Source organism: Rhipicephalus microplus, chromosome 1, assembly GCF_043290135.1.
Source record: "Rhipicephalus microplus isolate Deutch F79 chromosome 1, USDA_Rmic, whole genome shotgun sequence".
Lineage (NCBI taxonomy): Eukaryota > Metazoa > Arthropoda > Arachnida > Ixodida > Ixodidae > Rhipicephalus > Rhipicephalus microplus.
The window spans coordinates 274,391,883-274,512,759 of NC_134700.1; the positions used below are offsets into that span (position 1 = coordinate 274,391,883).

At 45.1% G+C, this 120,877-nt stretch overlaps 3 protein-coding genes and 1 pseudogene across 6 annotated transcripts; 2 read left to right on the forward strand and 2 right to left on the reverse strand.

Annotated features, from left to right (window-relative positions):
• Positions 1–4,348: 4,348 nt before the first annotated feature.
• LOC119165053 (uncharacterized) lies at positions 4,349–93,381 on the reverse strand. 3 transcript variants are annotated; one of them, XR_012895305.1, is made up of 8 exons: positions 93,266–93,381; positions 92,358–92,476; positions 83,903–84,327; positions 67,105–67,435; positions 50,652–51,016; positions 33,136–33,178; positions 26,973–27,031; positions 4,349–4,453 (listed from the first exon to the last, which is right to left on the reverse strand). XR_012895305.1 is itself a non-coding variant. In XM_075894959.1 (6 exons), the coding sequence occupies exons 2-6, from the start codon at positions 92,465–92,467 to the stop codon at positions 34,479–34,481; spliced, it is 1,320 nt and encodes a 439-aa protein (XP_075751074.1). In that variant the 5' UTR covers positions 92,468–92,476; positions 93,266–93,381; the 3' UTR covers positions 34,364–34,478. The 3 variants fall into 3 exon arrangements, 2 of the variants coding, with proteins under 2 accessions (XP_075751074.1, XP_037273146.2); XM_075894959.1 differs by lacking the exons at positions 4,349–4,453; positions 26,973–27,031; positions 33,136–33,178 and adding an exon at positions 34,364–34,567; XM_037417249.2 differs by lacking the exons at positions 4,349–4,453; positions 26,973–27,031; positions 33,136–33,178 and adding an exon at positions 35,967–36,519.
• Positions 51,688–53,811, forward strand: LOC119188196 (uncharacterized; annotated as a pseudogene).
• A 3,444-nt stretch (positions 93,382–96,825) lies between the features above and the next one.
• Uvrag (UV-resistance associated gene) lies at positions 96,826–115,785 on the reverse strand. 2 transcript variants are annotated; one of them, XM_075894929.1, is made up of 14 exons: positions 115,570–115,785; positions 115,300–115,414; positions 115,156–115,190; positions 114,982–115,045; positions 113,392–113,495; positions 112,542–112,631; positions 108,385–108,482; positions 106,445–106,677; positions 104,885–105,057; positions 103,162–103,225; positions 102,088–102,253; positions 100,532–100,610; positions 99,666–99,754; positions 96,826–97,719 (listed from the first exon to the last, which is right to left on the reverse strand). In XM_075894929.1, exons 1-14 carry the CDS (start codon positions 115,636–115,638, stop codon positions 97,110–97,112), a joined length of 1,989 nt encoding a protein of 662 aa, XP_075751044.1. In that variant the 5' UTR covers positions 115,639–115,785; the 3' UTR covers positions 96,826–97,109. The 2 variants fall into 2 exon arrangements, with proteins under 2 accessions (XP_075751044.1, XP_075751038.1); XM_075894923.1 differs by having other exon boundaries at positions 108,385–108,485.
• A 293-nt stretch (positions 115,786–116,078) lies between these two features.
• Lamtor4 (Late endosomal/lysosomal adaptor, MAPK and MTOR activator 4) lies at positions 116,079–117,990 on the forward strand. The gene is made up of 3 exons (XM_037436129.2): positions 116,079–116,403; positions 116,681–116,801; positions 117,830–117,990. Exons 1-3 carry the CDS (start codon positions 116,326–116,328, stop codon positions 117,925–117,927), a joined length of 297 nt encoding a protein of 98 aa, XP_037292026.1. The 5' UTR covers positions 116,079–116,325; the 3' UTR covers positions 117,928–117,990.
• Positions 117,991–120,877: the final 2,887 nt, after the last annotated feature.

Below are 120,877 nucleotides of genomic sequence, written 5' to 3' on the forward strand. Positions count from 1 at the left end.
TTGTAGCTACATCGTGAATAACAAGGGTGACAGAGGACACCCCTACCTAAGCCCCCGTTTTACCTCTGCCGGCTTGGATACCTGTTCCGCCCCCCCCCCCTTTATAACTGCCTTGTTAGCTTTCTGGATATCCTTTAAAAGATTAGGGAGTCCATCTTCCACGCCTAGTGTGTCCAGTATTCCACACAAGTTCTCTTGAACCACGCTATCGTACGCTCCCTTGATATCGAAAAATGCTAGCCACAGGGGCATGCGTTCGTGGGAGTGTCAGTCAGCGCCACCTGTCGCTTATGGCGACGAGTGTGGCACACTCTTTTTATGAGCCTATATGGCGTCACGTAGCACGTGAACTTATTACGAGCTGGCAGCTGACCCCTATACATTCCTTGGCATTATTGTATGTTAGATCTCGTTTTGTGACAAAACACGGAAAAACGAGCCCTTAGGTATACGTTTCTTTGCCTTATTCATTAACGAGGGTCTCGTATTGGCAGACTTGGTGCTGTTAGGTTGTATACGAGAAACTATTGGTTAGCTGCCAGCTAGTAATAAGTTCACGTGCGTGCTATGTGACGCCATACAGGCTCATAAAAAGTGTGCCACACTCGCCCCCATCGCTACAGGTGGCGCTGACTGACACTCCCACATTTAAATTCACATATAAACCCAATAAAGTGGATGGAAGACAGCTGCCGTTAGCTCAGTGGTAGAGCATCAAACGCGTTATTCGAAGGTCGTAGGTTCGATTCCTACTCACGGAAAGTTATTTTTTCACCCACATTTCTTTCTTATTTACATTACATTGGTTCTAATAACTTCCCCTATACATTCCTTGGCATTATTGTCTGTTAGATCTCATTAATATTGTGTCAAAACATGGAAAAACGAGCACTTAGGTATACACTTTTTTCCTATATATATATATATATATATATATATATATATATATATATATATATATATATATATATATATATATATGTATATATATATATAGGGAGTAATAATTCAATGGGCCAGTTAGTCTTCGTGAAGGTATGGGATATGGCACAACGGGAGCGTTGTCAACAAGGATAAATATATTTCCCAACAGTTTCGGGAGGGGTCCTCCCTTCATCAGGGGAAGAGTATAACTCATCCCCTGATGAAGGGAGGACCCCTCCCGAAACGCCAATGACGTTACGCAATGACGTTACGCCAATAGAATATTTGGAAAGCAGCACAATTTAAGCTGTCCATACAAAATGAGAACTGTTACATTGAATTTACGCAAAATAACAGACAGGCTATACATACAACTGGCGCTTTCTTATATGTTTAAGATAACCCCTTCCGCGTAGAGTTCATTACTCGGAGATGCACGTGTTCCTTCAACTCGGCTCGCTGGATCGGCCTCCTGGTATTACAAGCACTTGAAGCTTGCATAAAAGAAGCAAAACAAGCGCGAAAGCACGCGGTTGACACATGATAAGCCTTTCAGAAAGTATTAATGATTATCTGCACAAAACTGGCATGATAACACTGACTCGTCACCAATATAAATGTTGCGACAACGTTCTTATACTCGGTTTCTCATGAAACAGTCGAGCGCATGTGGACCCATAGGAAGGGTGCTCTGGAGATTATAGACTGCCGACAAAACAAGCGTATGATTTAATTACGGCTCTGATACTTCTCCATTTGTAGTTCGCCAGTAGCCACTTATAATGTAGCGCATCTCAAAGCGCTGCTTGAGTGAAAAGCTAGGCTGATTTGTGCAAGTTCTGATTGTACATTTTTTTTCGGGGGGGGGGGGAGGGAGTCGATTGGTTTTTAAATGTTTCGACACAATTTCGGTGTGCCTGTACTCACTCGTGCACCATTGCGCGTAGCTGTGCATACAACGATAAACGCGCTAAAAACTACCAATCACACGCTTTCGCAGGCTAGGGCGCGCGCTCTCTCAAAGCAGACGCTTTTGAGTGCTTCAGTACCATGTGACTAAAGCACCGCCACTACTGTCACCCGCCGGAGAATCAGCAGACATGCGGCGCCCCTTGATCTACGGACTATAGCCCCTAGATCAAGGGGCTTTAGTCCATTCGATTTCCCCTTTCTAGTACACTCCAACTATAGAACGAGCGGGAACATTCAGTATTCACGTTAAGCTGGTGAAAAGGGTCTCGTACTGGCAGACTTGGTGCCGTTAGATTGTATACGTTATCATTGACGGTTTATGAAATTACCCGATTAGTCTCAATGAAGAGTTTATGCCCGAGGCTTCTGAAGTGCGTAAGAGCATAACGGCGTACTCTTTGCACAGTTTGCGTTGTGTGACGCATGGTTGTCACTTCACTGTTTTAAAACGATTGATTTCACATGTAAAGGCAAACGCTTACCCGATATGCAGCCTACACGGAGTTCCCCTTCAAGTTTTGGCGTAGTTTTGCGGTAGAGTATTGAACTTACACTGAAAAAGGCTCGGGTTCGATTCCCAACTCAGCCAATTCGACAACCGCGCTTTTTTAGCTACGTCAGTGGCGAATAAATATATTTCATTTTCATGAAGATAGGTGATCATGCTCCGTTTGAACAGACATAAATGCGCGACGAACAGCGCAGTTCTCTTTTATCATGTACGCTACACACAAAGGAGCACTCGGCAGCTGGTAAAACTGGCAAAACGTCTTTTACCAGTTTACGCAGTCATTGTAACATTCCGATGGCTGTGATGGTAGCACTGCAGACCTGGTGCGCACATAGAGCTGAACCAGTCACCCACAAGAATCTATGAACCGCGTTCAGAAAATGCGCGAAGACCAGCGGGATTTGCTTTGCCACTGCGGCGTCGGAAATCAAACAAAAAAAAAAGGCCTGATCGTCAGCTTCTCCGCAATGCATGATTGCTGGCGGCGTTGGAAAACAGTTGCGCTAATCTGGTCCCACAGGGATTATACAGTTACTCTAATATAACGAAATGCATATACGCTGAAAAATGCAAATGGTACGATACTAGTAGTCCGATAAATATTAAACATCGCAGCATATCCATAAAATGAATGATGATGCGTGGGGCGAAGCGTCCGTCCTCTCGTTCGTGCATCCGTCCATCCTCTCGTGCGTTCGTCCATGCATCCATCCGTCCGGCCGCTGCGCCGCGCTCATCATTCACATCGTGGATGTGCTGAGATTTTTTTCCGAAGCACGTTCCGAGCACCACCTTCTTGTTTTAGTACACGCTAGTAATGCGTAATGTTGCCCGTGGCCCAAGTCTTGGTCACTGCGCATACGAGGATTGCACAGGCGTAAGAATCGGGAATTGTTTTTCGAAGTAAAGCCCGAGCACTGTTTCTCGCAAAATGTGATCGCTAGTCTACCATAAAATGAGAGCTTGCATAGGGGGCGCAGCGTAAAAAAAAAGGGGGGGGGGAGCTGTCATATCTTCAATGGCAATTCGATTTGTACTATTTTGCTACAAGTCTGAATCCATAAATAAGCCTTTATTATGTTTGAAATGCTAATTGCATTTGTGTGTGCAAGGACTGGTTGACAATTTCAATTATGAACTTCGTGACCTTTATGCTTTTGCAACCAAGTTCATTGCAGAGAGAATCGCCAACAACGAAACTGTTCACTTTCATTCAGACGCAAATTGCAAACTTTTTATTGAAAATTTCACCCCAGACGGGCCTGTCGCAACTATTTCATGCACCTGAATTGCACCATGCGATTTCTATTGGAATACCTGGGGAAACCCGTAAGCTAGCGACAGGCTTAAGAAAGAGAAAAAAGAACCGCCCGGTCATAGTACGAAGCCACAAGGAAATCCTAATTTTTCTCGTAAAGAAAAGCTTCTTAATAGTCGAAAGGTCCTCGCACCAGGACGAACGTTTCGGGAACTAAGAGGCTTTTCTTTCACAGAAATGTGCTACAAACTAGCGGTTTTTTTTTTTTCATTTTTACATTTTGCGGCAAGCACCAGGTTAACACAATAATTTGCAGCAGTGGAAAATGTGATACTGAAATAGCGAGAGACACACAAACGCCTGTCATAAGTGATATGCAATATTCTTTGTAATGATTGATATGTGGGGTTTAACGCTACAAAACCACCCTATGATTATGAGAGACGCCGTAGTGGAGAGCTCCGGAAATTTCTACCACCTGGGGTTCTTTCTGAAGTGCACCCTAATCTGAACACACGGGTGTACAGCATTTTCATGAAAAATGCAGCCACCACAATACTCTTTGTAGTCGGCTCTAATGGTCCTGCAAGCATAGGAAAACAGAGGTGCTCTAACGTGTGCAGACTGTACAGTGGCACAACAGGGTGGATACAGTGAGGTCTATGGTAAGGCAGACAAACCAATGGTACACGACATCTTTATTTGTATCACTGGTCTAATGGCGTTAGATGGGACACGTGCCCGTTGCCGGTCTCAGGGGGACTTCCAAGGCCATGGCAGGCGGCCACCTGCACAAAACACCTCAAAAAGTAAGTACCCAGATAAATATAATGCATACTGTAAATAATTTGCCCCAATTGCCTTGTTTCAGACATACTATCTTGCTCAAACTGCAAGGTGTTAGAGACAAAATGCATTTTTTAAACTGACAGAGTAGACAGGCCCTAGTGCAGCATACACACATGATATGCTGCATTAGATTGGGTAAGCTAATTCCCGAAATTGCAGTGTTCCACCAAGGCCCCGTTTCAATAAAGTCAAAGGAATACCATACAAATAAAAAAAAAAGAAAACACTGAAATTAAACTCTGCTGATACGACTTAAAAACAGAGTTTATACCACGTAATTTTGAGCAGTTGGCTGTATTTTTAATAGATTGGGAGTGCAGCGGCTGCACGCCAGTGTGCTTGTCGACGGCCCCGACGCCACATCTACAAGCAAGAGGGTGGGCAACAGGTGCACTCCGCTGCCCAACTGTTTCTTTTCTCCACCTCTCCTTTCAAGCATTACACAGAGTGTGGCACAGCGCTGAGCCGTATCCCTGGTGTTTTCAAAGCCAAGGTGAGTTGACGGAGTAGCCTCAAAGCATTTCTTGGCATCGCCGCTCGCAACGGCGGGCATGAAACATCGAATTCATTGAACGCCTCCTAAACTCGTTCACAATATACTGCGATGGGTTCGCAGAAAGCCTGAATCTGATTGGACTACATTTTTGTCATTGTGGCCAGATCACGCACAGCCATTCCCATTTCATGATTTTCCAGACAACTACTAGCAAGATCGCAAGCAGCAATGCAAGGCCATTTCGCAAGTAAGCAATGTGACACCGTCATATGGGAGAGCTGGCTCGCTTCACTTCCACCTTTCCTCTTCACATCAATGATGCTGAGAAAGTTCACAGCGTATGCTGATGCATAACATATGACAGCAAAGCTTAAGGGGGCACACTGGTCTTAGAAACTTTTTTTTTGCTTTCCAACCAATTTTAATGAAACTCCATGGGCTTGTTCAGTTTTTTTAGCAGATTTCAAATATCCAATTAGTTTTGATGTAAGCTAATTAGTTCCCGAGATAATTAAAAATCTTTCGTGATTGTTCTTGAGAACAATAGAAAAAAAACTAGTCAACAAAAAATTACCAGCATCGCATGAATAGATACTAGAAGTTGTGGAGAATGAAATGACGGAAGCAGTTTTTTTGTCTGGCAATCACACATGCAAGTTTACATCAATTCTAATTTCTCGGTTTAAAGTATGCCTGCTAACCAGTTATAAACAATGCTCATTAAACAATTATTTAAACGTGAAATGCAAAATCTGTTTCCCTTACTTCAAGGTTTAAACATTCAGCTTGACAATGCAAAAGAAATTATCTTTCAAGCTGCACGGCATGCCGAGATGTACCTCTCAAGAATTTCCTAAACGTCAAAAATATGCATTTTGAGAAAATGGCAAAAAACACAACGGTGCCATGTTTAATGTAAACGGTAAAAACATTCTGTACATTTTTTTGGAGCGAAATGACTAGTAGGCCCCAGAAGCATAGTCCCCTTGACTGCTGGCATCCAGGTGCCGCTTCTTGAGCGTCCGCTGCACATTTTCTGCAGACGCACGCCTGAGGGTAGAGTCCCTGGTTCGGCGGCGGTCTTTTTCAGCCATGCGTTTGCTACTCAGTAGGCTGGGGTTCAAGCACAGCTCTTTGAGGATCTTGGATGATGTTACTTGACTTCCGGCATTAAACCTCATCACTGCCTCGGCGACCGCAGCTTCTACACTGTGCAGTGATGCATGGCACTCCTTGGGGGCCAGCGACCAAATCACAGAGTGGAGACTTTCATTACTGTTCTGAGTCTCGCCTCGCTGGCAGCGCTCCAGCAGCTTCTTGTCCGCCAAGCGTTCGTACACTGGAAGCAAGGCCTCACAGACATGCGGCGGCAGGTTGTAGCGGTGTTTGGGGGCCGGCTCACCCCTGGCCTTGGCAGCGTTCTGGCGGCACCACGAGTCAGGACCTGTAGGGCACAGGCTGTGGTTGGACACGGCATCGTTGGACGTCACATGGTGGTATGTGGCCATCACAGCATTGTGCATGGCTGGCACGTCCCCTTTGTGAGATTTGATAGCCCAGCCATAGTAAGAGGTCAATTTGTTAACCAGGTCACCAGTCAGCCGCCCCCTACCACTGAGGCTCTCAGAGCCAGCTGGCCTCTGCTTGGGGAGATCGCGCAGTTGCGTGCCCATCCTCTTCTGGACGTGGTTCACACATTCCTCTTTGGTTACCTTTATAAAACCATACACATCTGCTTCCTTCAAAGCAGGGTAGGTGCGGCAGTCGCCATCAGAAAGAACTGTAGTGTATCTCGGCTTATGACGCTCCCACGACCTCTGAAACAGAATGAGGGCAGCTTCCACTTCCATCTCTCCAGCTTTTTTTGTGCTGTTTTTCTGGCAGTGGTGGTTCGCTTTCCACTCGTCGTAGGACGGGTCACTTTCTTTAGGCGCCCGCTCGCAGCCGGCACAAAAATTGCAGAGCACGACATAATCGAGCACAAGCCCCGTAAACAACTCGATAACTGTGCCGACTCCGATGTGCGACGAGTGTCCCCTCGTCATCCAGGAACCGTCATACGACACAGCATGTTGCCCGGGTTGCCGAGGTCCAGTTCCGTGTACAGTTCCCGAACCGATCGCGCGCACTCCGAGGTCAGCTTTTCCGACGCACGAACAGCTGCGGGCGTCAGTTTCGTCTTCACGTAGCTCTGCCACGTTTTGTTGTGCAGGCCGTGCGAAGAAATGTTCATCGATGAAAAAACGTCGTTGAATGCCGTTTGCTGATTGCCAGTAGACTGCATAGCGTGCGCGCCCAAAACATTGATGGCAAACGGCTTTGCCTTGCTCTCGCCGTCAACGCGCGGCGAGCTCCATGCCACCGACACATCGCCGCAGGTCGCGCACGTAAGCACTAGCTTTACGGCAAGGCCGTACTCCCTGTCCTCTTTGCCGATGTTTACATCACCGGAGCACAATTTGCACTTCACTGCACGCATCAGTTCGTTCACCTGGTCCAAACTCACGATCAAAAACCGTGTTTCGTCCAGCGGCGTGGCTGCGGCATCGTCGATATCGGCTAACAGGCCGCACTTGCGTTGTGTTGCTCCAGTTGAAGCGAGCTCTTGCAGCTTGTTTTCGGCGTTGCGACGCACCTCTGCCACTTCTAACGGGTGCAGCACTGCTGTGTCAAGACGAACGCGGCCGCTGCCGGATGCGTTATCTTGAGCGGGCGGCGGCGAAGGTGCTAGGCCTATGTTATCAGGGGCCTCGCCGCTGGCCACGGAAGGTGGGTCACTTGCTCGTTCAGCGCTCCTCGCTGACGCGGAACGGCCTTTGAAGTTCTCGAGGAGTGACTTCTTTCTTTTTTTGCCGTACTGATTCCTTGTGTGGAATTTCCTTCCGGCTTTCCACATCGCGCGCGATCCTTGGCTAATCAGTCGTTCTCAGTCCGAGCAATATGGCGTCTGACTGCGCCGCCGACGGCGCGAAGCAGACACACGCCGCTTGCGGCCAATCGCGTTGCGCTGTTTAGTCACGTGCGCTCGCCGGCGAATAGGAACGCGTATTTTTGCGTTTTTTTGGCGCGTGTTTTCTACTCTACCAATGAGCGGACAGGAGCCAGAGTGGCGGGAAATTGAAGACCGAAGACCGCGCTTTCAAATGAGACTTAGATCACTGCGATACTGCCCGTGGCACAGCTGCAGGGAATTATTGAAAAATTGCCATTTCGGCGTCAGAATCTCGCCAAATCGGGCCCGTACGGCTTTTATAAGTAGCTGTTACTGTTCAAGTACCAACTTCTCGGAGGAAAAACTGAGCAAACTAATAGAAAAATACCTGTAGATTTCAAAAATGACATCTAAAAAAAATGCGTTTTTGGGCAATTTTTCAGCCCCAAAGACCCGTGTGCCCCCTTAATCCTGTTGGAAAAAACTAGCACTCTCTGACAAGTTTGCGCGTGATTGCGAACGGCATGAACGGCATAGGAGATAGACAGTGCCCACTATCTATACCTGCCTATCTTGAGTGACGAGGCACTGTTGCCGCTGCTGCGACGTGCTTGTTGACGATAGGCATAGATTTCTTCATTTTTAAAATAGAACGAAGCGAGGCTGTGCATTTATTTAAAAAAAATAAGACTGAGGGAAAGTCATAACATCAGCAGCGCAACCTTATAATGTATAATGACTTACTACAGAAGAAAGTGAGCCTCTGAAGGGGGGGGGGGGGAGGGGTGCAAATTTCATCATATCTCCCGAAATTCTGCCACATGAAAACTAGCAAAATCTTTCTGTCAAAAGAATTACCATATGTTTTCCTGGGACACACGTGAACGGACACGACGGTGCAGCGGGCTACCGGAAATGCGCGGGTCGAAGCTTCGCTTGAGACTAACCGAAAACTGACTGCGATAGTATAAAGCCAAAGTACGCAAGCTGACAGATCGTATGATGCAACCACCTACGAGATTCTTTGGACAGAAGCGCCAAAATGCTTCTCTGTTTTTCACGTCTTTATTGCCTTTAATTTCCTACGGCTTTAGCCAGGTGCCCTCGGCTAGTGGTCGCTATAGATGATCGCATCGCCACAACTGCGGTTTCCTACGTGGTGGTTGCGATAAATAGTAGTTCTGTTATCAATCAGCGAGCACTCGCTGCGCAGGTGCCTTCAAGACAAGTGATTTTTTTTTCTCCTGTAATTGCATCTGCCACGACTTTGTCCGCAGCATTTGTGGAAAGCAACGTCGTTTTGACTGGTTCAGCGAGAACTTTCGGAGTTGTCAGTTGCATCGTCACCATACATGATAGAGTCTAAAGCAGCCGCAGTTTCGCCCACAGCCATTGGGGCAAACGATAACCAATGTTCTGATAGTGCGTGCATTGGCTGTGCATGTCCTTTCGAAGCTTCGAGTATGCCGATTTCTGCGTTCATTCAACAGATTCAGGACTGAAGTTCATACGAGCAGCCGAAAATAAGGAAAAGTGTTCAGAACATCTAAATTTTGGCCCAATAAATGCTGTGAAATTTGACTGGTGAATTTCACGAATTCGTACTTGCCAGGATCGCATCACCGAGATTCTACTGTATGTTAATCCTTAACTAACGCCTCCTAATTTCGTTTACAATGTACTGCAAGGAGTTCGGAGAAAGCCTGAATCTGATTGGACTGCATTTTTTTTTCAATGCAGCCAGATCACGCACAGCACTTCCAATTTCCAGGAGATTTTCCCGACAGCCGTACAAACGTAACAGCTGGTCGAAATCTGGGAGATTTGGCAGGTATGTAATGATCATCTACAGGCTGATAAAATGTTATGAGGCGGGAGGCTGGGGCAGCTACGGTGGTGGCTTGCGATGTCAATTGGCAAGAGTTTTTGCAGCCAGCACGTTCGGCGTGTCAGTAACTGGCGGGTGTCGCACCACTTTGTCTAGCTTATGGTGAAGCGTCATCATCATCGCCATTCATCATCATCGTCATTTTTCTAGCCACTGCGCTGCGCCTCTCGTGCAGCTCACGCGAGAGCTCGAGGCGCGAGCGGTGGAGAACGAGCTTCTGGCCTGGCGGTACAGACGTGGCAGCCGCCGCCGCTCCGCTTCAGCAAATCGCCCTGGATAATAAAGTGGCGAGAGAACGACTCGACCACGTTGGCCGCCATCCCGTCTTCCTCTCTCGCTACAATGGCATAGCCAGTAGATTCTTCAATGTGCGAAAAATGCATTAAATTGATAATTTTCTGCTAGTCTCAGACTGAAATGAAGGTAGTGCCGGCACATTTCCGCACACAATCACTCATTCAATCGACCATTTATCTCGGCGAAGAAAATTTTGTTCAGTATCCCTTCAAGGGGGGAGGCTATACTTTATGGACAACTTTTTAATTTATGTATAGATCTGAACTAAATCTTCAGAGTTTGTATTTAGATGTACAGATTCCAAAACTGTAATTACTTTTGTGATAGGTCAAGTAGTTTTCAAGATACTCCACAATCAATGTATTACCTGGGTCCTTTGTTTGGAGCACCAAAACACTGGCAACAGTGTAGAAACAATGTAGGATGTTTAAGAAGTGCAATATGCTATAAATAAATTTGCTGGGCGAATTTCAACAAGAGTTAGATTAGAGCACATCAATGTTCACAGAAAAAAAAAAGCCACCTTCACCCAAGCCACCCAATTAAATTTTTTTTTGATGTGTATATTACCTTTAAAATAGGCATACATTTATCGTTTTAGCAAAAAAAAAAAAAAAGAATTATGCTGATAGCTCGATTTGAAGAGAAGTTATTCTCTTTCCAACTTGGCAAATGTGCCAAAATAACTGTTTTGAGAAAACGAGGAGAAAATCATAGCATATCCGCAGAGTGAATGATGATGAGTGGGGCGAAGCGTCCATCAGCCCGTCCGTGCTTCCATTCATCTGTCCATCCATGCGTCTCTGTCCACCCATTCGTGCGTCTATCCGTCTGCTAGTCTGCCTGTCTGTCCGTCCATCTAGTGAACACTCAAAGTACTGCCATCTCATCTCCCCTGTGGCACATACCGGCTCTAGAGCGGGTATGTGTCACTGGTGACTACGTACTACTCCATACATAGGAGGAGCAACAGACCAATGCCAAAAGGAGCTTCGCTCCTGAAACATATGCACCACGGGCATAATCCAGATGCATCCCATCATTATGGTTCTTCTTGACTAGCTTTTTCAGACTCTTCTGAACGCTTCTATTTATTTGAAGTTGCACTCCGACGACAGTCCTCCATAGCACTAAGGGATGTGCTGCTGAATATCGTGATGTCCAGGTGCTCTAGAATCACAGCAAATGCATTGATATTGCCTGTGTTGAAGCTTAGCACAGCTTCTGCAAAACCAGCTTGCACAGAAAAATGAGAAGCATGCTGCTCCTTTGATACGATACTCTAAATCACAGATTGGAGGCTTTCGTGTCAATTCTCAGTCTTGCCTTGCTGGCATCTTGCCTCGCTGCTGCACCCCTCGACTGAAAAGCCCTCCGTTTTTCGCGCTGTTGCAGACACCGATGAAAGACCCTCAAGCGTCGTGGTTGTCTTGTGGGCGCGCATGTCGCGAACTTCACTGGCATTGTTTACATCAGCGTCAACTCGCACACGGCCAGAGTCGGCATCGCGCACGCTGTCAGGGAGGGGGTCTACGCACACTTCACAGTTGCCGAAAGCATCGGCACGGTCATAATCCACAGAGTGTCCACTATCCGGGGAGGCCGTCTCGCACATTCCTCCATCGATAACATCTTCAGTGCACGGGCAGCTAGCGCCCACGCCCCGCATGCACAAGGAACCGTCTTCAGTTACCACGGCGTTATCAATCAACGTCGGTGCTTGCTCCTGACACAATAGCAGCACCATTGGGCCTTCTGCTTCTGCCTTTCTTCCGTGAACGGCCAAAATGATGCTGAAATCGAAACTTTTTCGCACTGCTGGGCATAGCGAGACGCACAAGCGCATTAGGGATATGAGTCACGACACCTTCACAAGGGCGATACCTTTTCAAAATGGCGGCAGACACTGCCAGCGAATTTTCCTGGCCAATTGGGAAGCGCCATTTGGGTCACACACGTCAAGCAACCAATAAAATCAGGCACTGTGCGTAATTTTGACTTTTTTTTTTGCTTTTGCAAGGGGCACGTAGTGGTCCAATAAAAAACCAAAAAAAGGCAAGAAACGCGGCCTTTTCAACAAGACCAAAATGGCGTTGGTGGAGTGCGTAGTTTGCGAGCTGTCCGCGGTTGAAGTACGGCTAGATTACACTTTAAGGGGAGACGTGGGTCGAAAAGGCGCGGTTTTCCGGAAAATTTTCGCTGTTTATTTTCTGGTTGTATTGGCATCCTTGGACTATAATCTTTTACTTCTGAACATATCAAGCTGAAATTCGCACGAGAAATGATCTAAAAATGCTTCGAAGTAGGGAGCTGTGACATGAGAAATACGCGAAAGTCGCCAAAAATGGCATAGTTCAAGTTGCCTTGTTGCGAAAACGACGCGTGGGCCGCCATTTGCAATCGTGCATGCGTGCTGTGAAGGCCTTCCCCTTCACAATCCACTAGTAGCCAGTCTTGTATCTTCACGAAGAATGAATCAAAAACATGAAAAACAATGCATACGTTACGCGTTTTGAATATTGTGGCATGCAGCGTGAGGCAGTCATGGGGCGGCGGTGCCCTCCGCCTCCCCCCCCCCCTCCTATCCTTCCTCGGGCGACGCAATTGAGTTGTTCAGTGTTTCTCTGCAGTTTTGCGTCATGGCAAGCCCTGAGAAGCGCAGTCTAGATAATCGAAAGTTCAGAACTCGCCCCAAGTATTGAGAGAAATGGCGACGGACGCTTCCCAAAGCGACAGCGAATGCCGATGTCACCGCCGACCAACGCCCCGAATTCGGATAGGCCTGACACCGAACCCCACGGCGACAGTGGTTGTGAAATAGCCGCTGCCGTGGAATTCGTCAGTGCATCCCAAATGAAGAGAGGATTCTTCGAGAGTGAAGGTAGATCAGTAGGTGCTGCTACTGCCAACACGCTGCTTTGCGAAATCGATGCGCTGACTGCCCTTGTGGCGGGTGCGCAATGCTCAACCTGCCGCGAACGGGAACTCTGCGTCAGTGGTAGCTGGAAAGCGCAAAGGGCTTTTGGCATTCCTCGAACTGTGCTGTGAAAATACTGATTGCCCTGAATCTACACTTTCATTCACGCAAGCGTCGAGACGTACTACTTCGGCCAGCGACCAAGGCACGAGCGCTCGTTTCGACAGTGGGAGCTCGCATGATAGCTTTGCTGTAAACGTTGAAGGCAGTTCTGGCAGCACGCGTTATAGGCGCAGGCCATGACCAACTTTCACAATTCTGTGCGATTCTTCGTGTTCCGAGCATTCAGTGCAAGATGCTTTTCATTGTGCCCCAATTTGATAATAATAGATGCCAACTTTTCAAACTTTCAAACTTGTTTTTCTCATTTTCATTTTTTTTTGACAATTTCACATTTTCCGAGCAGCCTTTTAGACACTTATACTTATTGCACAATAACAAAACTTGGCACGCTTATTAATTAACACATGCAGAATGCAAATATCTACTTGAAATTGCAATGCCTACCAGAATTAGTTGTGAAAATATTAGGCTGTTGTTTCAAGGGAGATTGAAAGTAATCAGTCATTCAATATGATTGTTTTTCCTTGGTTGCAATATTTCTGTGACATCTGGATAGATATTTGCACTTTGATTTGTGGGGTTTAACGTCCCAAAACCACGATATGATTATGAGAGACGCCGTAGTGGAGGGCTCCGGAAATTTTGACCACCTGGGGTTCTTTAACGTGCACCCAAATCTGAACACACGGGCCTTAGATATTTGCACTTTACAATCTATCAAGAGTCAAATAAGATCAGAGACAATGCTTTTACAACATGTAACTTTTTGCTATTATGCATGGCGTAACACAATATTCATAGCAGCTACACAATATTTGCATATTTGAATATTGAAATAATTAATGAATATTGAAATGAATACCGAAAATTTTCATGTGTCTATGACTAGAAATAAAAAAGTTTTTTCGAGGAGTGTCTCCCCTTAAGGGGGGGCGCGGCAAGTAAAGTGCCGATTTTGGTCAAAATATGCGATTTTCTGATTTATTTTTTTTCGTAATCTTCAGACCTTCAACTTCCTTGTTCTAAAATATTACAGCGAAACGTGCGCTACAAATCCCGCAAATAGTGTTTTTGCCGAGGCTAGTCGCCAAAAAGTGCGAAAAAAAAGCCCCTGAAACGGTGTTGTTCACGCCGCACAAACGCGCCAAGTTGTTGACCGTGGGCCACCATTTTGGTAGCTTTGGAAAGAGGAGATAGCCGGCTTCCCGATGGTCGCGGTCTCGTATTTCGCCGAGTGAAAATAAAAGCGCGAGGAGCAAGTAAAAAAACGAAAACGAAGAACGGCAATTGGCTGCGCGGGTCACGTGGTAGCAGGCGCGACCTCTTACTGGTCAAAGCTGCGCCGCGCACCTTGGCAACCTTGGAAGCGCGAGCGCATCTGCGGCCGCCGTGTCGAGAATCATCCGGCGTGCGCTTCGTTTTTTGCCAGTTTGCTGTTTTTGTGATAGTTCGCGTGCTTTTTTTTACCAAGCTTTGTTACATCGGTGGTCTCTTCTGAGTGCTTGCTCATACTGCGGTGCTATGTTGCCGCAAAAAAAGTTCCGGAGCGTCCACAAGTACGGCAAGCGTCGGAAAGCTTGGAACAAAGGGCAGACGACTGCGGCTGCCGTCCCAGTCGCAGTTCCGGACGGAGCATGCTCTTCGAGCGTCACGGAGCCTCTACTCAGACCCTTCGCTGATTGTTGTGAGGCCGAGAGTGTGGAAGGTGCCACATCGTCGTATGTCAGACCGCCGGATGCCGTCGACCGTGATGGACGCTCTCGCGAACCCGATTGCGGTGGCACCGCGTCGGCAGCCGTTGCAACTCCGGGCGTGCGCGCGTCGAACATTCTATCGCGAGTTTCGGCCCAGATTCCGAGCAGTGAAGAAATCGCGCAGCGGGCGCAGACAAGGCGGGATGCTTTGGATGCCGTAGCATCGAAGTCCGCTTCAATGCGGAAGCTCGAGCTTCTGAACGAAGGCTGCGACGAAAATGACGGCGGTAAGGACTCCACATTCTTCATTGTAAATAAGAAGATGCTGAACGGTCTGCTTTCGTCAGTAAAGTGCAACAAGTGCGACGAAGGGTCGATACGCCTCGAGACTACGCACTGCCTTGGACTCGCGGCGAGGATGGAACTTTTTTGTGACAATTGTGGCAGAGTGAACAGTGCGTGGTCGTCCCCGAGGTGCTCCGGGCAACAAAAAACGAACCCCTTTGAGGTAAACGTGCGTGCTTTGAGGGCTGTGCAGTCAGTTGGCAGAAAACAATCTGCCATAAATGACATTTTTTCTGCGATGGACATTTCGCATCGAGCACTGCACCACAAGTCCTACCAGAGACTGCAAAGGAAGTACAGCCACCCTGCCACCACATCAGCTGCCACCCGCATTGAAGCAGAAAGTGCACAGAAGGTGCATGACATTTACAAGGACCTAGGAGGAGTGCCAGGCAACATTGACGTCATTTACGACGGCACGTGGATGACGAGGGGGCACAGAAGTCATATTGGCGTGGGCTGTGTAATCGAGCTGTACACAGGCTTGGTCTTGGACCACTGTGTCCTGTCCAACTACTGCCAAGGCTGTGCTGTTGGCCCCAAGCCTGGTGACGACAACTATGAGGAGTGGCTTGAGAAACACAAGCCACAGTGCCAAAAGAACACCGATGCTAATGCAGGCCAAATGGAAGTAGAAGCAGCTAGGATCATGTTTGAAAGATCGTTTACCAAGTACAAGCTTCGATACATCAATGTGCTCTGCGACGGTGACAGCCGTACGTACCTTGCCCTCACGCAAGACAAGGTGTATGGCTACATGGTGATTAAGAAACAGGAGTGTGTGAACCATGTGAAAAAAAGAATGGGCACTTCCTTGCGCAACCTTCTTGATGAGCACAAATCCAAAGGCCGAGGACTGAGCATGGGTGGCAAAGGCCGGCTGACGCAGGGCCTGATAAAGAAGTTGACGAATTATTATGGCTGGGCCATTAAGAGCCACCCCAACGATGTTCCTGGCATGGAGAGGGCCATCATGGCCACTTATTACCATGTAACATCCACAGACCAGGATCCACACCACAACCTGTGCCCAAGTGGGACTGACTCCTGGTGCCCGCACAATCAGGCATTGGCCAAGGGAGAGCCGCTGCCGCCTCACAAACATAAACTGCCCCCTCACGTGCGAGTGGCACTGCTGCCAATCTACAAGCGCCTCTCGAACAAAGAGCTCCTTGAAAGGTGTGCGCAGGGAAAAACCCAGAACGCTGTGGAGAGTATGAACAGCCTCATTTGGTCACTCCAGTCCAAGAGCCAGTTCGCCTCCCTTCGAAGTGTGGAAAGTGCAGTTGCAGATGCAGTCTGCCGTTTCAATGGTGGCTGCAAGAGTGCGCTGCAAGAGATCACTGCTCAACTGGGCTTCAATCCAGGAGACTGCTCTTTGCGGCGAGCAGCCGAAAAAGATGCCAAAAGGGTAAAGAGGGCTCAAAAAGCGCATTGTTCCACGACAAAGAAGCGCAAAACTGGGTTGCGCTCTACAGAGGCCAAGGCCACAGCATCTCAGGATTACTGCCCAGGAGGATTCTGAGTGTTTTAGCCATGTTGTGAACTTCCAAACAAGAGTGAACTTTCAAAGTCAGTTTTCTCAACTCTTGATTTTCGCCTATGTGCCTTCGCTAGAACATCTGTCATTTTCTAACAAAGACTGATAGAGTCGTTCCGTTTTTTGCACTAGGCTCAGGAGGCCTTTAGCAGTGCAATGAAGCTTTATCTCTCTTCTTACTCATCATTTAAAATTTTTAGAACACATTTTATAATTACTGCGATGTGTGCGCAAAACAACATCCATGTTTTGGAAATTTTATTTATGGTTACAAGAACTAGAAAAATCAACTAATAGCTTCTTTGCACAAGTTGATGCTTTGGGAACATAATAATATGAAAAAATAATTTCATTTAGCAATAATTATCTCTTTAGGTGTGAAGAGCATTAATTAGTATAATTATGCTTGTAACTCAAAAACTACAAGAGGTATTTGAAAACGGTTTTCATATTTGGAATCCTCACAATCATCCACATACACACACCAAATTTCATCACAAACAGTACATTAATAAAAAAATTAGTTTTACTTGCCACGTCCCCCCTTAACACTTTCAGGACCAGCCCATGGGGGGCCATCGGTCGCATACGACCGATGGGTGTTAACGCACTTTCAAACTAGATTTTTTGTGCGTTTTGACATGTAGCGCCATCTGCGTGGTATTTCTAACACCACTCTTCCATTTTTTGAGTAGTTTGCTTTTTTTCCGGGAGGTGGCGATGGACAATCGCAGTTTCTCTTAGGTGCGGTCGCGTCAGCTGATTGAGAGAATGGCGTCAAGTTCGCCACACGGCGCGCTTGAAAAACGGCCCGGATCTCGCGATTCCGCTGCTTTAACGGCTGATTTCGTTGATAATACGAGCAGCGAAGAGTCAGAAGACGACTTCGGAAGACGATTTCAGTTCGGACAGCGAGTCGGGGGACGATCAGCCTGGAAGTTCAACAAGTGGACCAAGGTTAGGTTCGCTTTCCTTTCAGCTTGCTCTTGAGCATGCTTGCACGGTCGTTAGACGTTCTTATTGTGTTATGTTGATTTGGCAGGGTTTCCACAACGTACGGCAATGACTTCCTGCCACCAGCACAGCAGCGGATCGTCTTTGCGCCGCATCGAGCACCTGGTGTTTACATCACTGACTACGTAGGCGTGGCACTCAGGAGCGGACCAAGAAAATTTCTGACGGCCCTTGACTTCTTCGCTCTTTTTTTCACAACTCAAGTGATCGCTGTGCTATGTGAAAACTCAAACAAATACGGCTGGACGAAAATACTACAAAAACCGACGCACGCTCGTCCCGATGGTTCGTGGGAAGAACCCCGGACGAGATGATGAAATTCATTGGCCTCATATATTACATGGGCATTGTCAAGGTTCCACGCCTGAAGCTCTACTGGAACGTGGGTGAGCTCTACAGTGGCCTGCTCCCACGACGAATAATGCCCAGACGCCGCTTCATAGCATTGCTCGCTATGCTCCATGTTGCAGACTTGGACGATGCGAGCCAGCTATTGAGAGGAAAACTCCGGTTCGTGTGGTGGCTCATGGAGCATGTGAATCAAGTGTCCGCGAACCTTTTTCAGCCAAATCGTGATCTCTCCGTGGACGGACGAATGGTGAAATCTAAAGGGCGATCGGGAATCAGGCAGTATATGAAAGATAAGGTCACAAAATGGGGCTATAAGCTCTGGTTCCTAGCTGATCCCGGCACCGGATACACGATACGTTTCAGTGTCTATACCGGCAAGCGGGATGAGCCAGGACCTCATGGATTAGCATTTGATGTAGTTTGCCAGCTGTGCGCCGAATATCTTGATCAGGGGGTACAAATATTTGTGGATAACTTTTACACGTCGACGCATTTGTTCAGTCACCTGATTGACCGAAAAACATTGGCTTGTGGTACAACAAGAAAAAACCGGCGAGGATTTCCAGTTGAACTGAAAGACTCACGATGGGAAAAAAAAGTGCGACGTGGGGACGTAAGATGGTTCCGTGATGGCGCTATATTATACCTCCAGTGGAAGGACAGTCGTGTTGTCAACATGATGAGCACTATTCACACAGCCAATATGACCGTCACAGCAAAAAGAAGGGAAAAAAGAGGAAATACTTGGGCTCAAATTTCTGTACCAAAGCCATTGCTTATACATGAATACAATGCTGGAATGCTAGGAGTAGATAAATCAGACCAGATGATTGGCTATTACAATGTCCTCATGAGAAGTGTTCGGTGGTGGAAAAAACTCTTCTTCCACTGCATTGATATTGCCTATGTGAATAGTTTCATTTTATTTCAAGCACACTGCGCATCACACCCAGATATCCCCGAACTTGAAAGAAAATCTGAATACGACCACCTGGCATTCAAAGAAGAGCTCGTTCGTCAGATCTTCAACATTGATAGTGCCAAGCCAGCACGCACTCCTCCTCCACCCTCCACTAAACGAACGCTCCACAAGCCCGAAAAGGCAGAAAGGCACAGAAGCTGCAAGCTGTGCTATAACAGCAAGAAAGTTGAACTCAAAACTAATTGTTTTTGCAGAACTTGTGATGTTTACTTGTGTTTTACAACGACGAGAAATTGTTTCTTGCAGTGGCATCAGAGCCATCAGCTGTGACGGGCACACGAGTGTTCAGAGTGTGAAGCAGGCTGAGCAAAGGCAGTTATAGATAGGCGGACCAAAATTTTATTTTAGAGAAAGAAGACGTTTTGCCACTTTTTGTATATGTTGAAATTTTTTTAGTTCACAATTCAACTGTTAAATGCATGCCTTTTAAAACTTTTTTATGTTTGTTTTTCGTGACACTTTCTTTTTGACACTTTTTCATTATTATGTATAAACGTTTTCTGTGTAATATTTAGCATGCATCTAAAAGACCATTCAATAACCTTCATTTTGATAAATAATACATTAGTGTAGCTTGTTTATCTGACTTACTAAAGATATTTATTGTAACACTCCTTGTCACTGATTTTCCCTGGTCCCGAAAGTGTTAAACTAAAGCTTGCTTGCGCGAAATTGCTCTTTTTATGGGTTATAACTTGAGAAATAACTAGAATTTCGAAGCCAAATTTTGCCGATAGGTGCAGAAGGGCATCGGGAATGAGAAAATGATGAGAGAGAAAATGCCCCCCCCCCCCCCCCCCCGAGCTTGTCATCAATTTTATCAAATGCTCAAACACTTGTGCCAGTGTCTATAATTAGTTTTTAACACGCAAACATGCTAATGTCCGAAACTGCCTGGTTTCTGCCAAACAAAGTTGGCCAAGAACAGCCTGCCTGAATTCAAAGCTGAATTCAAAGTTCCCTAGATGCACTTGCAGGGTCCAGATGGTCTACAAAATACAATACATGGGTTTGTATTAGTCAATGAAATATTGGGAAGTTCGAAATGTACACTTGATTGGCTTTGTTAGCTCAAAATGTAACTTTATAGCACATGCTTATGCATGGACCTAAATCAGTGTTATTCTAATATATTTCAGTCCTCTTTTTGCTGATAATGTACGATCCATGAATGCCTTCAATCTCCACGCGCCTAGCAACTTGCAGCAGGTGGTGAAAGTACTGCAATGGTCAAAAGGTCGCAGATAGGTTCTTAGCAGTACAGTCGAACCCCACTACAATGAAATTTTCGCCACAATGAATGATTCGCTATTTCCCATCAGTTGCCATAGAAAACAAGGTAAAAAATGTCTCGTCACATCGAATACTTTTACTGGATATTTCCGCCTTAACAAAGTTTTCACGAGTACTACCCCATAAAAAAAAAAAAAGAAAGAAAAATTTGCTCCGGATTGCCGTGAAATTTCGATACCTATTCCACCATTTCTTAACGACTTGTGACATCCAGAGCCCAAGGCCGTATCGCAATAACAGTGTTTTCTGCCCCCACACGCTCATCCCGCTAAATTTATCGCCATTATGATGCTTAGTGACAGTGCGCACATTCGTCATGATGCTGCTGGTGGATTCGATGCACATGTGTGCCACGGCAGAATCGCGATATTCAAGAACCCCCACCATATATTTTTGACGTCGCGCTGATAACAAAACTACTGCTCGTCGTCACTAGCTCAGCGATCATGAATGACAACCATGTGTCATGAAGGTGCACACGCGAGCATTGCGCACCTAGTCCTAGCAGAACTGCCTTTTGCCACAACCGCTGCAAACACAATTGTGGTCGTGTCAAATGTGACCATTCATGGGCAACTACGAAAGTAAGCGCGCAGTCAAGGCACACCTACTCAACCCAGTATTTCTTTCCATAACGATGCGAATAAAGAGAGCAACAATGCAGTTCTTAAGTCACGCGCGCGGCCAGCGAAGCGCGTGCAGATTAAACACAAAACTTGTGTTTGTCGCAACTGTTGTGCAGCTAAGAGCGATTGCTATTGTGTTGTTCATCAATAGCGAATACAATCTGAAGGTGCGCAGCTAAGTAGTAGCTAACAAAGACTAGTAGATTAGAGGTAATAAAGCCATAAAACGACACGAAGCGTTACGGCCTTCCTGTCGTTCACTTATGGCCACGGTAGTGCAGAGCTTCGGCACTTTCAGTGACAGTTATCAGTAGGCCTCTAGCGAAGCTTTGGCACTCTCGTTTGTGGTGGTGCTGTGCACTCGGCAAGCCCCAAGGGCCATCTGAATATCGTATTTTCTTCTGTATTACCCACACCTGCATATATCCAGCACCCCCTGCCACAAACCGCGAGAAGGAAAAAAAAAAAAAAAAAACCTAACCGCGTCATGACGCAAGGCCACCTTCTCCGCATTGCCGTGAAGCCAACTTCCAAACACCCACGCACCAAAATTATCGTATAACCTGCAACTAGACTTCATCTCCAAATTTTCAGTATATTTTGATCGCATTATATGCAAGAAAATACGTTCACTCAGTGTTCGGCCAGCTACGCCTGAGTTGGCCACAGTTCAAAGCATGCACTTGCAGGAACCAAACGACGAGTCATAATCATCAGATCTTGCCAAGCTTTGTGGTCTATAGATGATATTTCACTTCAACTAAATTTTGCAACAACAAATTTTTTCACGCATCCCGTCAATTTGGTTGTAGCGGGATTCGAATGTGCTGTAAAAGCTGAATACCAGATAAATGGCAGCACAGTCAAGAGTACACACCAACCCAATGGCTTGTATATCTGTCGTACACCTCTACAGATAATACAGTCAGTTCTCATTTCTCAGTAGAAAAGGAAACACAGGTGCTTCTTTTCGACGTTCCACAGCACACAAGCAACGCACGTGAATGACAACACGCAATTTTTTAGTCAATGGCCAAACAAGTGAAACACTGCATTGCGCATAGTTGTAGCAAGGAAAAGATTCAGTGCCATGGTGCATGTACTTTTTAGTGTCACAGGAAAGCTAACTTGGAAGGTTTCATGACTGATCTATACAAATGAGCTTCAGGGGCACTGACACAAACATTTTGGCCTTGCGTTTGTGGGAATTGAGGCTGGCCCGCTGCCTTTGCGCGGGCTTTCCCGCCTTTTCTGCCATTCTCATGTCCCGACATGTCTGCCCTCCTTTGCTGTCTGCCGCGCTGGGAAGGGCGGAGTGACGTTTAACTCCCTCACCCGGTAGCGGATGTTGACTGTGGCGCCGCGCGGGGAGCCTCCCAAGAGGTTTTCGCGCGCTGCGTCGGGAGCGGTGAGTACAGTCCGGGACTTCAAACGGTGAGCCACTCATTCTTTTCCGTCCGTCGAGTCCCGTCGCTCGGGGCTCGTCGGACTTCGCTGACGGCGCCTCGCGCCCGATGCGAACGCTCACCTTTTGTTGCCCCGCTGCGTACTCACGGCCGAAGGGCAGTACGGTGTCCTAGTGCGTGGCCTAGCTACGCCGACCCGTCTCCCTTCGAAGCCAACGCGAGCGCCTTTGCCCTCGCTAGAGCAACCGGGCCCCCTTTGTCCCGGTGTCTCCGTGGATCACCTTTACCGCGGAGACGTGCTCGTGGCACCCTGTGTAGTACTTTGTGCCCGTGGCGTGGATAAGCCTATTTGCTTTCCCGCCGCGCCTTTTTTGCAACGGGCTGTACTGCGTTTGGTGTTGCCACAATAAAGTGTTGCGACGTTGAGCAGTATCGTGTTCCCGCCACGGCGACGGTTAACGCGTGCCCTGCGGCTCGCTAAGACCGGACCCACGCTGGTGGCCGTACTCCTTCGGGATACGTGTACACTACACTGGCGCCCAACGCGGTATCAAAAGCTCTAGCTTTTGGCTGCTCTTAGCGTGTCAGTTCGCCTGCGCGATTCGGGCTCGTCGCAACATGTCTGCTTCGTGGCATGCCGCGTTGCACCAAGAGGCCACCGCCTCTATCGACGGGCGCCCGTGTCGTCACCCCCTTTTTGTGGTGAATACACTCCTACGTGGTAGCTGACGCGCTATCTCGTGCCCCTGTTGTCTGCCGAGAACCTGGATTTCGGTGCGACGGCCGCTCGCGGTGCCTTAGCACATGCAAGCGTCGGGGGCGAAACAGCGGCGGAAAGGGGGAGTCCCCATGAGGACGACCTTGGCTGCTATCCAGGTAAGCGGCGCACTGCGTAGCGGCCGAGCGGGGGAACTTTCCGAAGGCCACCATGCCGAGAGCGAACCCGCGACGCCGTGCACGCGGCGGTTGCTGCGGTCCTGAGTGGGCGCGATACCAGACTCCCCCATTTTGGGAGAATGGGAATCGCTTTCAGCAGCGAAGAGCTACTGAAGGCTCAGCAAAGTGATCCGTTTCGAGTCTCGGAGGGACGGAGCGCCGTATACGCTGCTTGCTTTGCGGCGGGCGCCGTTAAACCGTCTTGAGAGGCGCGCCGTTACGCTGCTTGTTCTGCGGCGGGCGCGATTAGGGGGCTGATACAGCGTGTGTCGCTGAGTCCCCGGCAGATTCATTTTTGCTGGACCATGACGGGCTCCTGCTGAACTATATAGCCACTGACGACGAGTCCAGCGACCCGTTTAAGGTGGTTATGCCCAAAAGTCTGAGAGCCGCACTGTTGCGATCCTCTCACGACGAATCCATGGCCGGTCACCTGAGTGGCTCGAAAGTTTTTGCAAACTGAGCAATGTTGTGACCTGGCCCGGCACGAAGCGTGGCTTTTATCGGTATTCCGTGCCTGCCACGTCTGACAAACGGTTGAGCCAAGGGTTGGAAAGCCGCCCGGTTTTATGAACCGATTGTCAGTGAGCGTCCGTGGCGCGTACTAGCTGAAAGATCCCCTTTGGGAAAACTCAGCCGTGCCCACATCGCAGACCTGAAGCCCTTTGTCACGGTCTGACGAGCTCGCGCCAGTGCCCTACGGCACTTCGCGCAAGCAACGGGCACACCCGGAGCGGCGGACCGCATTCGGACCCCGCACCGGTATAATCTGAGGAAGCGGTCACCTTTGTGATTTCGCGCCGGACGGCGGACTTCTCCGCAACCGAAGGCCCTCAGTTTACTGTCTAGCCTCAGTATAGGTTAGCTTCTTTACGGCCTTTTCTCGTAAAGAAGTTGACCCCGCTCTGTCTGCTGCCAGTGTTTCTTTTTTTTTTTTGAAGTGTTTATGTGTATTTTATGTTTTTGTCTAATATTAAGTGTTATTTGTGTTTTATGTTTTTCGCCAGATGTTGAGTGTCGTTTTGCTCTGTTTTTACTTTTTTTCGTGTTCGTTTCGTCTACCGCGAAGGGAGCTGTGTGTGACCTTGTGTGTCGGTGCTTGCCGGGAGAGAGAGAGACGAAGGACGCTTTGCGCCTACGCTCGCGCAGCTGTCGGCGGTGTGTGTGCCTGCGTGCTTCTGTGCGTGTGCAAGTGCGAGCCCGCGAAGAGTGCGTCATGGCTTCCCCCCCATCGACGCGGGCACTGGAGGTGCTGGGGGGCATTGACACACTGACGTCAGACCGTCTGGCTGTGCTCTGCTCTCGGCCGTCGCCGAAGAAGCCACGCTGCCTTTCCCACCATGGCTCCTGCACGAGGCCAGCTGAAAGCAGCTATATGCTGCCGGCCAACGCCAGGGCGCCTCGCAGCCAATTTTGGTTCGGCCTCCCTGACCACCGGAGAGGCCCGGCTTCCCGCAACGTCCAGCTCCGTCATCGAGCCAGATATGCGGGGCCTCCGAACAACCGAAGCGGCTTTCATCGGACTCGCGGCTGATCAAGAGCAGCAACGAGCCATCAGTGAGCCCTCCCGTACCTCTGACCTCGCACTCGGGCATCGCACCCAGCGGACACTGTCACGCCCTTTTCCGCCCCTCCGCGCAGTGGACGCTATCCCGCTTCAGCACCAACACGAACACTAGTCCCACTTTTCTGTGCTCCCTTCCGCAGTTATCTTTATAGTGTCGTGTGTTTATTTTGTTATTTATGTTTTTGTTTCTCCTTTGTAATCATATTTTTTTTTTAAGCAGCAGGGCTGGACTGAGGTTAGCTACCGCTCATAGCAGTGTCATTTTAACTGCATGGGTGACGTCCGGCTGCCTTTTGCAGACCGGTAAAGGACAAGTTTAGGAGGGGGGGATGTGGGAATTGAGGCTGGCCCGCTGCCTTTGCGCGGGCTTTCCCGCCTTTTCTGCCATTCTCATGTCCCGACATGTCTGCCCTCCTTTGCTGTCTGCCGCGCTGGGAAGGGCGGAGTGACGTTTAACTCCCTCACCCGGTAGCGGATGTTGACTGTGGCGCGGCGCGGGGAGCCTCCCAAGAGGTTTTCGCGCGCTGCGTCGGGAGCGGTGAGTACAGTCCGGGACTTCAAACGGTGAGCCACGCATTCTTTTCCGTCCGTCGGGTCCTGTCGCTCGGGGCTCGTCGGACTTCGCTGACGGCGCCTCGCGCCCGATGCGAACGCTCACCTTTTGTTGCCCCGCTGCGTACTCACGGCCGAAGGGCAGTACGGTGTCCTAGTGCGTGGCCTAGCTACGCCGACCCGTCTCCCTTCGAAGCCAACGCGAGCGCCTTTGCCCTCGCTCGAGCAACCGGGCCCCTTTGTCCCGGTGTCTCCGTGGATTACCTTTACCGCGGAGACGTGCTCGTGGCACCCTGTGTAGTACTTTGTGCCCGTGGCGTGGATAAGCCTACTTGCTTTCCCGCCGCGCCTTTTTGCAACGGGCTGTACTGCGTTTGGTGTTGCCACAATAAAGTGTTGCGACTTGAGCAGTATCGTGTTTCCCGCCACGGCGACGGTTAACGCGTGCCCTGCGGCTCGCTAAGACCGGACCCACGCTGGTGGCCGTACTCCTTCGGGATACGTGTACACCACACGTTTTTTTGCTGCAATGTGTTCCTGGGGGCAAGTTAGTAATAACACGATACATGGTTTTTTGTGGCGTGCAACAGGTAATTAATTGGATGCTCATTATTACCGACCAGTCCCAGTCTTGGTTTCAATACCGACAAGCCACCGGGTGTAGCTATCACCACCTAGAGGGTGCAACACTCAACAATGTCAGCACACAGAACTGTGATGCACTTCTGTGCGGTTCACATCAGGAAGATTTTCTGGAACAGGAGACTGGACAGCGATGTCATCAAACAAAACTTTCAACTCTTGCGCCGCGACCACGGACTCGTGAGCAGCTGCCTAGAATTAGTGTGCTGGAGCAAACGCACCTAAGAAAAAATGGCCGCTATGACACTATCATAACTTGCTGCAGCAAGGTCACATGTGGTAAGTAGGGGGTCACAATAGCACGACAGAGTTGATCGCTCACGCAACTTTGAAAATTAATTCCACTTTCCAAGCTATATATTCGCTTTAGATATTTTGAAAAAGAAATACACATGTTCACGGGAATTGATCCTGCAGGCTATGTCAGGCGCGAATATTTGTGTCGGTACCTCATTAGACACACATGGCAGAGCATTTCTTGTCCCTTGCATGAGGAATCTCTCATAAGTAGGGTAACACGTTCTCATTTTCTGACTGACCCCCCCTTTAATGAATCCACAATGGTCTTTTAAACTCATTTGTCTCAGACATCAGTGTCTTATATAGTGGCGAAAATGCACCAAACTATATGGGTTGTGGTTGTGCAGGGTTGTACCTTTCTACCATCAGGGTTTGTTACAATGCAGCAGTTAGCGTTAGCAAGTGACCAGCGCACGAATCAATTTGGATTAGTCCAGGTATTGTACTAGCAGGCGTCTACATTTCTACAAGTACAGCAATGATGTCTGTTGGAATTTAGTTTTCATGCACCTATAAGTGTAAGAATGAAGTACAACAATCATGTAACGTTGGCTTACCAGTTTTAAGGTGCAGCAGAAGGGCCTTTCTAGCTGGTTGTCCTCCAATGATGTACATTCTGTATGGAAGCAAGATTTGCATGGTGTCAGCATAAAAGAGTAATAAAACTTGGAGACCACTTGAGCTCCACTTTCAAAAGTACAACACGATAGCACAATCATGCCCTGTGCACATCGCCTTCTAAATTGATCAGGGTTTGGTTCTCTGTGCATGCCTCAACCATGGCGCACGGAAACAAACAACTGCGTTAGAAAAATTGGCCTTTCAAGATTGATTACTGACCACTAAGCCATAATGCTTCCTTTCAAGTAATATCTTAGGACCCACTAAGCGTCTGTAAGGTAACATGTGAACCTCTGAGCCCATTGCAATATGTGCCTTTAATAAAAACAACCTCTCCTTGCACAATGCCCATTTTGATGTCTGGTGTGTCCCTATGCTTCACACAGCTGCTGGCCACACAAATGACAATGGCTCGATTTTCAGACAGAATACCGCATTTCCTCGCATAATGTGCGCACATTTTTTCGGTACTTCGAGGCCCCGAGAAAGGGATTTCGCGAGCGCATACGAAAAATATTGTGTCACAGTCCAAACACATGCAGTATATACATGAGAAAAAAAAAAGGATATAAATTAGAGCACAAAGAGAGCGTACCTCTTATTTTTTAGAGAATTAGCACGTATTTTAACCAGTCATATCCAGTCACATGCGGTCTAGCGGGAATCATTGATCGCAATGTCCAGTTAGGAATTATTGTCGCGGCCGCTGCATATCGCCCTCCTGAAGCACATCATCTTCGGTTCCGTCGAACGCGTTTGAACACCCCATGTTGAACGCGAAACATTTCTTGGCGTACTTCGGCATACCTGCCAAGTTCAAGAATTCTGAATCCGGGAGATTTCCGCAACCAGCATGGGGACACACACACACACACAAGAAAAATAAACACAAGGATAAAAAAAAAAACACATTGCGAAAAACAAAAGGGGTTAGGAGGGGGGTCTCAATAGCAAGCGCCAACATCAGTGTTGTGGTCTTAGAGGCTAGAAGCGGCCGAACACACGAGGGTGAAGTTTTTCACTAAGGTGAGAGTCTCAAAGGATCAACACAACTAGCAGAATCTCTTTCGGCCAGAACAACTAGCATATGTCTTCCTGGGACACACGTAAATGGACGGGACGTCGCAGCTAGAGCGGCAAAAGCGCGGATCAAAGCTTTGCTCACTAGAAGATTCTTTTGACAGGAACGCCAAAACGCGCCTGGCCCCCTTTTTATTGCGATAGCAATTATATGAACAGTCAAGGCTGTTCTTTTGCCCTCGCCACATTGCCGTCCTTCACCGTATATGTATACGTATCTATATATATATATGAACATTCAAAGAAAAAAAAAAAGCCGCCCCCGCTCGGCGCTGAGCTCGTCCGATGCGCCGACCCATGCTTCTCTCTCACGTGTACTTTGCCCCATGGTGGGGGGGGGGGGGAGGGATGCTTGTGCCACAGCCGCCTGGCAGTGGTGCTTGTGCGCGCGCGCTTATCTTATGGTGGGGGAATCTTGTGGTGCTTTCGAATTTCACTGAAACGAAAGTGTTAGTTACGGGGCCCACAAAGGTCCCTTAGGTCTCTGCACAGGCCTCTTTTCGGAAACAGCACGCTTTTCATACACTGCGAAGTATAACTGGGACACTTGTTAGTTTGTGCTCATCTGTACCTGTGATTACGTATCGTGCATCGTTTTTGTTTGAACAGTGCATTACGTGTCGAGTGGTTAACGTGGTTAGTTCGCTCTCGACCTGGTAGTATCGTTTTCGTGCGTCATTGGTGTATGAGCAGCGCGCTGCACGTTTCGATCTGCTTGCCGTTCTCAGCGTTACATTCCAAGTTGTTGCTGTCGCATTTATTGCTTCGCCCTTGCGGCGAAACTGCCTTTAACCTACCACTGCATGCCCTCGGAGCCCGTAGATCAATATTGCGTTGCCGCGACTGAGGTTTTGTGCACAGTGGTTGGGGCAAACGGTAGTCATTTTACAATCCCCGTGTGCTCGGCTGCGCACGCGCCTTCAAAACTAGGTCCTTTTATGCTATCTACAATAGCATCTGCCGCAGTTTTGTCCACATAATTAGCGGAAAGCAGCTTTGCTTTCACTGGTTGAGTGCACACTTTCGAGGTTCTGTCAGCTACGTCATCGCCATACATGATCGTGTGAAGAGCGACCGCAGTTTCGTCCACAGCGGTTGTGGCAACGACAATCCCACGCACTGCAGAAGACAGTGCGTGCGCCGGTCGCACACGCACTTCTGAAGCTTCGAGCACGCTGCTCTATGCCTTCGTTCGACGGTTTTTGTAGTAAACTTCGTATCACCTGCCGCAATTAGGAAATGTGTTCAGAACATTCGAATTGAGGCCCAATGAACAGTGGAATTTAGCTGGGGAAATTGAAGAATTCGTATCTGCCCCGGTTTCGCATCACTGAGATTATACTGTACGATTCCATGAACGCCTCTTAAACGCATTTATAACAAAATGGGATAGGTTCGAAAAACCTGGAGAGCATTGAGCTCCGTTTTTGTCAATGCGGCCAGATCACGCAAAGAAATTTCGATTTCTGGGAGATGTTCATGACAACCGTACAAACAGAAGAAACGGTCGAAATCCGGGAGGCTTGGCACGTATGCTTCGGCGGCATTGAGCGTATCTATCTATCTTGCCGCCTACGATTTTTACCTCTCCTGGTCGTTTTGATAATAATATCGATACCAAACTTGGCATATGACATAACATGACTGTATGAAGAACATATTTTACTAGTCATAACATGAAAATCCTGACATGTACGTCATGAATGTCAGGATTTACATTTCATGGTCCTGCTGCTTTTGCAGTGGTTTCATTCACATGGCACGTTGCAAAACTGGTATGGTACAACATGATTGCATGGCGAACACAAGCGACTGACCCTAACATGAAAATCATTACATACGTGTCATGTAACAACATGATTACATGTCACGCTCATGATGCACTCACGGCCGTTTCGCTAGCGTCACATATACCAAATTTGGTATTACGGTACGCGAGTGGATGACGAAGGTATGTGACTGGTGCAAACATGATAATCATGAGATGTGTGTCATGTAACAACATGATTACATGCAACGCTCACAATGCGCTGGCAGCCTTATCGCTAGCTTCACTTATTGATTGATTGATTCGTGGGGTTTAACGTCCCAAAACCACCATATGATTATGAGAGACGCCGTAGTGGAGGGCTCCGGAAATTTCGACCACCTGGGGTTCTTTAACGTGCACCCAAATCTGAGTACACGGGCCTACAACATTTCCGCCTCCATCGGAAATGCAGCCGCCACAGCCGGGATTTGATCCCGCGACCTGCGGGTCAGCAGCCGAGTACCTTAGCCACTAGACCACCGCGGCGGGGCGCGCTTTACTTATACCAAATTTGCTATTACAGGACGTGAATTAATGACGAAGTTATGATACTGGTGCAAACATGATAAACATGAGATGCGTGTCATGTAACAACATAACTACATACTACGCTCATGATGCGCTCTTGGCCGTATAGCTAGCTTCACATGTACCAAACTCTGTATTACGCGGCGCAAACGGAAAACATAGGTAAATGACACATCCAAGCATGATAATCACGACATGCGTGTAACGTAACAACATGACTACATGCCACACTCATGATGCACTCGAGGCCGTTTCGCTAGCTCCACATATGCCAAATTTGGTATTTCGTCACACCAATGAATGACGAAGGTATGTGACTGGTGCAAACATGAGAATCATGAGATGCGTGTCATGTGAGAACATGACTACATGCCACAGTCAAGGCGCCGATACATTTGGACATTACTCGTGCTCGCTGGCGTTCATTTCGTCACATCACGCCGGCGTTGCCACGCCAGGTGCCGGTCCTGCCATATACTCGCAGACGCGCTGCATTGCTTTGACGCATGCGCGTTTCAGTGCATCCGGCGTCCCTCCATTACGAAAAGAGGGAGACGCAGTGTTGCCGTTTCGCTAGCTCCACATATGCCAAATTTGGCATTTCGTCACACCAATGAATGCCGAAGGTATGTGACTGGTGCAAACATAAGAATCATGAGATGCGTGTCATGCGAGAAGATGACTACATGCCACAGTCAAGGCGCCGATACATTTGGACATTACTCGTGCTCGCTGGCGTTCATTTCGTCACATCACGCCGGCGTTGCCACGCCAGGTGCCGGTCCTGCCATATACTCGCAGACGCGCTGTGTTGCTTTGACGCATGTGCGTTTCAGCGCGTCCGGCGTCCCTCCATTACGAAAAGAGGGAGACGCAGTGTTGTCTTGATAACGTATCGCATAAAGTAATGTTACTTTATAGCGCGAAATGCAACATGACGCATTTCGCGCCGGTTTGCCGTTGGGCCGTGTCGACGGATGCTGGTTGCGTCTGGCGCCGGACTATAGAGTGCCCGCGTTTTGGTAACGTAGTGGCCTAGCGTGCGCGTGTGTCAACGCTACATTGGAGTATATTGGGCCCTTCATGATGCGCTCGCGGCCGTTTTTCTAGCTCCCCATGTGCGAAATTGGTGTTACGTGACGTCGTTGGATGACGAAATATATGACTGGTGAAAACATGACAATCCTGACACGCGTGTTGTGTAAGAACATGACAACATACCACGCTCATAGTGTGCTCACGGTCGTTGGGCTAGCCCCACATATACTAAATTTGGTATCACGCGACGTGAATAGATGAAGGTAAACAACACATCTAAATGTGATAATCATGATACAGAAATCATGTATGAAATCATTTACCTCCATTTCATAATGTTGTGCTGATTTTAAAGTGACATAAACATTTCTAATGCTTCGCATATCATTGATTCCCACTGTATGCGAGATCTGCAAATTTTAGTAAAGCTCTTTTGGCACTGCTAGGAGATACTAGGTCCCACGACACGGCGATATCGGGAAAACTAAGAATCCATACATAATTGAAAAGGCCTCCTTCAATGGCAGGAAACATTCATTAGTTAGCGTACATTCTTCTGTTTTCTCGCGTTCTGATCACGCCGGTCGTCACATTGAAGTACGTCCCTTTGAAGTGCTTCGTGGCGGCACACTTCCCGTTTTCTTCGGCAAAATTTACAATAGCGAGCTTCAATTTCGCCGTATGTATAATATCTGTACCACATCGCAAAGGAACCGTCAAAACGCGTCGGCCGGATGGTGAAACGTAAACTTCCGAAATCGAGCAAGCGTGCATTGTAGAGTGGACGCAGAGACCGAGGAGAACAGTTGGTGCGACAGGCCCTCACACGCCTCCTGATGCAGAAAGCCGTCCGTGCCTTGATCCTTGGTAGAGATTAGGAGAGGGTGGAGATAAACGCTCGAGCAGTTCCGGTGACCCATCAACAGGTTTGTGTTCCTAGTTCTTGGAAGATCCTCAGAAGACTGGACTTCGCACTCGCAGCCTGATTGTGCTCGTCTGCCTGGCGAGGCGCGCACCCAGCCGAAGCACTGAAACATGCTTGGAAAGGTCCAAAGGTGCGCGCTGGCGAGCGCGAAATACAAGAGTAAATATTTTTTTTCCCGAAAAGCTGGCACAATATTAGGGGTGTGCGAATAATGAGAGGGGGCAAATTATGCGTGTATATATGGTATTTTTATCAGTTATATGAACTTTAGTTGATTTTTCAGTCATACGCACAATTTTTCTCTCACGACCAACGATGCCGACACACAAATTTCCACAAAATGAGTTCAGTAGCATTATAGTGTAAATAAGAGGTTTGGAGTGCTACCACCTGTTACACTGGTGACAGCACTCCAAACCCTTGTTTCCTAAAAACATAAAAGCTTTAGACGCAAAAGCCATGACACTACGGCACTCCCACCCAAGGTTAAATGCACGCAGGTGCCTCTACATTTTGCCACACACTAACATAATATTGGATCTGTGACCACCTGCTTAGCACTGAGCTGTGATAGCCACAACTCGGCATCCCACAGATCCCTCATTTTGGCATGCCACAGATCCCTCATTTTTTTTCCCGTGTTTCTCAAGTTGAGAATGGTGGTCCAACTAATAGCAGCATAGGCATCAGGCAACTGTCTGAATAAGCCAACACTAACCTGAAAGTTGATGCTCCCTCCTTCACAGGAAAGGTGTCTCAACCTGAAAAAACAAAGGGTATTGTTAAAAGCTACAGAACAGAAAAATTGCTTTTTAGGTTACCACGATGAGGCACGACGTTGCTTTTAAACAAGCAATTTCTGCATATTAGGTGAAGTCGCTTTTGATGTTAAATGAATTCTTCAAGCCCTGCACACTAACTCGAGAGTGTATAGTTATGAGAAGCTGCCAGGCATGAAGTCATAGCTTCCCAGCTGAACGTGCAAGTTTTCAAATGTGTAATCAAGTAACATGCGACTGGCAAAATGTTCGATAAGCCATTTCTTAATGCCATAGGCTGCGGCAATAGCTTTCACTAATTACTTGAAGTTTCACAAGAAACTACAATCGTATTTACATTGAAATTCCGCGCTTTTTCATGCTAGAACCACAACCACAACCTCAGTGGAGCACTCTGGCTTAAGAGAACCTGCAGTTCATTGTAGCACGCACGAGTATGTGGGCATTTCACCCTATATTGGCATCAAAGGTTTCACGTGAACCTTTTTCCCCCTCGGTGTAATTCGGCTGTTGGACAGCATAAAAGACATAGGCAATGTAATGAAACTTTTGTTAACCCACCTGTGGTACTATCATCCTTGGACGCAATTGATTTCAGCATCGCGGAACCGAGCTTTGTGGTCTAGTGTTCACGTGCAATGCTTCGCTGTACTTCAGCACCAGCAAACGAATGGGTATAGAAGCAGGCCAGTTTTGATATCAGCATGGCACGTTTGCTTCCGCAGAGGTTTGCACTATGGTGGAGGAAGCTTAAGTCTAGTAGGATACACAGATGTGTCTGCATTATTAACCTACCTGCACCGTAAGACACTCATAAACAGTCTGGTTCCACAGACATTTAATGCAAATCAACCCTACAGAATAGGAACACTGGTAAGAGCTAGCTTATGATGGTATTCATATGCATCGCCTACAACAGGTGTTGTAACAAACTGATAAAACCTTCAAGTTTTGCAGCTTTCCTGCAATAGTGATACCAACATGTTAAGTATGTGCAGAAGCACAGGCACGTTCTACTTGTTCTTTGTATTCTGACAGGCAAGAGGTTCTTGAAAACCTTTGAAGGTGAACGGCTGCAGTCACTGAATTATATTGAGCAAGTGCAATAGGCAGAGCACACTCCCTGCACCTGACAATTAAGCATTACTAAGACAAGACACACAGTCATGCGTAGTACTATAACTTTTTATAAACACTTAAGGCACGATAAATGAAGAGTAAAATGGTGCATGAGGCTTCTTTCTGTACAGCAACATTGGCTGAGGTGCTTTAATCTACGAGATTATGCCACGGTAGTGTGAAATACTTGGCCGTAAAGCTGTGGAGCCACAGGTGCTGTGCCCGCTCCATAGAATGACGAACTTGCGAAGGCTGTGAAGGATTTAAGAAAATGGCCTTGCAAGCATATCCACAATGAAAATCCTGGAAAAGCTCTACTAATAGAAGCAAATTATATGTGCCAATGAGTAGCACTAATTAGAGCTTACAGTAGTCGCAGCCAACAAACATACAATGCAAGCAAAATTCTTTACATAGTACTTTTAACCAAACAGATCCAGGCTTAATGGGACTTTTAAAGATTGGCACGGTAGCAGTTGGGAGCATTTACAAGGTTAGAGTTCAAGTGCAATGCCTACTGGAACTTATTTGGACAGCACTACACTTCTATGATCTTGGCTACAGATAAAGTTGTGTGCCTTTACATACATTTTTACAGATTACACTATGTAAATTCCGAAGTGCACTTCAGCAATTTTAATAGGACTTTCGATTAAGCAAGTCTGAAAAAGTAACCTTAGTGAGAACTATAAAAGACCAGAGAGTTGAAAGGCACTGCCATTATTAACAAGTGGCCTCACGTGCTGCTACACCTACACAGCAGTACATTGGGAACTATATCCCATCCTATAAAAACAAGTAATGCTGTAATGTATTTGTACTGCACTTGAGATTCTAGAGCAAGAAACAGTGATAAGCTACAAAAGTTAACTAGTGCTGCATTTTCACTGATGAAGCAGCGGTCGGAACTATGAGCTTATAACAAGCTAATAAACAGATTTCCTTTAGCCAGATTTCCTTGAGACCCACAATGTGCTGTTCTTTGAACATATTTCAACATATTGATGCTCAAAGATTTAATGCTTCTGGATAACAGACACACCAAAGATGCCTCAGGACAAACTTTCGATTGCGATAGCAGTGCTGTTTGCGGCTACTGCTTTGTGTATCTCAGTGCTTCATTAGTAAAATGTGGTGAGATTCCCCAACGATTTGTACAACTACTTTGTTGTTTCCATGAGCCTTGGAATGTCCCTGCAATGTGGGTTTAATCTAACAACACCAACAAACTAACACTGTGCCATCCCTTTGCACAAAAACTTTCACAAGAGCCATAAATCCTGTAGTGCTTACTACACATGGGATGCACTAGAGAGGCAAAATTCTGGCATACTTCATAATGCAGAATGCAATGGTAATGATTTCACCTAAATTTAAACAGAACTACACATGAGGTAATACGATCAAAGCTATTTTACCACTGGCATAAGTACGATGCTCTCCAGCTTTAGCTGTAAGCTTACCAGGGCAGCTTAACAGATGCAGTTCTCAAAGCGAAAGCTTCAGCACACAGGGACATGTCTCGGGCAGCATCAGACAGGTGCATGACACTACATTTCTTCATAACAGTGTGGCTGGAGAAGTTGATTATGCTTCCCACAAGGGCTAGTGCTGCACACTAAGCACCTCAGTAATCAAACTTGGCAGCAGCTAGGGGGTTCCACTCAACATTTTATTTCACTTGATCCGCCTGGACCATTTTGAGTACATACAATCAGTAGCATGTGCTTGTTTCACGATACGAGCGCTCACTAACATCAAGTTCAGAAGACAATGCCAGGCTCCATGGGTAAAGATGAAAAATAAAATTATGATGTGTCTAACAGTGCAATGTGGCCTTCCAAGCCACCTGGCTAATGTTTAGAAAAAAAAAATGAGAAATGAAGAGTAATTACAAAACACTAGGTGTATATAATGGTGTTGGGAAGGAGAAATGTAGCAGCGTGCCTGCGCCTAGAAATTTCTTCAAGCAAGGCATTGATGGTATATTGAAGATGGATGGTGGTGGGCATGGTGGAGGCTTTCATTTATGAAAAAATGTCTCTGCCGCTCTTCTATGCCTGCTCTCGAGAGGAAAAAAAAAAAAAGGGACAGCAGCTTGCTGCGCTGTTAATAGTGGCCTGCCCCTCCATAGCTATCCCGAGATTGGCCATATGCTGCGCCACCATAGCTGTCATAGGAGGCATAGTCTGATCGGGGACCACCTGCAAGCAACGACAGACACCGAGACTGTTATGCCGCTTCACACTTCTTTGCGCATTCCAACAAGTGGCAGGAAACCATGCCAACTAAGTGCCTTGTTTACATCTGGCCTGCAACATGTTGTTCAGGTCCGAAATTCGAAGCCAAAGGTCTATCAAAACTAACTGACTGACCATTCTCTGCAAAAATGTTTAAGAGCATACTACTATAGCTTTGTGGTCAAACTAGGAATCAGTACGTAATGTCTCACTTCACAGTTTGCAAAACTAGATGAAAAATACTAGTGCCTCTGATATGAATTAACAGTTAGTACTTTCTAGGAACTGTTTAGGTCGCATAATTTTCTTTTCTGTAGTGCAAGTCATTCTTTAGCAGTTGCTTACAGGCACTGCTTCAGATGTACTACAAAGTGACAGTGTCGGGATACGAGCCTCAGCAGCCCATTTGCAGTTTTGCCAGGTTCTGCTCACTTAGGTCCCGAGATTCCAGCTTCATGATCCACAACTGTGTATGGAACTACAGAATCAAAATTATTAAACGAAACTATCAGTTATTACAAAAAGACTGTTAGTGAGCTGCGTATTCAATTTAATATTGCCGCCATTATGTGCTGAGCAAATGATAAGATTATTTAGTTATTTGCAGTTGGTAAATATTGTCCTGTCACGTGATATTAGTTCTAAGCACATGGTATAAAACTTCGTGCTTTTAAGCCACTTGTAGGGTCGTAGTGCTACTAAGAAGTAGGTCGAATTCTACAAATAACTTTGCAAAGGCATGCCATTTCAATGCTAAGCCACACTTGAGTGGAGCCTGTGTGTTGAAGGGTCTTTGGACACTTGCAAATCATTAGCATTAGGTTGTTTCAACAATTGTGTTGTGGTACAATCATTTGCTACTTACACAAGTTCAGGTCCAAGAAAGCATTAAAAATATCATTAGTGACTAATAACCATTAAAAGCATGCCAAATAAACATCAACACCACGCCTAGCAGCTGGCTGCAAGGTGCATGTGCCTAAGAATCGTGTTCAAAAGCAGCATCAGTGATTGCACAAGCTAGCAAGCAGTCCCGATTTGAAAACCACACAACTAACTCCTGTCATACAATGCTCCCCACAGTATGCTGACCAATAGGGCAAACGGGAAGTGAATGAAAGGACAATGAATGAATGAAAGCAGCTCCAAATACACTAGCAGGAATCTAGAAAGAACATAATGCTATGCAATTTCAAATATATGAATTTACTCTTACATATCACACTTTCTGAGCATTGCAATCAAAATATGGTGGGCTCTGTGCACTGGTCCCAAATATATTTTTTGCGTACAATCAATGCACAGAGCCTCCGGTCCAATCTAAGCTAAGCCAAAGTGGCAAGTACGTGTTGCAGCGTGCTAGTGTAGCATACGTTGTGTCCGTTCTGTGGTTATGCTATGAAGCGTTACAAAAGCTACAGAACTAAGCTAAGCCAAAGTGGCAAGTACGTGCTGCAGCGTGCTAGTGTAGCATACGTTGTGTCCGTTCTGTGGTTATGCTATGAAGCGTTACAAAAGCTACAGAACTGCTTTCAAGTTGAAAACAGACTAAAAGACATTCCCCCTCTTGTGGGTTGACCCATTAAGGGGAGATGCTACTCGAAGACACTTTTTAATGTTCACCCTAGAGCAATGAAATGAGCTGTCTATGGAACTTTTTATGCTGATTTCAAATATACAATTAGTTTTCTTGCAAGTTGCATGCTTTTAGCTCTGCAACATGACAAAGTGAAAACCTTAACCCTCCCCCCCTTCATCTATAAACTTCCGTAATTTTTTTACCATTCATAGTTCGTAGTGTTTTAAACAGAGTGTAGAATGCAAATAACTAATTAGGAAGCACATAGAAATTATGTATAGGCATGAAAAATATAAGACATAAAAAGTTCATATATCACCTACCCTAGAAAAGGTTTACAAACAATTTTTTATTATACAGTAAAATATTAAAGTTTAAATTAGATAATTGTATTTGTCATACATGGGAGAAGAATTGGGCAAAATTTCATGCAAATCCGAGCACTAGAAGTGCCAGAAAAAGGAGGGGCACATTGAAAAAACTGGCAAAATTTTTGTTTTGAGAAAAACGCGTTTTTATGTTAACATTGAGTTTTTATTTATGAAAGATATCACTAAATCCGATGAAACTTGCACACACACAAAAAAACAATCCTTGTAGTGGCCACTGCCACTTAAATATGCTAGCACCCCGAGTTCGTCCCTCTCGGCTTTTTCGAGCAGACTCCTTAAGGACATTTCGCTCACGAACAGGGCCAGGAAACGCTTGCCAAACTTCCGCTCCATCTGGCAGAGCTGTGCCAACTGCAAGCTAAGAAGAAGTTCGACAGGACTGCAAAATTCAAACTAAGTCCAGTGTCATGCCAATTTGCGGCCATGTTTGTGCTAAGTCCAGTGTCATGCCAATTTGTGGCCATGTTTGTGCCACATACTGTCATACATAATGGCAATGTCGTCCCCGCTAAGTTCCCTCACTGCGAGCTCTTTCGACCTCGCAATATTGGCGTTGACGGGTGTGAATGACTTTTGGTGCATTGGCTTTTGCAGGCCAACAACTGCCGCAAATCGGACCAGCTGCCGATAGCCTATTCCTACAAAGCGCGCCGCAAAACTGCTTTCACTTGCGAACAATGGCTTTTTTTATTCATAATGGAGATAATTACGGCGACAAGATGCTTGAAGACTGCACACTTTGGACCTTTTAACAGGCACCTTGTGCTATTTAGATGGAATTTGAAAGCATTTCCAGTTAAATCTCGACCTGTATTTTTTTGTTATAATAGTAGATGTACTAATCTCATCAAAACAGGCGAAAATTAAAGATAGATAATAAAAAAAAAAGAGTGTTTTCGACCTGAATCTCCCTTCAAGAACTACGTAGTCTTGAAAACTAACTTTTTATGCTGTAAATTACAGTCACAACACCCGTAAGAAATTGCCTCTTGTATTTACTCGCATAATGAAAGCACCCCCAACTTCAGTCATCAAAATTTCAATGTTTTCCCCAATGCAATACACGCACCCCCCACAATCATTTGTTGCAGTCCCGCTAACTGACACCTTCTCACCCGTTGCATCTTTTCCATTTATTATTTTGCCGACACACCTCAGTTAGCTACCCCCCCCCCCCCCACCACGATCCACGAAAAACGATGGATCGTTTTTCCATCTGTGCACAGCATGTCCCCCTTCTTATCTGTGCACCACAGGGGGGGTATTAGCTAACGCAGCTGATAACACAGCCAGCGAAAGTCCCGAAACTGCTCGTGCTAATCAACAAGGGCAGTTTCAAATGCCCGACCAAGTGATTTTCGAGCGACGAGGACAGGATTTGCTGTCGCGAAGGGTCATTCGTCGCTATAGCGTCATAGGTTTCTGAAAAACCAGAAAAAATAGCTTGTCGTCCCGAAAAGATCACGATTTCCGCAACATGATAGCACCCCCGATTCTCGCATCGTTTGTTATCCTTATCCGCACATAGAGGAACTTCTCATGTAGAAGCGAGGCGGCGGCCATATTTTTTCTTCTTATTGAAAGTGTCTTGATCTTTCAGGGGCAGGTTGATGCGATGCTGGTTACTTGCTAAAATATTAATCGTGTCGTCACAGTTGTGCGAGGTTGCCGCAAAGTTGGCAAAGTGCATTGTAGCGCACGCTTTTGGGTGCCACTCAAGATCACAGCAGACATTGTGGTTAAATGATTCCGAGAAGCGATAGCTGCCAAGCTCTTTTATAGTGTGCGCGGGCGGCCAGGAGACAACTTGCAGAAGATGAGTAAAGTGCCACAAAGAAGCAGTTTCCAAACAATGTACGCGTATGTCAATAGCGAAAAGCTAAGCAACCTAACTTTTTTGAACATTACCGCACTTTTTACGCCTCCCAAAAAGTTTTCATAAAATTTATCCTGCGTAATAAATGCAACCCCCCTACTTTGTTCCCATTAAAAAAGTGCATTCATTACACAAGTAAATACGGTATTTCCAAACAGTGTAAGCGTATGGTAATTGCGAAAAGCTAAGCGATCGAACTTTCCTCGCATTACCACGTTTTTTTGCTCCTCCAGAAACACTATGAAATTTACTCCACGTAATAAACGCACCCCTTCCCCCAAAAATTGCTCAGATTTTTCGAAAAAAAAAAGTGTGTTCATTACATGAGTAAATATGATACTTACAATGAAAAATTATCACTTTCTAAAGCAGATAACTGAAATCTGTACACAATTTTCAAATCTCCATTCAATGATATACATGCATGATAATTTTCATTAAGACATTAACCAGAGTGAACCTGAGCAGCATGATAACAACTTCGCTTCTGCTTTGTGCAACAAGTCGCATGTATCGCTGTCAGTTTTATTCCACAATGATTCTCCTATTCTCCAAATACACTTGCAGATGCCGAACCTTCCAATGCTGTAAAGCTCACTAAGTTGCACAAAAATAATATGAACTACCTGGTCATGGCAACCATTACGCAATGAGATTGAACTTTGCTTAAGGGGAGATGCGCGTCGAAAAATCGCGTTTTTCGCGGAATTTTTCAGTTTTGAGATTTTACCTGTAAAATTATCTTTGTTTATTCAGCTGCAACTCCGCAAAAGATCAAGGCGAAATTCGAACGAGAAGTTAGTAAAAATTCTATTTTATTCAGCCACGGTGGCTCGAGAAAGTGCTAGTTTCGTCGCAAATCAGCAACTTTCGATCGTCTCCATCTCGAGAATGCGGCGTCTCCCGCCATTGCTGTTTGCTTGGAGAGGTTGAGTAAGCCTTCGTTTAGCCTACAGCACCTCCCTCAGTTTCGCATTTTGGCCCAAAATAATAAAAAAAGGCACGCTTTGGCGCCTGTTCAAGCGTTTCTACTGGACATTTAAATCACGTGGTGCTCTAGCGAGGCCGCCATTGGCCTACACGGAGACGTTGCTGCGGCGAAGCACCGAAGCCTGCATCCGTCCTCGACTGTGTACGGCGACTCGATCGAACTCTGTGGCCCTTTTCCTGCGTTTTTTCAGTTATTTCGTAATGAACGAACCGAAAAAGCGCGATTTCCAAGCTCGGAAGGCTCGGGCGAAGATCCCGCACCTAGTGCGGCGTTGCAAACCTCTACGGAAAGTGACAGCGGGAAGCAGCCGCCCGACGCCTCCGGCTAGCCCTAACCAGCACAACGGCCACTCGGACGAAATCGACGCCGCGCTGAACTTTGTGAGCGCTTCGGAGGTGAAGATTGGACTCTTCGAGAACGATAGAGCAGCAAGCGATCGGAACTCTGCGAGTGCTGTGATATGCGATATCAGTGCGCTTACGGTGCTGATAAGTGGAGCTGCTTGCCCTGCGTGCCACACCTGTACCCTCGCGGTACGTGAACCGGTCGAAAAACGGAAGGGTCTCTCGGCGTTTCTCGAGTTGCATTGTGCGAACAGTGAGTGCCCTGAATCGGTACTTTCTTCTGTGCACACCTCGAGCCGTGTTGTGCCTGGTGAGCTTGCGAACGGTGCTAGCGGAAGCCGGGAATATCGGAGTGGGAGCTCCCGCGACAGCTTCGCCGTGAACGTCAAGGCAGTGGTAGCTGCGCGCGCGATTGGCATCGGGCACGAACAGCTTTCACGTTTTTGCGCCATTCTTGGCTTGCCGACGCCGTTACATCACAAGAACTTTATTGCGATCGGCAAGAAAGTTCATGCTGCGGCCATGAAAGCCGTGGAGGAAAACATGGAGAAAGCTCGAGCCCATCGCCGAAACCAGGTGAAGAGAGCGCGTCTCACGGACTCCATTCGAGAGGGTGCTGAGGGGCAAACGTATGGGCCGGGGGAGTTCTGAACAGCTGTGCTGTGTTTGAGACATATTGCTCTATTTTTGCAAGAAATTTCATGTGCTTTCGTCATGTTTTTGAAAAATACAGATGTTTGAAACTTTCAAAAGCATTTTTCTCCATTTGTACTTTTCAGCATTTTTTACGTTTTGTGCACCACTTTTCAGGTACTTCAAATGGTCAGATCTGGATGAAATTTTGCACACAGCCTCTTCAAAGTGTGTAGAATGTCGATATCTATATGCATTTTAAATATCTCTTATACATTTTTTGAAAACAATTAAAATGTTGACTCACAGCACACAAAGTATGTACCTTTGGTATTCCCGATTTTTTTTAGAAATATAGAAATTATTTGAATAAATTTTAAGTAGTATCTAACATACTACTTTACCTAACCAGCAAAATGAGCTATTGCAGGCTTCTCTAAACAGAAATTTATTATTCAAAAAGATGTGCACAAAAAGCCCTATATTTTTCTCTTGAGAGGTGTCTTGCACAAAAACTAATAAAGCTACATAAGAACTAAGCACATATTTGGAATCAGCGTTACAAACTCAGTCTATGACCAAAGTTTCATAACTTTAGGTATAATATTAAAGAAAAAGTGTTTTCGAGGAGCATCTCCCCTTAAGAGGAGATGCCGGTCGAAAAACGAGTTTTCTTCAAAAATACCAATTTTTTTATTTTCGCTTGTTTTGATAAGTTCAGTACCACTACTGTTCTGAAAAAAAAAAAAAAAAAGCATGCCGAGACCTGACCAGAAATGCTTTAATATTGCATCTTAAGAGCACAAGGTGCTCGTTAAAAGGCAGAAAGTGAGCAGTCTTTGAGCACCTTGCCGCCGACAATGCACCGCTGCTCACTATTGTCGATCGCATGACGCCAAGAAACGAGCCTCCCTCTTCGGATAACGACAGTTTCCCACGTTGATGCGGCGTTTTTCGAGCGCCACAACTGGCTTTTGAATAGTGTGGTACATTTCGGGGACCACTATTGGCCGCTGCACCTGTATGTGCTGTGAAGCCTACTTCTGAGGTCCATGTCTTGAGCAGCGCAGCTGAACAATGCTTTTTTCTCCTGTATTTATCTCCGTTAAGAATGAAAAAAGCCATTGCTTGCACGTGAAAACTGTTGTGGCGGTGCACTCTGTAGGAACAGGCTACGAGCAGCTGGTCCGATTTGCGGCAGTTGTTGGCTTGCAAAAGCCAATGCATCAAGTCATTCACAGCCATCAGCCCGAAAGTTTGTGATGCGGCAATGGATGACATCAGTGCCAATCTTGTGAGGTCGAAGGAGCTCACAGTGAGGGAACTTTGCGGGGACGACATTGTGGCACAAACGCGGCCGCAAAATGGCATCGGCACTGTTGTGTTTTTCGACACTGGAGTTGGTTTAGATTTTTTAGTCTTGTCGAACTTCTTCCTAGCTTGCAGTCGGCACAAGGCTCTGCCAGATAGAGCGGAAGAAGTTTGGCAAGCGTTCCATGGCCCTGCCTGTGAGAAGCCAGCTCGAAAGAGCCGCAAGGGACAAACTCTTGGTGCTGGCGCATTATAGTGGCAGAGGCCACCACAAGAATGATTGTTCTTTTTGATGTGCAAATTTCATTGCACTTAATGATATCTTTCCTAAATAAAAACTCAATTTGAACTTAAAAAACTAGTTTTCCTCAAAACACAAATTTTGCTCTATTTTTCAAGGCACCCCTCCTTTTTCAAGTACTTCTGTTGCTCGAATCTGCATGAAATTTTGCACAAATTTCTTCTAAAGAATGACAAATGCAATTGTCTAGTTCTGGCTTTAATATATATTTCAATATCTTTATTCTATAATAAAAAATCTATGTAAACATTTTAAAGTGTAGGAGAAATCTGGACTTTTTACGTCTTATTTTTCACGTCTATTACATATTCTGTATGCGCTTCCTAGATAGTTACTTGCATTCTTCACTTTATGTGAAACATTATGAACTATGAACAGTAAAAACTTGTGGAAGTTTAGAAATGAAAAAAAAGGGGGGGGGGGGGGCAAAAGGGTTAAGGTTTTCACTTTGTCATGTCACAGAGCTAAAAGTATGCAAATTGCAAAAAAAAGTATATATTTGAAATCTGCATAAAAAGTCCCAGAAACACCTCTAGTTTCATTGCTCTAGTGAACATAAAAAGTGTCTTTGAGTAGCATCTCCCTTTAATATGAATCCATTCGCACGCAAGCTGGTTAAGTAGATCAAAGTGTGCCGCGCACAGACAAGACTGAAAACTGCCCCAGCATTCAAGCAAAATTGAGCAGCACAGTCTACATTCCCAGTCATTGTTTCCAATTGTATGGCAGTAGAAAAGCAAGGACATTTAGTGGCTTCATCTCTGCAATAGTAGCATGCCTTCAGAACTTTGTGGTCACTTTTTTGTGTTGAGCTATTTGCAGCAACAGTGACAAGCTGCAGTTTCAGTCATAACTCTACACAGGCCATTATACATTATCTGCGATTGTGTCCATAGTTTCGTTTTGACGATGAGCAACAATGTGCCATTTAACAGGAACTGAGGATGCTGTCATAAATCAAGGTTCTACTGCGGTCTGCGTGGCGACATCAGAATAACCCACAATATTGTATTAAATGCGATGCATTGTCAACACATTACAAAAGAAGCTGTGAGATAACTGATAGTTGTAGCGAAACGAAGAATGAGCGGTGAGCAGACTTGTGGTAAACGGCATCACCAGATTTCGATGACCTAAGGGGGCAGACTGGTCTTTGGGACCAAAAAGTGACAAAAAAATTCATTTTTTAAAATTGACATATTTGGTTTCTGCAAGTATTTTTCCATCTCTGCAAATTTTCACGCAACAGAAAGTAGCAATTTTTTGTTATGTCATTCTAACTGTCCAGATTCTTGGTGCTGTTAACATGCAGAACCTGCAAAAATAGACTGAGGCTTCTTTATAATTTGCCAGCACCTGTGTCTAAAGCTCTACTACCAATTTATGAGTGCCTTTACAAGGATTGCAAAACATGCACACCATGATTGTTGCTTTTTGAAGAAACCGTGTTTTCAGTTTTTAGATTTTTTTTCTCAAAAAAGTAAACTTACGGCTTTTAAACTTTGAGGCCTCAATATCTCTGCACCTAGGGCAGGTACAACAATAATTCTCTTTGCAGTGGAAACCTGTTTGTGTGTAGAATGCAAGTACGGGAGCGGAATTTAGAGCACCAGCCTTTTTAATTACTAAGCAAAATTGTAACAAGATTCCAACTGCTTTTGAAAATGGATAGTTCTTTTTGCTATAAAATAACCAACAAAGGCATAAAAACAAAAAAAAAACTCTTCCATACTTTCACTCTACAGTCATTAGTCTGTTAGCACATCCTAAATATCACTTTTAATTAAGCACTTTTTTTTCTATGGTGGCCTTAAACAATAGGGTGTGAACTTAAGTTATCTCAGGAACAAGGTGAGTTACAGGAAAACTAATTAAATATTTGAAATCAGCAGAAAAAAACTGCATAATTCTGTGCAGTTTGATCAAGATCACTGAAGAAATAAACAAAAATGTCTAAGACCAGTCTGCCCCCTTAAGAGAAACACATGGTCTCCCTGGTCTGCTACACGGGCAGCCAATTTACGACTATGCTACAGTCTCGATAATCTTTGTCCATTTTGATTTTATTATGATCGCTGCACTTGGCAAGCACGAATGAGACAGCTGCCCCAGTTCAAAGTCACAATGGCATATGTTCAGGGAGTGGAAGGTGGACAGCATCAATGCATTCAGCAACAATGCTGTTGCTTTAGTACTGCAGCAATCGCAAGGATCTCCTGTACTTGTCCGTCTGTTCTGGCCGATGTGTTTCAAGATGAGTGTGTAGAGGCACACATGGTTGCCATTGGTAATGCTGCTGGCAGCCGACTGGGACTTGCACAATGGGCTTGGCAAGTCTAGTATTCTGGCCACCTCAAATCATTGCTGGACACATTTTGATTTTAGTGGCCAGTGACTACCTCACACAAATTCATGTATAACGTAAAACTAGACAGTTGGGTTGCAAACGCACTCTGGGTCTAAATCACAATAAATTGGCACGCTCTTGAACACCGTAAAGCAGAAACAGGAGACTTCTTGGTCAATCAGACGGCATTAGTCGCATGCGCTTGCTGGTATGTATGAATGAAGCACTCAAATAAGATCAAAATGACCAATATAATGAGTGCGATGGCACCTCCACATCATTGAAAAACACCATGGAGTTTAAATGCTGGTGCCAAGTTACTCCAGAAGGGCAAGCTATACAGGGTGTTTCAAGAAATGTCTCCAATACTATACAGCATGGACGGCTTGTAACGTCAGTCGCAGGAGTCGCGAATATCCGCACTGTAGTGGTACCGCACTACAGTAAAACTATATTTACTGCTGGAATAAATGTTTGTAAACATCTGAAGATGCCTCCTGCCAAAGTAAACGTTGCAGGTGGCGCACAGATGCCCTCTTTTCGTAATTGTTAAATAATGTATGAACCCGAATACTAGTGAATCTTCACTGTTCATGTCTGCTAGGCTTGGGAGAATATTCAATTCTCTGATGGCAAACATTCCCATCGCCTCAAGTATTCAAATTCACTCATTTTTCCATGTATAACCTGTTAAAGACGTACCTCCATAAAAGTGCACACTGCACTGCCATGAAACCACCATGTCACGGACAGTTTATTCGGATGCAGAAAATTTGGAAACACCTTCATTCGGACACTCTTGCAGCATCTACACTCATCCCATTGAAAGGTTGCACATGTTAGGATTATCATGGCAGTGTCAATCTACAGGTAAATTACTACTGCTGATATCAAAGGCTATGTATGCTTGTTGGCAACACATTAAATGCATTTTGGCTTTAACCAGTCAAGTATCCATCGAATGTCTACACCACAACCGAAATGCAGGCAAAGCCACACTAAGAGTCAGCTTGGCGTGGCACTTGAGGCTTTGCATTAGTGTTGTGTGGCTAAGCCTGATCAGCATCTCATGCTTTGTCTCACTCATTTGTTGCTTAGTATGTGGGGCCTCATCTGCTGAAACAGCTGTGATGCCACCTGTTCCATCGGCGCTGTTGAGACTAATGCAGCAGCTAGAAGAAGTTGACCATTGCAAAAAATAAAAGAGCAGTGATCATTTGACAGGTGGAAGGTGGCTGACCTCATTCTGAAGTTGCTCAAAAGTTGTGCCATGTTGGACAATGATTACCTCATCAGTCCAGCACAGCCATACAATGATGATGACGTGCGGCCCTCGCAACAGCAATCAAGGTATTTATTGGAAGCCTTAGCAGTACTATTGACGTACAGTGATGGCCCAACACTGGCTAAAAAACAGGCCAATTTGGTCGCACATAAGCGTGCTTGTGCATGAATTCTCATGGACAAAACTTTCCAGCCCCTAAGCCAATAAAGGTGCGTTTTTTTTCTACAAGATTGGTTCCTGCAGAATCTGAAAAAACAGTCTGACTGTAAAAGACTTCACCAAGAAGTCAAATGTCAACACGAGTTATTTATTACATACATGATTCATAGCTGTACATGCAAACTAGGCTTGTGCGAATAGTGATTTGAAGCAAATAGTGATTCTGGTCTAGTAATTTCGAATCGAATTTGAATGCTGTGTATTTGTTATTGTTACAAGCTGTATATTTGTTATTGTTCGCATATTTGTTACGATTCAACCAACCGGCACAATATTTATTTTTTTTTTTCAATTGAAACAAGGCCAGCACAAATGCCATTCTTCTTGGTTCAAAGAAAGTAGAAACAACTTTGAATGGTAGCAGGACTGGAATTTCGGAAAAGTGCAAACCATAACTTATGCAATGTTACATTTTGATAACCTGTACAATGATAAATTTTGTTGGTTGAAGGGGAGACACGGGTATAAGAGGCCGAAAATTTTCCGAAAAACCGATTTTTTGAAGTATTTTTTTTCATAATCATTAAAGTCTAAGGAAGCCGTTCCTAAAAGATTATAGCCCTGTAATGCGTATTTGTCGAGTTATTGGGTCGCAAAGTCAGTTTGATGACCATTTTCGCTTCCAAAACCACCTAAAAAAAAAAAACGGTCGTATTCAACGCCGCAGCGCGCGAGAACCGCGCCAAGTAGCGCGGCAATTTTGGTCTCATTTGAAGACGCAATTTTTCTATTATCTGTTCCTAGCAGAACATTTTTTCGTCCAGCAACAACGCAGCTATCGCGCATAAAGAAAAACTGAATACTCGCACATCATTGGTGCGTTTTTTGTCACGTGGGGCAGTTCCCGGTTTCCTATTGGACGCTAAGGGATTCGTCTGCTAGACAGCGGCGTGCAAGCCGCCATTTTGCGTAGAGGCCGAACAACGGCTGTGCATTCGGTGCAAGGGCAGGCGGTCATCGGAAGTTCCGGAGTGCTCATGCGTTCGGAAAAAGGCGAAAACGGCGTACGAGAGCCCGCACCTTATCACCAGCGAGACCTTCTGCCGCCGAGAACTCTGAAGGAGCAGGCTGTGCCAGCGCTATCACCGCCGCGGCACCCGCGATCGCGGACGCGATAGCCGCGTCCTAAGATCTCACGAGAGCTGTGCGCGTCGACACTCCCCTGGTTTCCGACGCTGAAAAAGTGGCCATCGAGTGTCGTGCGAGCGATGTTCTGCAAGATCTTTCATCGAAGTCTGCCACAAAACGCAAGCGGTCTTTTTTTCGAGACTCTGATGGAGCCGCAACGCCAGGTACGCCGTTCACCGTCGTAAGCTTAGAGTTGATCAACGAACTTCTTCAGTGTATGAAGTGCGGTGTGTGTGGCGGGCCTGGCAGAATTTCCAAGGAAGACCGTGAATATAGCATAGCCGCGAAACTTGTTCTCACATGTGACGAGTGCGGTAAACTGAGGACCGTATGGAGCTCGCCGAGAGCAGGGGGGAAGCAGCGCATGGTGCAAGTACAACAAGGCTGTTGCCAAGCAGGAGACTCTTCCGAATCATCGCTACAACCTACCGGAGTATGTGGTTGATGCCTTGCGGCCTATTTACACGCGCCTCTCTGACAAGAAATTGCTGGAGCGTTGTCAGCTAGGGAAAGCACAGAACCCAAACGAGAGTCTGCACTACGCCATCTGGTCGCTCGTGTGCAAAAACACGTGTCGCTTTTCACCGTTGAAGCTGCTGTGGCCGAAGCTGTCCCATGGTTCTACGCTGGCAAAGGGAGAGCAGATGCCGCGGCCACTGAAAGATGCTCAGAAAAGGACAGTCGCCGACTAGTGGCATGGGAGAAGAAGCATGAGCATGCTGAAATTTTCAAGCATGCCATGAAAAGAAAGCGCACCAAAGAGAATGATGATGACTACATTCCTGGTGGCTTCTAACATGGTTAATACACCGATTTACACCTTTTCTTGTTAAATATAAGTGCGCAGCAAGTTCCTAAACTTCTTTTCTTGTTTTCTCAAAACAACAATTTTCATCACACCCTAAGCCATTGCCTACAGTATCTTTTGATGTAGCAGTCGGATTTTGATAATTCTTGCAGCATTTGAAAGCTTATACGTTGATTAGTGCAAGAAAACCAAAAAAATGTAATATTTTTATTTACAATAGTGATTTAATTAGCAACAAACTTAAGCAACGGTTTCAGTTTTTTAATGAGTATACTTGTTAAGGCCATAACTCTAGTACCAATGAAGCTAAAAATAAAATTATGGTTTTGTTGCACTCCCTGGCCTTCATGGAATGCTGTCATATCAAATTTGTAGCAATATTTTATGAGGAAGATGTCAAAAGGCTGGGCAGAATGCAAGTTTATGTAACAGTCAATATTTAAAAATCAAGAAGTGATAGCAAAAAACTAACTGCATATTTGTTTTCAGCTGTGAAAAATACATAGTGTTAAAATTTCAGCTGGAAATACTGAAAATTAAAAAAAAATTTTTCAGACCAGTGTCTCCCCTTAAGGGATTGCACAGTAAGCGGTATGCGTATCATGAGGTTCTACGGGAGGGTGAACAGGAGTCGATAAAGACCGCATTGTAACCAATTTTGCCCTATAAGCAGTCGCGTTATAAGTGGTCTACACTGAACACTTATTTGTTCACTTCGAAATTTTAACAATTTTTATTCAAATTGAAGTGAACACCGTAACATTCGTCCGAATATTCGCACAAGCCTAATGCAAACACAACCTAACCATTAGGCACATGCACCAGAGCAGCCAGTAAAGAATATCCTTGAGAGAGGAGAACATAGCGCAACAGGAGTCTTACCTCCACTGAAGTTGTCAGCTGCAGGGCGTCCCCCGTAGCCACCGTCTTGTCGACCCCCATAACCCCTGTCGTCGTAACTGCTGGCGTAGCCACCACCACCTCCAACAGGGGGTGCATAGCCAGCGCCAGAACTCCTGAAGTCACCACCTCCCCTCTCCATTCCCGGAGGCTTGTTATAATCAGTGTTGTAGCCGCCAGAAACATCACTGTAGCCTCCTCCATTGCCGCCTACTCCTACTCCAGGACCCTGGTAGCCATTCCCCATCATGTCGGAAGGTGGGGCGTAAGAGTCTTGGTAGCTACTGCGACTGACAGGGGCTTGTCCATAGCCTTCGTCATAGCCCCCACCATTTCCATAATCTTGGCTGCAAGATGAATTAAATACAATTGAGAGAATGACAAAAATGTCCCACAGCTGGAAATGCTCAAAAGAACTGGTTTGTCTTAGCTATATGTTCTCATTTAAATCAAGTACACAATAATATGCATGTGGAATAGTCAGCTAGTGTTCATAATATATTCATTTGGATATATTACAACACAATTTTAATGAAGTAGAAGGTAGTTCTTTATACAACAGTTATAACAATTATTACTATAATATACAGTAAAACCCCATCAATTTGAACTCAGTTATTTCCAAATCCCGCTTAAGGGGAGATGCGCGTCGAAAAATCGCGTTTTTCGCGGAATTTTTCAGTTTTGAGATTTTACCTGTAAAATTCTTTGTTTATTCAGCTACAACTCCGCAAAAGATCAAGGCAAAATTCGAACGAGAAGTTAGTAAAAATTCTATTTTATTCAGCCACGGTGGCTCGAGAAAGTGCTAGTTTCGTCGGAAATCAGCAACTTTCGATCGTCTCCATCTCGAGAATGCGGCGTCTCCCGCCATTGCTGTTTGCTTGGAGAGGTTGAGTAAGCCTTCGTTTAGCCTACAGCACCTCCCTCAGTTTCGCATTTTGGCCCAAAATAATAAAAAAAGGCACGTTTTGGCGCCTGTTCAAGCGTTTCTACTGGACATTTAAATCACGTGGTGCTCTAGCGAGGCCGCCATTGGCCTACACGGAGACGTTGCTGCGGCGAAGCACCGAAGCCTGCATCCGTCCTCGACTGTGTACGGCGACTCGATCGAACTCTGTGGCCCTTTTCCTGCGTTTTTTCAGTTATTTCGTAATGAACGAACCGAAAAAGCGCGATTTCCAAGCTCGGAAGGCTCGGGCGAAGATCCCGCACCTAGTGCGGCGTCGCAAACCTCTACGGAAAGTGACAGCGGGAAGCAGCCGCCCGACGCCTCCGGCTAGCCCTAACCAGCACAACGGCCACTCGGACGAAATCGACGCCGCGCTGAACTTTGTGAGCGCTTCGGAGGTGAAGATTGGACTCTTCGAGAACGATAGAGCAGCAAGCGATCGGAACTCTGCGAGTGCTGTGATATGCGATATCAGTGCGCTTACGGTGCTGATAAGTGGAGCTGCTTGCCCTGCGTGCCACACCTGTACCCTCGCGGTACGTGAACCGGTCGAAAAACGGAAGGGTCTCTCGGCGTTTCTCGAGTTGCATTGTGCGAACAGTGAGTGCCCTGAATCGGTACTTTCTTCTGTGCACACCTCGAGCCGTGTTGTGCCTGGTGAGCTTGCGAACGGTGCTAGCGGAAGCCGGGAATATCGGAGTGGGAGCTCCCGCGACAGCTTCGCCGTGAACGTCAAGGCAGTGGTAGCTGCGCGCGCGATTGGCATCGGGCACGAACAGCTTTCACGTTTTTGCGCCATTCTTGGCTTGCCGACGCCGTTACATCACAAGAACTTTATTGCGATCGGCAAGAAAGTTCATGCTGCGGCCATGAAAGCCGTGGAGGAAAACATGGAGAAAGCGAGAGTTCACACGAAAGAGATGGTCGGCAGCAGTGATGTTGCCGTGATGTTTGATGGTACGTGGCAAAAGCGGGGCCACAAGAGCCATAACGGCGTTGGCACAGCTGTGTCTGTAGACACTGGCTTGTGCCTCGATTTTGAGGTTCTCTCAAACTTCTGCCTTGCGTGCAGCCGGCACAAAGACATCGGGAGCGAAGAGCAAGTGTGGCAGGCGTACCATAACCCAGTTTGTGAGAAGAACGTTGACTGCTCCTCTCATGCTATGGAAACTGAGGCAGCAGTGCGCATATGGACGCGGACTCCCTCATATGAGACACCGTTGCGCTTCACCACGTTTTTGAGTGATGGGGACAGTAAAGCCTTCAATGCTGTCTTTGAGGCCAAAGTGTACGGTGAAACATCCATCTCGTGAAGGAAGATTGCACCAACCACGTGGCCAAGCGCCTGGGCACTTCAATTCGCAAGCTCAAGACTCCTCTTCCACGTGGCGAGAAGTTGAAGGACGGGCAAATACAGAAGTTGCAAAACTACTACCGCATAGCCATCACCAGCAACAGGGGCAATGTCCGGGAAATGTATTGTGCCATTTGGGCATCACTTTTTCATTCGAGTTCGACGAATGCAGCCAAGAGCCATAAATTCTGCCCCGAAGGAGTTGAATCATGGTGCAAGCACCAGCGGGCGGAAGCACTTGGAGAACCCGCGCCAGACCACACTCCGCTTCTGACAAAGGCACAGGGGGAGGCTCTGCTGCCTATTTACAGGCGTCTCACGGAGAAGAAGCTTCTCACCCGCTGCTTACAAGGGAAGACTCAAAATGCAGCAGAGTCCCTCAACAGCAAAATCTGGTTACTATGCCCGAAGACGAAGTTTGTGTCCAAGACAGTAGTGGAAACTGCAACTGCCATCGCCGTTTTGTGGTATAACTGCGGTCATGGCAGCTTTGAGCAAGTGCTTCAGGAGCTTGGTATTCTGCCACCAGAAGAGCTTGTTGTCCTGGGAAGCTCCCGTGACCAGAGGAGAATGAAGAAAATGTCCATCCGCCAAACCGCTGAAGCTCGAGCCCATCGCCGAAACCAGGTGAAGAGAGCGCGTCTTACGGACTCCATTCGAGAGGGTGCTGAGGGGCAAACGTATGGGCCGGGGGAGTTCTGAACAGCTGTGCTGTGTTTGAGACATATTGCTCTATTTTTGCAAGAAATTTCATGTGCTTTCGTCATGTTTTTGAAAAATACAGATGTTTGAAACTTTCAAAAGCATTTTTCTCCATTTGTACTTTTCAGCATTTTTTACGTTTTGTGCACCACTTTTCAGGTACTTCAAATGGTCAGATCTGGATGAAATTTTGCACACAGCCTCTTCAAAGTGTGTAGAATGTCGATATCTATATGCATTTTAAATATCTCATACATTTTTTGAAAACAATTAAAATGTTGACTCGCAGCACACAAAGTATGTACCTTTGGTATTCCTGATTTTTTTTAGAAATATAGAAATTATTTGAATAAATTTTAAGTAGTATCTAACATACTACTTTACCTAACCAGCAAAATGAGCTATTGCAGGCTTCTCTAAACAGAAATTTATTATTCAAAAAGATGTGCACAAAAAGCCCTATATTTTTCTCTTGAGAGGTGTCTTGCACAAAAACTAATAAAGCTACATAAGAACTAAGCACATATTTGGAATCAGCGTTACAAACTCAGTCTATGACCAAAGTTTCATAACTTTAGGTATAATATTAAAGAAAAAGTGTTTTCGAGGAGCATCTCCCCTTAACTAAAAATGTTTCCGCGGTCCCGTCTTTTGCAATGAAAGTCTGAGCCGATAATATGAAGCAGCAGCGAGAACCAGTCCAGCTAATTTGAAAACTTTGGGTGCCATGTGCCAGTTCCCAATCCAGATTTCAACGCAAATCCACAGAAACAATAGCCCTTAAGAGCCACAAAGCAATGCAACGTAGCAATGCTAATAAGTGGTAGCTGAGGCATCCTGGCCTGCTTAACTAAAAATATTTCCGCGGTCCCGTCTTTTGCAATGAAAGTCTGAGCGGATAATATGAAGCAGCAGTGAGCACCAGTCCAGTTAATTTGAAAACCTTGGGTGCCATGTGCCAGTTCCCAATCTAGATTTCGCCGCAAATCCACAGAAACAATAGCCCTTAAGGGGGCAGACTGGTCTTAGACATTTTTTGTTTATTTCTTCAGTGATCTTGATGAAAATGCACAGCCTTGTGCAGTTTTTTCTGCTGATTTCAAATATGCAATTACTTTTCCTGTAACTCATCTCATTCCCAAGATAATGCAAGTTCAACCCCCATTGTTTAAGGCCTCAATAGAAAAAAAAGTGCCTAATTAAAAGCAACATTCAAGATATGGCAAGATAGACTAATGATCTAAGATTGAAATTATGCAAGTAGTTTCTTTTATTTGGCCTTTTTAGTTATGTTATGGCAAATTGCACTTTCCACTCAGAAAAAGCAGTTGGCATAATATTACAATTTTGATGAGTAATTAATTAAAAAGGCTTGTACTCTAAATTCCATTCCCATACTTGGATTCTATACACATACAGGTTTCCATTGCAAGAAGAATTATTGCTCTACCAGCCCTAGCTGCCGAGATATCGAGGCCTTAAGATTGAACGGAGTCATAAATTCACATTTTGAGAAAAATGGCAAAAACAAATAACACACACTTTATTCAAAAACAACAATAAGAAGGTGCATATTTCACAATGCAGATCTTAATAGCCACCAGGAACATAGTCAGACTGGTGCTTAGCACTGCGGTGGCGCTTCTTTAGTGCTTGCTGGACCTTCTCACTAGAGGCACGCTTGCGGTTTGAGTCGGCCACTCGACGCCTGTCCTTCTCAGTCATCCGTCTGATGCTTGGGAGGGTGGCGTTGAGATTGAGCTCATCGAGGATTCCTGTTGATGTTCTCAAGTTGCCACAGTTGAATTTCATCACTGCCTCGGCAACTGCAGCTTCAACCGCAAACAGTGAAGCATGGCGCTGCTTAGGTGCCAAAGCCCAGATCACGGAATGAAGGCTTTCATTACTATTCTGGGTTTTACCCCTTTGACACCTTTCTAGAAGCCCTTTTTCTGACAGGCGCTCATAAACTGGAAGAAGAGCCTTGCACACATGTTGTGGCAAATTGTAATGGTGCCTCGGAGTGGGCTCCCCTTTGGCAGCAGCTGCATTTTGCCGGCACCAAGAGTCTGGGCCTGTGGGACACAGGCTGTGGTTTGACTCACTATCATTAGAAGTGATGTGATAGTAAATCGCCATCACAGCTCTGTGCATGTCCTCAACATCTCCTTTGTGAGATTTGAGCGCCCAGCCGTAATAGGAGCTCAACTTCGTGATGAGGTCCCCGGTGAGCCTTCCCCTTCCTCCAAGGGTTTCAGAGGCACCTCCTTTGTGCCTTGCTACTAAATTGCGTAGGGCAGTGCCCATACGCTTTTGGACGTGATTGACACAGTCCTCTTTTTGGACTTTGATGAAGCCATAGACATCTGCTTCTTGCAAAGCGAGGAAGGTGCGGCTGTCACCATCTGACAGGATTGTAGTGTACTTGAGGCCATTTTTTTTTATGGACCTCTCAAAGAGGTGCACAGCTGCCTCAACTTCCATTTCGCCAGCTTTTTTTGTAGTATTTTTTTGGCACACGTGGCTGTCCTGCCAAGCCTGATATGCCGGGTCGTCTGCCTTCGGTCCGCGCTTGCATCCGGCACAGAAGTTGCTCAGAACGACATAGTCGAGCACTAGACCAGTGAAGAGCTCGATCACTGCCCCCACGCCTATGTGGGACGAGTGCCCGCGCGTCATCCAGGAGCCGTCGTACGAGACTGCAATACTGTCGGCATTGTCAATATGCAGCTCCTTGTAAAGCTCACGAACTGCACTCGCGCACTCGCCCATGACTTTTTCGGCCGCGCGATTAGCTGCAGGAGTCAATTTCCGCTTCACATATCGTTGCCACGTTTTATTGTGAAGTCCGCGATGGGATATGTTCATTGTCGAAAATATATCATTCATAGCTGCTTGACGGTTCCCAGTGGCCTGCATGGCTCGAGCGGCGAGAATGTTGACGGCGAACGAGTTTACTTTCTGTGCTTCATCCACTCGCGGAGAGCTCCATGCTTGCGCGATGTCGCCGCAGTTCACGCAACGCGCACACATTTTCACGGCAAGGCCGTATTGTCTGTCCTGTCTGTAGATGCTGACGCTTCCGTTGCAGATTTTACATTTCATGGCATCTAACAGTTTACCGAAGCAGCCAAGATCGGCGATCAAAAAACTTGCCTCTTCGTTTGGCTCCGCGGGAGCGGCGCCGGCCGGTGCGTCGTTCCTCAAAAACTCAAGTTTTCTCTTCGACGCGGCGGTCGATGCCAGTTCCTGCAGCCTTGCATCGGCCTTTGTGCGCCTTACCTACAGCTCCGATTACGTTAGTAAGGTTGTATCACGGCGGACGCGGCCGCTGCTTAGCGAAGCGTCGGTGACCGGCGGGCCCGCTAGGCCTAACTCCCCGTCGACTCTCTCGGGCACCTCGGCGATTCCTTCGCTGTCAGCGGAGATGGAGGTCGCGCAGTCTCGATGTTCGCAAAGTTCGTCTGCGCGTTCGGGTGATGGATGTGCCGGCGATGCGTCACGTTTGGGAGCATCGCAGGCTGGCGAGGCCGTCAGGCTTGCGTCGGCGGCATCGGCGGGCGACCCATCTCGTTGTTCGTTGACGCTCCTCGCCAAGAGACGCGCCTTGAAGTTGTTCGCCTGAGACTTTTTTCTTTTTTTGCCGAACTTATGCCGTGTATGAAACTTTCGTGCCGATCTAGGCATTGCAACAACTTCGATCGCGAGCACGCTAGTCGAAGCACAGGCACAGGAAATATGTCGGCACGACAACAGGTGTTCGCGCGTTGTTGACGCGCCAAGCAGACGATGCGAGCGCAATCAGCCAATGAAGTGGCCCCCTCGTGGTCACGTGCGCGTAACAACCAATAGCATAGCGTACTTTGCTTCTTTGGTTGCTTTTTTTTTTCGGTAACCAATGAGCGGAGCGAGGCTCTATGGGCGGGAATCGGAAGGTGAAGAAACGCTCTTTCAAACAAGACCGAGATCGCGGCAATGGCGTTCGGCAAACGGCAGCTCTGCATCGCGAAAGAGGTGGTGTTTTTTCGTCAGATTCTGCGCAAATCGAGCTCGCGTGTCCTCTTTGTAATGATATAACAAGTAAATTATCGCTTTCTGGAGTCTGAAAATTGGCAGGCAGGTGTAAAAATGCTTACAGAATTCAAAAATGACATTGAAAAAAAAAAAAACGTTTTTTTCGCGATTTTTCGGTTCCAAAGACCCGTCCGCCCCCTTAAGGGGAGACGAGGCTCTGGGACCGTGAAAAATGGCAAAAAAATCGATTTTTTGAAACTCAAGTTTTCAGTTTCTGGAACCCTTTTTCTACCTAGTTCCAAAATATCTACACTGAAAACCGTGCAGAAGTGCTTCGGAAAATTCGTTTCACCCACCTAGGTAGCAAAACTTTTTGGCGAGAAAACAGCGATTTTCAAAAAATTATAGCTTCGCGATGCTTGGGCCGGGAGCCGGCTTCTTGGGCTCACTGGAAAGAGCATTTTTCCGTGTTTAACTTTCTTGCCTCAGCTGGCTCTTCCCTTTTAGGGGGGAGGTGGCATTGAAAAAAAAAAAAACTTTTATTTGTTGACCTACAGCAATGAAATTTGGCATACATACTCATAAGTGTCTTGAATAGGGAAATATGCAGTTTCATCATGATAGCTTCAGTAGTTCTCAAATTACATAATGCTACATGGTCCAATTACATGGTCTACTCGTGGAAAGCCTAGCGCTGCAATAAAACCATGCCAGGAAGCTGCAAATGATGTTGATCTTTACTCAAAAGAAAGCTACAGGGTATGGCACTCTCAGAATTTTTTGATAAGTTCTCTTTTTTAGAGATCATCATGGCTGCCGACACACATAGTTAGAAACAGTGGCACGGACAAATCATCGTCTAGAAAAATAACAGGGCCATAACAGAAATTGAAGATTGCTGTATTCACAAGCAGTGCTCAGGGATTTAGGAAAAAAAAAAAAACGGAATCAAAATCGGTCCAGTCATTCCCGTGCTACTCCTTCCACGAGCAATGCACAATGTCCAAAACACACTTGTGAGAAAAAGCCTGTCGAAGTTTTCGACAGGCTTTTTTCAGTGAACTTTTTTGTTTCCCGTTGTATAATGATGAAAATTGGCACTAAGACACTAAGAATGAAAAGACACTAAGAATGACCTCACAGTGTTTCCATTAAATATTTGAGGCGATGCCACAAATATTTTACGAGAAACATATTTTTTCATTGAACCATGTGGAGAGGCTGAGCATGTCAAAAAAAAAAAAAAAAAAAAAACAGTATTGAGAAAGCTGCGTTTAAACTTTCAACGTTTCTTTACGACTCTAAGACACCTAAAAATTGTGATCTCAAGTTTGTCTTGTGATATCTGATTTCTTTTCATGATATACAAAGAAAAAGTATGCATTTCAAACCAAGTTCTTTGTATAAAAGAGTGGTGCGATAGGTATGACAGAAAAGATTGTAATTGTATAAAACCATATACTGAAATTATGACACATTTTTTGTGCTGAAGTTGTAATTAGCATAATTAAGTACTTGATGACAAATATTCACTGAACTTTTTTTTATTTGGAGACAGGTTTATTGCATCAGAAAAAATGGACCATACCATGACGGCCTATGCTTTCTTTCGAAATAACCAAGTTATGGACAGAAGACTGCTCGCACAGGAATTTCTAGCAGTATAATTAATGACACGAAACGGGCATATAAAAATTTGTGCCCTTGATTCGTACATGCTCTTTCCTCGCTCTAGCCGTGAAACGCTTCGTCATACAGTCGGTCGTGGAAACTAATCTACAGCGATTCATTAACCTCGGAACATTCATAGACGTTCGTGGCGACATCAAGCACGTCTGAATCGCATCACAAAAGCTTATTGACAGCACTCCATATGACCGTAGCGTGTGCGGCTGCGTGGACAGTGCAGCCGGCGCGTAATGCACTTGCCAACGGCGTTCGATGAGGATGCGCGAAATGTGTAACTACGATGACAAAAAAATCGGCACGCACTGCACTTGGCATAGCATCTTCAAATGACGACGCGCGAAACTGCTCGCCGCTGTTCCGAGCAATCCTTGGCAGTGAGGAGGGGGGAAAGACGAGCTTGACTGTGTTGTCGGCCGCCGATGTGTAAAATGCTCGTACGTGATTCAGAGGAGCTAGCGAGTGATGTGCTACATTCCTTGCGAAGAAGCATGTCGCCAAGAGTGCGCTTGCACGTCGTTTCTGCTCGCAGTCTCGCTGTCAGCGGACTTAGGGCTAAAGCAGACTCCGATGACGCGCCGCACTCGTGTTGACGGCCACCATGTTGCCTCAGCTCTCTTCGCCATTGGCCCGATGCTCGCTCCGGGAGATCGCCCTTTGCTGCTTGTGCGTAGCGAGGACACGGCTCTCGAAAATCGCTACTTCATGATGTGTTCACGGCTTGATGATCACTTAAAATATAATTACGCTTTAGTTACGAGCATTAAGCGGATGCGCAATCAGGTTACTACGAGCGGGCGCGCGGTATACGTACGCCGCGCGTCATCGGTGTCGTCTTTAGCCCTAACTCCGCTGAAAGCGAGACTGCGGGCAGGAACGACGCGCTAGCACACTCGTGGCGACGTGCTTCTTCGCAAGCAACGAAGCTGTAAGCGGCGACACCATCTGATTACTACGAGTCGCCGCACCAAATGCACGATCAGATTACTACGAGCGGGCGCTTGATCTACGAGTGCGGCGCGTCATCAAAGTCTGGTTTAGCTTAACTCCGATGAGAGCGAGACTGCGGGCAGGAACGACGCGCAAGCGCACTCTTGGCGACGTGCTTCTTCGCAAAGAATGTAGCACATCACTCGATAGCTCCTCTGAATAACGTACCGACATTTTATGCATCGGCAGGGGACAACACAGTCAAGCTCGTCACCCCCCCTTCACTGCCATGGATTGCTCGGAACCGTGGCTAGCAGTATCGCGCATCGTCATTCGAAAATGCGATGCCAAGCGCAGTGCGCGCAGATTTTGTCATCGTAGTTACACATTTCCCGCATTGTCACCGAATGCCGCCGGCAAGCGCATTACATTACACTACGTAATGCACCGGCTGCACTGTCCACGCAACCGCGTACCCCATGGTCATATGGAGTGCTTGCTGTCAATAAGCTTTTGTGATGCGATTTAGACGTGCTTGATATCGCCATGAACGTCTATGAATGTTCCGAGGTTAATGAATTGCTGTTGATTAGAGTTTCCGCAAACGGCTGTATGATGATGCGTTTCACAGCTAGAGCGGCGAAAGAGCACGTATGAATCAGGGGCACGAATTTTTATATGCCCGTTTCGTGTCATTAATTATACTGCTAGAAATTCCCGTGCCACCAGTCTTCTGCCCATAACTTTGTTATTTAGAAAGAAGGCATAGGCCGTCATGGTGTGATCCTTTTTTCTGATGTAATAAACATCTCTCCAAATAAAAAAAAAAATTCAGTGAATATTTGTAATCAAGTACCTAATTATGCTAATTACAACTTCAGCACAAAAAGTATGTGTAATAATTTCAGTATATGGTTTTATTCAATTACAATCTTTTCTGTCATACCTATCACACCACTCCTTCATACAAAGAGCTTGGTTTGAAATCCATACTTGTTCTTTGTAAATCATGAAAAGGAGTAAATCATGAAAAGAAGTCAAATATCACAAGACAAACCTGAGATCACAATTTTTAGGTGTCTTAGAGACGCAAAGAAAATTTGAAACTTTAAACGCAGCTTTCTCAATACTGTTTTTTTTTGACATTATGCTCAGCCCCTCCACATGGTTCAATGAAGAAATAATTTGTTTCTCGTAAAGTATTTGTGGTATCGCTTCAAAATTTTTATGGAAGCACTGTGAGGTCATTCTTAGTGTCTCTGCCACTTTTCATCAATATCCAACGAGAAACAAAGTTCATCGAAAAAAGCCTGTCGAAAACTTTGACGGGGTTTTTCTCACAAGTGTGTTTTGGACATGGTGCATTGCTCGTGGAAAGAGTAGCACGGGAATGACTGGATCAATTTAGATTCTGTTATTTTTTTCCTGAATCCCTGAACACTGCTTGTGGGTACAGCAATCTTCAATTTCTGTTTGGCCCCGTTTTTTTTATTTCGAGACGATTTGTCCATGCCATTGTTTCCGACCATGTGTGTCAGCAGCCATGATGTCTCTAAAAAAAAGAACTTATTAAAGAATTCTGCAAGTGCCATACCCTGTAGCTTTCTTTTGAGTAAAGATCAACACCATTCGCAGCTTCCTGGCATGTTTTGTTACAGCGCTAGGCTTTCCACGAGCAGACCATGTAAATTGGACTATGTAGCATTATCTAACATGAGAACTACTGAAGGTATCATGATGAAACTGCATATTTCCCTATTCCAGACGCTTATGGGTGTGCATGCCAAATTTCATTGCTGTAGGTCAACAAATAAAAAAGTTTTTTTTCAATGCCACCTCTCCCCTTAAGGGGGGACGCGGCCTTTGAAAACCGAAAAATCGCGAAAAAGTAGATTTTTGGCAAACCACATATTCGGGCAGTATGTGTCATAAACTACCTTTTCTGTAAATATCAACGTCTAATTCGTCGCGAAACCATTTGAAATAAAGTTTAGAACATGCCGCGGCGGCCCTCGAGCGGCGCGCGAGCGCTCAAAATACCCCAACTTGGCGTGATCGCAGATTCTCGACCGCTCGACGGAGCGCCGCCATTTTGGTGTTGTTTTGTTTGTGAATTCTTGCTCTTTCTTTCCCCGCCACCTGCGTCGCCGGCGGCAGCGCAGGAGAGGAGCAAGCCGCTCATGATTGGAGGGCTCGCGAGAGCTTTCAAGTTTCCCGCAGCTGAGGCGCGCAGCTGGGATTGGGCGAAGCGCGCGCTCCCCAAGGACGCGGGGGAGCCCGCGACTGCCATTGGCTGCTGCGTGCGATGACGTAGCGCTCTTGCGCATAATGCGGCCGATGCGGCAGCTCGTCTGCTGCTCCTCCGTCCGGCGTCTTTGTGTTCCGCTCGCTTCCGTGTATCGTTGCAGCCGTTCGCATACTCTCCACGTTTCAACTGTCTTCGAAACGATTTTCAACCGTCTTTACGAGACGATTTTCAACCGTCTATACGAGACGATTTTCAACCGTCTATACGAGACGATTTTCAACCGTCTATACGAGACGTTTTTCAACCGTCTATACGAGACGATTTTCAACCGTCTATACGAGACCGTTGTTGTGTTCGCTCACGATGCGCCCAACGAAAAAGAAGACGCTACAATCGTTCGGTGCAAGGAAGCGAGCTATGAAGCTTGTCCGCGCGGTGAGGCTCTCCGCTCGCACGTGCGCCGACGGTACCTGTGGGGCAGCTTCTGCTTCATCTACGCAAGAGAGTGGTCGCATCGACGCGCCTAGCAACGGGACTCCTGCTCCGCCGGTGCAAGAATTTGTCGTTACAAGTGCGCCTGGTGTCTCGTGCTCATCGACAGTGGCTTCCGCATCTTCTCTTTTATCGGCCTCGAGTGCGATCGCGTCGTCAACTGTGCATTTGCGAACAAGTTTCCTGACGTGCGAGGAGAAAGAGGCGGCGGATCAACAACGCGCTGCTGTGCAAAGAGAACTTGGCGCTATGCCAGCGACGGAGCGGAAATTTCAGGCAATGGAGCGCGATCATGAAGCTGCCACCGCTACAAGTGAAGGCGAAAAATTTTTCCTTGTGCAAATGGATGCCCTAGACGACCTGCTATCTCGGACCCCGTGCCACCGGTGCACCGCGATTGGGATGAAGGTACGAGGAGGCACCCAACTTGGACTTGCTGCAAAGCTTGAGCTAGTATGCTTGCATTGTGGAGTAGTTTCAAGCTCATGGAGTTCATCTCGTCAGGATGACACAAAGGCCTTTGATGTGAATGTAAGAGCCATTATGGCAACAAAACAAATAGGCAAGGGACAAACAGCTCTCAACGACTTTTGGGCAGCGATGAACGTGTCCCATCGTGGCCTCCATCACAAGACCTTTCAGAAGCACCTGAAGAAATTCAGGGAACCGCAGACACAATGCATAGAAAATTTCTATGCAGAATCTGCTTCTGCTGTAAAAGCCACTTACAAAGAAATGGATCAATATTTCACCAGGGATATAACAGTTTGTTATGATGGAACATGGCACAAGCGTGGGCACACATCCCATATTGGAATCGGGGCAATTATCGAATACCATACGGGCCTTATCTTGGACGCCGTTCTGTCTAATCAGTGCCTTGGTTGCCAAGTAGGGCCAAAGCCTGGAGACGCAGACTATGCATGCTGGCTGGAGAATCATGTGTGCCAGAAAAACACCGACTAAATCAGGGAGAATGGAGGTTGAGGCAGCTATCATCCTCTTTTCACGCTCACTGTCGAAGCACAACCTCCGTTACACAACGCTCGTGTCTGATGGAGATAGTGCCACCTTCTCTGCCCTTGTACAAGAAAATGTTTATGGACTGGTCCCCATTTCAAAAGAGGAATGCCTGAACCACGTTCAGAAGAGGATGGGGACTGCACTTCGCAACCTTGTGCAGAAAAGTGACAAGGCTTTGGGAGGGAAGGGCAGGCTGACAAAGGGCCTCATCGACAAGTTGACAGATTATTATGGCTGGGCCCTACGGAACAATTCCGATGATGTGGCTGCAATGCGGCGGGCAGTGATGGCATCGTACCACCATGTGACGTCGACGGATGAGGAGCCGCACCACGACTTGTGCCCAGAGGGTGCAGATTCCTGGTGTCGTCACAATGCCAGCAAGATTACCGGTGTTCCACCTCCGAAGCATTCGTACAAGCTGCCACGCTATGTTGCAGATGCACTTCTACCCATTTATGAGAGGCTCTCACAGGCTTCTCTTCTGCAACGCTGCCTGGGAGCAAAGACGCAGAATGCATCAGTCCTTTCACTCTGTGCTGTGGTCCCTCATGCCCAAAGAGCAGCATGCGTCACTGATTGCTGTGGAGACAGCACTGCATGATGCAGTGCTAAGATACAATGCTGGCTGCTACAGGGCCACCCAAGAGCTAGCTTCATCAGTGGGGCTAACACCTGGCCACCTGGCCATTCAACGGGCAGCCGAGAAAGATTCTCTGCGCTTGAAAAAGGCTAAGAAGCGATCCCTAGAGAAGATGAAAAGGCGGCAAAGAAAGAGAGTGCCAAAGGACACCTCCAGTTACGCTGCAGGTTCATTTTAGAACTGCCTATGTGCTCAAGACTTTCAAACGTCGTTTTCTCAAAATGACTTTTTTGGCTAGTGAGGCTGCTTATTCCAGCCATATCTCTGGAACCACTCATTGGATTTCCATGTCTTTTTTTATTATGTACATGAATAAATTTCTGAGGGGGTGACAAGCCCATTTTTTCAATATATTGTGTGTGTTATTTATTATATTTAATCAAAATTTGATTGATAATATCCTAATCACGAACACAAAGTTTGATGGTCTGCTAAAACTTTTCAGCAAGGAAATTAAAAAAAAGGGCTCTGTTACCCCCTGGAGTATCAATCTGGGAATCATCATAGTTAATTTCACAGTTCCAGCACCTTTTGAAAGTTATCCAGGCCTGGAATAAGAGAACCATGTGCACTACCCTGATATTCTCCTGTAACTTGAAAACCAGTGAACATAACTTGATGAAATTTTGTAGTTCCTCTAATGCTTTTGCTATAAGTCTATCCTGAAAATTTCATTAAGATATCTCAATAAACAAAAAGTTGGTATCCGATGGTAGCCTCCCCCCTTAAAAGTCCCAAAGCAAGGCAACGTAGCAATGCTATTGAGTGTTAGTTGAGGCATCCTAGCCTCGCTACTTCCAGTGAAGGGAGGGTACGGGATGGTTTATGGTCAACCAAAATGTGCACCTAGGTAAAACAAGATGTGCTCCACTGCGAGTCACAGGTGGGCAGCATATCGCATATTTCGCGCAACGTCAGCGCATCATGATTTACTCATTCTTTCTGGGAGTTTAAAAAAATTAATGAAGGACACTTTGGCGGAATTTAGAATTCACAATGTATGCGAACCTCCGATCGCTGGTTATTTCAGCAATTTGCACACTTGCACGGCTGGTTGCCCGCAACGCCAACTTTGAAAATCAAGTGTGAAAGCACTTGGATCATGCTTTCCAGCCCAAAACTCATTGCGAATTTCATCAACTAATCATTATTAATTGATGTATTTTACCAGAAAGAAAGAGCAAATGCTCCCACCATGTCTTGCCGACTCTGCGGGGAGCAGGCAACATCCTGCCCACGTGTCACTACTGTGTTCATTGAAGCACGTCTTGTTTTCAGCCCGGGCGCTTTTAAGTCGATTACGACAGCGTATTTTTTTCCTCTGGTGGCAGCAGCGGGACTCATTGTTCCCCTGTGTTTGCAGCAAAATTAACAACAGGTGCTCCTGGAAAGCATAACCATTGGAGCCGCAAACTATACTCCGTTTCACACATCAGGTGCAACGCTGTGAAGGCTAGGCAAGTAGTCCGTAAAGAAAACACGAGGTGTTGCTCTGTGCGGTTTCGTAGCCGAGTGGTCTGACGCGTCGCTCCGGAGAGTTCACCGTAGTTTTGAAGTGCATGGGTTCGAATCCACGTGGTGCCATTTTTTTTTCAGTAACTTCAACTTACTTGCACGCGGTAGTGAACTGCACGTATCTATTCATTTGTAGCATACCGTGTTCCCTTGCGAGGGCCGGAACCTGCTGAGCTGGCACCGAGGTTTGACCAGCATGGCGATTTTGTCGCGATTACACCGCATTGTCGGTTTACCTCGTTGATGTGAGCGAGTACTGCGTGTAAGATGACGTTAATTCATTGATTAGGTAGCACAGCAGCTCCAACGAAGCTGGGTTAATGAGGCTGGGTTAACGGTCGCGCGGAGAGCGAAAACCTGATACGAAAGCGACAAACATAAATTACCAACTCGCATATTTGGATTGTTTATCCGACAACACAGGCGTTTGTTTTTTAACCTGATGACAAATATGTATGCTTAGAAGTTTCCCGAGAAGCATTTATTGATTCTCGTACACCCCAAGGACGCACTACTTTTTGGTCGCGGCAGTACACAGCGCAAACAAGAGCGCTAGCTTTGACAGCGTTGCACATGATGTATGAAAGGGAGTATAGCCGGCACATAAATGACCCCGATTACCTCGAATAATTCCAAGTTTCTTCCAAGCGATTTTTTTGTATAATCTTATTTCGAAAACACGCTGAATTCGAAGGTTTCTCGCGGCCCCAGTTACTTCAAATCAACGAGGTCTTACTGTATACCACCAAGATGCACAACTTTGATTTTGTAGACAAACAACAACTAGTGGCCTCCAGTGACTTCATTATAGGCATTTTGTTCTGGACACAGCATGCTATTAGCAGCTTTTGTTACTTTTTTTTTTTACAAACGCACCTTGCTCCATCGTCGTAGTAGTCGTCCTGGTATGAGGAGCCATTGTTCGGGGGACCATCCCAACGGCCTCGCTTGGCAGGCGGTCCTCCTCCCATTCCTCCAGGTCCTCCCATAGCACCGGGTCCACCCATTCCAGCTGGACCACCCATTCCACCTGGTCCACCCATTCCACCCGGTCCACCCATTCCACCTGGACCTCCAACTCCCATGCCACCACGAGGAGGCAGCATGCCTCGACCACCTCCCATTGGAGGTGGGGCATCACCTCTCATTGCAGGCCCTCCACGCATTGGTGGCCCACCAGCTGCAGGAGGTCCTCCAGAAAAGCCACCTGAAATAACGAGGAAAGAACAGAGAAGTAACATTTGACCTCTGGCACCGACAAAGCATCGGTATGTAAACCACACATTAACACATTTACTAAATAAACTAAGCTTCAAGATACAGTATAACCTCATTACAACAGACCTCTATTGCCAAGAGGATTTTGGTCTGTTGTAAAAGAAGTACAGATAAACCTGCTTACAGCGAGCCTCCATATAACAATGTTTTTATATTCCCCGCAGTTACTCCACAGAAGCACATGTAAAAGCGACCTCTATGTAACAAAGTAACAGTGGGAGACAACCTTTATATCACAAACTTTCCCCACAGACAATCTAGAAATTTCGCGCCACATTTTAGTATTATGGTACGAGCATGGATGTGCTGTGCCACTGACGAAGCGCGAAGACAGGCCGCATCCGTGTGAGACAGACTGGCCTACACTCCTTGAGCCAGCGTTGCTGCCGTTCTCGCGTCGCGGTCCCATGCGTGAGTGCCCCCCCCCCCCCCCTCCCGACTCCAAAACACATTTAGTTAGTGTCACATATGTGAGGCCGTGCTGCATATGGAGAGCGCTTTACCGAATAGTTTTCCGCGGTATCTGTGTCGTTCACCCTTCGTTTTCATGGTTGTGCCCACGTGCATAGTTTTACTGCGCGCACATGGTTATTGCACTGATGAGCGTTTATCTCCCACAGTACTTTGCTTGGGTTCACGAAGGGGGGGAGATTAGATCAATGCCTCTTCTATTTTATGGTTAGATGCTTGTGCAGGCAAGCTTATCCTTCCATGGGGAGAATAGAATTGGGGTGGGGAGAATTGCCTGCCTTCAACTTTGAGGGGAAGATCACTTCCCTTACTGGACAGGCACCCTTTGTGAAAAGAGTGCGCTTTTCAAACACAGCGGAGTAGCAACTGGGGCACTAGTTAGTTCGCACTCATATCTATAACCTGTGATTAGGTTTCATTCATTGTTTTTGTTTAAACAGCGTGTTAAGGGTCGAGCAGTAAACAGTTCGCTTTTATCCTATGCATGTTGTTTTGGTGCGTCATTTGTGTGTGAGCCGCACGCTGCACGTTTTGATCTGCTTGCCATTCTCAGCGTTACGTTCCAAGTTGCCATCGCATTCATTGCTTCGCCCCTGCGACGAAACTGACCTTATTTCGGAGAACCGTATCCTCCCCACCGAGAGAATGTCAGATTAGGCGCTGATGGAAACTTCGAGACCGCAGTGACGGTCATGAATCTTCGGAGGCGCCACGCCGCGAGTTCGCCGGCTGGTAGCTTTCGCGATTAAGCCAATCAGCGATAGCTAAAATTGTAATGTAATAAAAAGTAAGGCTGGCAGCCAACTCTTTTGGATGCAATATCGCGGAACTCTTGCAAAACGCTGGTGTGAGCAAATACGGCCATTCCAGGGAGAAGTGCTCTTTTCACACAGTTCGCGTTGAAACCGCACTGATACTGACCAAGAGAGCAAGTGTGCCAGCGATTCCTACCGCCCTTAAAATCCAAGTTCATTATTGCTACTGGAGCATGATCGGGGGCATGTTATCAACTTGGACTTGTTACAGAACATGACAGCGAGGCCAAAAACTCGCCGAAAGTGTCCATATACAGTCTAACACCTCTATTAGAGACACTGATATAAAATACAAATAGGTACAAGAGACCAGCGTACCCACAATAAATATGGGTTGATAAGAAAATGCATACAAGATACCCTGCTTATAAGAGACATCTCTTATAAAAGACAAGAATTGCTGCCCGGAGCATGCCTCTTATAAAGGGATTAGACTGTAATTGCTATCGCAATTATAATGCTTTTAGAGTAAAATAAGGGTTTTGGAATAGCCCTGCCTTCAGTCCCCCTTTTGTTTAACTTGCGCGTTTATTTTACGAATTTTATGTACCGAACCTGCATAAGGAAATCCTTTTTAAAACAATTTTTTTTTTAAATTTATCGATTTCGTTATATCAAGGTTTAACTGTATATAAAATCCAGGTACTGTTACAGAAGACTCATGTGAATGGGTCTGTTATAAAAGATATTTGCAAGTCAAATGCTTTTATTCTTAATGGGGTATGCAAAATAGCTTTTTTGATAATCACATCTTCATTTTCTGTAGCCCTTTTGCTATTTGATTCCAAAATATCTTCATTGAAACCTATGCTTGTGGGAATAGTGAATTTTGTGTTTGAACTGAATAGCGTTTTGGTTAGAATTTCACATTTGAGTATGCACTCGTACCTCGATATAGCGTACTTACTCGCATATTCATCGCACTTTTTTGGTGGAAATTCGATGCAAAGTTGAGAGGTGCGAGAATCGCGTGGGGAAAACTTTCCACGAAAACGTACAGAGCGAAGAAGAAAACGAAGTGGCCGCAAATCGGGATTTTCACACCAGCAACTAACAGCAAGCTTTGAGATGTACTAATTAAAACTTGCCTCAACAATAAAAGCACAGGTTCAACACAAAGCAAGATTTATTTGAGACACAAGTAGAAGCAAATAGTCGAGAATCAGAATGGCATAAGCAAAGCTTGTGGGCGTTGCGGTAGCGTTTGTCGCTATACAGGAGCCTTGAAAAAGTAAGCATAGGACGCCAGTATTGGGCTGATGGCTATTTACCAGAATCGTCCGCAATTTCCGTCTGAAGAAATAAAGTAAATTCCAGTTTTAGGCATACGGCAGGCCCAATGTGTATTGGGCCTGCTGGCGGCCCTATTGCTGTTGTTTAGTGCATTATCTATCACTTTCGACTTGAAAGCAGTATCGCCGCATAACATGACAAGATCACCGACACGACATACAAAGCACGCCGCAACGCGCACTTGCCACTCTGACTTGGCTTGAATTGGATTGAATCTCCGTGCAATAATAGTACGCTTAATGCTTAAGGGGGGGAAGTGGCATTGAAAAAACTTTGTTGACCTACAGCAATGAAATTTGGCATGCATACTCATAAGTGTCTATAATGGGGGAAATATGCAGTTTCATCACGATAGCTTCAGTATTTCTGAAGTTACATAATGCTACACGATCCAATTACAAGGTCTACTCGTGGAAAGCCTAGCGCTGCAACAAAACATGACAGGAAGCTGCGAATGGTGTTGATCTTTACTCAAAAGAAAGCTACAGGGTACGGCACTCTCAGAATTTTTTAATAAGTTCTCTTTTTTTTAGAGATCATCATGGCTGCCGACACACATTGTCAGAAACAGTGGCACGGACAAATCATCGTCTAGAAAAATAACAGGGCCATAAAACAGAAATTGAAGATTGCTGTACCCACAAGCAGTGTTCAGGGATTCAGGAAAAAAAAAAACAGAATCAAAATCGGTCCAGTCATTCCCGTGCTACTCTTTCCACGAGCAATGCACAATGTCCAAAACACACTTGTGAGAAAAAGCCTGTCTAAGTTTTCGACAGGCTTTTCTCAATGAACTTTTTTTGTTTCTCATTGGATATTGATGAAAATTGGCACAGACACTGAGAATGATCTCACAGTGCTACCATAAAAATTTTGAATGAATACAGCAAATACTTTACGAGAAACAAATTATTTCTTCATTGAACCATGTGGAGGGGCTGAGCATAATGTAAAAAAAACAGTATTGAGAAAGCTGCGTTTAAAGTTTCAACTTTTCTTTACGTCTCTAAGACACCTAAAAATTGTGATCTCAGGTTTGTCTTGTGATATTTGAATTCTTTTCATGATTTACAAAGAACAAGTATGGATTTCAAACCAAGTTCTTTGTATGAAGGAGTGGTGTGATAGGCATGACAGAAAAGATTGTAACCATATACTGAAATTATTACACATACTTTTTTGTGCTGAAGTTGTAAATAGCGTAATTAGGTACGGATTACAAATATTCACTGAACTTTTCTTTATTTGGAGAGAGGTTTATTGCATCAGAAAAATGGATCACACCATGACGGCCTATGCCTTCTTTCTAAATAACAAAGTTATGGGCAGAAGACTGGTGGCTTGGGAATTTCTAGCAGTATAATTAATGACACGAAACGGGCATATAAAAATTCGTGCCCCTGATTCATACATGCTCTTTCGCCGCTCTAGCTGTGAAACGCATCATCATACAGCCGGTCGCGGAAACTAATCTACAGCAATTCATTAACCTCGGAACATTCATAGACGTTCATGGCGATATCAAGCACGGCTCCAAGCACGTCTGAATCACATCACAAAAGCTTATTGACAGCACTCCATACGACCGTGGGGTGCGCGGCCGCGTGGACAGTGCAGCTGGCGAGTAATGCACTTGCCGGCGGCGTTCGATGACGATGCGGGAAATGTGTAACTACGAAGACAAAAAATCGGCATGCACTGCACTTGGCATCGCATTTTCGAATGACGACGCGCGAAACTGCTTGCCGCTGTTCCGAGCGATCCTTGGCAGTGAAAGGGGGGGGGGGGGGGGTGACGAGCTTGACTGTGTTGTCCGCTGCCGATGCGTAAAATGCCCGTACGTGATTCAGAGGAGCTAGCGAGTGATGTGGTACATTCCTTGCGAAGAAGCATGTCGCCAAGAGTGCGCTTGCGCGTCGTTCCTGCCCGCAGTCTCGCTGTCAGCGGAGTTAGGCCTGAGGCCGACTCCGATGACGCGCCACGCTCGTAGACCACCGCGCGCCCGCTCGTAGTAATCTGATCGTGCATCCGGTGCGGCCACTCATAGTAATCGGATCATGCCGCCGCTTCCAGCTTTGTTGCTTGCGAAGAAGCACGTCGCCACGAATGCGCTAGCGCGCCGTTCCTTTCCGCAGTCTCACTGTCGGCGGAATCAGGGCTAGAGACGACTCCGATGACGCGCGGCGCTCGTAGACCGCCTGCCCGCTCATAGTAACCTGATCGCGCATCCGCTTACTGCTCGTAACTAAAGCGTAATTATATCTTAAGTGATCATCAAGCCGTGAACACATCACGAAGTAGCGATTTTCGAGAGCCATGTCCTCACGACGCACAAGCAGCAGACGACGATCTCCCGGAGCGAGCGTCGGGCCAATGGCGAGGCGAGCTGAGGCAACATGGCGGCCACGGCCAATCAAGGGCCGCAAAACGACCTTCAAACATTCGCTTTTTGCTTACTTGTTAAAGGGAGGAGCCAGCTGAGGCGGGAAAGTTAAACACGGAGAAATGCTTTTTCCGATGAGCCCAAGAAGCCGGCTCCCGGCCCAAGCATCGCGAAGCTATAATTTTTTTTTAAAAACGCCGTTTTCTCGCCATTTACAAAAAAATTTTTCCTACCTGGTGGGTGAAACGAATTTTCCGAAGCACTTCTGTGCGGTTTTCAGTGTAGATATTTTGGAACCAGATAAAAAAATGGTTCCAGAAATTGAAAACTTGAGTTTCAAAAAATCGAATTTTTTTGCCATTTTTCGCGATCCCAAAGCCGCTTCCCCCCTTAAGAGAGTGCGCCAGATGGCGCGCACTATCATCATCAGTGGCTGGAACGAGCAGACATTATTGTGGCAGTTTTGGGGGGTACAATAATTACTCGAGGAAAAACAAAATTGTATTTTTGTTGGGCGATGTAGGGGGTGCGAGAATTATGCGACTGCGAGGATTACACGAGTAAATACGATAACTGACCCAGATAGAGTAAAATATCGGTTAAAACGAAGTAAATGAAAGATAGTTTTGCAATAAATATAGTGTTAGGAATAAACTTTCATAGTGAATTTTCAAATATACAAAACTTAATTTCATGTAGCATACAACTCTGTCATAATGAGGTCCAAGTGCATCTCAATTATTATGAAGAAAAAAGACCTGTGCAAATGCCACTCTTTCTGGTTCAAATAAAGTGGAAACAAATCTCAATAGTAGGATTTAACTTTTGGTAGAATGCAAGAGATAACCTCCATCACATTTTAAAATTTACTAAACTAGCATATACAGGGTGTTTCAAGAAATGTGTCCAGTATTCTTAAAATATCTGGAAAAGGCACCATTTGCTCATTGTCTTCACAGCTGCCTTTTCTATGGTGGCAGGCATCTTGAGAGGGTTGAAGATATTTGGAATGGTAATTATGAAAGGTAAAATATTTTAATTATTGGAGCTAGACAGTCAAGTCGAATGGGAGAACTGAATTCTTTCATGTGGATAACAGACTGCCACATTGAGATTTCGGAAAAGCGGCCTCTAGTAATAACTGTGCCGAGGCGCATAAATATTTGAAGGGGCAGACTGGTCTTAGACATTTTTTTGGTTATTTCTTCAGTGATCTTGATGGAACTGTACAGGATTACACAGTTTTTTCTGATGATTTCAAATATTATTAGTTTTCCTGAGACAACTTCAGACAATCTTCTTCCAGAGACAACTTAAGTTCACCCCCAATTTTTAAGGTCGCCATAGAAAAAAGTGCTTCATTAACAATGATATTTAAGATATGCCAACATAGACTAATGACTATATATTTAAAGGAATGCACAATTTGGTTTTTAGGCCATTCTTGGTTATTTTACAGCAAAATAAACTATCCATTTTCAAAATCAGTTGGAATTGTGTTACAATTTTGATGAGTAATCAAGGGGGCAAACGGGTCTTGGCGACGAAAAAACACCAAAAACTACTTTTCAGTTTGGTGATTTTCGTTATCTTCATATCATACCGCACCTGCCAACAAAACATGAAGTCGAAATTATGCGTCGTTGAGCCAAAAAATGTCGTGTTTAGTCATCCCAGCACTTGCTTTCGCTTACGAAATAGACGAAAACGGCCCCCTTTTGCGTTGCTCGGATCGCGCAAACCACTCATAGGATTGCGGCCATCCTAGTCTCGTTTGAAACAGCTTCTGTTGAGCTCGCTTTTCCGCCAGGAACGAACCTTCAATGCTGCAGCCAGTCTGCACTACCAGGCAAAAACAAGCGACAAAACCGTGCGGTAGCATTGCTCCATAGCACTCACGTGAGTGAACAGCGGCATGTGATTGGAGCGCGGCCGCAACACGCGCGTTGTCACCGCCATTTGTGAAGTTTTGCGATCGAAATAGAGATGCCAAACCGTGCTCGAAAGTTCCGCACACTTCACAAATTCAACAAGCAACGGAAAAAATGTGTTGTGCAGCCCAACGAGTCATCGCAGCCAGCGCAGGCTACATCGGCAGAGCAGAGCGGGACAGGAGACCGGCAGTCGCCGCGATGCAGCAGCCCGACACAAAGGCAGCCTTCGATCGCAACAACTGGTACCAGTGGCGACACGCTCTCAGAGTGCCATAAATCATCGCAACTGTCGACGTAGATATCTGCAGATCTCGGTGAAATAGCGCAACTGATTACGCTGCGAAACGGCGTTGCAACACAAGCGATCGTGACGGCGACCATGGTGCCGCCGGAATCAGCTGACTGCGGTAATACTTCAAGGCCCCAGGAAACAACGCCGCCGCTTGTGATTAAGACAGTGGAGAATGCTGCGGCAGCAGATCTCGCACTGGAGAAAGCGTGGCGGCGACTGCTACCGCTGCCGCAGTACTTCAAGTATGCGCGATCGAGCTGCAAAAATAGACGCGACATTTTTGACATCGGCTGACCGAGAACTCATCAAGCGTCGCGCCCAGCAAAAAAGCAGCGGAGCTTTCCTCAGTCTCGGCAACCGATCGCAAAATGAGTGGTCTCGCGAGTCAGCGCGGCCCCGAAAGTTCGTCAGCCCCGACGTATACAGTCGAGCCCACATACAATGGCCCCACTTCAAACCAAATTTCGCTTAAAATGAACAATATCCGCGTGACCGTGAAAATATACATTGGTTCAATGGCACAAAATCACACTTACAAGGAACGTTTTTGAGCGCCGCTGATGGTTACAGCGAAAAGAGTCAGTGGTCCGCCGACTTCCCAGGAAACCGATTTCGACCATTGATCAGGCATCAGTGAAGTGCCCACGCATTCTTATTGTTAAACGCTGACCCTGCCTCCACGCCACTCTAGTTGCCGCTCTTGTTAAGTACCCCTCAGTCCTTTGTCTCCCCCTCCCGCTACTCTGAGCATTTCGCATCACCAGACGAGGCCCGTGTTTTGACACTGCCGCCATCTACCTTGTTTTCGATCGCTGGTACTGTCGACGTGGCCGGCCTGGAGTGACCAGACCATTTGCCAACATCGTCGGCCACCGACTGTATCCGATAACCTGCATCTAGTGCACGCACGTACGCTACCCCACCGACTGATAATTTGCGATTCGTTTCGTGTTTAGGACTTGTTGTCGCTCACTTCGCACTCAACTCAGCACGCCTTCCGCGTGCGTGCGGAAGCGCGAAAACGGCTGCTAATTTGCGCAGAATGAATCGCGAAATATCGAAGTTCGTGAGGCCACGCAAACCCGCCGGCGCTATAAAACGATTTTTGACCATGGCCGCCGCTTCTTCGAACACCGCCGCGTGCACCGATTCAGGCGGCCATGCACTCTTTGCAAGTTTTTCTACGTGCGAGTTTCGCGGACCTTTTAAGCAAGCTACCCAACCTGCCTTCTTCCCATGTGTTTTGGCTTTCAAGGTCGCCCTCCCGCAGCATCCTCCTCTCTCTTTATGTCCACTCCTTGCCCTTCTCTCACAAGTCTGCTCACCTCTCTTGATCACAACCCCTTCGCCAGTCTCCTCCGCTCCGCGACGCCTGCCACGCTGGCTCGAATTAAATTCGTTTTCTTACTGAAAACGTGGCCAGAGCTGTTCCACGCGTTTTGGTATGTGTGTCGCGTGTGCGCGTTTTGCTCGCTCTTGGTGTGCGTGTGTGGTCATGATGGCCGTCAGGAGGACTGGTACGCTTTTCCCTGCCACTCAACAAAACGTCGAAAGAGTGACCACTTGGCTTAAGCGTAATCCGCGTGTTAGGTGCCGCGTTGCGGAGTGCTTGCTCATAGCTGTTAATCTCCTGGCAGCCAACTTGCCGCTTCGGGCGTCCCGGTATGCAGCTGTGGAGATGGTGAATATTTCGTGGGCGGCTGTGACGGCTACATGCGCGCGAAACTGTTTTCGCGAGGCCAACTTCGTCGACGTCGGGCCCGACGCCGAGCCTGCAGCTTCCGAACAGGACAACTGCGGCGGCGATTTGTGGCAGCACGTCGTCGACTCCGACCTGGCGCAGCGGGTGGGACATCTGTTGCGATGGTTTAATTACAGCCGATGGTACATGGCGAGAGCGATTTCGAGGAATTGGATTGAAAGAACGACGAAACTTTGGAGTCAGTGCCTCATGCAGCTTATACCACGGGCCTCGGCGAACGAGCGCCCTGCCGTTTTAAATGAACTCGAGACCGCCCTTATCGCTTCTGCTATTCGAAACACGTGCATCACAGACTTTTGGGGGCATAAAAAGTTTGTGTTTTCACGCGCAACTTTTTTTAAAAGCAGTGTTTCATTTACTACGAATTTCGGGATACAGCGAACGGACGCCGCATCACGCTCAGGTTCGTTATAAGCGGGCTCGACTGTGCCATGGTTGACCTCAACATGGTGAACAGTTTACTAAACGAACATTCTGCTTGTCGAGTGTGCCGTGGTCAGTTGACCATCGAACGCGCGTGAGTACGGCGTAGCCGTTAAATTAAGCTGAAGCTTGACTGCAGCAACTGTGGAAAAATTGGCTCGAAATGGATGTCGCGACGGGTTGGTGGCAGCAGTAACTGCAACCCCAAGCAGCCGCAAAGAAGCACAAGCAGAAGCCTGCTTCAGACTACTCCGCAAAGGCTTTCCGAGTGTGAATACAAGTGCTGTGACTCATGCATGAAATTTTCGTTTTCACAATTTTTTCAGGTTTTTGCGTTTTTCCGAAATACAGATTTTTGCATGTTTTGAATTTTGCGATGAGCACTGTGTCGCTAATACTGATTCAATTTTCTTGATCTTTTTTTCTGTTTGAATGCTAGGGTATCAAAGTGCACAAGAAAACCTTGATAAAATGTTTAAGGTCAATGTAAAATTTTGAAATTTTTCAGAAATCCCCAGTGAAAATTCAGAGCTAAGAGACTGCGACATAAAAACTTCATAACTTTGGGTAAAATTTAGATACTAACATGAAATTTCATATTTACAATATTTGAATATTCAGCAATATAAGGTTCAATAATAGCTCTTGATGCATTACTTTTTATGCAAATCACATCCCAAATTCATAAAATAAGAATAGCTGTATATGTCCCCCTTAAGGGAGGACAAGGGTCTTAAAATAGCACGAAATTGTAAAAAGCACTGACTTTCAAACATTGCAATTTGAGGTATTCATAGCCAGAAGTACGCTTTGGAAAAATTTTATGGCAAAATACCATTTCTTTTTGCTAAAAGCTTAATATATGAAATTCCAAATGTTTCTCAAACTGAGAAGATAATTTTCTTTGCATTGTCATTTCTGTGAAGTGAATGTGCTTTACGGAAGTTGAGCAAGTTCCTTCGAAGATAACTAAACTTGGTACCATTCTTTTCTGCAGCACTTGAACTACAGGCTAAAGCTCCTCTTTCTATCAACCTTGATAGAATTGTAATTAAATGACAAATACCAGCTCATTACTGGAAGCTCATTTTTACCTTCCATGTTTAAAAATTATTTCTGATTAAAGAAATAACAGTTTCGACATCTAGTTTGCTTTAGCCTGTAGAATGAACCTTTCAGAAGAAACGCGTAGTTTTGAAAACTAACTTTTTTTATTGTAAGTTACCATAAAGACCCATAAAAATTAGTAATTATGCAGAAATTTATCGTTGCTTTTTTTTCTTAATGAGATATTCAAAATCTGTTTGTAGATTTGAAATCTCCATTCAATGGTACACATGCATCATAATACTTGCATTCTACACACACAAAGGTTTCCATTGCAAAAAAAAAAAAAAAAAAGGTTGTACCTGCCCTTGCTGCAGAGATATTGAGGCCTCAAAATTGAAGTCGTAAATTTACTTTTTGAGAAAAATAGAAAAGACTAAAAACGCACTTCTTCAAAGAGCAACAATCATGGTACGCATGTTTTGCAATTCTCATAAAGGTGTTCTTAAGGGGGGACACGGGTCTTAAAAGGCCGAAAATTGCGAAAAAACCGACTTTTTGAAGTTGACATTTTTCGAATCTGCAACTATTTTGCACTTATCTGAGCGAGCTATCGTGGTAATGTTGGTCTCGTTTGGAAGGGTTTTCTTCATCTTTAATTTCCCGCCACCAGTGACTCGCCTTGCTCATTGTTTTTTTAGCAAAAACACGTCACCGAGAAGCACCACCGCGCGATTCTATTGGCTGCTTGGGGCACGTGACAAAACCTAGGCACCCGATTAGCCAAGTGGCGTTTCCGGCGTCTGCTTTTTCATCGTGACGCGCACGGACATGTGCCATTTTGTCACGGTGCTGTCGACAGCCTGCCACAGTAAAGAAGTTCCTCACCGCACTAATTTTTGAAGCAGATGTGGCGATCGTTCCTTCGCTGTGAACTTCACAAAGAGCCCCACTATCCCTCAGGATAGAGAGGATAGCAAACTCGCTGCGTTCAACGGCGGTCACAGAGTCACCGATGTAGGCCTAACTCATGTACGAGCCTGTCGGTTGTCAACAACGTCTGAAAGCAGCCATGGTTTGGAGCTTCAACAGTTACAGGACGGCAAGTAAAAAAGCAGAAGTGAAGCTACGAGAGATAGCAGTCTTTGACACGATGGAACGGAAGCGCAGTCTTATCGCTAAACGTGCCAATGCCGCGGGTTCCCCCGTCGGATGTGAACTGCGTGACGGGTCATCAGAGTGGAGTTAGCCGCACTTCGGCAAACAGAAAATCAATCTGTTTACAATGAAGGTGCTCGCCGCCCGTGCAATGAAGGCTACTGACAACAGGTAGAGTGCTCGTAACGATGTGTACGCAACGATGAACATATTGCACCGCGGCCTTCACTCGAAAATGTGGCAATCTTACGTGAAAAGGAAACTAACACCTCGCTGCTCTTGGAGCCTTGAAATTGATGAGAGTGCAAGAGGTCATTCTGCAACGTCAACAACTCAATCTGGACAAGCCGGAAAACCGCATTATACGACGAATCGCGGATAACGCGCGCATGTTCGTCGCACACGGTGACTTGCATCAGCTCGCAAGTGTGCCTCTGCCGAAAACATGCAGCAGGCATTGAAAAACCACCATTTAGGTGACGCAAAACAGAAAGACTATATGCCTGGTGCCTACTGAGAAAGCTGGATGTGCAAATCATTGTAAATAAACAAATTTTCCATGCTACTGTCTGCCCAAAATGGACTTGTGTTTTTGCATGATTTCTCAGGATTCAAATTTCGCTGCAGTTGCAAACTTGTCTAAAAAATATCTCTGCCTCCAGAGCAGCTAGGACTGTCACTTTAGTTGTGACATGTAGCTGTATTTTTAGTTTACACAATGGTAGGTGTGAATTTATGATTAAAATCTTCAAAAAATTTAATTTTTGCCAGAAATTGGAGCATAAAATGGGCGTGTCTGCAACACTGAAGTGCAGGGTGCAACAAACCGTGCTAAAATTATCAAATAAAAACTCCTACCGTTGCGTAGCTTATGTTCATTAGTATACAGGCATGTGCCAATAGTAACTCTGCAATACAAATTTCCTGTCTCATTATACTGGCAAACAACAGGTAATTAATTTTAGGATGTCTCAAAAACTAATTGGTTTAGAGGAACAGTAATTGCATTTTTGAAATCAGCATCAAAACTCAATCGCACCGTGAATTTTCTTTATAAACGCATGGAAATATCCGACATTTCGTCTCAAGTACAGTGTCCCCCCCTAAATTCGTAGCAGAGCTTCTAACACAGGCGGTGGCAAATTATAAAGAAGCCTCAAAGTCGGTCCCCATTTTTTCGCACGTTCTGCATGTTAACAGCACCAAGAATCTGGACAGTTAAAATGACAGAAAAAAATTACCACTTCCTGGTGTGAGAAAATTTGCAGAGATAAAATACTTGCAGAAACCAAATACAGTCGAACTCCGCTACGACGAACGCCACTTCAACGAAATTTCCGCTAACACGAAAAGTTCATGGTTTTATAAATAATGTCTTCGCAACGAACACTTTCTTCTGCTATCCCGCTTTAACAAAATTTCACGATGCAATACCAGGCTCAGATATTTATTGCCATACAGTAAACACTAACATTTTGATGCATTTCCAGAACTTGAAAATATGTCGACGAAGTCTAAAACCCGCGTTGGCACCACCAGAAACCACCGCTCTTCAGCAAGCATGGGTGCCGCCATTGCTCGATAGCAATAGCAATGAGACTGCCCTGCTTTTGCCACTGGCTTACTTTTGAGCCCCAGACGATTCAAAGCAGAAGCTCAGTCGCTTTGTCCATGGTTTTCTTTCACGCAAGTGTGTAAAATGCCTTTTTCGATGCTAATGCGTACCATCTCATTCGCGCTTGGCCATTGTGGTAACTAATCAGAGCAGCTGTTAGTCCGCATTATCAACAAAATCAGCTAGCCGCGAGTGGTGGATGTAAGAATGACATAGAATAAAGCAAAAGTCACCGCTTCACGATACCCTGCCTCCATCTCAGCGTTGTCGAGTACACTTTGACGGCAGACAGCTGCTGGTGTTAACATGTTAATGCAGCTGTTTGGTTCGTTCACAAAAGCGGTTATAGGCCTTGTTTCAGTGTGGTTTTCACCATGGCCTCGCTATGCATGGGTGAGAATCCCGTCGTGACGCTGCTGGGAAAAATAGGAAGTAGTGGACACTTTTTGAATTTGGAGAGTAATCGTTGCTTTGTTTCGCTAACTCAGAGCAGCTATATTTTTACTATTTCACTACAACGAAATCTTCGCCTTAACGAAATGTTTTCTATGCCCCATCAGTTTCGTTGCAGCGAGGTTCGACTGTATGTCAATTTTAAAAAATTAATTTTTTTTGTCACTTTTTGGTTCGAAAGACGAGTCTGCCCCCTTAAAAAAGATTGGATACATGCCACAAACAGATTGAAAACTATACAGGGCGTGGCAGCGGCAAAGGGGGGGGGGGGGGGGGGAGCGAGCTGAGGTGGGTACAACGACCCTCGACGCGCAAGCGCTCGCTCGCGTAGCCAACATGAAATCGTCGACTACCGTTCGGATGAAAGGACGCGAAAGTGCGCCCTTTATCTACAAGCGATCTTCCTCTGTCGACAAGCTTTGACGTGAACGATGATTCACCGTGTGCGCTCGCTTCAAGTTGCTCAACGCCGTCAACCGAGCGCCAGAAAAGCCTGCGGAAGCGCGCCTCTTACCAGGGAGCGTTCCCCGCGCGTCGACGAGGTTCGACGGGAAGTTTGATTCACCGTGTGCCAGTGGTTCGAAAATTTAATTTACACGTTGTCAAACAAATATCGCACCATTCAGGCGCACTTGAAGACTCGCTACATATCAGCGGGAGCGGTGGAGGCGCAAGCATCGAGCGTTCGCGGCTCTCTTTATGCGGTCCTCACCATGAGCCCCCCTGGTCCTACGAGCTGGTGTAGACAGAGTTGCAGAGGCACAAGGACATGCATCCCCAGCCCACAAGTAAAAGCTTTCCAACAGAGTTGCCAAAGCGCTGTTTCCAGTGTATGAACGCCTTGCAGACGCACAGCTGCTTGAGCGGTGTAAAGGAGGAAAGACAAAATGCAACCGAGAGCTTGCATTCTGTGCTTTGGTCTCTACTATCCAAGGACCAACATGCCTCCCTTTTTCCTGTAGAGACAGCGGTAAACGAGGCAGTAATGAAATAATTCAGGATGCGTGCGTATGTACTCTGAAACGTGTGTTACATTGGGTACGCAGCCTGGTTTCATGGCTCTCCAGAGAGCTCAAGAAAAGACTGCCTGCATGTCAAAAAAGCACGTAGAAGTGAAGAAACCAAGGGACAGAGGTCCAAGAAGATGCCTCTTCACAGTGATGCCAAAGACTATAGCCCTGGGGCATTTTAATAAAGGTGCCACATTTGCAAAACTTTAGAAGCCATTTTCTGTGATGTTTTTTTTTTTGCCAACCATCTTGCTCGTGGAAAGCATTGTGAGACTATGGCCGCACCGATTTTCATTCTTTGTTTTATTGTAACTCGTAGACTTTGCCATAACTGAAGGCAGTCTGCAAATATTAGTATAAGCTTCCATTTTTTTTGAAAGTTCACAATTACGAAAAGGCAGGACATGATGAAGCGCATGCATATGCAAATAATGTTCACTAGAATATTTTTAGGGCTTAAAAAAAAAAAAACCTGGCACTGCCTTTGGCTACAAGCAATATCTACACATACATTAAAAGTTCCAGCACTTCAGCAAGTTTCCTTGCTGTGCCAGACTCTCCACGAGCGACTAATTCAAGAATTTTTTATAAAATGAGAACAAGTAAAGATATCTTTATGAAAATTTCCATTCATCTCTTTAATGTGATTTTTAGTCTGTATACCAAATTTCATGAACCTGGGCCAAGAAACAAAAAAGTTAAATGATCCCCACATCCCCCCTTAAAATTTTCATGGAAGCATTGTGAGGCCATTCTTAGTGTGTGCCAATTTTTATCAATATCCAACCAGAAACAAGAAGGCTGGTTCCCAAAGAGCACGTCCCCCATTAAACAACATGAATACGACCTCATGAAAAGACGCATCACCTCGAATGCTCTTGCTGAACACGTGGATTCGACAGGCCACCAAAATTGACTGGTCATGTGTACGTGTTCCGTTGAAAAAAAAAAAAAAAATCACCAGGTCTGCACGGAAGGCGCAGCACAGTCACAGCGAAAACTAGAAGAGTGACCTTTCAGAGCCTTTTCCAACTCTCACTGGGTAACTGCTGCAAGCACACTTGCTTGATGCCTACTACAGCACTAGTAAAATTTTTAGAGTAGGCGGCATTCGCCATTTCTTGTCATTCTTCCTAGAAGCGTGGTATCCGCTAAACTATTGCGAGGAATTTTGTGCCAATTGTTCATGCAGTGGCTGACAACTATGAGGAATTATGCCTGAACTGGGTATGTGCCACAGTTAATAAGAGAACAAGAACAAGCTTCTGTAATGGGTTGGAGCATTGGACGGCCCACTAGTTACGCCATTCGCATTGTGCGACGACTTCTTGTTCTTTCGCTGTTTCAAAACGCTTTATAGGCCGTATTAACGCGATTTCCGGACATCAAACCAGCCTAAGGCAAGTTTGCCAACAAGTCCCAAGCACCGGCGTGGCTCAATGGCTTTTCAGAAGTTCCCAGACTTTTCCAGGTTAGTAGACAACCTGCTTCCCCACTTGTGCATTGCCGATAGTGTTCTGGCAAGTTTTAGTCCTTTTAATGTCAAACCCTTTCTTATGTGGCCAGAAAGCAGGACTCAATTTGGATAATTCTAGAGCTTAAACTGCAGGAGTCTAACATACATAACCTCAAGCGTATATAATCTTGGTGAAAGGGCAACACAGAGCAACTGACTACGCAATACTAGCTCACAAACACCACGAACACCAACCACATGCTACGCCGCACACGTGCACTCACCTCCACGGGCAGCATTGAAATCGCCCCTTCCACGAGGAGCAAAATCTCCGCGGCCTCTCGGTGTGAAATCCCCGCGGCCCCTCGGTGTGAAGTCGCCGCGGCCTCGCGGTGTGAAATCTCCACGGCCCCTCGGTGTAAAGTCTCCACGGCCCCTCGGTGTAAAGTCTCCACGGCCCCTCGGTGTAAAGTCTCCACGGCCTCTTGGTGCAAAGTCTCCCCGCCCACGTGTGGGAGGTCCCCCTCGTCCTCGTGGTGTAAAACCTCGACCTCTGGGAACAAACTCTTCACTGCCTCCTCCCCTTGAAGAGAAGTCACCACCGGCGCCACCACGACCTCGCGAGAAGTCTCCTCGGCCCCGCGGCGTAAAGTCTCCTCGTCCACGGCCCTGGAATTCTCCGCCGCCTCGAGGTGCGCCTCTGAATGCCCTGCAATGAACAAATGCAGACATCCCAAAATTGCTTACCTAAAACAATAGGCAGATACACACCACATGAAGCACTGTTCAATGCAAAGCAATCAACGAGTAGTCCTCTACCCTGCATTTTTTTGGCTTTGAACCAAGCATCATCAGGTGAATCAACATGTTTTTCTAAGTGCAGTGCGCTAGTTGTGTGCACATCATTGCCTTTGCATGCATGTGGACTATACTGGCGGTTTAAGGGAGAACGAAAAAATTGGGAAAACTGACTAACATTAAAATTCTACTTGGAAAAATGACTGTTCCGATAAACAGCTTTATGTATTATTTTTTTAAAAAGCTGGCTGTATTTTTTATAGATTGCCATAGTGTGGTGGCCACACGCATGAGCGAGCCATGACTCCACGTTCTAACACCCCTCTCCTTTCATCCCCTTATCCCCCTTCTATAAAAGCACAGGTGCATTACCCCAGCAGGGAGCATTCTTCACTGCCAGTGCTGTTCACAATGGTTCTGTAAACTGCAGAGGCAGCTACCGTATTTACTCGATTCTACCGCGCCCTCGATTGTAACGCGCACCCGATTTCCATCGCGGAAAAAAAAAAAAACGTAAGACATCAATTGCAACGCGCACCCGTTTTTCTCGCTGGCCCGCACGATCACACCACTCGAAAAAACGACTCCTTTCGGGAGCGTCTTCCATTTAAATATGAGGTACGGGCGAAGCTTGTGCCCATCTGACGTGTAACAGAGCATTGCCGTCACTGTAGTTTTACCGTGGACCGATGTGAGCACGCGAACTTGCTTTGCCCCCTTCTCGACCGTTGTGGTGCCAGGCATGCCGAAGTAAAGAGGAGTCTGATCGGCATTCCCGATTAGCCCAAGCAGGTAGCCGTTGTTGCGCCGCAAGTTTAAGACGAACCTCTGAAAACTGTGAAGCTTTTCATCGTACTCCTCCGCAAAACTTTTCGCATGTGCATGTTCCCCTTCGGAGGGAAAAGCCTTTCCTCTTCATAAAGTTAGTTAGCCAGCACTTGCTCGCTTTAAACTGGCTCCGCATTAGACCTTTTTCTAAGACTAATTGCATAGCCCGCACTTGGAGCAGTTCTGTCGTCACGGGCCGCTGTGCCGCTCGCTGCTCAAGCACATACTCGCCGAGCAGCTCTTTAATTTGCGGAAACCGACCCTGCTGTGGTCCACTGAAGCCTTTGCGTGAAGCTTTGCTTTTGTTTCCGCCAGTTCCGCACACATGTTTCGGGAACTCCGAACGACCGCGATGCGGCCCGATTTCCGTCCGTTTCTACACACGCGATGACTTTTCTTTTAAAAGCGGCATCGTGGTGCACTCGAGTTTTTGGAGTCGGTTCTTCCACGCCGTCGATGCTAATGCACTACTAAAAGATGAACTCCTCAGCACACGTATGAAGTGCCGCACATGGGAAACACATAGGCAGAAATGGCAGACGCGCCATGCCGACGCGGCACGTAGGGGGCGGCCATTTTGGATTTGCCGATGGCAATTGATTGACCGTAATTTTTTTGTTCATACTCGATTCTAACGCGCATGCGATTTATGAACTCTCTTAACCAGAAAAAAGGTGCGCGTTAGATTCGAGTAATTACGGTAAGTGGATGAGGCACAAGTGACAGCTGGCATTGTTGGCATGCCTGTTTTTGGTGCATTGCAATGTCACCTCCTCTCCTCTACTTCCTAGCATGGCTACCAGACGTGGCAGTTTGTGAAAAATGCAGTTTCTGCAAGAAATGAAGGTTGTGACAATCAATTTGAGCACCCAGTCCTTGAAATTGGCTGAGAATCATGGCCACAAATTCTTTTTCAGTATTCTAAATGGTAACATAGTCTGACAAAATACTAGCATTCACGTTAGAGCACAGACGTCGACATTGCCAAAAAAATAAGTGCATTGTACTGTGCAGTGATTTAAATATTGCACAGAACTTTTGATCACTTTTGTTAGCATATTTATCCAAGGTAAGGCAATGCTAAGGTATAGCTAGTCGAATGATAAGGATACACAATTGTAATGTTAACTAGACTGCTCTAAATGCAAGGCAATCTAAATGCAAAGCAAACAATGAAACCACAATTGACCTTTACTCACCATGGTGTTTTATCAGAGAAGTACATATAACCAGCATTACAGCCTCAAATAATGTTGCGCAGACATTAGGCCGGCCCACTATTTTTTCAACACAGTTTTATCGGCCAAGTCTACCTTTTTTATTTTTTTTTACCATGTCAGGGTAATCGTGCTTTTATGTTCCCAAGTCACTCTTGTCACATGCTCGATAGCTGAAATATTCAGCAAAAGTCTCGAAGAGCAGACGGTCAGCAGATAGGTGACTAAGCCGTGCCATATTTGATTGGTGTTGCACGCACACGCTTTTAGCACTTGCATAAGTTGTCAGTCAAGTAAATATCTTTTTCACAATGTGCAGCTTACCGTATACAAATAGATGCAGTCACAGTGGACCCTGCCTTCATTACAAAAAGTCTTTCAGTGTGTCAGTTATCACATGTGCATTTTAACAGGCACGGTACTAACCATACTTTCTGTGCAGCAAGCTGGCAGCACTAGCTTAAACGCTCCAACATCGAGCAGTCATCAGCTGCAAGTGTTTAGTGGCCGTAATGGTGTATTCTGACCACCATGCCACAGCACTTGTTACTCATCACGCACCCACCCACATAGAAAAGGAAATCGCATGCTCCACGAAGAATGCACCGGCCAAACCCACATGATCGACAGGAAATAAAAAAACGCAATGTTCCCAATTGTGGCAAGCCACGTGAGCGTTTCAAGGCAATCTGTAAAATTTAAAAACAATTTTTGAAACCCTCGAGCCTGTAATTTGGCCTAATTAGCAGAAACATGCGAATGAATGCACAGACTTAATTTCACAGAGATCCAAAAACCTAAAAAAAAATTGCCGGAGTTGGCCTTGTGTGGCTCTGAAGTAGAACACCCGACTGCCATGCAGAAAGCTTGGGTTTGATTTCTGCTGGTATCCCGATTTTTAGTCTTTCTTTGTTGGGCTAACACTGCCAGTGTCTGTAACGCCCTCACATTGACTAAAAATTTTAGCAAGCGCTCCTATTTCAGTAGATTTCAAATATGGGCTAATAAGGAGCAAGTGCCCTCTTGCCATTTGTACAGATTTGCCAACTGTTCTCATTCACCGCACGAGGGGAAGTGACAATGAATCTATGCATATATTATTACACAGAGCACTCTACAGCTTTTCCGCTGCTGTCTTGAATTTCAGCATGTGACTTGGAAACTCCAAGACGATTGTGCATAGGCGTATCAGCCGGAGGGGGGGGGGGGGCAAAAGCGCCTCCCCCCCCCCCCCGAAAAAAGTCCGGAGGCTGAGCCCCCCACTTTCGACAGAGGTCACTTGGCTGCACGCTGGAGAAACCAACAAGAGAAACCAACTGTTATGATGGAAGTGATGATTTTCCTTGTAGGGTCATAGCGGTGCGGGTCGCGTATGCGACGCTTTCGTGTCTTGTGCTGTAGTATTGCAGAGCAGGAAAACACTGAACAGGGTCCTATAATATTACATCCCTTGTTCATGCTTTATTCTGCTGCGACTTGATGCAGTTATGGATGGAAACAAGCAAAGCAAACGTTTCATGGACTGGCGAGTGTGGCAAATCGTTTTTCCGTACTAATGCCAAAAATGATGCTGCTTTTGCCTGATAAACCTGATCAGCTTTGCTCATGATAAATGCAGCCATAGTGGCAGCTTGCAAAGTGGCCACAAATAAAGCAGTGGACTCAAGCTCAGTGGAAAGCTCAGCTTTTAAGATTGCCCCACAACTTGACCCACCGCACCAGGGAGAAGGTGAAAGATCGTGAATTTCAGCACTACGGAGGCTTGGTTAAGAATTTGGCTAGTTGGTTTTCACTGAACTTGAATTGTATTTTACAGCTCAAAATACATCTCAGGCAGCAAAGAAGCACACACGTGCAGCGCTGCTTATTTCTCTCTATTCCTCTTTCTTTCTGCAAGTATGAGCTCACAGTATACGTGCACAAACTACAAAACACTGTTATGCTGCAAGTAACACGAAATTAAAACGCACCTTTAGAGCGGTAATTAAATATTTACTGTACACTGATAAAGGAAGGTTTGTCGAATGCATGCTTTGGTGTTCGGCAGCTATAGACCCGTTCAACTTTGATGTATCTTCGTTGATGCTTGGTACATCTCCATCCAGACAACTAACATTCAAAATAAATTCATTAAACAAACTATTGTGGTATATGTATGTTGGCCACCAAAGCATAATCAAAGAAAAAGGTGCGATAGAAAGATGAACGTCGCATATTGGACACCGAAATCGGGCTAAAGGCGCCATTCCTCGGCCTGTTAAAGTGTAAAACATTGTGGTGCCTAAGAGTGCGAGCTCGTCAATACAGTTCTCTCTTTATATATGCATGTATGTATATGTATATATATATATATATATATATATATATATATATGTACACACACACTTGCGAAAGAGTTGGTACGCCACTGGCATGGTGACAATGAAGGATCTTTGAAAGTCAACTTGTCATGCGCTTCCGCCTTGCACTGTAAGTTTGCAACCGTATCCTTCACGATTCACCTATTAGCTTTCGCAAGAACATGACAGCACGTTGAATGCAATGAACACGATATCAACAAATTGTAATGTCATGTGAATTAAGAAGTAAGCCAACTCTTTTGGACCTGATATCACAGAACTACAAAACGCTTAATACGGCCGCTCCAGGGAGAAGTGCTCTTTGCAGAACAGTCTCTGCACGTTGGAAGCGTACTGATGCTTGTGAGATAGCACGCGCACCAGCGATTGCGCCCTTAAAATCAAAGTTAACTATTCCTACTCAAGTGACCCCTCCCCCCTTTCGCCACATTTTTTTCATGCTCGTTCCAAGACTTGAGGTTTCCTTTCTGTTTGAGCATTTGACGGCAGTTCTAACACATGGGGAGGGGAGAGAGAATGTCATCACCTGCACCTTCCAGGTGATAGAGATGAGCCGACTCACTTGATTCTGCTTCAGCAGCGCTAGCACACTTACACCCACTCTTAACTTACAATGAGTGAAATTATGAATTCGGACTTTTTACGGAACATGGCTGCGGTGACAAGAAACCACCGAGAGTGTCCACATAATTGCTATCGTAATAATAACGCAGTTCTTAATCGCTAAATAAGTGTTTCAGGTTAGCTCTGCCTTCAGTTCACCTTTTAATTCGAGCGTTTATTTTTCGAATTTAGTACTGAACCCGCATATAACGAATTTTGCCGGCAGTTTGTGAATTTCAGCATATCTAAACTTAACTGTACCGTAAAAACAGACATTGGTCGACCCCCCCCAAACTATAAATGCCTGAAAAAGAAATAAAAAAAGTACCACAGCATACCCTTATCTTGGCAAAATGAGCTGCATTGTGGGGACATTTTTCTTTATTTGGACACTAATCTTATGTAGTTAAACTCCAGAAGGTCACTACGTGCTATCACTAAGACTCTCCCGGACTTGAGTGCAACGACGCCTGTTGTTCACTGTAACGCCCCAGAGTGCATTGTCCATTCAATGCATTACTGATGCAGCATTAGTAAAAAGACTGAAGTACGCCGGCTCAGCGCAAAGCCCTTTCACTTCAAAAATCGCCGCGCTCACGATCGCGATCCCTTGAAATGCACCCTAGTGAGCCCAGAGTCGCGCGCTATCTTGAAAGCTTTCACGCGGATGCACTCTGCTGTTATGGGTAGCAACTTGCACACAGCTCCCAGGTGAATTTGGCGACAAGCGTTTCCAGTTCGGGATGCACTGCAGTCCGTCCATGATAATGACAACTTTTTTTTTTTGTTATTGCAGCAGGATGTAATGCGCTGCTTTTGGCTACTCCAGTATGTGACGCTTTTTCCGATACTCCCAAATTCCTGTTCAGTTGCCAGGTTGCCGTGCGCTTCGCCGTACTTAACTTTTTCTTAAAGCTTATCAGAAACTGCTGTCTACTATTCCTCATTTCTGAAGGAAATAGAAAAGGGAAAACCACAGAGGCAAAATGGTATTGCCAGAACACTGAAGGCCTTGTCCAACGGCATCGCTGCCTATGCTCAAGATGGCGATGGAGGCTTTAGACTTCAGCTGCCCATTGTTACAAGACCTCCACATATTTTTCTGCCAATGACCGGTAATAAGACGTGGGTAGACTGAATTTTTTCTTGAAAAAAATTCGACCTATGTTCTGTTTCTTACATTAATTACATATGTCTGTTCACCTTTCCTGAATCGATCTGAACTGTCATCACATGTACTGCATACTCGCATACCATCACCTATGGAAGCAGGCTTCGGTCTTTTGAAGCAGCTCAGGGAGCAGGAATAACTCACTTTTGAAGAAGCTTTGGAGCAATGCAAGTTAATTTTGGAGCAAATTTGTAGAGCCACACGTCACTACCTTTTTTCCCTCTGATAAAGCCGAAAGTTCACAGTGGTGCTTCCTAAAATTCCAAGAAAAACTTTCTACACACACAGAAAGTTGTGAACTAAGTTAGAAATGCCACCAGACCCGTGGCATGTTGCGAGCTTTGCTGCCGCGCCTTGAGGTGCCGCTACCATCGAAACGACAGCGCACTGCCAGAAAACCAATTTCCACCTAAGCCTTTTTTTTTTTTTTCGACGATTTCACTTATAAGACACGAGAATGGTACGCATAAAAAACTGCTTAATTAAATTTTAGGCATTCATAAGCATGAATTGTGCGGACACATTGAAGATTGGAAAGTGACCCAGTTTAGCCGGCAGCTCGAACCCGAAAAGAAGCAGCCGTGCCGCACTGCTTGTGAATCGCTACTTTTTGTGTCATGTGAAACGGCCTTCAAGGCCGTTTCACATGACACAAAGGGACGCGGATACGTTCTCTTAATTGTAGATGCTTCCAAAATGAATTAGGCGACCGTCTTTGGCGTGTTCCTGATTAGCCTGGTGAAGAGTTCCTGCTTGACTTCGCATGAGCAAGCGGACCTTCTTATCGTTGGGTCAGTGTGGCGGAAAAGCTTAATCACATCTTCCGTGAATAGCACCATGTGTTCATTTGGCATCTGCAGACGGGTTTCAAAGAGCTGCAGTTTTCTCCTTGCAGACCACACTTCCAAAATGGCGAAGAACCAGGCGGGAAGGATGTCCCACGTTGAGACGCTTCGCTCTTGATTTTCGAACCAGGTCCAAGCAGCATCTCCTAAAGCGAAATTGACATGCTGAAGCTTGTCATTCACGCAGCCGAACCTGTCAAGCCAGCTTTCCCGGTCTTCGAGCGGTGAACTAGAAAGTTGGTGGCTCTGTAGGTTGCCGGCGCAGGAGGGGTGCAGGTGGCCCACGCGCTGTAATTATCGCTGAGTTCAATGTCATGGTCTTCGGAGTCTTGCCGGGTAAAAACCCGAACTCCGGTGGCAGACCTTTATTGCCTGTGGCTAACTCGCTGCTTGTGGCTGGTGTCGGTGCCTTCTTTGCGACGTGGGCGTCTGGCACATGATAAAGCAGCTCCTCCACCAGATGTCACGGGGTTGTGACGTGGACGAAGGGAGCAAACTTGTTGCTAAGATGAAACTGTTTATTTCGGCCGAACTTGTGGCCAGGAAATTGAAGGTCAGATATTACAGCAATACACAGGCACTGATAGCGGTGAACAGAGCATCTGCAATCGTACATGTGTCGTCGAATATTCTAGCATTATCGCTTGCGACCACGTAGCTTCCAGAATAATCTGTAATGTTTGCCAAGCGGGTGTGATCTTAACGAAATGATCTACTACAGTCCCGAAGCTTCCCGAACACTGCAGGCGCAGTTTGCACTGAGAATTACGTACAGTGTAACATGGCGATAACAAAACTTGAAAGAAACACGGCAATGTGATACTAATACGACTCCGTGAGTGTAACGGATACTCAGAAGCGTGTGAGGGGCTTTGTAACCCTTCAACATTACATAAACAACAAAAAAAAAATCTCACCCTGGCGGTCCACCACGGCCTCTTATAGGCCCGCCACGACCTCTTGTGAAGTCTCCGCGGCTCATCCCTCTTGAGTAACCACCTCTACCACGCATTCCTCCGCCATCCATCTTTTAGGGCTGCGCAAGCGAAAACGCAAATGTAACACGCACGCACACACGGCACGCGAGAGCGATCACAAACGTACATATAATAACGCAATTAAGTGCACAGGCTCCAGAATACGATTAGAAAGTCCTCCTGTGCCAGCCTCCCGATAAAACCAAGAGCCTTTCAAATAAGAGTCCTCACGTTGCACAGCCGTCGCACGTGCAGTCACTCTGTACCGAAGACCCGCGTGGCTATAGCCTGCACGATTACCACGACTAATACTTTCCGCCGAACAGAATACACTTCACAGTGCCATTCGATGACAATAGACAACTTTTGAGATGACGTACACGCCAGTCGTTAAACCCGTGAGAAGTGGCACGCAGTCGACCACCGTGCAAGAAATGCAAATTAGCCGCGCCGCCTAGGTGACTACGCATCGCTTTTTTTTTTTTTTTTTCACTCGGCAGCGAGGTCCCCACTAGGCCTACACTTGAGTCTTGACAGATAGTTAAACCAGTAATTTATTAACAAGCTAGCTCATCTCAAGTCGCTTTCTCAGACGCACCCATACGATATCGAGGTTGCGGGAGCGACAATGTTCTCAACTTGGAACAAGAGCACACTGAACAAGTGCGCCGCTTTCGGGCGTCGGCGGAGCTAGGCCTAGATGATTCGACAAAGAATTGAACACGCGATATTATCACGGCGGCAGCGTTACGAAGAGCACAACGAACACAAAGACATTTCGCGTCGCCTTACATGGCTAGCACCAAGTATAACGGGCGAGTTCAATACGAATAACAAGGTGAACTCACATTTTTCTTCGGCTTACCACACACAACCCGATGAAAGAAACGCAATGAATGACGGGAAGATAATGAACGCCGGCGCCGATTTGCCGGTTGCGATCAAAGCGCCACTAGTGCTGAACAAGTCATTGACCTCAAAGTGAAAAAAATGTTGTCACGGCTATTTAAATTTATAAAACTGCTAAATATTACCTTTTAATACTACAATAATAATAATAGTTCAAATTATTATAAAATATTTTAATTATTAAAAAGCACGCGGCACATTACGCCATTACCTTGTGTTGTGCTTCGCTGTTAATGGCGCTGCGAACAAGGTATGTGACGTCATTTTTGTCGTCTGCTATGGACTGCTTGGTGAGTTCTTACAATGCTAGTAGCGCTAGCGTCACCCTAGCCGCCCTAGCAATGCCTCCTAAAAATAATTAAAAAAGCTTGTTGGTTTTTATCGTCCCTGCCATGTCGGCCATGTTCTGTAAAAAGTCTAAATTGATAACATGCGCCCAAGCATTGTAACTTCCACGAGCGGGTAAAAGCGCGCGAGCGCTGCTGAAGCAGAGGTCAAATGAGTCGGCCCATCTCTATCACCTGAAAGACACACAGACTTGAAGACAACCACATGAACTTTCGCAGCGGCCCTCTTTTCATCGCAAACCGCCAACACGAAGGAAGTACGCACATACGCCGTGGATGAGGCATGCCCACCTGTGAGGGCATAGACAGGGAGGGGAACTCCGGGCGGCCAAGCCGCCCCTCCCCCCTGATTTATTATTTTTTTTTTTTTGCCATGCATACATGGCGCAAAATAGCCGTGCCCCCCGACCCCCCTCTCATTTTATCAACTCTCATCTGGGGACACGCGCGGGGACCCAACGGGTGACAAGGACCCGGTCATCACCCACCACGATCACATCACTCCACCGGGAGAGCAGGAGAATTTTCCCCGGCCCACTCTACAATTTTTCAACAGAGCACGGTCAATCACAATCACGACCTCCTCTATAAACTATAAAGTTTATAGAGGAGGTCGTGATCACAATCCGGCAGCTACAGACGCGTACCTTCATCACGCCCACAGTCATGCACAATATTAAACCTGACGTGCTCCCCACATGCCCTTTCTGCGCAGATGACTGCAATAAAATTAACTTTGAAAACCAGCGTGCTCTTTGAAATTTACGTGCAGCCTGGCGGCGCTAGCTGAAATCTCAAGATGCATGGAACGAGTACAGTAGAAGCTCCCAGTACGAACTACAACTCAGGGCGGTAAAGCGAGCCCAGCACATCGCCGAGAATTTTCGACTGCAAGCGCAATCTTGGGTGGAGCCCCTATGCTATCGAGGTTCTCAAGGTCCTCTGTTAGCCTCCACAGAATATGACCAACAGTCTTTTCTTTCGCGCGCGTACCACGGCGCTCGACATTTAGCGCCAATGTTACAAATTCCAGCTTTACAAGAGAAGCATAAACTATATGAATTCGTGATGCTCAAAAAAATCACGCTCAGAAAAATAAAGGTTGGAGTTTGGTTTAGCGATACTTTTTTTTAGTGTTGTAGCCTGTACAAATTTGCCTCGGAATTACTAATCTTTTTCAATATATTTCTATATATCATGACAGAGAAACTGGTAGTTAGGGCACATAAAATGTTCGCACTTTCAACATTTCAAAAAAGTACAATTTCGAGCTCATGCATTACAGCAACGATCCAGTCGTGAGGCATAACTTTGCAGATGACTGCATTAGTTCTGACTTCCTGCAAAAATTAACCTGGTAAACAGCCATTTTTGTATTTTGCCCCATGCAGCTTAATTGGCTGCGATTGCTAATATGCCTGCCATCGCAGGCTACTAACTTTTGATATTGTATGTTCTATTAGAAGTACGCAGCAACATGTCATCAGGCTAAGCAGATGTGATCTTCTTAGGCTTTTCATGCCAATGTTGATTTTAGAACTACCAAAAATTTCTTCTCTCAATGAAAGAAGGCAATGCTACACACAGCAAACAAACTTCCTCAATGATTTTTTTAAGAATAGCGGTGCCTTGCTTTCATTCTGACTAATAACACATCTCCTTTTTGTTGCAGAGCCAAACAAGTCCACATTAATAACGCCATCAGTAATGCGTTTTCGTCCATTTGTGACATTGTTTTTATCCTCTCCACACAGTACCTACCTCTCGTAGCCAATGCCTTGGTCAATTTTAAAAAGCCAAAGCAGGAATGACCTAAAATATTGCTGCACAGCTAGCGCATGACAATATTACGGGCATGACGTAAGCATAGGGCTAGATGGGTACACAGCTCTTTATATATGAGTTTCTGAGAAAGATGACACTCCGTGCAAGATTTACTGCTGCAGTGACACTGAAGACTGAAAACACAGCTGTACACTGTACAAATTAAAATGCCACCAGAGGAATGCGGCAATCAAGGATGAAATGCGGACATGAGGAATTCACACCAGTGTGTGTCCGAGTTTCGAAAAACAAAGGGCACGTTTATTGAACATACTGGAGAAATGGGTTCTTTATCCATGCATATAACGCCATGATGTTGTGAGCAAATGCAAAAGCTATCTGATCAAGAATACATCGATTCAAAACTCAAGTGACCAGTTTTTTAAACTTAAGAAACCAAGCTTTCTGAAAAGTGTGATGCTTCAATTTTATTTGGCAGTAAGAAAGTTATACAGGGAGCTTTTAAGCGTGCTTTATTTGTAGCATGCCTGCATTACTTTTACCGCAGGGACCAAGCCAGACATAATGACAAATTCATTTCCAATTAAAAAAAATTCAATTCAATATTCAGAGGTAGTGCTTTCTGAGGCATTCAAGCACAGTACAATAAACACCTGAGTGCACCACCCGTATTTTTTGTCAATGTCGCTTATAGGCTCTTTCACAGATCATGAAGAAAATTGTCAACCATGAAAACAAGTTTTATTTTCAGTCTCTCAAACATCCAAGCTGAATACAATGCTTTCTAATCTTTTTGACTAGCATGAGCAGTTACTTTTGTTTCCCAGCAAAAAGTCCTGTGCTCAAGCACTCATCGTAGAAAAGATAGACACTAATATCACAATGATTATAACTCGTGTGGCAAATCCCCACTGCAAGCAAACAAATATCACTACATTGCACAGTTACAATTTTCACCTGCAATGTGGCAGTTCCCACGAAAAGCCATCACAACAAAACGCAGAGTACAAAAGAGATATCACTTATTAACACAAAATTTACAACAGTCAGGAGTTGGTAGCCATCCTGAACAAACATGTGCACTTATAACTACGTTAACATTCAAAATAATATAATATAACATGCCGAATACACTTATAACAGCATAAAAACTTCTTTAACTTACAATAACCAGTGAATATACAAGTAAATTTACCATTAATTGGTAACAGGTTCTTTGACGTTTGCAATAAACAGGCACAAATGGTGTCACTACCAGAGGAGACATCATTCTAGTATAGAAAAGACGAAGTGCTCGTAATCGATTTCGTTACCAAGGCTACACATATTTGGCAAGCCTGTATACAGAACAAACCAGAGCTGCCGGGCTTTTGTGCAGCGAATTGGCATAGCCGAAATATACACCATACTGCCATCTGTAAGCCCGACAATGATGCTAGGAGTATAAACAGAAACTAGCTGTCTCGAGCTGCCGATGTGAAGTTCCTCGTTTCAAAACAGTTCAATTTAGTAATCAAGAGAGGAAGTCTTGCACAGGGCTTTCACAACACAACCCACTTCCTTTTACAATATGGGAGAGAAAAACACAATGGTTTGCACAGGGTTTCCACAACCCAACCCACTTCCCTTTACACTATGGGAGAGAAAAACGCTATGGCTTTGGGCTCGGTCCATTGGACGATGATACCGACGAGTAAGTCCTGAAACTGCGCACCGCACTAGCCAACTGCTCTGTCCGTGCCGTCAGATCTGCATCAAACAGTGTGTCCACAGCTACTTCTACAATGCCGTCACCACTGTTGAGCGATCCACTCTCCTCCGTTGCGTCGTACACAACAGGCGGCACGGGCAACAAGTGCTCCGTCGCTGCTCGTCTCTCCTTGAACATGGTGCGCGTCTCGAACTCTCGGAGGTTTGGTTCACTTAGGCGATAGCTGCTCTTCAGTGTTGGGAACTTGACAGGCATTGCGGTGCTCCTCTTGTCCTCGGGCTCAGTGGCAGCCGTGCTCTGAAAGTTGTCCAGCCCTTTGTCCAGAGAACTGCTCAGTTTTTGCGGGGCTGAGCTTGCCTCTGCGCCACCCGACGGCTCTTCCTCACATTTGAAGATGTGCTCCATGTCCTCGCGTTTCGCTGTGGGAGGCGAAAGCACCTCATCAGATGACCGCTGCTCCCGTGAAGAGGCTGTGTTGTTGTTACTTTTGACAGGCACAGCGAGTGGAGAAGCTGGCACTAGCACCGGTGCACTGCTTGGTTGGCTGTTCCTTCAAGAAGAGATTAAAAAAAAGTCAGCAAGGGTTAAAATGTATTTTCTTATTGATTATTTGCTCATGAAGCCATCAGTTTGACTGAACACAATGCATAAGAAATACGCAGCCGCCAACAAAGGATTTGAGAGATAGGAATGTGGGAAAGATATGAGTTGCCCTGCAGCCCAAGCCAAGAGTCTCAATTGGGGCACTGCACAAACCACATGGGTGTTTGTGATGACATTATTTTTTGCCCGGTCCTTTAAAGAGGTCGTGAAATGAAAATTAAACATCCCGGCTGCAATTTTCCCTGCTTCAATAAGGATTAGACATGCCAACTCCAAAATATTTTGGCACAGTATCCAGTCCGTAATTATTGATGCCCGCTTGAAATCCCAGTTTTTTTGGGGGGCTCACTAGTAACCATGCAGCACCATTGGTCGCTATAGGCATTAACATGTGACGTCAGTGAAACGTGAGGGTAAGAGAAGTCACAAACCAAGTGTTAGCTTTATTTTGCCCTAAAGTTATAGATTTATAGGAACCTAGAAAAAAAAAAGCAGTTCTTGCGCTCCGAGTTGTATGCTGTGCATTCACAGCGAGCGATCTGCTTGGTTCCACTTTGAAGTACATCAGGGCTCTGCTACATGTGCATCCTTGCCTTCCCGCCAATCGCCTTGGCTCAATCAGTGCAGAGTCTCAGTTTTTTTTTTTTTTTCTTGTTGTGCCAGGTTGTGTTTTATGTTCTGGATGGCTTAGTCCTCGCTATGGCAACTGTGTGTGTCGCCAGAAAATGCTGCGCAACTTATGAAAGTGTGAACAATCTTTGCTTTCACAACTGCCCAGCGAGCCAAAGCGCAGAGCAGTGTGGCTACAAACTATCAACCGCGATGGTCCCGATGGTATGAACACACAGAGCAGAGGCTCCTGGTCGAGGATTCTACAAGCGAGGGTTCTGCCACACGGTCGGTCTGGATACGTGTAGTTCCAGGGTGCAGGCTTCTTCACTGTCGTCGCCGCCGCCACCACTGCCGCCACCACCGCTGTTTTGCACCGACGATGGCGGATCTCACACTCGCATGGGTGCGTCGACATACGGCTTAAAGCGCAAGAGTCGACTACGCTCCAGCAAGCGACGCTGTCGTTCGGGAAGGTCGGTGACCCTATGCTGTGTGTCCATGACGTTGTGGTATTGTTTTGATGGTGATGGCACCGTAATCAAAACACTATGATGGTAGGAACCATGGTCAACTAAGGCTCAAGAACAGCGCTGCATCATCATGTTTTTTCGACGATAGAGACTCTTTATCGGTTGTCTTAAAGTGACGTCAGCTGCACAGTTGTCGAGAACATGAGCTCGAAAACCGAAATTGCGCTTTTTTAGCTATTCGGTCAGCCAAAACGATCAGACGAGCCGAGGTATAGTATGGAATGGACAACCAGGATCCTGAATGCACACGTAGTTAAAAAATTTTGGAGAACGTTTCACGACCCCATTAATGATCTAGGGAATATATAAACTCAAACCTCGATATAACAAACCGAGATATTATGAAATATTGGTTATAATAAAATTAATGAAAAATAGTCTTACAATAGGTATAGTGTTAGGAATATACCTTTATAATGAAGTTTTGAATATAATTCACTTATTTTCGTGTAAGATGCAACTTTGTCATACTGAGGTTTAAGAGCATGTAGATATGAAAAATCCTTGATGGGCATCTGCTGCAATATGTTTTCATAGTGCAAGATTCGAATTTTTGATAGGCAACAGTGAACACTTTTTTTTTTTAGCATAACACATGAAGTACTAAAAGATTTACTCAATTGTATCAGCACAAGCACCAAAGTTGCAGGCAGGACATAAGAAATAACAAAATCCAAACTGTCAGCACTTGGAAGACAAAGGAAAATACAACAGCAAAGAAGAAAAAAAAAACACACAAGGAATCACTCACTGCTTTATGCTGTAGAACTCGTAAAGCCCATGAAGATTGTGCAGGGTTGTCCGAAGATCTTTGGTAACAATGTTGCAGTAGCACCTCAACTTGAGGGTAAAAATAAAGGCAACATGAAGACATGAACATTGACTTAAAAGAAATAAAAATTTCCCCTACCTATATCGGTGTGTAAAGGACACATGTTAGCTTATAGTGAACTGAAGGTATGGTAACAATCTTTGCTTTGTGTTGTATCTAATATAATCTGGTTAAACTGTATCTAAACCAAGTGACAGGGCTTTGCATACTTCTTTAGCAACGTTTACCATCTGTTAACCGCAGACTTAAGCATAGTAGGCACTGCATATCACGTGAGGGCACTACACCAAATACAACTGAAATTGCAGTAATGAACACAACAACATTATGTACATGAACAAGTTTTTAGTCGTTGCTTAAGCAAACAAGCAACCTTTGTGATAGTTGTTGGCCCTTAGTGTCCAATATCTCACATTGTTCTGTATCTCAAAACCATGAAGAATGCTTTGAGAGACAGCCATTGAATAGTCATGGCCATGTGTAGTTTTTTAAACATCTAAGGTGAACTTTTATTTAAGGACGCATTAGATTAGGGAATTGGCATCGAAAACATATGGGCACTGATTCCGTGAAAAATCAAGACTTCTGGTCTGATTAAGCAAACAGAATCTAAATAACTGAACCCATAGCTTAGCTGTAAATAGAATATCATGGCGGAATGCTAATTGAAAGAACCATATTTTATTGATTTACAAGCATAAGATGTTCATTCAAAGAGATACACCAAATCACCAAATGTAAAAAAAAACATGAGTGCTAAAGGTCAGGCATACGAGAGCCATTACCTGGGCAATGTTGCGATTGAGGAGGTAGACACCGTAGTTGAATGTCATGCGGTCCTTTCCTTTCATATACAAGGGAAACCTGAAATTTACATGCACAATATAAGTGGATGGGCCAATCACAAACACAGCAAGGGCTCAAAACTGTGGGTAGGTTATCTTTAGAACTGAATGATGATTAGGTCCAAGAATGAATCAGATCTGCTACAATCGGAGATACTCGCATTGTAAAATGTGCACTGGAAAATGAAGCAAGACAAAGAATGCATGGTGGAAAAATGATGACACTGAGGTATGAACAGAAAGTTACCTGAGAAATTATTCTGTGGGTTCCCTTTACATTTCCACCACCAAGTGCACACAGCGAATAAGTTGACACTATGTATTTATCACTTAGTTCACTTTCACGAGTGCATGAGGCAAAACATCCCAATTGGCACCTTCACTGCTTTTTTAAACGTCTTGAAGCGCAAGGGCTGCAAATAATCTTACTACCTGCGAACACTTATTTAAGATGAAGTGGAATAAATTGCACAATATTGTCAAGAGTGGCGAGTGGTGCTGGGATCGACACCCAGCACCTCCACCAAAAATATGTCACGTAAAATAAGACGAGGCATGACTATTGGCGAGTGTATCAACACCGATCAAGACTGAGCACAGCACGCACGGCGGCAAGCCAGTCCACTCCTTCGTTGTCCTCTTCTGACCGCTGATACGTCAGCTACATAGCAATATAGTGCTACAAAGGTCTTTCCAAGGGCTAGTCAGCATGCCTAAGTGGCTTGCTATATCTGTTACATGGCTGAGTTTCCTGATGAAATGCTTCACAGTATAAACAGACATAAGTCATGGGCAAGAGGACAGAAAAAGTAAATGCACATCCGACAGATTACAGGTGCTGTCACAGGCTGTAGCTGAATTTTAGCTGGCTCAGGCCAACAGATTGGCCTTGTGGGGTCTCGAAATGGCGGACAACACGCGACGCTATGCTCTTGGAGTGAACGGACACAGCAGACGCGGTCGGTACAAACCAAACAATACACATACATTTATTTAACTAATTTAGACGACGATATCGTCCGCCGAATGGGTACATCAAGTATAATTAACCCGCTATGTGACCATGCACTCCATGACAAACACACAATAACATGACAAACACAATAACATGACCCAAGGCGGCGGCGCCAACGCTTGACTTACCACGAGGGCCCCCGGCGCGCAGGCCGCGGTACCACACGCCGAGGACCCATGCTAGAGACAACCATTCGCGGCAATGGCAACGTGCCAGTGACTCGCTCAACTCTCGCCCGCCACCAAGGCTTGCTTCCACCAGGGGTCACTGCCGGCACTACCAATCTACCAACCATAATGATGATAGTGGTGCTTAACGCGAACGCAACGCCATCTATCGCCCGATAGTTGTACCCCAAAATGCGGCTTTGGGTGAGACACATGCGCCACGCAGCGCAAACAACATTATAGGGGCTGTCAGCACCCCCACAGCCTTTAGCAAACAACTCAGCATCAAAGAGATAAGAATGGAAGAAGCTTACTCGCGCTCTTTGTCTGTAAAATGCTCGATGAGGTTGTCTCGCACTGAAGACATAGATCCACAGTGGATAAGGGGATAGCGAAGCGGCGTGTCCAAGAAGTGAGACATCATCAGCAGTGTGTGTGTGACGTAACCCAAGGCAACCGAAACTGTTTGATCATCCCGATCTGGATCGGAAAAAAGAAGAAATAACGCAGCTCTATCAACATCACTGTTAATCACTCACCACGTTGTCATTTAACATGAAAAAATTCGAAGTACACGTGCTTAAACAACGCTATGAAATGGTAGAGTACCTCTGCAGCATCAGGCACTACACAATGCTCTCTGATCAACATAGCTAAGCACGTTTGGTATTCCATGTATGATATGCTGGTGTAACACAGATTATTCAACAATATGTAGTAATGAATGCAATCAAAAGTACCCAGCAGACCAAGCACGAGCATCTGTAGCATTTTTGCAAGCACGTATGTGAAGCTGTTGCAAAATTCTCGGCGCTTAGAAGCAGCTAGAAGTTGAGAATGGCAGTGTTCATACTGCTATAATATAATGAAGCACTATCAGCATTGCGAAAGTTTTATACAACCATCTAGCTGCGACACCAGTAAGCAAATGGTGGCCCACGCAAACTGAGCCATTACAAAAGGGCACATCTCATTAAGCCAGTTCACTAGCTTAAAGAGGAGATAGAAGTGTAAAATGCGACAGTTACGCAAAAAGTTTCAAGCTGAATGTAACTGAGAGCTTGATGAAGCCATGTGTGGTCAAAACGAACTGGTATGATACAAGAATGGGCTACAGGTTCATAATAACTGTGAAATAAAAACTCAAATTAAAATTTTGAGAATATCTTTCTAATTTGTTGTTGTCTTTGTGCCCTCTAGCTATCCCTGCTTGTATGCAATGCTTACTGTACCAGCTTCAAGAGAAGAAAAATTACACACGCTCCAAAACATGTAGAGCCCATCAGTTATGGCTACCCAAACATGAACTAAAGGTCATTGCCATGGCCTTCACAAAAAAGTGCGACAAATTCAGAACTATAGAAAAACACAAGTGTCTGAACACTCACCACTGAAGTCCTCACTATTAGGAAGATGAACAAGACAGATGGTGTAGCCTTTTTCTCCTGGAAACTGGAAGACATATTGCAATTGAGTATTTTAGGAGGACAGACGCAAAGTTTCTCACGTCATAGCTCGCAGCAACTTGATTATACTAGCGTCTCATTCTTTGTTGAGTACATATGCTCTAATGTCCCGAAATCATACCAGCATTCTTTTTTGACATGCTTACAATACAATACAAGGTTTACTGAAAGTTGCACTGTTCCAAAAGTGAGAGCGGTAGAAGTCCACTAAACAACAATTACCCCAGACAAAACTGTTCTCGTAAACAAAGTTGAATAAAGCTTATACACTGATAGTACTTCCGTTACCTGACAAAATAAAGGCACCTTATTTTATGTTACGCCATTTCTTTCATGGGGCCGACTGGTCTTTGGGACCGAAAAATGACAAAAGACAAAAAAGTCACTTTTTAAAATTGGCATACAGTCGACTCTCGTTAACAAAAACTTGAAGAGACCTCTGAATTTCGTTTGAACTATCAAGAAGTTTTATGAGATGTTCTCAGATATATGACTGTAATTGAGGTGACAACAGACATTATGATTCCACACACCAAGAAGTGGTATTTTGGGGGCTATCTAAATGCAGAACCTTCAAAAAATGGGGAGCCTACTTCAAGGCCTCTTTATAATTTGCCAGCATCTGTGTTATAAGTTCTGCTACCAATTTATGACTGGCTTTATGAGTATCACAAAATATGCACGCCGTGACTGTTTTATTTTAAGAAACTGTCTACTATTATCTTTTTTTTTTTTCGTTTTTATCAAAAAAGTAAATTTACAACTGTTCAATTTTGAGACCTCAATATCTCTGCAGCTAGGGCAAGTACAGCAATAATCCTTTTTGCAATAAAGATCTGTACATGTGTAGAATGTAAGTATGAGAGCAAAATTTAGAGCACAAACCTTTTTAATTAATTACTCATCTAAATTGTAACACAATTCCAACTGCTTTTGGATATGGAAGTTCGAAATAACCATTTTGCCGTGCAATACTCCTTGAGGGGTCTTTGAGGAAAATAATGTTATGTTATGGTAAGAAAGGCCAAAAAACAGAAAACTCTTCCATACTTTTAATCTCTAGTGATTAGCTTTCGTTGCCATATCTTAAACATCACTTTTAATTCGGCACTTTGTTTTTCTATGGTGGCCTTAATCAATAAGGGGCGAACTTAATTTATTTCAGGAACAAGATGAGTTACACAAAAAGTAATTACATATTTTAAATTAGCAGAAAAAACAACATAAGCCCATGCAGTTTGATCAAGATCCCAGAATAAATAAAAACAAAATGTCTAAGATGATGTTCCATAGCTTTAGCTCTAGAGGTAACTGGATTAGAAAACAAATTAACTTAGCTGCAAGGTTAAACAAAAGCAACTACATTTTCGAGAATAGCACTGCAGTATGTTTCAAAGCTTATACGAAACTAGCCATGGTGGTCCAGTGGTTAAGGTGCCCGACTGCAAGCCCAAATATAGCGGGATTGATTCCTGGTTGCAGTGACCGCATTTTGATGGAGGCAAAGTGCTAGAGGTTTGCATTTGGATTTAAACCCCAAGCGGACATTTTTGAGGCCCTCCACTATAGGCATCTCTCAAACTCTTATTGGAACACAAAACCTCAACAATCATTAATAATGTTTATCAGAAGACATCACACTTACAGGCACGACGGGGTATATAAAAGCCAGCTCGGTGATGAGCTCCTTCTGTCTGAACAACAACCGTGAGGAAGTCTTGAGCAAGTTCTCCCGGACTTCAAAGTAGTGCCTCCGCCTTTCCACTAGCGTGCTCCGTTTCTCCACAAGCTCGGCCGCCATAGTCGCCAGTTGCTTCTCTGCCCCCGCAAAAGACAGTCAATGGATTGGCTTGGCGTCACTTAATGTTTCCAGATAGTGTAAACAAAATCTACGTACTGTACTGGTACATGCGACAAGAGAAAATCAACATGAATTCATGAATGAGAATACAACAAGAATTCTCGGTCATCTTCTTGCCTCACACATAGGAGGCGAAAAACTGAGAAAGCTGTTTTTCTGTTCTGCCAGCCCAAAATGTGGCACTCTTGCGCTTGCATTATTATAAGAAGCCACCTTATAGCTTAACTAAGCAGTACCCGTAGAGCAGTGTACTTTGAAACTGTTAAAGTTGCCAAAGCATACCACTAACCTTTTATCTAATATGCGGAGGTCAAGGTCCCTTCATTTAAATGGCAGATAAGCTTCAGCCACCAAGCTACCTCCCAAAACTGTACAAGGCCATTTGTAGTATTTTCGGCAAGAACTACAGTGACATGGCCCAAAATCAACTACCTGTTATTTTCTTTTTTTATTTCACATATCATCACTTAACCACTAAAACACAGTCGCCAAAGCTGAACTGCAATAATTGGAAGATACAATTCTCTATTGGATGTAATAAGTGGAAAAGCAAGTCACTGATTTTGGGCAAGCTTCTGACAAACTCCTTGTCCTGATGGCCTGCATTTGTATTTTTCTTTTTTATTTGTTTCGAAGCTCTCCACTACAGTGTCTCTTCAGTAGTAATGCATGTGGTTGGGCTAGTTGGTTAATAGATTTTGAAGACATATTTAAACTGCACGAAAAAGAGAACATGTTAGACACATAGAACGATCGTTCTATGCACACGTGCACTTCATTTGTGATCGTTCTATGTGTCTAACATGTTGTATACTTCGTGCAGTTTAAATATGTCACCAAAATGATTTCGTTAGATATGTGCAAATATTCATAATTTCAAATATTGAAGCAAAATATGGCCATAACGTTGAATATGCACAATTCATGAACGTGAATATCTTTTGATAGTTTACAAACACTATAAGATATTAGTTTCATCCAAATAAACACAAAATTGATACAACTGAAAAACAATAGGTTCGTCACTGTGAGCATAGCATGCACAGTCTGTTTCATGCTTAGAGGAGATCTCGAAGCGCATGGCACGTGGTGCAGCCAGCGTTGCAGTCACACGTGGGCAGATGCTCATGAGTGCGGAGATGCTTGAGGGGGCGCAGTGTTAAACTGTGTTGTCTGCTACAGTGGTGTGTGACTGCAGCGTTGGCTGCACTGCATGCCATGCACTCTGAGATTTCGCTGAACAGACTGAACATTGATATACATATAGAGCAGTGAAACAGCCACCTCTGCCTCCTTCCCCCCCCCAAAAATAGAACAACAAAATAAATGAAAAAAATTAGTCACCTTTGTCAGCTAGCTCCTGCGCTTTAACTTTGCAGGCAACTTGTTCCTTTTCAAGCTGCCGAGAACGCTCTTCGATGACTTCTTTTAGCAGACCTATTCGAAGTTGCAACTTTTCCTGCTCGGCAAGACGCTCATGAAGCTGTAGCCTCTGCTGAAGCCGCTGCTCTATAGCTCGGCGTACACGTGACACTGATGCCTGTGTTTGCTTGATCGCTCTCTCTGTCATCATCATACTGAAATTAACCAAAGTAATAAAAAAACTACATGTACAGAAATATATTCAATATCAATGCATTCAGACAAGTTTAACTTAAATTTTTTTTTCTTTTACTCAACCATGTTCAACCTTTCTGCCAGCTCCCGCTGCTAACCGAAAGAAATGATGAATGTACAAGCTGATTTAATGACAGCCATATTAGTTGAACACACAGTTAACTATCACATGCACACCTGTTTCCATTAAGGGACATTTCTTCAGTGTTACTGTCCCATCACTGACTAAATGTAAATGTCAAATTCTGCTTACACTATCAACCCAGCTCAATTGCACTCTACCCCACTAGTGCCTATGCCGGAATTGGAAGGGCCGATCACCATAAGGCATTTTTTTTACTCTCAGGCATTCATCCATTGGAGCAGCCCTATATGATGAATATATCTCAAACCCATTTGCTTATTTCCCTAAACTTAATGGCAATTGGCTGCTCCCACTTTCACATTTCAAAAGCATCAGATAGCCAGAATAAAAAGCACTTAGGGAGAGTGCAAGCAGCAAAACGTATATGTTAATTGTTCACTAATGCAGCTCTGCCACATCAACTAACAGATGATTATCAGAAGAAAATAGGCAGTTTAACATCCCAGACTGTAGAGTGATACATTAGTAGAAGGAACTGAATTAAGTGTGGCCATACCATTAGCCACTGGACAACATTTTTCTGTTCGACCGCATTAAAGGGACACTAAAGGCAAATAACAACTTATGTCATAGGGAAAGCTCAATGTATGATGTCTAAATTGGCAATATTATCAACAGTAGTGCCTTACATACTGAGAAATCAAGCTAAATGTGCCACACGACAGGCCCCATGAGCGGGATATTTCGAAAATGATCCCGATGACATAAAAGCAACCAACTACAATTATTCACTAGTAATCAAGCTAGCTGCAATAAACAAAGAACCTTCCGTGCACCACGAGAAGTAATAAAATGCTGCTTGTCCATTTCTGTTTGATTTACAGAAAAAATAACCACAGGGATTTACTATGGGGAATGTTGCGAGTGGCTCAAAAGTTCCATTTTAACCTGGCCACACTGTATAGGTGGTGCCATCTAGCGGGGCCCAGTTGAACCCAGAAAGCCCACCATATTAGACTATGGCAGAAAATTATTGAATGACCGTTGTTGTTGCTGTGACTCTCGGTACCTTTGCTTTGCTGATAGTGTTGGCAGCAGCGCAATAAAGCCGGGCAACATTGAGCACAGCAACAGTGAAGTGAAACAGACCACTTTCAGGCAGGGTATTTAAAGTGCGCTAACTTGATGTGGACCACTATAACGCGATTTTATTTCAAAATAAGCACTTCCTTGACACAAAAGTAGCACAACGAGGTTCCTGAACCACTATTTTCACAATAAACATCGACTTACTATTTGCCTTTAGGGTCTCTTTAATGTGCTGTCATTGCGAACAGATAACTGACCCTGCAACCTTCCGTATCTAGATATAGGTGCATGTTCATGAACTCCAGCTAGTCAAAATAAACCTGGAGTCCCACTATGGCATGCCTAATAATCGTACCATGCTTTTGCAATGTAAAAGACCCCAGAAAGAATTTTTTTACTTGAAATAACACTAATGCTATATACAGACATGCGATTTCTTGAATTTTAGCAATTTATTGCAATTTTAAGACAGCTGCTAGCACAAAACGCTTACCGCTTAAGGCTGTTGACTGAGCACGAATTCCTGATCACAGTTGGGTCTGAGTAAAGAACTTCGTATAAGCTGTGACCCGAGGTGTCGCTCTTTGTTCCCTGCTAAAACAAGGAGCAGGAAACAAATAAGCAATGTGAATGGATGAATCGCAATTACACAGAAAGGATGACATGTATGTAAACATTTGTTAGTGGTGCCTACAGATGAGTAATTAGCAATAAGTCAGTCATAATAACTGAATGCGTCTGTGTTAGAAACAAAGGTTAACATCTGAACACTGTAGCACGCTTGCACAACACTGACTTGTAAGCACCCACAAATCATTCTTTTGTTTAGTTACGCTCTGAAGACAGATTGCATGACTGAGAGAATTTATAAAGCTAGAAAATGAATATAGTAGACATAAAAAAAATGCGAGTTAGCACTGTTTTGACTTTATATAACAAGGCCAATGTATAGTGTATTTCAAAGTGACTTGCAGTAATACAGCTTCTTTTTTCTTTTTGCTCTTTCCTTTAGAATAAGTGTGGATCTCTCCACACTCTTCCCAATGAAAAAAAAATAGGGGGGGGGGGGGGGGATACCCCTTGTTTTTCTGAAAGCATCCCCTTAATTTGTGATAGTTTCATTTTCAATTATGCGGGCACTCTTGGTAGATTTTTGCAGTCGTCATCATGTCCAAAATGTGTTTGTGTGTGTACATATATAACAGGAAAGAAAAAATTAAAATCTCAAGCACAAAACCTGGGATTCGCACCAGTGACCCCATGCTCTGTAGCATGCTGCGTTAGATAGATCAACCATGTGCCATCCATGTCCCAGTACAATAACGGCGAGCGCTTTATATACACGATTTACTGCTGGTGGTACATAGATTTTGGAAGAGTTTGAGTGCGTGTTATATCATGCAACACTTCTTCATTTTCTTTAAATTTGAAAATTGCTCTCGAGACGCACATAAAATGGTGGCCTTCTTTTGCCCCCCCTCCAAATGTGTAATGAAAAAAAAAGAGAAAACCTGCTGCAAACACTTTGGGTTTGATGCCACAGCATGGCACGAGACACAGAGGGGTCTCTCCATGTGTTGCAGTGTAAAGAAAAAAATATCTGAAAGCGTAGTGTTCTGCACTCCTGACACCTGCAGCACGTTGCTCAAACACAGAGTAACAACTGTCACAGTTGTTAGTTCACGCTTGTTCTGTGCATACTTGCGCAGTCTTGTGGAGTATCCCTTTTTGTGCTTTAGTGGCATGCTGCAAGTATCAAGCTGCTTTTTGTATGAAATTACGATTTCTCGCTATCGCATTCACTGCTTGGCCTTTGCAGGAAAACTGTTACTTCATTTTGCAATGGGAAATTTTTTAAATACATTTATAACAAGAATATTTGTGTGGCACCATTGTCTGCACATATTTGACTGACATATTTGACTGCATGCGGGAAATGCAAATAAGTTCTAACACAATACAATAAATGAATGTCACTAAAAGAAACTGTTGTAAGACACTAACCTTTTTAAAATCCCCTGCGACAGTGCCATTGACCCCAATGCTAACCCACTTCACCTTAAAGGGCCACTCACCAGGCCCCATATTAAATTTTGATTAGACAGTGGAAGTTGTTGGGTGTCCGATAAGGAACATTTTGCCACAAAAAAGTTTTGAATCGGTTCATCACGAGCGAAGAAAACAGGTTTTTTGAAGCGGCGTGAAACGAGGATGAGAGGAGGTGAGCTCAAAACCCTTGTCGCTCCTCCACATAGCCTTCGCAATCCAAATCTATTCCCCACCCTCTCCGCCACCTGACCAAGAGGTTACGTAGGCATGACGTGCCCAAACAAGCCCAACCCCCGAGCACGCCAGCGGCGCTGCTTTGTTGACCAGCGTTCTTTTGTGGTCTTCTGCCAGTTTCTGTGGGATGGTTTGGAAATGCTGGCTTAGACGCGGTAGAATAGATGAGCACAATGAGTGCGCGAACGCGTAGGAACGTTCCACGGCGGTCGTCTGCTCGATGCGCTGACCACGGGGACACGAACGCATGCGAAATGCCGACACATAAGCCCCGCATCTCATTGCAATTCACGGGAGAAAAATGGAAGAAGGACGCTCACATTCCCTTATTGTGTCTCATTATTTATCTAGAGTTTTATTAATCTTTTCAAGCAACAAATTACATAAACTATGCACGCTGTGTTAAATGATTTTCGCCATGTCACGTGCCACTGTTCGCAACATCAGAGCAGAGTCGTCTATGAAGAGGACCAACGTCACCGCATTGCTGTGTACGTAGGGCCATTCATACGTACAGGTCATGCCCTCATTCTCTGGGCGCGCATCGGCAGAAGAGAGGGGGAGCAGCGTTCATCTTGAAATTTGACCCATTTTCGCGGTGCGTAGCCTTGCAAATTTCGGCAGACGTGATCATGAACGCCTCGTCTATGCATTGCGCTTGTCAGCTCAAGATTGTCAAACCTGGTGAATGGCCCTTAAACAACATACAGTGCTTCATGCATTTCATTTCTGCGAACATATATATGACACCATCCACAGCATACAAGGTAATGTTGATCCCTTCAATGAGTACAACTGCTCTTATTAAAGCACATTTTCACCGTGGGCTTCACAGTCCGCTATGCAAACAGTGTGTCACTAGACTTAATTGCAAAAGCCATGATTTTATACTGACAATGACACTTCGTTACAGTAAGACCAAAGAGAGCCCCAATCAGCCTTGCACTTAATTGGCTGCGTAGATATTTTTGACACCAGATGGAGTTTATAGCTGCCGCAACAGCTGCAGCATTAGCCTTACAACTGCATGGAGGTTATCATGAGTACCAAAGGGAAGCGCATGCTTCTGGACGAAAAACTGTGTTTTGCATGGAAGTGCCAACGCATTTGGAGAACTGAAGTAATTTTCTGGCCAGCAAAGTATAGTGCCTCAGAAGGTTTATGATAACTTGGACATAGTAACATAATATACCTGTGACCACTGCAGTCTTAAAGGGGCCCTCTAACACTTTTCAACCCCCCATTTTTTTGCTCGTGCGTTGCATAGACTGATGCATGGACAAATTAGTGCAGCAAGAACGGCATTGATAGCGACACACAGTTATTCAATTTAAAAAATTCAAAATACAAGAAAAAAATGCCTACCCTCAACTCTAATTTCGCGGGGTGACAAGACCACATTTCATTCTCTGCTGTGACGTTGCAGGGGGCCTCCAATGACATGGGCTGAAAGCTCTTACTTAGAGGAAGCTCGTACACCATTGTTGACTGTTCAGTCAAATGTGCTTACGACGCTGTTGCTGTAGCAATGGGCAATGTGGTGCCTGACAACGCCGTTTTGTTTACGCGGTCGAACAGCTGTGTGAGGCTGGTAGAAATGAGCCTCCCCGACTTGTCAGAACTCAAGCAGGTACTTTTGCTTTGGAGCGAAGCTTTACGCATCCTGGGATAGGCTGCGCTCATCATCGTCATTTCCGCCCGCGTTGTTCTAACGAGCGCCACTGTGCGCTGAAGGGTCGGCAGCAATGCAGTGACTTTATTGCACGGTTAAAATACTAAATGATTCGATATCGGTGCTTAGACCTATGCTAAAATTATCCCTGGCCATCGGTCTACGCAAAACACATACAAAAAATAGGCGTTTCAAAAGTGTTGGAGAGCCCCTTTAAGAGCACAAGCATAGCAAAAGATTACTGCATCCTTTGCAAGATCCGATATAGACATAAATTAAGATGCAAAGGAGCAGCATGAAAACAAAGGAGTTGAAACTTTATTTGAACACTTGCCATTTCCTTCAGCTAGTGATAACAAGCTACAACATAGCTGCTTTCATTTCAGCGAACCTTCCCTTTAGGAATAATTTTCCTGAGGTACCCTCAAGTTCGCTCAAGTGAAGTTTCACCGTATGTATATGTAATCTCATGCTTTTCAATCCTGTGTATTAGTAAATATGACTATTTCTTGTATGAAATGAACCAATACCTCGTGATTTTTTCCGTGAGTATTGAAGTCATAGGTGTAGCTAGTGCTATGCAACCACATTAACACAAATAAAAGAAACTTCAAAATAACAATTGCTTCTTTCCTTTCTTTGCACCCCTGACATTTACACAAACCCCAAATTATGATTCCTGCGGAACCCCTCACCTGCACAATGGTGTTTGCAGCTCCATAAATGCCTTCTGGCATGGCAAAAAGAAGCGTATTTGGGAGAAACTTCCTTCCATCCTTGGGCACCTTTCAAAAAGTAAAAAAAATTGCATTAAGACTATGTAAAGAGAAATAACTGTCCAATTAAAGAATATGATCACATACATGTAGAATATGATCACATACATGTAGAATATGATTACATACATGTTCACTGTGGACTATCAGTTTCCGCTTCTCACAAAGAAAATGAGAAAAAAAGATATGAGTGAACTAAATGAAAGTTGCACTAGAAATTAGGAATTGAACGGTCATTCAGGTGAAATGCAAATGTCGGAATGAGCTAAAACAATGTAACATTTGCACAGATGAATTGATGCAATACAGTTGTTTTATCATTTTTTTTTGGTTGTAACTGCTTCACAATTGAGGTGCATGAGCTAGTGCATCAATGGTGAAGGCCAATGCTATACAAATACCAAATAAATGCTTTAGAAACCAACAGGAAGGTGCTGGTGCACGTTGAGCTCTTCTCATGGCTTTAGCCATTTTTATAAAAGATGGCCTGTTGTCAGTGGCCTTATATGTGGCATGAAACACCACTTTCCGACACTGACAGAGACTGTGATGGGCATTGTCAAGCCATCCAACGTGCTTGCATACATTGCATGTTTACATAGTTGCCACAGCTTCCCTTGTTAAGCTTAAATCTCAAACTGACCCCTGATTCAACTGCGGGTTATGTCAGGGGGCCTTTTGCAATTCCAAGTTTCATAGTGACAGAGATAAGCAATTTTCATTGATGCTAAACAGTTTACTAATATATAAAAAAAAACTCAATGACTACCTGTTCACCAAGAAAGTAGAGCCCATGAAGATTGACATCCCATTCTATCAGACAAGTGGCACAAGAGTCATTTTTCTTGGTTAGCCAGACTCGCACCACTAGAGCTGCATTGTGTTCCAACCAGTCAAGAAAACAAAAATGCTATCTCAGCGCATACAAGGAATAGTGAAATTGCACAGAAGGCTATGAAAGTTCATAATAATTCTTGGGGTACAACGCACCAAAACCACCATATGATTATGAGAGACGCCGTAGTGTAGTGCTCCTGAAATTTCGACCACCTGGGGTCTTTTAATGTGCTCCTAAATCTAAGAACACAGACGTCAAAAATTTTCCCTCCATCGAAAATCCGGCCAGAACAATGCATTACATTGGTTATTGTGAAATGCACAATGATGAGCGAGATATACTACATGGGGCAAAGAATGAAAAAGACACGACATATAAAATAGAACAAATAAAGGCCAAAAAATGGTTTTACTCTGGAAAGATAGCACGTACAGTAAAACTGAGTTGGTATGGTGCTTTCCTAGTTAAGCAATTTTCCAGTTTCTATGCTATGGTAGCATGTTTCTGGAAATGTACTAAAAAGAATCCTGTGTAGTGCTGTCAAATAGAAAGTGCACGCTATGTTGCTATTCTGACAAGAAAATCCAAAGACTTACGAAAAAAAAAAAAACATGCTGCTCTCTCAACTACATAGAAGGCAGCATTTACTACACTCTGGTGGAAATTTTGTTGTTCATATCTACGCAGTGCTGGTGACTAAGATATGGACGCAGCTCTATCTTCTCTCGCTATCTAAGGAATTCACGTGAGCAGTTGGAGCTCCTTGTCAGGACCATGTCGCTGAGAAACTGCAGTCACAACTTTGAGCACTGCCAAAATTTCAAGTGGTGCTTTGAAAGATGATGGCCAATGAGCATAAAAATCATTAACACTACATATATTGCCATCTCTTGGTACAGTTACCTTTCTGAATGTAGTACTTATAGTTGCAAGGTACTCCTCTGGTTGGGGTGAAAGAAGCTGCAGATGTCAATGGGAAATTTCTTTCTTCAATTAAGAGTATGTAATCGATTACCTGTCCATGTTTTTGATTGATAAGTTTGTTTGTGTGTTCATAAAAACACATGCTGCAAGCCATTGAAAAACAAGATCCAAGCCCGGCAAGTTTGAGAGAACTTAGAACTTTTAGCTAGAGGTTGATATGAGTAGAATACTTTGAATGAATGAGGCCAAGCCTATCTCACAGGCTTCTCTCATATGCATGCACTTCAGCTTCATAATTTGACAAAAAAGAATGCTGTTAGCAGCAATACTCACTTTGCTTTTCCTGCGCCAACGTAACTAAATGAACTCTAGGTCTGAAGGAAAACTTAAATTTCCATCAGCAGAACTTTACAGAAGTGACACAGGTCCCAACAAATGAAAGTTTACTGTCAATAGCTGTGAATATTCACACAACCTTAAAGAGTTACTCAAGCCATCTTGCAATAAGTAAGACGATATTCCCTTTGGTGCTCATTTTATACACAAAAATAAAAAATAAAACACCCAAAGTGCGGAGTGATCAGTAAAAAAGGATACATTTGGAAGAATTATTCCGCAGGTTGTTGAACTTCGCCATCTGTAGTTGCTGCCACATCGGATTCTGTAGAAAAAATATGGAAAGAAGCGCAGTGTCTCATGCAATGTAAATATTTAATATTTCAGTGTTTCCTGTAAGTTGAAACATCAGTGGACATACGAAATCCCACTTACCAAATTATTCTCGCACACTTCACTGGTGTAAATGGCTGAAAATCAACATAACGAAACTTTATTTCAACAGAAAAACGTCGCACGTCTCTCAGTACTTTTAGAAATTAGCACCAGACACCTTAGTGAGCAGGCTGTGTAACTCACCGGGATCATCGCGATTTAGGTGAATCGTGTAGAAAAGGCCAAAATACTCAGACTCTGATATTTCGGTTGACACGACGTTCCGGGCATGTATTGCTGTCAAATGTCTGAGTCGCCTCTGAAAAAAATAAAAAGGTAGAATTGCTTCCCAAGAACAAGTGCTTAGCGATCTCTACGGCGACGCAAGTGGGCAGCTGCTAGATGACAACAGCCGGTGGAACTGTAGCCTACGGAGCGAAACGAAACACGAAAACACGTGAACGAAACCATTACCTGATTGCTGAGCAACGGAATGTGACGCCTGCGTATTCGTGTGTCGAAAGCGTAGTCGGTCAATTCCATCGTGGTCCGTTTACGGTGCACCAGTTACACATCTCCGTACACCAAAGGGAAGTGTAAACAGCGGGCGTATACACGGCCAACGGCAACTTCCCCGTAGCGCGAAAGTTTACTTCGCCATTAAACCACACAGCGCGGGACAGCAAAGCGTAGTTTGAAACATACGTTGATTCCCGCTTCTATGCTGTGCGTCCTGGCGACTGATGAGTACAAATGTTAACGGCAAATGCTCTTGAACACATTCCCAATTGTGACCTGCACCGCATAGCAAATACGGCAAGGATGCCAAACTGTAGCCAAACAGCGGAGCACACCTCCATGAACAGCGGAACCGGAAGCCACCAGCGTGGCAAACTAACGACGCGACTTCTAACGACCTTAATTTTCAATCCTCCTGTTGCATTATAAGACATCAGATTCATTTATCGTCGCCCAACTTCAAACAGCTGCGATGGTTTTATCTTATCTCCCACTCGTCTGCTATTGCCCGCACGATTGTTCATAAACGAGAGAGACAAGATTGAATGAAAGGAGAGAGAAAGAGTACTTCCTGTCATTCAAGTTCCGGGGTTTTGGTTGTGACGGGCTCTGTGCGCGTTTCAAAGCTACGTCAAGTGGTTGTCTTACGAAGATTGCCTTGTAGTTTATATAAGCCTTATTGTTTGTGAATAGTCTCAGCGAAGAGTTGAAATGATGCTCTCGTGGATGGAAAAGATCCCGGACCAAGTAGGATATCTGGTGCTCAATGCTGATGGCGGTGTTATGAGCGTGAGTAGTCCGCATCACTTAAACGCCCCTCTTCATTCCTCAGCGTTGTTTTGAAATCTACGAATTGGGTTTTGTTAACGTGTTAGGTACTTAATCATATGGTTACTTTGGGACGTTAAACCTCACATATCAACGTTTAGGTACTTCGTTTTCAATAAATGGATCATTGTAGCGTGAAAGAGTTGTCAGTTGTAATTGTCACGCTCTCAAATCTTAACCGCTTTGTGGCATGTATCTTAAACGTTCATTTGTTTACGTTCTGCTTACTTGCCTGCAGTCGGGAGGCGAGCTTGAAAATGAAGAGCGCATTGGTGAGATCATCCGCAAGATGGTTTACAGTGCAGACAGGCGTGATCTACTGCCTACAGACAACAGTGATACAATCAACCGCATGTCAAGTAAGTAGCTTTAGTGCTTTTACTTATGTTTTGAGAAACCTAAAATACAGTGTCCTAGAGTTGATGGAACCTGTGGTAGTTGGTCTTAACAGTGCTGTCACTTCGCTCGTGCGATGAAATATATTAGCACTTATTCTATGACAAAAGCGGGACCTATGTTAGCGTTTCTATTCTTGTGGCATTTGAGATGACACTTGACAGAGGTTACTCCCTATGTGCGCGATACGTGACCGTGTTCACTATCACGTGTTTCAGATTTGAAAAAACAAGACTGATTTCTCAACTGTAGTCCGAGATTTTTTGAAAGTTGTGTTCACTGGGCAATTAGCTACGCCACACTGCCTTGTCCGTAGATATCGTAGATATGCATTCACGTTTCAAAACGTGTTTTTCATACGGTCGAATGTTTCTGCCAAATTAAATGTGCCGCCAGTGGCGTACGTTTCAAGCCAACTTTTGTAGACCATGATTCCCAGGGCGACACTTTTCTCTCTTAAGTGCCTCAGTGCTGTAGTAGATTATTGTTGGTATGGCTACACCTAAGCAGTTATTTCATTATACATACATTGTACCCTATTCTCTCGCATATAATGAAGATCTGGAACCCCAAAAAGCCTCCGTAGCTACTTAAGTTTTTGTTCGAATTTGAACCTTTTCTTATCATCATGAGGAGCATGAAAAATAAAATGGGCCATGCAGCAAACTGATCATGGTCTTATTTTTGCAAATATAGCGTTCAAAAAATGCAAGAAACACAAGCTGCCATGAAGCACCTTCATCTTCAAAGCTGAGAAATGAATTGTGCAGGAATGTGCTTTGAGAATTCAACAGTGCAGTCAGTATGGATTCTTCATTAAGACAGTGCTTTGCAGTACTCCAGAAAAACATGGAAAAGAGCCTGTTTCACTTCATAAGCTGTTCCAATGAGCAGTCATGCTTTATATTCTTTCATGTAGTCTTCGTGCCCATAAAACTATTCTGAACATTTTTTATTACACTGACGATATACTCTACATTTTCTGTTTCAGTTTATCTCGGGAAGTACTACTATGTTGTGACCCTCTCCAGCCAAAAAATTTTCATATCCAAGAGAGAGTACCTGCCTGTTGAGCCGGTTGTTGTGTAAAGTATACCGTACTGTACACTAGCCTATGTAACTTCTGTAAATAAAATTTATTGTTCCAAAGCATTTTTGTTGATATTGCCATTACGGTTTTCATTGCGGTCTTTCATTGCATCCCTCACTCTCTCTTCCTTTTATTTGTTTTAGGCATATTGAAATTGCATGATGCCCGGAAAAAGTTAGCTCCGCTCATAACCTTCGCTGTTTTTCCTAGAGAGCATTTGCAGAAATGCTCCATCCACTAGCACTTACTCAATTTGTGATTACAAGCACTTGTGTGTTAGTAGACTTTCTCATACACACGCCTTTGTGACGCTGATTTTAGGTAGGAAACCTGAACTTGGTAAATTTCCTCAGGGGCTTCAACGTCGCTGCTTCCCTGAACATAATGTTTTTAGGTATTGACAAACCTCATACTATCAATATCCATAGTAGAGTAACGGCTTGATAATTGGAACCCTAAGTGGAATATAAAACTGTTAGAATTAAGTGGAGCCAGGTGCTAGAACAAACGGAATGTTCCTGCACACTGTGCGGGCAGAACCAAAAGAAGCCACCTCTGGACTCCTCACCACAAACTAGGAGCTACCACACATTTGTTAAGTTCATGGGGCAAACATAATTGACCAGTCAGCGATACGCCAGAAACAAATGTAGACATGCAATCAAGTGAGCCTTAATGTGGAATAGAATGCTATTTATGCTCTAAAACATGTTTATTTACATGGTAGAGTTAACTCAACATCAAAAGTAATCAGTAATTCACTGGTAATTCGCTATAGCTTCTTCTGTTGTAAATCCATGAACAATGTTTGCAGCTTGCCCAAGAGAAGGTCCAGTGCAGCATTCGAAATCTCATATGCTCAGAAATTCCTCTGTTTTCTGTTGTATTGCATCTCTAGTAAACTTGGTTTGGTTTTGCAACACATTGCGATCACTTTGGGCGAACTTCTGCGAGGAGCAACAAGGACCCCTCCCAGTTCAAATTAACCGTTGTAGATAGAAACACGTTCGAATTATTGCAAGTTTTTCCCCATTAATATGCAAAGGACCAAGCTGGGACCAGAGCATATGTTCAGATGAACAAGCTTTTACTGTGTTTCTTTTAGCAGAGAAAAAGTTACGGCTCAAGTGGGAACCAGCTAGAACAACTGCCTTTCGCAAATGACAGACAGGTGACCCACGATTCTGTGGATGGAGTTTGTTTTGAGCACTTGTGAACTTGATGGACTGCCGCTGCACTAGTAATATTATTTATTTTACCATCAGTACAAAATAAAAAAGTGACAATCTGCTTGATGCAGTTTCCACTCCTGTGAAGGTAGCAGCAATAACTCGCTCCACTTTGTTGATGTCGCAACTAAATCTACAGCTACAAGTTTCACAGGCTGGCAGGAAGCAAAAGTGCGAGTGCTGGCTTTTTTTTCACAATCCCTGCCGCCAGAAGTCTTTGAAGCAGGCGTAGAGTATTCATGTATTGCCTAAGCAAGGCTTTTGTATAAGGAGGAAACAAGATTACATCTCCAGAGCCTAAGTTGCAGCAGTTCAGTTCCAACACTGTGTGCATGAAAAAATTCTCTCCACTTCGTGATAAGCTGCAATTTTCTAAGGAATGTGGCTAACTGAATTCCTGCTTTAGTAAGAGGCATGTTCTATTGATTCATGTTTTCCAAATTTAGTGCTACTCAATACAGGAAAACCAGTGACAGCAGCAGAAGAGAAGCACTATTTCATTTCAGAGTGCTGCATCGTGGCTTTCTTCCACAGAGTTTTGGTATACAGAAAGTGAGTGTTTAACATTACCACAGTATAGTTATTCCAGGGTGAGGTTGGGGATGCAGCAACCTCCATATAATTTTGTATGACCATTTATAATGAAAGCAGCGACGACTTGGTAGTTATAGTGCCAATCCGGCAGGAATGCACATCTTGTGCACAGCAATGGACACCCGTGCGTATCTACTTTTTCCTCTTCACTAGAATTGTTATAGTTACATTTTGCAAGTCTAGTGCCCTCTGGAATAGCAGAATTTTCACTAGTCAAACCTTTCACAATTCACTTCATACTAGATAGACACCAGGGGTTGTACCAAGAACACAGTTCGATTTTCTTAGCAACCGGTCTATCGAACATGCAAGCAAACCTTTACTGAACATCCACGTCGAGATCCACATTTCCAGTCACAGTTCTGAAGAATTCCAGTTTCTTGTAGTTCGCTGAAGACTAAGAGCGAGCGCTAAAGTGTGCCAAGTCAACTTTATGTGCACCATGTAGAGCAGATTTAAGTTGTTCTTGCAGCCCGCTACAAAGCTGTTAATATAGTGGTGCAACATGAGCAATGTGCCTTTGGCTATAATAGGCTGCCTTCAGCAAACCTGCAGAGTAGTCTACAAAATGAGGCTAACCGAAAAAAAAAACATGAAAAAGGTTTTATGTTGAAAATTATAGGGCATCAACATTGAAATATGCAGATATTTGCAAGCACAATAATAGTGCCAGTGAAATGTCTGTTACTCCAGCAGCTTGTATGCTAGCCACGATATGGACACAACATAAGCATAGGCATTTAAGCTACAGTTGTTGCTTCTCAAGATTTGTCTGATGCCAAGCAGAATATTTTTTCGTTTTTTTTTTTTAGTTATTCTTCACGAGACCCGCCTTATTTTCATTTTTTTAAACTTGCTTAGTGATAATGCTATTTATGAACACAACATGAAAGCACAAAGAATAATTTGTTTGGCAGGTGTAAGGTAGCATCAGACAATCTATCATGGAAAGGAAGTTATAAAGACGAATGCTTGCCCATTTGTCCTTAACACAATATGTATGAAAGTAACAGCTTCAGGCCACAGCTCTTGCAAGTTTTGCTATGCTCGTGTCATCAGCCGTGACACAAAAGGTCCGTCACCACCCGCAAGTAAGAAAAGAAGCATGAGACAACTTCTATGAAAG

Excerpts from the sequence above, each read along its gene's own strand:
- Lamtor4 (XM_037436129.2), top strand. The coding sequence starts at position 116,326 with ATGATGCTCTCGTGGATGGAAAAGATCCCGGACCAAGTAGGATATCTG. Across the intron at positions 116,404-116,680 it reads CTGATGGCGGTGTTATGAGC|TCGGGAGGCGAGCTTGAAAA; the intron begins GTGAGTAGTCCG and ends ACTTGCCTGCAG. Across the intron at positions 116,802-117,829 it reads TACAATCAACCGCATGTCAA|TTTATCTCGGGAAGTACTAC; the intron begins GTAAGTAGCTTT and ends TTTCTGTTTCAG.
- Uvrag (XM_075894923.1), bottom strand. The coding sequence starts at position 115,638 with ATGGAATTGACCGACTACGCTTTCGACACACGAATACGCAGGCGTCAC. Across the intron at positions 112,632-113,391 it reads TCTACTTTCTTGGTGAACAG|GTGCCCAAGGATGGAAGGAA; the intron begins GTAGTCATTGAG and ends ACTTTTTGAAAG. Across the intron at positions 97,720-99,665 it reads GAGTTCTACAGCATAAAGCA|GAACAGCCAACCAAGCAGTG; the intron begins GTGAGTGATTCC and ends CTCTTCTTGAAG.
- LOC119165053 (XM_037417249.2), bottom strand. The coding sequence starts at position 92,467 with ATGGATGGCGGAGGAATGCGTGGTAGAGGTGGTTACTCAAGAGGGATG. Across the intron at positions 84,328-92,357 it reads GGCCGTGGTGGACCGCCAGG|GGCATTCAGAGGCGCACCTC; the intron begins GTGAGATTTTTT and ends TGTTCATTGCAG. Across the intron at positions 67,436-83,902 it reads TTTCAATGCTGCCCGTGGAG|GTGGCTTTTCTGGAGGACCT; the intron begins GTGAGTGCACGT and ends TCGTTATTTCAG.